Here is a 136781-nt window from a genome sequence, read left to right on the forward strand (position 1 = left end):
ATAACTAAATATACATTGAACACTTTTTTAAGGAAAATTACTAAATTTGTAACTATTTATCAAACTAAAGTAATTCTGTAAATATTCGTGGTAAATAGGTGATGTGTGACAGTTCATTTAATTGTAATTTTCATTACCCCATATTGGGTTAGTTTTTTTTTTTTTTTTTTTTTGATAAATAAATTAAATATATTTATTGTAATAATAATGAATTTCAGAATTATTTTAGAATAATATGTAATCTGAATAATATTACACCAACCTGTAGACCTCTGTCGCAGGAATAATTTCATATATTGTTCCACAAAATATATATATAGTCTTTAGTTTAAATATTACCATTAGAGTCTTAAAATTAAATATTTTTTTAATATAACTAAATAGTATATATATACATACACATACATACACGTGTGTTGAAAATATATTTATATTAAGCGGGCGGGATGAGGACATGGAACATAATCCCGTCCCCGACCCCATTTATCTTATGAAAAAAACAAAATTTTCTATTCCCTCCCCCATTCTCTGTCTAAGCAGGAAATCTCTTTCCCGTTCAAATAAAATAGATATCTCTACATTGGAAGACTAAAATTATATCTCGAAGTTTAATAATTTGACGTCCGAGTATCATTTTGCAAATAATTAATGAAAATGTTACTATTTAAGTTCAAATTCAGGCATTTTAATTAAATATGCACAAGCTATTACCTGGCATGTTACATTTATTGCATAACGATTTAATTTTGGCAACATGGGCCAACTCCGAACGAAAAATTATTGGTGAAGAAAATACTGTTTTGAAAATGGAGTTAAGAAGAATAGTAAATTTTGATACAGAAATTTTATCTTGCTTCATATTATGACAAACCCAACAATTTATTACAGCTTAATAATTTACCTTATAAGATTCAATAACCACGAAGATGTCGTTCAATGCTTCGTTGAAGTTACAGTCAGTGATTGTTGGATGATGTATTTATAAGTTACTATGAATGTGAAGCTATCACAAGTACAAACTTTGATATCATAATATCATAATCACAAGTACAAACTTTGATATCATAATATCATAATCACAAGTATTATCTCGTGACCTACACAATTTAAGAAATTCATCATATATACAATGTTATGTATGATGAAAGGACATTGACGTCAAAATTACGTAAAAGATGACATAGTACAAAGTAAACATGTGAGATCCTACTCGGTTGGAGAGGGAAACAAAACATTTTTTTATAAAGGAACCACTCCCAGGCAATTTTAAAAATTTCGAGGAAAAGACCGAAAGAAAAGCCCAAAAAAGTTAGCGGTAGGCTTGAACTGTTACAAATGGTAGCATAGCCAAACACTGGGCGATATGCTAGCAAAGCGGCTGAACCCCGAAGGAGGGTGGACGCGGTGTGCCAGAGAAAGCACCGGGCCCTAGGTAGATTGGGGGTCCCACATCTAGTAGAGAGGAGAATGAGTGATCCTAGGAGAGTGAAAAATGAGATCCCACATCGATGGGAGAGAAGAACGAAGTAAGAGTGAAAACCTCTCCCTGACGCGTTTTAAAAACTTTTGCAAAAACTTCTACTAGTAGAGTTTTATGAGTTCAACCCCATCATAGAGTGAAAATTTGAATTTTTGAATTTTTGACCTTGTAGTTGATGATAAATCAAGTCATATACATTACCAGATACAAGAGTAATCGAGTAAATGAGAGATGAACTTACACGTCATAAGGCTTGCAATTGAAAAGAGTCGGAGAACAAACATGTATGCAACCTCTTCTAGTGATTCCTCGAACCAAAACCCTTTAGCCTGCAAACCAAGCATGCCTGCAAAGACAATTAAAAGAGAAGCTACTTTGCCTATAAACTTATTTTAATGTTCCAACCAGGATGTTTAGTTTCTAAACAAACATTTTAAAGAGTTTGCAATGCATTATTAGTCTCCAAAACAATCTAGCAATCTATACAAAGCTATCTGGATCTATTAATAGAAAAAGAAGAAACACAGCAACAAGTCAGAAAAATAGCTCAATTTAGAAAAGAAAAGCCCCCTGAAAACAGGAAGAAGAAAATGTAGCAGCCCTGCCGTGTCCTTCCTGCTCCTGCTGACCCTAAATCTTGTACCTATCAAAATCAAGCGACGACGTTGAATAAGGGTTAGAAGCGGGAACGGATAACTTGGTTTTCTGGCCAATGAGGACGCTCTAACTAGTTTCCTGTTACATGCAACTTCTTCTTAAACATGGTCCTGCTCATGTATACTGGCAACTAAAACCCTGCAAAAAGATCGAAAGTTAATAAGTAAAACTCCTCAACATAGACATTTTGCATTCATTGGCAAGAGTCGTTCCATAGTCCAAATTCTATGTGCTCCTCAAGGTTAAAAAACTGGTCATAACTATTGAGATATTTATACTTATCAATGTTGATCGGAAAACGAAGACAGTCGATGCTCTAAGCCTTTCAAGTTTCTATGTATTTCTCTGCATCCACGTGTGCGTGTGCGTGTGCGCGTGCGCGTGATTCTTATGCGTGGTAAAACAAAACTGAAAAACTCACATTAAGCGAAGGTATGCTCAGCACCCAAATTAGTCTGAATTCTAGCATCTCCATCACCTTCTTTTGGATCCAACCCTGCTGAAGATTCTGCAGTTTCTAATATCTCTTCCCTCAGTTTTTCATGTTTGTTCTTCAAGTCTGAAGAATCCAGTGCAGCAGCAAGGCTCTGCTTTATTTGCTGCTCCAAAGCCAAAATTTTGTTTCTTGAGGTTGTATCTGGTGTCTTTCCAGCCTTGGCTACCTCAAGTTTCAGTAATTCAATCTTATCTTTTAGATCTGTTCTGCTTGCAACGCTTTCAATTCCCTGATTAATTTCCTCATTCAACTCTTTTATCTTTGGTTTGAACAGAGACAATGACGCCTGCCCGCTAAGGCCTTCTGCTTTTGACGTTAGTACCTCAACACCTAAACCCAAGGACTTGAGGGCATCCAACAATTCCCCTTGTATTTCCTTCTTTACTTCATCAATTTTCTTTTGCAGTTCGGGGTCCAAATTCATATATGTAGATGCCCCTGAATTTGCGATTTCGGCCCTCAGCGCTTCATATTTCTCCCGTACATCAGATCGACCCAGAACCTCTGCAAATTTTTTGTTGATTTCCTGCTTCAATGGGGTCTCCTCCTTAACATCCTTAACTGAGAGAGCCTTGGATTTAGATAAATTCTTTAGCATTTCGAGTTTATTCTTCAGATTCTCGTAGTTGGGAGCTTTAGACAACCCCCGGTTGAATTCATCGCTAAGCTTCTCGATTTTATCTTTCAATGCTGGTTGGATAAGTCGGTCCAGTGACTTTGCTTTTGAAAATTCTTCTCGCAGCGCAGCAAGCCTGTCCTTTAAGCCCATGGCCTTTACTGCCTCAGAAAATTCAAAATCAACTTCTTTGTTTAATTTTTCAATCATCTTATTCAGATCTAAATCTGAATTCCCAATGGAGGATTCCTTAGCTTTCACTGATTTTTGTATCACTTTTTTCACCTTAGTCTCCGGTTCCTGAACTGACTTCATTCTAATGGGTTTTTCCTTCTTTTTCATGTTAACTTTCCTTTTTCGCTCGATTGGAATGCCTTCTTGAAACCCTCCAATTTTACGAAATTTCAGCATTCGATGCTTCAATAGTTCTTCCGTGTCCATCTTCAAAAGCTCCTGAAAGACGTGCAGAAAATTCATTAATGTATACGCTACAATGAGAACGACCAGGTTTCATTATTTTAGAAAAAGTCAAGGACCTACATCCATGGTCTCATTTATTGCAATCTTTATTTGTTGCGAGGTCCAAGCAGGATCTGCATGCGCGCCACCCAAGGGTTCCTGTGAACAACAATGCTTAAAATTATTATAGGTACAAAATAATCTTAGGAAAGAAGAAGGGGAAAAGAAACAGACCATCTTCTATCAAAATAATAACATATGCAAAGAGAGCCTCAACCTGAGGCTAAAAGAAGTTACAGAGAAGCTTCAACTCAAAGTTAATACAATGCACGATGACAGTTGAAAATATTACGAGTTCAGGTGTATTTTTTTTTTTTTTTTTTTTTACGATAAGAAACGAGGAACATATGATCAAAACAATAAGATATAAGAGGAAAGCCTCAGTTCAAGTCAGTTTAGACCTGCAGTTACTACGGAAGGGGAAAGAAACTAAAAATACAAAATAATTAAACTAAGAAACGTTTGGATAGTAAACTAAGAAACGTTTGGATAGTATTAAATGTTTAAGCCTTAAGGTATATAGTTTGATATTATGGATATTGTTAAAGGAAAAACAGCGAATATTTTTTAATAACAAGCATATAGCATTCAACACATAAAAACAAGGATGTGCCCCTAGCATATATGTAACTACACTCATTTCTAAGCAGGCATAAACGGTGTCAGAACTGGAAAGAGGAACAGACAAGAAAGGAATTAAGAACTAAGAAAAGAACATGGAATATCAAGATATGTGAAGGACAGTGTCGTTACAGGGATAATGCCATCGGCAATTTGTAATTTGCACAACTCTGGTGCAGTAATTTTTAGCTTCTCTGCTGCCTGCAAATAACAAATATATCTCAACAAATATAGATAAACCTCTAAAAGAGGATACTAAGGGTTGAATGTATAAGAACCTGTGGAGAAGCTTTTGCACTTTTCCACAAGATTGCAGCACAGGCTTCAGGACTAACATATTTGAAAATTAAACGGGTTATTGGTAAATCAGCAGAATTTACAATGAAATAATAGTGAAGTTGTCTTAATTTACTAAAAGAGTAGGCATGAAATGCACCTGGCGACATAGAAAACTGCATTTTCGAGCATTAGCAACTTATTGGCACAACCGATTGCCAGGGCACCGCCAGAGCCTCCTTCTCCAATGACAATTGAAATGATTGGTACCTTGAGACCAAACATAGTCCTCAAATTGTGAGCAATAGCCTCACCCTGCAAATTTATGAAGCAAATCAGTTCTCCAGATAAAGGAAGAGCTCCATAAAAAAGAATATTTTGTTTTTCATACTTGGCCCAGTTCCTCAGATTTGAGATCCGCAAATGCACCTGGCGTATCAATGAAAGTAACAATTGGGAACCCGTGGTGATCTGCGTAGTACATCATGCGAAGTGCTTTCCGATAACTGTTAGGAAATAAGTAAAACTAGTCAGGATTAGATATCTAATATCCTAACTTCAAATTTTCCAACAAGCTCGGATTCAACAAGGAGTAATTCATATTCCTTTCTACTTCAAAACATGCATAATGTTAAATCTAATATAGAACATGTTTCTCCATTACTAAACATACCCGTGCGGAGTAGGCATTCCAAAGTTCCGCTGAATATTTTCTTTTGTGTTTCTACCCTTTTGGTGACCCATGAACATGTATCTTCTCCCATCAATGGTTCCTATGCCAGTAACAATGGCAGGATCGTTGTACCCTAACCGATCTCCATGAAGTTCAACAAACTGTAAACATGTAGAAAATATTTCTGGCATCAAAATTACCAAATCCACAATCCAAAATTTTCAATACCACTTTCACAGTAAAAAGACCACAAAACCTTTTCAGTGATATTGAACACGTGATCGAGGAAAGTTGGCCTGTTAGGATGTCGAGCTATATTAACACGTTGTATAGGAGTCAGATGAGTGTATAAATCCTTTAAAGCCTGAAACCAACAACGAGAAGCAGTCAAGCTCATTGAGGAAAATTTATGTGAAAAAGATCAAATTTCAACACTTCAAATTGGAATAAGAACTCCGTTAATAGTAATAACAAACCTGTTGATATTTATTTTCTAATGAAAGAATCTGATCACTGAAGTCTAGACCAGTTTCATGAGCCATTTTCCGCACCTACATCCAGAATGAAAAGACAATCATTGCCAAAGATAGTGAGAGATGCACAATCAGAAGATGCAACTAACACTCGTAAGGAGAGACTAACATCGATAATCTTCTTTTCAAGAACAAGAAGTGGTTTCTCAAAATCAAGAGTAACAGGCTTCTGCTTCTCTTTCAGAGGCTTGAAATGTGAGAGATGAGTAAGAACTCCACCCTTGACATTCTCATCCGCATCATCCGGCCATGGATACTCGTGCTTCTTCCCCTTCCTTAACTTTGCACTAACTGAAATGGCTTTCCTTCCTGGGTTTAATCGCGCTCTTCCCAGAGCCCTCAAAGGGATACCACTAACGCCATTACTCAAGCTTCGAAGAAGATCAGACGCCGAAGTACCAGATAATGCCGCTGAAAGAGTAGAAATAGACGCCATTCTCTTCTCCCAATCTCAATCTAACCACTTTTTCAGCTAAACCCACCAATGAGATCTCTAACAATCAAAACAACGCCTTTAAAATTATAAATCTGAAAACATAAACCAAAGGAATGCATAAAGATTTAGGAACAGTCCCCCTACTCCATGAAAACACGACAAAATGTGACAATTACTCAGAAAGCGAAAAAGAGAGAGAGAGAGAAAAAAAAAAAAAAAAGGAAATGCAAACGAAGCTAACAGTTCAAAAAACAGAATCTCATAAAAAAGCACCGATCAACTCAACATCAACCAACCAAATCCATCGATCATCTGAGATTTAGAAGAATTCAAATCCAATAACAAAAAAGAACACAACGATTCAACAAATCCCACTTCCAAACCAATGCCATTTCCCCATAAAAGCAGCACAATCCGTCAATTACAGACTTAAATTCATCAATGCATCAATCCAAATCAAGGCCTCACGAACAGAAAAACACAACTTCCATGGAATTACAGAAAAGAAACAAAAACATTCATAGCTCATTGTCTTAAAAATTACCCGAAATTGGCTGCAAAAGCCGTGAGATCCCCGGAGGAGAGGTGCCAAAAAGGATCTAAAACCTGAAGAAACGGGAAGATGGGTGCGTTAAAGCATTGAAGAGGAGCAATCTAGCATCGAAGAGATCGTCATAAACGAGGAGCTGTTTGTGTGTCCCTTAGAGAGAGAGAGGAGAGTAGCGATACTTCATAGGGGGTTTGATTCAAGGTTTTTATATATACCGATGAATTATCTAAAAAAAAATATTTTCAAATAATAAAGTTAAAATTGTATTATATATTTAAATTGTCTGAAAAGTTATAGATTAAAAAAAATATATTTTGTTTATTATAAATTTATTTTTCATATATTTACTAATTACTTTTAATAATATAAAATAAACGAGTAAATTATAAAAATGTATTAAAAGAAATGAGATCAATATATCATTTTTATACTCCTAAATACGATGGAAATAAAATTTATCTCAGGTTGGGGGCAAAATTGGAAATTATGAAAAAAGCTCGAGTTCGAACACGTTGACAAAAAACACGCTTGCCCTGCATGTGCGTTCAACACCAACATGTACTCGTTGATCATTGTGTAGAGATCTTGGTAGAGCAAAACCCGACAACCCCTCTCCTATGAATACTACAAATTTTAATTATATTAATTCAAATTAGGTTTACTAATCTTTACCAATTATAAACCTACCAATAGAATTCAATGTAGCTTATTTATTTAAAAAATATAGACATAAGTAATATGAACTCTTATTCTACGATTTTTTTTTTCATAACACTTTTTTTGAAGTATTTATACCGACACAAATTCTTTTAGCATGTTTTGTCTTCACTCACATGTTTGCGAGAAAAATTATCTAAAAATCGCAAAAGCTAAACATGTTTTAATTATGACATTTTTATAATTGAATTAATGAAAAAAAAAAATATATTTTGTTGGTACGATAGCAACTATGAGTATTTTTTAATCATCATATTTTAAGAGTATGATTATTTTTATTTAGATTTTTTTTTTTTTTTAATACTCTTTGGAATATTCAAACCATAGAAGATAGGTGGGGTTTAGGTGGTGAGTAGGTTATTGTGTATGCTATTTATTTTGATGGTTTCGAAAATGAATATTGCACCACAATTTTGAAAATGACACATTTTTTAAAATCTAATAATAACAATAATAGTTATAAGGTTATTATTTCGACTATTATTATTAGGGGGAACATTCAACCCGACAATCCAACAACTCGGACCAACCCAACCCGAACTAGAAGGGTTGGGTTGAGTTGGATTATCATTTCGGGTAGGGTTGGGTTCATTTTTCTGAACTCGAACTGAATCGGTTCGGTTTCGGGTTCATGGGCAAAACCTTTGGGTTGACCCGAGCAAAAAAAAAAAAAAAAAAAAAAAAAAAAAAAAAAAAAAAAAAAAAAATATATATATATATATATATATATATATATATATATATAATATATTAAGAATGTTTTTGTATTAATGAGTTTGCTAGAGTGGCACTGAGGCTAGCCTCAAGAAAACTCATGTTTGAGTTCGATGCCAGACAAATATATTATTATATATATATATATATATATAATATATTAAGAATGTTTTTGTATTAATGAGTTTGCTAGAGTGGCACTGAGGCTAGTTCAAGAAAACTCATGTTTGAGTTCGATGCCAGACAAATATATTACAACTTTTGCTCGTTTTTTTATTGAATTTTTTTTTCCCGAGGTTGGGTTCTGAAAAGTTTCGGGTTGGGTTGGGTAACAATCCAACCAACCCGATCCAACTTGGACATGGGGCTGGGTACTCTGTGGACAAGAAGCTTCTCCTTCCCATTCTCACCACCTATTTTATTTCTCATCCTTGCGAAATTCTCTCATTTATTTCTATAGGGATCGAGGTGTAAATACAGCTCGAAGAATTTGCAGGAATCGAGTTCCCTGCAGGTAATTTTTTATTTATTATTCTTTTAAAATATAATTATTTTAAAATTTTCATTTTTAATATAACATTTATTAATAAAAATTGTAAAAAATCTTAATAAATCAATATATTTCCTAATATAATTTTAAAAATTCAAGTTTGAATATTATAATATAATTTTAATTTAAATCTTAAAATTAGAATCGTAAGATTAACTATTTAATCTTTTTTAATATATACGTGTACATGGGGCGGGGATTTGGGTGTGTCAGTGGCACGGGTTCGAATCCGGTCATTCTATATTTTAGCTTCTTTTCATTTCGTGTGTCAGAGTGGTTATGAGGTGAATTATGCCGCTCACGACTTGTTTTGCACAAAAACCTATTATATATTAAAAATAAAATTATATTTTAGTTTTTTTCATTTAGTGAGCATGTCAGAATGTTACTGGTATGACTAGAAATTATGTGGGCGTTTCTCATGTAGGTTTGAATCATGCTACGATTTGTTTTGCACAAAAGTATATGCCGATTTGTTTTGCACAAAAATCTACATTTAAAGTTAAAATTATATTCTATTCATTCAGTGGGCGTTCTATTCATTTAGTGGGCGTACTAGAGTGATTATTTGGGCGCACTAGAGTCGTTATCGGGCAGGACTAGAAATCATTTGGGTTCAAGTTCGAATCTTGTTGCACTTCTCTATTCAGTGGGCATGCTAGAGTGATTATTTGGGCGCACTAGAGTCGTTATCGGACATGACTAGAAATCATTTAGGTTCAAGTTCGAATCTTGTTGCACTTCTCTATTCAGTGGGCGTGCTAGAGTGTATTTGGGCGCACTAGAGTCGTTATCGGGCATGACTAGAAATCATTTAGGTTCAAGTTCGAATCTTGTTGCACTTCTCTCTTCAGTGGGCGTGCTAGAGTGATTATTTGGGCGCACTAGAGTCGTTATCGGGCATGACTAGAAATCATTTGGATTCAAGTTCGAATCTTGTTGCACTTCTCTATTCAGTGGGCGTGATAGAGTGATTATTTGGGCGCACTAGAGTCGTTATCGGGCATGACTAGAAATCATTTGGGTTCAAGTTCGAATCTTGTTGCACTTCTCTTTTGCACAAAATTTACTTAATCTCGAATCCTACTGCTCATGATTCTTGCGTAGGTTTGAATCTTGTTGCTCTTGACTTGTATTTATTTTAGCTCCTTTTCATTTAGTGGGCGTGACAAATTCTTGTGCTCATGAATTGGACTTGTGTTTTTCATTCATAGGTGTGCTAGACTGGTTATCATGCATGCCTAAAAAGGTGTTTTTCATTGAGTGGGTGTGCTGGAGTGGTTATTAGGCATGACTAGAAATTATGTGGGCAAATTCGAATCCTGTCGTTTTTTTTATTTAGTGGGCGTGACGGAATGGGCATGACTAGAAATCTCAAATCCTACTACTTAGGACTTTGACATGTTCTGCTTTTCATTCAGTGGGCATGTCGGAGTGGTTATCGAACATGATTAGAAATCATGTGGGCTTTGCCCGTGCAGGTTTGAACCCTGTCGTGGCGTGGTGGAATGGTTATCAGGCATAACTAGAAATCTCGAATTCTACTGCTCACGACTTCGACTTGTTGTACTTGAGTGGTTATCGGGCATGACTAGAAATTATGTGGGCTTTGCCCGCACAGTTTAGAATCCTGCCACTCATGACTTATATTTTTTTTAGCTCCTTTTCATTTAGTGGGTGTGGCGGAATGGTTATCGGGCATAACTAGAAATCTCAAATTCTACTGCTCATGACTTCGACTTGTTGTGCTTTTCATTCAGTCGAAGTGCCGAAGTGGTTATCGGGCATGACATAATGTGGGCTTTGCCTGTGGAGGTACGAATCCTGTTGCTCACGAGTTATATTTTTTTTAGTTTCTTTTCATTTAGTGGGCATAATTAGAAAGTGACTAGAAATCTTGAATCCTACTGCTCAGGACTTCAACTTGTTATTTCTTTAATTAAGTGGGTGTGCCAGAGTGGTTATCAGGCATGATTGAAAATCATGTGGGCTCTACTTGTGGTGCAGGTTCAAATCTTGCCGCTCATGACTTGTGTTATTATTTATCTTCTTTTCATCATTTAGTGGGCATGGTTGCCTGACTAGAAAGCGCACACGACTAGAAATCTCGATTCATCATTTAGTGGGCATGGTTGCCTGACTAGAAAGCGCACACGACTAGAAATCTCGAATCCTACTTCTCAGAACTTCGACTTGTTGTACTTTTCAATCAGTGGGTGTGCCGGAGTGATTATCGAGCATGACTAGAAATCATGTGGGCTCTGCCCGCACAGGTTCGAATCCTGCTGCTCATGACTTGTATTTTTTTTATCTTCTTTTCATCATTTAGTGGGCATGGCTGAATGGTTGCATGACTAGAAAGCGCACATGACTAGCAATCTCGAATCCTAGTGCTCAGAACTTCGACTTGTTGTACTTTTCAATCAGTGGGTGTGCCGGAGGTTCGAATCCTGCCTCTCACGACTTGCATTTTTTTTATCTTCTTTTCATCATTTAGTGGGCATGGTTGAATGGTTGCCTGACTAGAAAGCTCACACGACTAGAAATCTCGAATCCTACTGCTCAAAACTTCGACTTGTTGTACTTTTCAATCAGTGGGCGTGCTGGAGTGATTATCAAGCATGACTAAAAATCATGTGGGCTCTGCCCGCGCAAGTTCGAATCTTGCTGCTCACGACTTGCATTTTTTTATCTTCTTTTCATCATTTAGTGGGCATGGCTGAATGGTTGCATGAATAGAAAGCGCTCAACTAGAAATCTCGAATCTTACTGCTCAGAACTTGGACTTGATGTATTATTCAATCAGTGGGTGTGCCGGAGTGGTTATTGGGCATGACTAGAAATCATGTGGGCTTTGTCGTGTAGGTTCAAATCTTGTTGCTCATGACTTTATTATTTTTATCTTCTTTTTTCATTTAGTGGGCATGACTAGAAATCATGTGTCGAATCCTGCTTACTACTTGGATTTTTTTATATTCTTTTTATCATTTAGTGGGCATGGCTGAATGGTTGCATGACTAAAAAGCTCTCAAGGCTAGAAATCTCGAATCTTGCTCACGACTTTGACTCTTTTGCCTACACAGGTTCGAATTCTGCCGCTCGCATGAATAGAAAGTGCACACGACTAGAAATCTCGAATCCTACTACTCAGAACTTCGACTTTGTACTTTTCAATCAGTGGGTGTGCTGGAGTTGTTATTGGGCATGACTAGAAATTATGTGGGCTTTGCCCGTGTAGGTTCGAATCCTGCTACTCACGACTAGCATTCTTTTATCTTCTTTTCATCATTTAGTGGGCATGGCTGAATGGTTGCATGAATAGAAAGCGCTCACGACTAGAAATCTTGAATCATAATGCTCACAACTTCGACTTGATGTATTATTCAATTAGTGGGCGTGCCATTCAATCAGCGGGCGTGCCGGAGTGGTTATCGAGCATGACTAGAAATCATGTGGGCTTTGCCGGGTAGGTTTAAATCTTGTCGCTCATGACTTGTATTATTTTTATCTTCTTTTTTCATTGAGTGGGCATGACTAGAAATGGTTATCGGGTATGACTAGAAATCATGTGGGCTTTGCCGGGTAGGTTTAAATCTTGTCGCTCATGACTTGTATTATTTTTATCTTCTTTTTCATTGAGTGGGCATGACTAGAAATGGTTATCGTGCATGGCTAGATATCTTGAATCCTACTGCTCATGACTTCGACTTACTATGTTTTTCAATTAGTGGGCGTGCCGGAGTGGTTATCGGGCATGACAAGAAATCATGTGAGCTCTGCCCGTGCAGGTTCGAATCCTACCGCACACGACTAGAAATCTCGAATCCTACTGCTCAGAACTTCGACTTGTTTATACTTTTCAATCAGTGGACGGTGCTGGAGTGGTTATCGGGCATGACTACAAATCATGTGGGCTCTGTGACACAATCGCACTTTCGAAGGCAGCGGACTTAGCGATTGTGCGGCACTCACTTTCCAACGACCCAACGATAGTGAGATAAGCCAATTTGTTCTTGCGTCGCCTACGGCCAAGCGACGTATGATCGAGCCTCTAGCCTCAGTTTTAAAAGAAGGTTTTAAGAAGGTTTTAGAAAACGAGGATACTGAGGCATTTCATGTATGACAGGACATGACAAAGGTTTGGCTTGTCATGGGCATGCGGCCATGGGCAACACGCCCTAGACGAGCATGACCGTGACATCCTCCCCCACCTAATTGGTTGACGTCACTATCAACCGACTACTTTCAAACCTTGCGATGTGGGTAGCGGCGGAGTTCAGATCTTCGGCGAGTTTCCAGCTGGTTTCCTCTGTAGGGAGATTCTTCCATTTTACAAGGAATTCACGAATCGTCCGTACAGGTCTTCCTATCTTCCTAACCCTGTAGGCTAGGATCTCCTCTACTTCTTTGGTTTCTCGTTGTTTCAGATTGATGCTCGGTCTCGTGATTGCATTTCGTTGGTCGTCGTCTGGGTCGGGGTAGTAGGGCTTCAAGTTGCTCACATGAATTACTGGGTGGATTTTCATCCATGCGGGTAGTGCGACTTGGTAGGAAGTAGCTTCGATCTTGTTAAGGACTTCAATCGGGCCTTCATATTTTCGAACTAGTCTCTGGTCCTTTCAGCTGCGAAATCTGATCTGTTCTGATTTCAGCTTGATGAGAACTTGATCTCCTGCTCGGAATTGAAGGGGACGACGCTTCTTGTCCCCCACTTTTTCATATGCTTGGAAGCCTTTTCTAAATATGCCCGGGCTATATCTGTTGTTGCTTCCATTCTTTTGTGAAGTTTTGAGCCTGAGGGTTTTTTCCTGCATAAGGATGATCGATAATATGGGGTAAGGCCGGTTGTCGTCCACTTACAATTTGAAGGGACTCTTTCCCGTAGACGAGCTTGTCTGACAATTGAAGCAAAATTGGGCGACATCTAATAGTTGTATCCAGTTCTTCTAGCGAGCGTCGACGAAGTGACGTAAGTATTATTCGAGCAAGCAATTGAACCGTTCTGTCTATCCATCGGTTTGAGGGTGATAACTCGAGGAGATGTTTAAGGTTGTTCCCAAGAAGGCGAATAACTCAGTCCAGAATGTCCCAATGAATCTTCCATCCCTATCGCTGATGATGCTCGACGGAATGCCCCATAACTTTACAATGTGTTTAAAAAATAGTTGGGCTGTGAGTTCTGCCGAGCATAATTTGGGAGTGAGGACGAACGTCGCAAATTTTGTGAATCGATCTACGATAACCAAGATGGCGCCATATTCCCTGACTTTTGGGAGGTGTGTTATGAAGTCCAGAGACACACTTTCCCAGGGTCTTGTTGGCATAGGCAGAGGTTCCAAGAGTCCTGAGACTTTGGCTTTCTCGACATTGTCCTGTTGATAGATGAGGCACGTCTTGGTGTATTGCATGATGTCGTCTCGCATGTTTGGCCAGAAGTACCCATTTTTTATTAGGGCGTATGTTCTTTGCCACCCAGGGTGGCCGGCCCATAGGGTATCATGACATTCTTAAATGAGTTTCTTCCTCAGTTCTCCCGCTCTTGGGACGTACAATCTGTTTCCTTTAGTCATCAGGAGGTCTCCCTCAACCCAAAACTGTCGTGTTTTCCCAGCTTTAGCTAGTTCGACGACGGCTTTGGCCGATGGGTCTTTATGCAGATGTTCTTTGATAATGTCGCGCATCGATCCATCGATCTTACTTGAGTGAATATGGGCTAGCATGCACAGGGCCACATGTTCGCCCTTCCGACTCAGTGCGTCGGCTGCTTGATTACTTTTCCCTGCTTTGTGTTCGAACTTGAAGTCGAATTCGGCCAACGCCTCCTGCCACCTGGCTTGTTTTGCCGTCAATTTCGGTTGATCGAAGAAGTGGCAAATGGCGCTATTATCAGTCTTCACCACGAACTGTGATTCCAAGAGATACTATCTCCAGACTCGTAGGCAATGGACAACAGCCAACATTTCCTTCTCGGGGACAGTGTATCTCCGTTAGGCATTGTTGAGCTTTCGACTTTCGTAAGCGATGGGGTGGCCTTCCTGAATAAGGACCCCACCTAGGGCAAAATCGGAAGCATCTGTTTCTATTTCAAATGGCTTTGTAACATCTACCAACCCGAGGATAGGACCCCTCGTCATGGTTGTTTTCAGATCCTTGAAGGTCATTTGACAATTATTTGACCACGTCCTAGGGTGGTCTTTCTTCAACAGCTCTGTCAATTGGGCGGCTCGTCGTGAAAACCCTTTGACGAACCGCCTATAGTAGTTGGCTAATCCTAAAAAGGACCGCACCTCGGAGACGGAAGTAGGAACCTTCCATTCCTGGATAGCTTTTATCTTATCGCTATCCATGCTGATTTGTCCACATTTGACGACATGTCCAAGGAAGTTGATGCATGTTTGTGCGAAGGCACATTTTTCTTTCTTGACATATAGTTGGTTCTGCCGCAACTTGTCAAACACCAGCTTCAAGTGCACTTTGTGTTCCTCCAGGATTTTGCTGTAGACAACTATGTCATCGAGGTATACTATAACGAACTGGTCCAAGTATTCGTAGAAAACTTGGTTCGTGATGTGCAGAAAGTAGCTGGGGCGTTTGTCAAGCCAAAGGGCATTACTAGGAATTCGAAGGCCCCACATCTTGTTACACACATCGTCTTGGGCTCGTCCCCTTCGGCAATACGTACTTGGTAATATCCTGATCGCAAGTCCAACTTCGTGAAGTATTTGGCCTCATGTAGCTGGTCGAACAAGTCGGATATTATCGGTAGTGGATATTTGTTGCCTACCGTCACCTTGTTTAAGGCTTTATAGTTTATGCACAGACGCAACGTCCCATCCTTCTTCTTCTGGAACAATACGGGGGCCTCGTAAGGTGCCTTTGCCGGGCGGATGAATCCCGCCGTCAACAACTCATCCAGTTGTTTCCTCAATTCGGCTAGCTCGGGCGGAGCCATCCGGTATGCGTTCTTTGCTGGCGGTTTAACCCCGGGGAGGAGTTCGATTTCGTGATCAATGCCTCGACGAGGTGGTAATGTTTGGGGTAAGCTCTCTGGCATTATGTCAGCATAACTGTTTAGTACCTCCTTGATTTCATTTGGGACAGTTTCTTCGGTGGTCGCTTCTTCGATCAGTGGTATGGCCATAAATGTAGGTTCCTCTCGTGCGAGTCCCCTTTTTAATTGTATGGCCGAGATCATTCGAATGTTACCTGGTTGCTTGATGTTTGCAGGTATAACTGTGGGGTTGCGGTCGGTGATCACCAAACATTTCGCTAGTGGCATTGGGATAACTTTGAGCTCCAGGAGGAACTCCATCCCAAGTACCACGTCGAAGTCGTCCATGCGAACCACGACAAGGTCTAGCTCCCTTGTCCAATCCCCTATTTTGAAGGGGACTCTTTTGGAAACTCCCACAATAGGCAAGACCTCAGAGTTGACAGCTTTCATTTTCCCCAAGTCCTTTCCTATGGTGAGTCCCAATCTTCGGGCTTCTTGATCGGCGATAAAGTTGTGGGTTGCTCCTGAATCTATCAGAGTGCTCTTGCTCGGTTGAGAATTTATTGCCGCGTCTACGAACATGAGTCCTTTTCTATTATCTCCTTCGGTTCGACCTTCTGTTGGAGGGCTGACAAGAATTTAAGCGCGCCCATTCGGGGATTGTCTTGATCTTCCTTCTTGTCTAACATAGACTCGACCCTTGCGTCATTGCTCTCTTGAATAGACACTTGGAGCGTAGTAAGAGAGACCCGATGAAGACAGTAGGATACTTTGTGGGGACCTTTACACAGCATGCATTGTAAAGGCGTCGTCGGGTGGTTGCTTTGATGGTAAGGTCCTCGAGATGTCCCCGCTTAATTGTTCTGAGGAGGTCTATCCGTCCATCCGCTTAGTTTGTCGTTACCTCCGTTCGGTCTGTTGGGGCTTCCATTTCGATGACCTGGTGGCTTGTATGTTTTGCCCAAGTGTTTGGGGCCGATGTAGTTCTTCTTTGGGATCCCGCTTCGTTCCCACAGTCTAGGAGTCTCTCGGCGTAGGCCATTGCGGCAGCGAGGGTTTGAACCTTGTTCTCATGTAGCTTTGTTTTGGCCCACGGCTGTAACCCATTTATAAAGAAGAACACCTTGTCCTTCTCTGCTGTGCCCCTGATATCTAGCATTAGGGTTGAGAACTGTCTGACATAGTCTCGTATGTTTCCAGTATGTTTCAGGGCTACTATTTTCTCCATTGCTATATGTCCTGCGTTTTCGGGGAGGAATTGTTCCCTCAACTTTTTCTTGAGGTCCTCCCATGAGTCGATGGTGCACAATCCATCCTCGATGTCTTGCACCTTCGTACGCCACCACAGTTTGGCGTCGTCTACGAGATACATCAAGGCTACAGTCACCTTCTTGTCGTCGGTACAAGCCGTTGTGGCTTTGAAGTACTGTTCGACATCAAAGATGAAGTTTTCCAACTCCTTGGCGTCCCGATTCCCTTTGAAGGCTCTAGGGTCTAGGAACCTCGTTTGTTGGATCCTGCATTAGTTTGCCCAGCTGTGACGTTCTCCACGGCTTTCATGGTCACTTCAATTCAAATGCTCATGGAGGCCATTCTTTCTTGGATGTCGTCGATTGTTGTTCTTAATTGATCACCTAATCCGTTGAACAAACTCATCATTGTATTTTGTAGGACGTCTAACTCTTCGCCACGTCCATCTTTGTGCGCGACAGAGATATCTAGACTACAAGACGGTTTTGGGCTGCTCGTAGGAGCAACTCTTTCTTCGAGCAAGGTCACTCGAAACATCAGTTCTGCGATTGGCAACCCATCCAGGCGGGTGGCCATTGCGTCGATTTCTACGACTTTCCCACTCAATTCGGTCACCCGTGCTTCCAGGAAGTGGAGGGTGTCAGGGACTTCTTTGAGGAACAGCATTTCCTCCTCTATTAGCGTAAGCCGGTCGACTTGTGCTTTGGGTGTCGACTTTGTCACCGTCATGATTTCGGTCTTTACGATGTTACGGAGCTAATAAAGCTCTGATACCACTTGACACAATCGCACTTTCGAAGGCAGCGGACTAGTGATTGTGCGGCACTCACTTTTCAACGACAAGTGAGCAGCCAATTTGTTCTTGCGTCGCCTACGACCAAGCGACGTATGATCGAGCCTCTAGCCTCGGTTTTAAAAGAAGGTTTTAGAAAACGAGGAGAGAGAGAGATTTAGAAAGAGAGGTTTTTGAAAGAGACGCTATATAAGCAAGCAAGAGAAAGATAACAACGACTTAGCATATATAACCTTGGGTAGGGAGAAGTTGACAACTAGTCATATCCCCCTATAGTTCATTCTGAGGCATTTCATGTCTGGCAGACCTAAACATGATATTTTTGAGGCGTCATACACCCTAGAACTATAAAAGGAAAAACACTAGAATGGAAAGACATGACAAGGGTTTGGCTTGTCATTTGGACTCTGCCTGTGCAAGTTCAAATCTTGCCGCTCAAGACATGGAATTTTTTATCATCTTTTCATCATTTAGTAGGCATGGATGAATGGTTGCATGACTAGAAAGCGCACACGACTAGAAATCTCGAATCCTACTACTCAGAACTTCGACTTGTTGTACTTTTCAATCAGTGGGCGTGTCGAAGTGGTTATCGGGCATGATTAGAAATCATGAGGGCTTTGCCCGCGCAGGTTCGAATCTTGTTGCTCACGACTTGGATTTTTTTCTTCTATATTCATCATTTAGTGGGCATGGATATTGCATGACTAGAAAGTGCCCACGACTAGAAATCTCAAATCCTACTGCTCAGAACTTCGACTTGTTGTATTTTTCAATTAGTGGGCGTGTCGGAGTGGTTATCGAGCATGACTAGAAATCATATGGGCTACGTTGTTGTATTTTTCAATTAGTGGGCGTGTCGTAGTGGTTATCAAGCATGATTAGAAATCATGTGGGCTCTACCCGCGTAGGTTTGAATCCTGCCGCTCACGAATAGGATGTTTTTATCTTCTTTTAATCATTTAGTGGGCATGGATGAATGGTTGCATGACTAGAAAGCGCCCACGACTAGAAATCTCGAATCCTACTACTCACAACTTCGGCTTGTTGTACTTTTCAATTAGTGGGCGTGTCGGAGTGGTTATTTGCTGCTCACGACATGAATTTTTTTTATCTTCTTTTCATCATTTAGTGGGCATGGATATTGCATGACTAGTAAGCGAACACGACTAGAAATCTCGAATCCTACTGCTTAGAACTTCGACTTGTAGTACTTTTCAATTAGTGGGTGTGCCGGAGTGGTTATTGGGCATGACTAAAAATCATGTGAGCTATGCCCACGCAGGTTCGAATCCTGCCTCTCATGACATGAATTTTTTTATCTTCTTTTCATCATTTAGTGGGCATGGATATTGCATGACTAGTAAGCGAACACGACTAGAAATCTCAAATCCTACTGCTCAGAACTTCGACTTGTTGTATTTTTCAATTAGTGGGCGTGTTGGAGTGGTTATCGAGCATGACTAGAAATCATATGGGCTACGTTGTTGTATTTTTCAATTAGTGGGCGTGTCGTAGTGGTTATCGAGCATGATTAGAAATCATGTGGGCTTTACACGCATAGGTTTGAATCCTGCCACTCACGACTAGGATATTTTTATCTTCTTTTCATCATTTAGTGGGCATGGATATTGCATGACTAGAAAGCGCATACGACTAGAAATCTCGAATCCTACTTCTTAGAACTTTGACTTGTTGTACTTTTCAATTAGTGGGCGTGTTGGAGTGGTTATTGGGCATGACTAGAAATCATGTGGGCTCTGCCCGTGCAGGTTCAAATCCTGTCGCTCACGACTTGGATATTGTTTATCTTATTTTCATCATTTAGTGGGCATGGATATTGCATGACTAGAAAGCGCACATGACTAGAAATCTCGAATCCTACTCCTTAGAACTTCGTCATATTGTATTTTCCGATTAGTTGGCGTGCAGGAGTGGTTATCGGGCATGACTAGAAATCTCGAATCCTACTCCTTAGAACTTCGTCATATTGTATTTTCTGATTAGTTGGCGTGCAGGAGTGGTTATCGGGCATGACTAGAAATCATGTGGGCTCTACACACGCAGGTTCGAATCCTGCTGCTCCCGACTTGGATATTTTTATCTTCTTTTCATCATTTAGTTGGCATGGATGAATAGTTGCATGACTAAAAACCGCACACGACTAGATATCTCGAATCATACTGCTCAGAACATCGAATTGTTGTACTTTTCCATTAGTGGGCGTGCCGGAGTGGTTATCGGGCATGGCTAGAAATCATGTGGGCTATGCCCGCGAAGGTTCGAATCCTGTTGCTCACGACATGAATTTTTTTATCTTCTTTTCTTCATTTAGTGGGCATGGATATTGCATGACTAAAAACCGCACACGACTAGATATCTCGAATCCTACTGCTCAGAACATCGAATTGTTGTACTTTTCAATCAGTGGGCGTGCCGGATTGGTTATCGGGCATGACTAGAAATTATGTGGGCTATGCCCGCACAGGTTTGAATCCTGCCTCTCACGACATGAATTTTTTTTTTTATCTTCTTTTCATCATTTAGTGGGCGTGCCGGAGTGGTTATCGGGCATGACTAGAAATCATGTGGGCTCTGTCCGCGCAGGTTTGAATCCTGTTGCTCACGACATGAATTTTTTTATCTTCTTTTCATCATTTAGTGGGCAGGATGAATGGACTAGAAATCTCGAATCCTACTGCTCAAAACTTCGACTTGTTGTACTTTTCAATCAGTGGGCGTGCCAGAGTGGTTATAGGGCATGACTAGAAATCATGTGGGCTATGCTCGTGTAGGTTTGAATCCTGCCACTCATGACATGAATTTTTTTATCTTCTTTTCATCATTTAGTGGGCATAGATATATTGCATGACTAGGAAGCGCACACGACTAGAAATCTCGAATCCTACTGCTCAGAACTTCGACTTGTTGTACTTTTCAATCAGTGGGCGTGCCGGAGTGGTTATCGGGCATGACTTGAAATCATGTGGGCTCTGCCCGCGCAGGTTCGAATCTTGCCGCTCACGACATGAATTTTTTTATCTTCTTTTCATCATTTAGTGGGCATGGATGAATGGTTGCATGACTAGAAAGCGCACACGACTAGAAATCTCGAATCCAACTGCACAGAACTTCGACTTGTTGTACTTTTCAATTAGTGGGCGTGCCGGAGTGGTTATCAGTCATGACTAGAAATCATGAGAGCTTCGCCTGCGCAGGTTCGAATCCTACCTCTCACGACATGATTTTTTTTTATCTTCTTTTCATCATTTAGTGGGCATGTTTATTGCATGACTAGAAAGCGCACACGACTAGAAATCTCGAATCCTACTACTAACAACTTCGACTTGTTGTACTTTTCAATTAGTGGGCGTGCCGGAGTGGTTATCAGGCATGACTAGAAATCATGTGGGCTCTGCACGTGCAGGTTCGAATCCTGTCGCTCCCTACTTGGATATTTTTATCTTCTTTTCATCATTTAGTGGGCATGGATATTGCATGACTAGAAAGCGCACACGACTAGAAATCTCGAATCCTACTACTAAGAACTTCGACTTGTTGTACTTTTCAATGAGTGGGTGTGCCGGAGTGGTTATCGGGCATGACTAGAAATTATGCGGGCTCTGCTCGCGCAGGTTCGAATCTTGTCGCTCACGACATGTATTCTTTTTATCTTCTTTTCATCATTTAGTGGGCTTGGATGAATGGTGAATGGTTGCATGACTAGAAAGCGCACACGACTAGAAATCTCGAATCCTACTTCTCAGAACTTTGACTTGTTGTACTTTTCAATCAGTGGGTGTGCCGGAGTGGTTATTGGGCATGACTAGAAATCATGTGGGCTCTGCTCGTCCAGGTTCGAATCCTACCGCTCACGACATGAATTTTTTTTTTCTTCTTTTCATCATTTAGTGGGCATGGAAATTGCGCACATGACTAGAAATGTCGAATCCTACTCCTGAAAACTTTGACTTGTTGTACTTTTCAATAGTGGGCGTGTCGGAGTGGTTATCGGGCATGACTAGAAATCATGTGGGCCCTGCCCGCGCAGGTTCGAATCTTGCCTTTCACGACATGAAATTTTTTATCTTCTTTTCATCATTTAGTGGGCATGGATGAATGGTTGCATGACTAGAAAGCGCACACGACTAGAAATCTCGAATCAAACTGCACAGAACTTCGACTTGTTGTACTTTTCAACTAGTAGGCGTGCCGGAGTGGTTATCGGGCACGACTAGAAATCATGTGAGCTATGCCCACGCAGGTTCGAATCTTGCCTCTCACGACATAAATTTTTTTATCTTCTTTTCATCATTTAGTGGGCATGGATGAATGAACCAGAAATCTCGAATCCTATTGCTCAGAACTTCGACTTGTACTTTTCAATCAGTGGGCTTGCCGGAGTGGTTATCGGGCATGACTAGAAATCATGTGGGCTATGCTCGTGTAGGTTTGAATCCTTCCACTCACGACATGAATTTTTTTTATCTTCTTTTCATCGTTTAATGGGCATGGATATATTGCATGACTAGGAAGCGCACACGACTAGAAATCTCGAATCCTACTGCTTAGAACTTCGACTTGTTGTACTTTTCAATCAGTGGGCGTGCCGGAGTTGGTTATTGGGCATGACTTGAAATCATGTGGGCTTTGCCCGCGCAGGTTCGAATCTTGCCGCTCACCACATGGATTTTTTTATCTTCTTTTCATCATTTAGTGGGCATGGATGAATGGTTGCATGACTAGAAAGCGCACACGACTAGAAATCTCGAATCCTACTTCTCGAAACTTTGACTTGTTGTACTTTTCAATCAGTGGGCGTGCCGGAGTTGTTATCGAACATGACTTGAAATCATGTGTGCTCTGCCCGCCCAGGTTCGAATCCTGCCGCTCACGACATGAATTTTTTTATCTTCTTTTCATCATTTAGTGGGCATGTTTATTGCATGACTAGAAAGCGCACACGACTAGAAATCTCGAATCCTACTACTAACAACTTCGACTTGTTGTACTTTTCAATTAGTGGGCGTGCCGGAGTGGTTATCAGGCATGACTAGAAATCATATGGGCTTTGCATGTGCAGGTTCGAATCCTGTCGCTCCCTACTTGGATATTTTTATCTTCTTTTGATCATTTAGTGGGCATGGATGAATGGTTGGATGATTAGAAAGCGCACACGACTAGAAATCTCGAATCCTACTACTAACAACTTCGACTTGTTGTACTTTTCAAAGAGTGGGCGTGCCGGAGTGGTTATCGGGCATGACTAGAAAGCATGTGGGCTCTGCCCGCGCAGGTTTGAATCCTGACGCTCATGACATTTATCTTCTTTTCATCATTTAGTGGGCATGGATGAATGGTTGCATGACTAGAAAGCGCACATGACTAGAAATCTCGAATCCTACTTTTCAAAACTTCGACTTGTTGTGCTTTTCAATCAGTGGGCGTGCCGGAGTGGTTATCGGGCATGACTTAAGATCATGTGGGCTCTGTTCGCCCAGGTTCGAATCCTGCTGCTCATGACATGAATTTTTTTATCTTCTTTTCATCATTTAGTGGGCATGGATGAATAGTTGCATGACTAGAAAGCGCACACGACTAGAAATCTCGAATCCTACTACTCAGAACTTCGACTTGTTGTACTTTTTAATCAGTGGGCGTGCCGGAGTGGTTATCGGGCATGACTAGAAATCATGTGGGCTATGCATGCCCGTGCAGGTTCTCGAATCCTACCACTCACGACATAATTTTTTTTAATCTTCTTGTCAACATTTAGTGGGCATGGATATATTGCATGACTAGGAAGCGCACACGACTAGAAATCTCGAATCCTACTGCTCAGAACTTCGACTTGTTGTACTTTTTAATGAGTGGGCGTGTCGGAGTGGTTATCGGAAATGATTAGAAATCATGTGGGCTCTGCTCGCGCAGGTTCGAATCCTACCGCTCACGACATGAATTTTTTTATCTTCTTTTCATCATCTAGTGGTCATGGATATATTGCATTACTAGAAAGCGCACACGACTAGAAATCTCGAATCCTACTGCTCAGAACTTCAACTTGTTGTACTTTTCAATCAGTTAGTGTGCCGGAGATGTTATCGGACATGACTAGAAATATGTGGGCACTGCCCGCGCAGGTTGGAATCCTAACGCTCACGATATGAATTTTTTTTATCTTCTTTTCATCATTTAGTGGTCATGGATATTGCATGACTAGAAAGCGCACACGACTAGAAATCTCGAATCCTACTCCTTAGAACTTTGACTTGTTGTACTTTTCAATAGTGGGCGTGCCGGAGTGGTTATCGTGCATGACTAGAAATCATGTGGGCTCTGCCCAGGTTCGAATCCTGCCGCTCAAGACATGAATTTTTTTTATCTTCTTTTAATCATTTAGTGGGCATGGATGAATGGTTGCATGACTAGAAAGTGCACACGACTATAAATCTCGAATCCAACTGCTCAGAACTTCGACTTGTTGTACTTTTCAATTAGTGGGCGTGCCGGAGTGGTTATCTGGCATGACTAGTAATAATGTCAGCTCTGCCTGCGCAGGTTTGAATCTTTTCTCTCACGACATGAATTTTTTTATCTTCTTTTCATCATTTAGTGGGCATGGATATATTGCATGACTAGAAAGCGCACACGACTAGAAATCTCGAATCCTATTGCTTAGAATTCGACTTGTTGTACTTTTCAATTAGTGGGCATATTGGAGTGGTTATTGGGCATGACTAGAAATCATGTGGTCTTTGCCCGCGTAGGTTCGAGAATCCTGCTGCTCACGACATTAATTTTTTCATCTTCTTTTCATCATTTAGTGGGCATGGATATTGTATGACTAGAAAGCGCACACGACTAGAAATCTCGAATCCTATTACTCAGAACTTCGACTTGTTGTACTTTTAAATCAGTGGGCGTGCCGGAGTGGTTATCGGGCATGGCTAGAAATAATGTGGGCTCTTCCCGCGCACGTTCGAATCCTGCCGCTCACGACATGAATTTTTTTATCTTCTTTTCATCATTTAGTGGTCATGGTTGAATGACTAGTAAGCGCACACGACTAGAAATCTCGAATTCTACTGCTCAGAACTTCGACTTGTTATACTTTTCAATCAGTGGGCGTGCCGGAGTGGTTATCGGGCATGACTTGAAATCATGTGGGCTCTGCCCGCGCAGGTTCGAATCCTGCCGCTTACGACATGAATTTTTTTATCTTCTTTTCATCATTTTGTGGGCATGGATATTGCATGACTAGAAAGCGCACACGACTAGAAATCTCGAATCCTACTACTAAGAAATTCGACTTGTTGTACTTTTTAATCAGTGGGCGTGCCGGAGTGGTTATCGGGCATGACAAGAAATCATGGGGGCTCCGCCCGCGCATGTTCGAATCCAGCCACTCACGACTTAGATTTTTTTATCTTCTTTTCATCATTGAGTGGGCATGGATGAATGGTTGCATGACTAGAAAGTGCACACGACTAGAAATCTCGAATCCTACTTCTCAGAACTTTGACTTGTTGTACTTTTCAATAGTGGGCGTGCCAGAGTGGTTATCTGGCATGATTAGAAATCATGTGGGCTCTGCCCGCGTAGGTTCGAATCTTGCCGCTCACGACATGAATTTTTTTATCTTCTTTTCATCATTTAGTGGGCATGGATGAATGGTTGCATGACTAGAAAGCGCACACGACTAGAAATCTCGAATCCAACTGCACAGAACTTCGACTTGTTTTACTTTTCAATTAGTGGACGTGCTGGAGTGGTTATCGGGCATGACTAGAAATAATGAGAGCTACGCTTGCATAGGTTCGAATCCTGCCTCTCACGACATGAATTTTTTTATCTTCTTTTCATCATTTAGTGGGCATGGATGAATGGTTGCATGACTAGAAAGCGCACACGAGAATCCTAATGCTCAGAACTTCGACTTGTTGTACTTTTCAATCAGTGGGCGTGCCAGAGTGGTTATCGGGCATGACTTGAAATCATGTGGGCTTTGCCCGCGCAGGTTCGAATCCTGCCGCTCATGACATGAATTTCTTTATCTTCTTTTCATCATTTTGTGGGCATGGATATTGCATGACTAGAAAGCGCACATGACTAGAAATCTCGAATCCTACTACTAAGAAATTCGACTTGTTGTACTTTTTAATCAGTGGGCGTGCCGGAGTGGTTATCGGGCATGACTAGAAATCATGTGGGCTCCGCCCGCGCATGTTCGAATCCTGCCACTCACGACTTAGATTTTTTTATTTTCTTTTCATCATTGAGTGGGCATGGATGAATGGTTGCATGACTAGAAAGCGCAAACGACTAGAAATTTCGAATCCTACTTCTCAGAACTTTGACTTGTTGTACTTTTCAATAGTGGGCGTGCCAGAGTGGTTATCTGGCATGAATAGAAATCATGTGGGCTCTGCCCGCGTAGGTTCGAATCTTGTCGCTCACGACATGAATTTTTTTATCTTCTTTTCATCATTTAGTGGGCATGGATGAATGGTTGCATGACTAGAAAGCGCACACGACTAGAAATCTCGAATCCAACTGCACAGAACTTCGACTTGTTTTACTTTTCAATTAGTGGACGTGCTGGAGTGGTTATCGGGCATGACTAGAAATCATGAGAGCTGCGCCCGCGCTGGTTCGAATCCTGTTTCTCACGACATGAATTTTTTTATCTTCTTTTCATCATTTAGTGGGCATGGATGAATGGTTGCATGACTAAAAAGCGCACACGAGAATCCTACTGCTTAGAACTTCGACTTGTTGTACTTTTCAATTAGTGGGCGTGCCGGAGTTGTTATCGGGCATGACTTGAAATCATGTGGGCTCTGCCCGCGCAAGTTCGAATCCTGCCGCTCAGGACATGAATTCTTTTATCTTCTTTTCATCATTTAGTGGGCATGGATGAATGGTTGCATGACTAGAAAGCACACACGACTAGAAATCTCGAATCCTACTGCTCAGAACTTCGACTTGTTGTACTTTTCAATCAGTGGGCGTGCCGGAGTGGTTATCGGGCATGACTAGAAATCATGTGGGCTCTGCACGTGCAGGTTCGAATCCTGCCGCTCCCTACTTGGATATTTTTATCTTCTTTTCATCATTTAGTTGGCATGGATGAATGGTTGCATGACTAAAAATCGCACACGACTAGATATCTCGAATCCTACTGCTCAGAACATCGAATTGTTGTACTTTTCAATCAGTGGGCGTGCCGGAGTGGTTATCGGGCATGACTAGAAATCATGTGGGTTATGCCCGCGGCTCCCTACTTGGATATTTTTATCTTCTTTTCATCATTTAGTTGGCATGGATGAATGGTTGCATGACTAAAAATCGCACACGACTAGATATCTCGAATCCTACTGCTCAGAACATCGAATTGTTGTACTTTTCAATCAGTGGGCGTGCCGGAGTGGTTATCGGGCATGACTAGAAATTATGTGGGTTATGCCCGCGCATGTTCGAATCCTGCCGCTCACGACCTGAATTTTTTTATCTTATTTTCTTCATTTAGTGGGCATGGATATTGCATGACTAGAAATCATGTGGGCTCTGCCCGCGAATCCTGCCGCTCACACGACTTGCATGACTAGAAATCATGTGGGCTCTGCCCGCGAATCCTGCCGCTCACACGACTAGAATTTTTTTTCTTCTTTTCATCATTTTAGTGGGAATGGATGAATGGTTGCATGACTAGAAAGCGCACAAGACTAGAAATCTCGAATCCTACTTCTCAGAATTTCGACTTGTTGTACTTTTCAATGAGTGGGCGTGCCGGAGTGGTTATCGGGCATGACTAGAAATCATGTGGGTTCTGCCCGCGCAGGTTCGAATCCTATCGCTCACGACATGAATTCTTTTATCTTCTTTTCATCATTTAGTGGGCATGGATGAATGGTTGCATGACTAGAAAGCACACACGACTAGAAATCTCGATTCCTACTGCTCAGAACTTCGACTTGTTGTACTTTTCAATCAGTGGGCGTGCCGGAGTGGTTATCGGGCATGACTAGAAATCATGTGGGCTCTGCACGTGCAGGTTCGAATCCTGCCGCTCCCTACTTGGATATTTTTATCTTCTTTTCATCATTTAGTTGGCATGGATGAATGGTTGCATGACTAAAAATCGCACACGACTAGATATCTCGAATCCTACTGCTCAGAACATCGAATTGTTGTACTTTTCAATCAGTGGGCGTGCCGGAGTGGTTATCGGGCATGACTAGAAATCATGTGGGTTATGCCCGCGCAGGTTCGAATCCTGCCGCTCACGACCTGAATTTTTTTATCTTATTTTCTTCATTTAGTGGGCATGGATATTGCATGACTAGAAATCATGTGGGCTCTGCCCGCGAATCCTGCCGCTCACACGACTTGCATGACTAGAAATCATGTGGGCTCTGCCCGCGAATCCTGCCGCTCACACGACTAGAATTTTTTTTCTTCTTTTCATCATTTTAGTGGGAATGGATGAATGGTTGCATGACTAGAAAGCGCACAAGACTAGAAATCTCGAATCCTACTTCTCAGAATTTCGACTTGTTGTACTTTTCAATGAGTGGGCGTGCCGGAGTGGTTATCGGGCATGACTAGAAATCATGTGGGTTCTGCCCGCGCAGGTTCGAATCCTATCGCTCACGACATGAATTCTTTTATCTTCTTTTCATCATTTAGTGGGCATGGATGAATGGTTGCATGACTAGAAAGCACACACGACTAGAAATCTCGATTCCTACTGCTCAGAACTTCGACTTGTTGTACTTTTCAATCAGTGGGCGTGCCGGAGTGGTTATCGGGCATGACTAGAAATCATGTGGGCTCTGCACGTGCAGGTTCGAATCCTGCCGCTCCCTACTTGGATATTTTTATCTTCTTTTCATCATTTAGTTGGCATGGATGAATGGTTGCATGACTAAAAATCGCACACGACTAGATATCTCGAATCCTACTGCTCAGAACATCGAATTGTTGTACTTTTCAATCAGTGGGCGTGCCGGAGTGGTTATCGGGCATGACTAGAAATCATGTGGGTTATGCCCGCGCAGGTTCGAATCCTGCCGCTCACGACCTGAATTTTTTTATCTTATTTTCTTCATTTAGTGGGCATGGATATTGCATGACTAGAAATCATGTGGGCTCTGCCCGCGAATCCTGCCGCTCACACGACTAGAATTTTTTTTCTTCTTTTCATCATTTTAGTGGGAATGGATGAATGGTTGCATGACTAGAAAGCGCACAAGACTAGAAATCTCGAATCCTACTTCTCAGAACTTCGACTTGTTGTACTTTTCAATGAGTGAGCGTGCCGGAGTGGTTATCGGGCATGACTAGAAATCATGTGGGTTCTGCCCGCGCAGGTTCGAATCCTATCGTTCACGACATGAATTCTTTTATCTTCTTTTCATCATTTAGTGGGCATGGATATTGCATGACTAGAATGCGTACACGACTACAAATCTCGAATAATACTGCTTAAAAATATGACTTGTTGTACTTTTGAATGAGTGGGTGTGCCGGAGTGGTTATCGGGCATGACTAGAAATCATGTGGGCTCTGCCCGCGCATGAGTGGGTGTGCCGGAGTGGTTATCGGTAGGTTCGAATTATGCCGCTCACAACATGAATTCTTTATCTTCTTTTCATCATTTAGTGGGCATGGATATTGCATGACTAGAAAGCGCACACGACTAGAAATCTCGAATCCTACTGCTCTGAACATCGAATTGTTGTACTTTTCAATCAGTGGGCGCGTCGGAGAGGTTATCGGGCATGACTAGAAATCATTTGGGCTCTGCCTGCGTAGGTTCGATTCTTGCCGCTCACGACATGAATTTTTTTTATCTTCTTTTCGTTATTTAGTTGGCATGGATATTGCAGGACTAGAAAGCGCACACGACTAGAAATCTCGAATAATATTGCTCAGAGCTTCGACTTGTACTTTTCAATGAGTGGTTATCGGGCATGACTAGAAATCATGTGGACTCTGCCTGCGCAGGTTCAAATCTTTTCGCTCAGCACACGACTAGAAATCTCGAATCCTACTGGGCAAAACATCGAATTGTTGTACTTCTCAATTAGTGGGCTTGCCGGAGTGGTTATTGGGTATGACTAGAAATCATGTGGGCTCTTCCCGCGCTGGTTCGAATCCTGCTGTTCACGACTAAGATATTTATATCTTCTTTTCATCATTTAGTGGGCTTGGATGAATGGTTGCATGACTAAAAAGCGCACACGACTAGAAATCTCGAATCCTAATGCTCAGAACATCGAATTGTTCTACTTTTCAATCAGTGCGCGTGCCGAAGTGGTTATCGGGCATGACTAGAAATCATGTGGGCTATGCCCGCGCAGGTTCGAATCCTGCCGCTCAACATGTTGTACTTTCCAATTAATGGGCGTGCAGGAGAGGTTATTGGGCATGAAATCATGTGGGCTATGCCCTCGCAGGTTTGAATCATGCCGCTCACGACTTGGATTTTTTTTTTTATCTTCTATTCATCATTTTATGGGCATGGATGAATGGTTCCATGACTAGAAAGCGCACACGACTAGAAATCTCGAATCATACTGCTCAGAACTTCGACTTGTTGTACTTTTTAATCAGTGGGCGTGCCGAAGTGGTTATCGGGCATGACTAAAATCATGTGGGCTCTGTTCGTGCAGGTTTGAATCCTGCCGCTCACGACATGAATTTTTTTATCTTTTTTTCATCATTTAGTGGGCATGGATGAATGGTTGCATGACTAAAAAGCGCACACGACTAGAAATCTCGAATCTTAGTGCTCAGAATTTTGACTTGTTGTACTTTATAATTAGTGGGCGTGCCGGAGTGGTTATTGGGCATGACTAGAAATCATGTGGGCTCCGCCCGCGCTGAATGTTTGCATGACTAAAAGGCGCACACGACTAGAAATCTCGAATCCTACTGCTCAGAACTTCGACTTGTTGTACTTTTGAATCAGTGGGCGCGCCAGAGAGGTTATCGGGCATGACTAGAAATTATGTGGGCTATGCCCGCGCAGTTTCGAATCCTGCCGCTTATGACATGAATTTTTTTATCTTCTTTTCATCATTTAGTGAGCATGGATATTGCATGACTAGAAAGCGCGCACGACTAGAAATCTCGAATCCTACTGCTCTGAACATCGAATTGTTGTACTTTTCAATCAGTGGGCGCGTCGGAGAGGTTATCGGGCATGACTAGAAATCATGTGGGCTATGCCCGTGCAGGTTCGAATCCTGCCGCTCACGACTTGAATTTTTTTATCCTCTTTTCATCATTTAGTGGGCATGGATGAATGGTTGCATGACTAGAAAGCACACACGACTAGAAATCCCGAATCCTACTCCTCTGCACTTCAACTTGTTGTACTTTTCAATCAGTGGGCGTGCCCGAGTAGTTATCGGGCATTACTAGAAATCATGTGGGCTCTGCCCGCACTGAATTGTTGCATGACTAAAAAGCGCACACGACTAGAAATCTCGAATCCTACTGCTCAGAACTTCAACTTGTTGTACTTTTTAATCAATGGACGTTTCAGAGTGGTTATCGAGCATGACTAGAAATCATGTGGGCTATGCCCGCGCAGTTTCGAATCCTGCCGCTTATGACATGAATTTTTTTATCTTCTTTTCATCATTTAGTGAGCATCGATATTGCATGACTAGAAAGCGCGCACGACTAGAAATCTCGAATCCTACTGCTCTGAACATCGAATTGTTGTACTTTTCAATCAGTGGGCGCGTCGGAGAGGTTATCGGGCATGACTAGAAATCATGTGGGCTATGCCTGTGCAGGTTCGAATCCTGCCGCTCACGACTTGAATTTTTTTATCCTCTTTTCATCATTTAGTGGGCATGGATGAATGGTTGCATGACTAGAAAGCACACACGACTAGAAATCCCGAATCCTACTCCTCTGCACTTCAACTTGTTGTACTTTTCAATCAGTGGGCGTGCCCGAGTAGTTATCGGGCATTACTAGAAATCATGTGGGCTCTGCCCGCGCTGAATGTTTGCATGACTAAAAGGCGCACACGACTAGAAATCTCGAATCCTACTGCTCAGAACTTCGACTTGTTGTACTTTTGAATCAGTGGGCGTGCCAGAGAGGTTATCGGGCATGACTAGAAATTATGTGGGCTATGCCCGCGCAGTTTCAAATCCTGCCGCTTATGACATGAATTTTTTTATCTTCTTTTCATCATTTAGTGAGCATGGATATTGCATGACTAGAAAGCGCGCACGACTAGAAATCTCGAATCCTACTGCTCTGAACATCGAATTGTTGTACTTTTCAATTAGTGGGCGCGTCGGAGAGGTTATCGGGCATGACTAGAAATCATGTGGGCTATGCCCGTGCAGGTTCGAATCCTGCCGCTCACGACTTGAATTTTTTTATCCTCTTTTCATCATTTAGTGGGCATGGATGAATGGTTGCATGACTAGAAAGCACACACGACTAGAAATCCCGAATCCTACTCCTCTGCACTTCAACTTGTTGTACTTTTCAATCAGTGGGCGTGCCCGAGTAGTTATCGGGCATTACTAGAAATCATGTGGGCTCTGCCCGCACTGAATTGTTGCATGACTAAAAAGCGCACACGACTAGAAATCTCGAATCCTACTTCTCAAAACATCAAATTTTTGTACTTTTCAATTAGTGGGCGCGCCCGAGAGGTTATCGGGCATGACTAGAAATTATGTGGGCTATGCCCGCGCAGTTTCGAATCCTGCCGCTTATGACATGAATTTTTTTATCTTCTTTTCATCATTTAGTGAGCATGGATATTGCATGACTAGAAAGCGCGCACGACTAGAAATCTCGAATCCTACTGCTCTGAACATCGAATTGTTGTACTTTTCAATCAGTGGGCGCGTCGGAGAGGTTATCGGGCATGACTAGAAATCATGTGGGCTATGCCCGTGCAGGTTCGAATCCTGCCGCTCATGACTTGAATTTTTTTATCCTCTTTTCATCATTTAGTGGGCATGGATGAATGGTTGCATGACTAGAAAGCACACACGACTAGAAATCCCGAATCCTACTCCTCTGCACTTCAACTTGTTGTACTTTTCAATCAGTGGGCGTGCCCGAGTAGTTATCGGGCATTACTAGAAATCATGTGGGCTCTGCCCGCACTGAATTGTTGCATGACTAAAAAGCGCACACGACTAGAAATCTCGAATCCTACTGCTCAGAACTTCAACTTGTTGTACTTTTTAATCAATGGACGTTTCGGAGTGGTTATTGAGCATGACTAGAAATCATGTGGGCTCTGCCCGCGCATGTTCGAATCCTGCCGCTCACGACTTGAATTTTTTTATCTTCTTTTCATCATTTAGTGGGCATGGATATTGCATGACTAGAAAGCGCACACGACTAGAAATCTCGAATCCTACTGCTCTGAACATCGAATTGTTGTACTTTTCAATCAGTGGGCGCGCAGGAGAGGTTATCGAGCATGACTAGAAATCATGTGGGCTATGCCCGTGTAGGTTCGAATCCTGCCGCTCACGACTTGGATTTTTTTTATCTTCTTTTCATCATTTAGTGGGCATGGATGAATGGTTGCATGACTAGAGAGTGCACACGACTAGAAATCCCGAATCCTACTCCTCAGAACTTCAATTTGTTGTACTTTTCAATCTGTGGGCGTGCCTGAGTAGTTATCGGCATGACTAAAAAGCGCACACGACTAGAAATCTCAAGTCCTACTACTCAGAACTTCGACTTGTTGCACTTTTTAATCATTGGGCGTGCCGGATTGGTTATCGGGCATGACTTGAAATCATGTGGGCTCTGCCCGCGCCGGTTCGAATCCTGCCGCTCACGACTTGGATATTTTTTATCTTCTTTTCATCATTTAGTGGGCATGGATATTGCATGACTAGAAAGCGCACACGACTAGAAATCTCGAATTCTACTGCTTAGAACATTGACATATTGAACTTTCCAATTAGTGGGCGTGTCGGAGTGGTTATCGGGCATGATTAGAAATTATGTGGGCTATGCCCGCGTAGGTTCGAATCCTGCTGCTCACGGCTTGGATATTGTTTATCTTATTTTCATCATTTAGTGGGCATGGATATTGCATGACTAGAAAGTGCACACGACTAGAAATCTCAAATCCTACTCCTTAAAACTTCGTCATATTGTACTTTCCAATTAGTGGGCGTGCTGGAGTGGTTATTGGGCATGACTAGAAATCATGTGGTCTTTGCCCGCGCAGGTTTGAATCCTGCAGCTCACGACTTGAATTTTTATCTTCTTTTCATCACTTAGTTGGCATGGATGAATGGTTGCATGACTAAAAACCGCACACGACTAGAAATCTCAAATCCTACTACTAAGAAATTCGACTTGTTGTACTTTTTAATCAGTGGGCGTGCCGGAGTGGTTATCAGGCATGACTAGAAATCATGTGGGCTCCGCCCGCGCATGTTCGAATCCTGCCACTCTCGACTTAGATTTTTTTAACTTCTTTTCATCATTTAGTGGGCATGGATGAATGGTTGCATGACTAGAAAGCGCACACGACTAGAAATCTCGAATTCTACTACTCAGAACATCGAATTGTTTCACTTTTCAATCAATGGGTGTGTCGGAGTGGTTATTGGGCATGACTAGAAATCATATGGGCTCTGCTTGCGCAGGTTCGAATCCTGCTGCTCACGATTAGGATATTTTTATCTTCTTTTCATCATTTAGTGGGCATGGATGAATGGTTGCATGACTAGAAAGCGCACACGACTAGAAATCTTGAATCCTACTGCTCAGAACATCGAATTGTTGTACTTTTCAATCAGTGGGCGTGTCGGAGTCGTTATCGGGCATGACTAGAAATCATGTCGGCTCTGCCTACGCAGGTTCGAATCTTGCCGCTCACGATTAGGATATTTTTATCTTCTTTTCATCATTTAGTGGGCATGGATGAATGGTTGCAGGACTAGAAAGCGCACACGACTAGAAATCTCGAATCCTACTGCTCAAAACGACTAAAAATCATGTGGGCTCTGCCCGCGCATGTTTGAATCGTGCCGCTCACGATGTGAATTTTTTTATCTTCTTTTCATCATTTAGTGGGCATGGATATTGCATGACTAGAAAGCGCACACGACTAGAAATCTCGAATCCTACTGCTCAGAACATCGAATTGTTGTACTTTTCGGAGTGGTTATCGGGCATGACTAAAAATCATGTGGGCTCTGCCCGCGCATGTTTGAATCGTGCCGCTCACGATGTGAATTTTTTTATCTTCTTTTCATCATTTAGTGGGCATGGATATTTTTGCATGACTAGAAAGCGCACACGACTAGAAATCTCGAATCCTACTACTCAGAACTTCGACTTGTTGCACTTTTCAATTAGTGGGTGTGCCGGAGTGGTTATCGAGCATGACTAGAAATCATGTGGGCTCTGCCCGCGCAGGTTCAAATTCTGCCGCTCACGACTTGGATTTTTTTATCTTCTTTTCATCATTTAGTGGGCATGGCTGAATGGTTGCATGAATAAAAAGCACGACTAGAAATCTTGAATCCTACTACTCACAACTTCGACTTGATGTATTATTCAATTAGTGGGCGTGGTGGAGTGATTATCGGGCATGACTATTAAATATATGGACTTTGCCCGCGTAGGTCCAAATCTTGTCGCGCATGACTAGAAATGGTTATCGGGCATGACTAGAAATCTTGTGGGCTCTGCCTGCGCAGGTTCGAATCCTGCCGCTCACGACTTGGATCTCACGGCTAGAAATCCTGAATCTTGCCCACGACTTTGACTCTTTTGCCCGCGCAGGTTCGAATCCTACTACTCAAAACTTCGACTTGTTGTACTTTTCAATCAGAGGGCGTGCCGGAGTGGTTATCGGGCATTTCTAGAAATCATGTGGACTCTGCCCCAGCAGTTTTGAATATGCCGCTCACGACTTTTTTTTGTTGTTTTTATCTTCTTTTCATCATTTAGTAGGCATGACTGAATGGTTGCATGACTGGAAAGCTCTCACCACTAGAACTATCGAATCCTGCTCACGACTTCGACTTGATGTATTGGAAATCTCAAATCCTACTGCTCACGACTTCGACTTATTGTGCTTTCAATCAGTGGGTTTGCCAGAGTGGTTATCGGGCATGATTAGAAATCATGTGGGGTCTGCCTGCGCAAGTTTGAATCCTGCCTCTCAGGACTTGTATTATTTTTTATCTTCTTTTCATTTAGTGGGCATGACTAGAAATGGTTTTCGAGCATGACTAGAAATCTTGAATCTTACTGCTCATGACTTCGACTTATTATGCTTTTCAATTAGTGGGCATGCCGGAGTGGTTATCAGGCATGACTTTAAATCATGTTGGCTTTGCCGGCGTAGGTTCAAATCATGTTGCTTAATACTTGTATTATTTTTATCTTCTTTTTTCATTTATTGGGGATGACTAGAAAGCTCTCACGACTAGAATTTTGAATCCTACTGCTAATGACTTCAACTTATTGTGCTTTAGAATAGTGGGCGTGCCGGAGTGGTTATTGGGCATGACTTGAAATGATGTGGGTTCTGTCCGCGTAGGTTCGAATCCTTCCGCTCATGACTTGTATTATTTTTTTATTTTCTTTTCATTAATGGGCATGACTAGAAATCTTGAATCCTAGCTCACGATTTCGAATTACTATACTTTTCAATTAGTGGGCTGCCGAAGTAGTTATCGGGCATGACTAGAAATCATGTGGGCTTTGCCCGCACAAGTTTGAACACCCTACCACTCACGACTTGTATTCTTTTTAGCTTCTTTTCATTTAGTGTGCGTGGCAGAATTGTTATCGGGCATTATTAGAAATCTCGAATCATGACTTCGACTTTTTGTGGTTTTCATTCAGTGGGCTGCCTCTCACGTCTTGTAATTTTTTTAACTTCTTTTCATTTAGTGGTCATGATAGAACGGTTATCGGAAATGACTAGAAATCTTCAATCCTACTACTCATGAGTTTGACTTGTTGTACTTTTCATTCGCTAAAGTTTTTATTGGGCATGACTAGAAATAGCTTTGTTCGGGCATGTTATTTTGACTAGTTGTACTTTTCATTTAGTGGGGGTGTTGGAGTGGCTTTCAGGCAGAACTAGAAATCATGTGGGCTCTACTTGTGCAAGTTTGAATCCTTCCACTCCCAACCGGTAGTTTTTTTAGTTTCTTTTCATTTAGTGGGCATGACTAGAAATCTCGAGTCCTACTACTCACGACTTCGACTTGTTGTACTTTTCATTCATTGGGCATGTTAGAGTTGTTATCGGGCATGACTAGAAATCATGTGGGCTTTGCCCGCGCATGTTCGAATCTTTGAATCGTGCCGCTCATGACTTATATATATTTTTAGCTTCTTTTAATGAGCGGATGTGACGGAATGGTTATCGCGCATGATTAGAAATCTCAAGTCCTACTGCTCATGACTTCGACTTGTGCTTTTCATTCAGTGGGCATGTTAGAGTGGTTATCGGGCATGACTAGAAATCATGTGGGCTCCCGTGCATGTTCGAATCCTGCCGCTCATAACTTGTATTCTTTAAAACTTTTTTTCATTTAGTGTGCTTGTTATCGGGCATGACTAGAACTCTCGAATTCTACTGCTCACGACTTCGACTTGTTGTGCTTTTCATTCAGTGAGCGTGCCAGAGTGGTTATTGGGTATGACTTGAAATCATGTGGGCTCTGCTCGTGCAGGTTTGAATTTTGTCGATCATGACTTGAATTTTTTTTAGCTTCTTTTCATTTTGTGGGCGTGACGGAATGATTATCAGACAAGACTAGAAATCACGTGTGCTATGTATGTGTAGTTTTGAATCTTGTCATTTGCGGGTTGTTTTGCACAAAAATCTATTTTACATTAAAAATAATTTAGTTTGTTTTCATTCTTAAAAGTGTTTCAAAGTATTATTTTTTAGCTTATTTTCATTCTTTGAGGGTGCCGAATAGGTTATAAGTAATCTATTTTACATTAAAAATAAAATTATTTTTTTAACTTTTTTCAATTAGTGAGCATTTCGAAATATTATTTTTTAGTTTATTTTAATTCATTGAGCGTGCCGAATTGGTTATCGGGCATGACTATAAGTTATCAAGCATGACTATAAAAATCACGTGGACTCTACCCGCACAGGTTTAAATCCTAGCTCATGACTTAAAATCATGTTGGCTCTGCTTGAGTGAGTTGTTTTGCACCCTCCACGTCTAAAGGGAACCCCATTCGAAGTGAGTCCCCGAAGAGCCCCAGCCTCATACGTAAAATAAAAATTTCTACAAAAATATTCCATACTATAATCGTCAATTATGTAATACAAAACCATTAACATGAACTAATCGAATATATATTTTTCTTTAGCCAAAACTCTATCCTTTTGTAATTTAAAATGCCAACAAATTGAAGCTTCATAGATCCAAGCCAACTAAAAGTTAAAATCATGGGTCAAGAATCTCTGAGAATTCTAATATTTTGTTTGAGGATGAAGAAAAAATGACATAAATTTAATAGAACAGAGAATGAATTGAGTTTGAGAAAGAATCTCAGTCTGAGGATTGCTTTCAACTTTTATTCTCCCATGGAAGATGCAAAAGCTTTGATCTCATCAATGGAGGAATCAGCAAATAAAGTAAACTCTTCATGTAAAGTGGCTTTTATTCTCAAAAGGAAAGAAGGCTGAAAAGGGGAGCAATCTGATTCCGCAACCCCACCAAATAGCTTAAGATGAAGATTCTAGTTTTTTCACAAACTTCTTGGCCTGAAATATAGCAAATGATTCATTTGATAAGATCTCAATGGATTTTCAATGTCTTTTCCTCATTTTTTGTTCTGTTCTTGAGTAGAACACGAACAAGAACAAAACAAGAACGAGAACGAAAATAAGAACAAGAGTTTGGTTATGTTTGAGGTTTCTGATTTTCAAAAACTGGGCTACTATTGAAAACTGAGAAATATGTTTATACTCTTAAGAAATTCTTAGAGACTAACAATCTAACATCTAGAGTGTCGAGCGGAAAGGAAGTACCTGTTCTAGAGTTAGGAACATGATAACGTTCCATGATCCTAGCCTTCCGAAATTCGGGATAAAGCCCTTGTAAAACGCCAGAGGTCCCTGCAAAATGTAATTCCCAGATGGTATTACGATATGCAAATCCCATGGTAAAAGACAGATATTGGGATGATAAGAAACTGTTAAAGAAACACTAGAAGAGTATGAAAACATACATCATTTCTTAAAGTCTTGATGAAACAATCAAGTGTGCTTTTGTAAGTTGGATCCCCCATCATTCTTGACTTCACCTGCCAAAAAAAGGTATATGACAACGTGCGAATGACTCCGATTCTCCAAAAGAAGGCCGTGCAATAAAAAATAATCAGTGTGCTTTGTTAGGAATCACGAATCTCCACAATGGTATGATATTGTCCACTTTGAGCATAAGCTCTCATGGCTTTACTTTTGGTTTCTCCAAAATGCCTCATACCAATGGAGATATATTCCTTACTTCTAAATCCATAATCTAAATCCAGATCAACCCCTTAATTTGTCAATGTGGGACTCCTCTCTCAACAATCCTCCTCTCGAACAAAGTACACCATAGAGCCTCTCTTGAGGCCTATGGAGCCCTCGAACAGCTTCCCCTTAATCGAGGCTTGACTTCTTCTCTAGAGCTCTCGAACAAAGTGCACCTTTTATTCGACACTTGAGTCACTTTTGACTACACCTTCGAAACACACTTCTTTGTTAGACATTTGAGGATTATATTGACATGACTAAGTTAATAGCATGGCTCTGATACAATATTAGAAATCACAAACCTCCACAATAGTATGGACATGCTCTCGTGACTTTGCTTTTGGTTTCACCAAAAAGCCTCATACCAATGTATTCCTTACTTATAAACCCATGATCAACCTCTTAATTAGCCGACGTGGGACTTCTCTCCCAACATGCTTTTCAGTTACCATGAACCAGCATTACTATATACATTCAAAAGAGTGTGACACCTAAAAGTTATAAAATGAAGACACCAAGAAAAAGGGGACATGGCATGGATATAGAGAGATTACCACATCGACCGGGGAGCCAATACAGACAGCGAAAAACCCTGCTCCAAGACCAGAAAGCAGATGAGTCAAAACATTATCTGTGAAACCTGGAATTTTCAAAATTGTCTGCAGAAAAACATAGAGTAAGATAAGAATCAGCAAAAAAAAGACCCCAAGATTAGTTCTACAAAGATAAATTTCCAACGATTTTACCTGTTTCACTTGATCGTAGCTGGCTAGTTCTGCGGCATTTATAATAGCATTTCTTGCAATATTCGGTCCAATGCCAGTCCATAGAGCTCCAACTCCTTCCTATATGTTATATACAAATCGTAAAATGGAAATGATAATACATTTTCCTTGATCCTGAGGTTAAATAGCTAACCTGTCTAACAATGGTAGAATAAGCATTCAATGCCCCAGAATAGCGCCTAGGCACGCCAGGAGGTAACTTTCCTTCTGCTTGAAGTCTAACTTTCACAAGATCAGTTGGATTTGCTACTGTGATCCCTATAGCACCTGTTAACTAAGGACGAAAGGAAAATGAGTTCATTTTATTTTAGCACACAAGCAGTAGAGGGGTTTGTCGGAAGAGGAATGCTATCGAGTACAAGCATATTGTGTTGTGAAAGAGTGCAGTGTGTGGCTCGATTAAGAATTTGCCAATCCTTTTCCTTCATACATGTTCTATTTGCCGATATTGTTATTATTTTCTACTTGGAGAAACTCCTGATCTTCAAAAATTCTCCACCATCCTCAACAAGAAATACATGCATTAACGCTACAAACAAATACATGAACTATTACATGTGCAATCATGGATTCGAGAACAAACACTACGTGCAGCACAAAGTCAAATCCATGCTCACCAGTTGTCAGTGCAGCAAGAATCTTCTTAGTCAAAGGAACATCACCAACAAAGTCACTGCCCACGTAAAAGTTCTTAACCTATGATGTAAAATCCATATACAAGTTTGTGTTAGATATGAGCTAAAAAGACAGAACAGTAGGCATAGAGCCTGGACTTCAAAAACTTACAGGCTCATACAACCCAATCCTTAAGCCTCCAAACACGCATTGACGATGCAATCCAGGAACAATTCCTTTCCACAGGGATGCCATACCTTCCTCTCTGGCTATGGTTCCAACCGTACCCAGCATACCCCTATATTTCGGTAAGACATCGCCGACAACCGCCTTCTTTTGTAGCTGAAGCCTAACCTTGGCAGTGTCTAGAGGAATAGTACATATCTGCATCAATATCAAAAGCAATCCAATTTTAGCCAAACAATCATCTCAGATCATTGAATATCTCAATAGTTTCTTGAGTGCATGACTTAAACAGAACAATCTGGTTTTCAATTTTAGTCATCTGTTCTCAATTATTAAGCTTATAATATCTACTTGTAGCATCTTACTTTTCAAAAACACTTTTGAAATTTTAGCTAAATAGTTAGAAAATCAAAACTTCAAGGCATCGTAAATAACGAAAAATCAGTTCTAAATTCTAATGATGACCGAGATCACTCAAACCAGAAGTCAAACTCCGACCGCATGTAAGATCAAACCCTGTTTAAAGCAAAATTGACCGATCAAGTATCGTTTGATCGAGCCAATCCCAATGCATGGTTAACCAGAGTTGAAAATAATCAAGAAGCAGATCAAATCAGCAAATTATCTCACAAATCCACACTCGAAATTTGAATTCGACAACTAAAAAAATCCACAAAACACTAAAACTTCTTCCCCAAATTCCAAACACGAACGGAAACTAAATTTCAAGAACGAACTGCTTAGAAACACGATTGTCAAAAGGGTTTAAGAAGATGCGATGCAGTGCAGTGTATTATGTATATATACAGTGAGAAATCAGGAGATTACCTCCGCGAAACAAGCAGCGAAAGCACTACTGGCAAACGTGCCGGCGAATGAGATATCAGATTTGCCCTTCGAATCGGCAACCATAGCTTAACCGGAGACTGAACCGGCGAGAAGGAGATGAAATGGGGAATTTGAAACAAACCTAGAAAGCGAAATGGAATAAGAAGAAGAATACTGAGCGTGATCGTTGAGGGATCTAGGGAAAAGCAAAACGAGAAAGAAATAGCGTGTTGGCGGCGTTTTCTCGGGGTTCGTTCTCCTGCGCCAGCCGCGCCACTCCGGCAATCACTGTATTTGTATTTGATAATAAAAGTTTCAAATTATTTAATTCCAATTTAATTTTGAAAAATATTTTAATAATTTTAATTACATGTATACTAATTTAATTTTGATTAAATTATAAATATTCATATTTATTATTTAATAAAAAAAATATTTATATTATTTTTTTATTTTAAAATTAACGTGACTATCACTCGAAACGACATAGAACAAGACGTTTTTCAATATTAAATTTAAAATAATATTTTGGATTTTGAAAGAATATGGTATTAAAACAAACCGTATGGTTTCAGGTTGATTTTTATAATAACCGTGTTTGAAATTTTAAATCTAGCATTAACATTTTTAGTTTTTATAAATAATAAAAAATTAATTTTTTTACCAAACATAATTTAGACATTTAAATCTCTTTTAAATGCAAGAAACTATTTGACACCTAATTGAAAGTTTAGACTTCATATAATAATAATTTGATTTTTTGTGTTTTATCTTTTTAACCTATAAATATTACTTTTACTTGTTTCATCCTAATTTCATCCTAAGTTATTTACATTTTGATCGTGCTTTAAAAAATAAAAAAATTAAAGTCAAATTTTAATATATTAATTAAATATGGTACAAAATATAGTGACAATGACGGAAGTATTCTTTAATATAAAGTTCAACAAACTATTAAAAAAAATTAAAGAAAAATGAAGAAAATGATTTTTTTTTTTTTTTTTTTAAGGAATTTTAGTAAAACTAGTTTTAATTTTTTTAAAAAAAAAATACTCAATCACAATCTAACATAGAATATCTCTAATTTTAGAAAAATGATAGAGATTTATTATTTATAAATTTTCATTGCTAAAATGACATTCAGTTTAAAATATTTTAAAATGAAATTAACTAATTCATAATTATAATTTATTGTTGGACCATATTCAAAATATGGTTGAATTGATAAAGTTTCATTAAAGGCGAGCCTTTTAGCCTCTCTATGAATTAACAGACCAACTAACAAATTAGAATATGCCACGTGGAGTCCATATATTGACCCTCCAAGCCCAGTTGAAGATGACGTGGTGTGGCGTGTTTGATTGGAAGAGACACGTCGAGTCAAAGTCCAACTTCCACGTCCTGTTGGTTTCGATTGGATTGACACGTCATCTTTTTTGCATTTTTTTATTTATAATATTAAAAACTTAAAATATTGGATGGAGCCGAGACTTATTATCTCTGTATTTAAAAAAAAATAGATATTTTAAAAATAAATATATTATGTATTTTTGTCGTGCACAAAATTTTGAGGCATCGAATGATCGAGAGTGACTCAAAGAACTATGCAATGCATGAAGAATAAAAGAATAGAAGACAGGAAAGCGATTATAAAATTTCACGCAAATTTATAACTTTACAAGCAATGTTAGAGTGCGATCAGAATGTGCATTTACATATGTCAAGTTCATGAAATGGGGAACGAGATCAAGATACATGACATGTATTAAATGTCAACTATATGTATTGTTGACATGTATGTAGTCTAGACAAATGTCTCGAGTTGACAATTTCTCTGTGTCTTCCGAACTTTACGGACCAGAAGAAGAAATGTAGAAAGAAATGAGTATAAATATACCTTGTAAGCAACCTACTTGTAAGCTTTTGTTGTATCCATGTCCTAAAAGGGAAGCACTAACTTACTCTAGGTTCTAGAATTTCAATACTCTTGGTACATAGACATGGCCAGAAGACTTAGCCTTTGCAACAGTATCCGACATCTAAGAATGAGATGCTACCCCATATATTTTTGTACCAGGTGTGGGACAACATGATAAGTGCTAACCTGCTCGTTGTCGTCCATGGTGGAGTTACCTGTAGAACTTGTCTCATATGTCATGAAGTTGCCCAAGGCTGTAGGGAACTACCCCCTAATACAAGCCAGCTCAACTGGTTACCCACATGATCAACGCCCTCCCATAGGATGGACCCTCTGTGTAGGATAATCACTGACTAACCGTGTGATCAACGTCCTACCATAGAACGGATCCACCATGTAGAGTAATCGAGCTACCAATGAGTAACACGAACCTAACGAACGTCACACCTAGCTCGATGGTATTGTACTTGGGTGGGAAGGGAAGTGGAAGCTCCTCGAACTCTATACCAACTACTGTCGACCTAGAAATCTTTTTTTTTCTTCGAGAGATACCGATATGGCCCAAGTCTCAAGTGTGGTTTGGCAATCTTAATAGGGACTCAAGACTCCCATTTCATAACTCCCGACTCCCCGAGTTTGTTGTGGTCAAGAGCTGTAGGGTCTCACTCTAATCGTTTCTCACCATTCCACCGAGCTCAGAAATTTGGAGACTCCCTTAGGGATGTCATCCTCTCTAATTCTCAAATCATGGTACTCCAACCTTAGGTCTATTTTGGAGAACACCGATGCACCTTGCAACTGATTGAACAAGTCATCTAACCTCGGAAGGAGAAACTTGTTTTTTATAGTGACCTTGTTCAGCTCTCGGTGGTTTATACAAACGCAAACTCTCATCCTTCTTTGTCACAAAAAGTACAAGGCTCCTTAGGAGCGAAATGCTAGGACAAATAAACCTTTTTCCAAGAGTTCTTGTATTTGTTCCTTCAATTCCTTGAGTTCAAAGGGTGTCATTCTATACGGTGCCTTGGAAATCGTCGTTGTTCTCGGCTCAAGGTCAATTCCAAAATAAAATACTTGTTAGGAGGCAACCTAGGTAAGTCTTTAGGGAAGACATCCTCGAGCTCTCTGACCACAGGGACTGAAGAGACTATCGGCTTGACTCCCCCATCAACGGTCACACTAGCTAGAAATGTCCACGCTTCATAATGGATCATCTTCTTAGCCTTCAACGTCAAGACCACTCTGGGGTTACCCTTATCGACGATCCCTTGTAGAATAGGCTCTCCCCTGTAGGAAGTCTGAAGGCTACCACCCTAGCCTCACAATCAATTAAAATTTTGATGCATCGAAAGATCGGGAGTGACTCAAAGAACTATGCAATGCATGGAGAATAAAATAACAGAGAATGGACAACTTCAGATCATGTGCGCCCATCACACGCTAGCAAAAGACCTGCAGACTAACCTCAGATCTTGGACAAAATTTTGAAGCAAAAGACCTGCATACCAACCTTATGGTCTTGCATGTATCTTGACAAAATTTCAAAGCAAAGACCCGCGGACCAACCTTATGGTCTTGCATGTATCTTGACAAAATTTCGAATCAAAGACCCGCGGACCAACCTTATGGTCTTGCATGTATCTTGACAAAATTTCGAATCAAAGACCCGCGGACCAACCTTATGGTCTTGCATGTATCTCGACAAAATTTCGAAGCAAAAGACGTGCATACTAACCTTATGGTCTTGCATGTATCTTGACGAAATCGGATGATCCAACAGCCTAAACCACTTACGCTCCCTTCCACTCTCTTCTTCCCTCTTTTCTCTTTTTCTTTTTTTGATTTTCTTTGTAGGTCAGATTAGACTTCTCGAAGTAGTATGTGGGTGCAAAATTACCCTTTTGCCCCCTGTTGACTTTGACCCAAAATTTCAAAGTTCTTCGAGGCCTCAAGCATTGTTGGGTTTGGGTGTTACAATTTTAGGAATTTTTTTTAATATCTTAGGAATATGGTCTCTACCATAAATATCTGTACACACTACTTAGTTTTTCATTCGGAAGAAATTCAAAACAATATTTTACAATGTGTCTTGTAATCTCTGCTCTATTAGTCTTAATAAAAGTGTGAGTGTTTCTCACAAAAAAGTTGTGTTCAACAATTTGGTATCTGAGCGAAGTTGGTATAGGTTATCTGATCTCTTCAAACTTATGCTTTATTGTTGTTGCCTGTTTGTCTGATTATCTATACCATAAATGATTTATTGAGATTATTTGCAAGCGAGTTTCTTTGTGTCGTGAGTAGTCCGTGACTTTGCAAATTTTATGTCAAAAAAAATTGTTTGGTATTACTCATGTATTGTCAACATGATGGGTGATCTCCGAGTCATTAGAGAAATCAAGAAACTCAACATTAACAACTACAACACGTGATCAATATGCGTCATCATATCCTATTTACTGTTGGCTTTTAGGATCTTTATTTCAAATTATTTAAATTGATTTTAAATTCACACTAAAGAGGGAAGAAGGAGCGTTCTACACAAGTAAAAGTGGGAGCAACAATAAGCCGTTTGGATATAAAAATACTGATAAAAGAAAAAAAAAATCACCAAGAAACTACACAACCTTATAGAGCTTAGTACAATGACAACAAGAGTCCTCAAGGGAAGATATTTGAAGACATTTGCTACAATTGCGAAAAGAATGACCACATGCCCAGGATATATCCAAGAAGAAGACGACCTAGTGCTCATGAAAATGATGGGAGAGCGTAACGATTATGAGAATAATTGGATCATTGATTCAGGGTGCTCAAATCACATGATCGACAATCAGAGTGGCGCAACAGAAGCATTGTGGTCTCGAAGAAAAAAATTCCTACCATACTTAAACAACATTGAAGAAACTTTACAATAAAAGACAAGGGAGCACACTGCATATTTTTGGTCTAGTATTGATGTGTCTGCCGATCCAAGTGACACTAATGTTGATGAACAAAAATTGACTCAATCAAACAAACTTGATGAAAAGAAAACAAAAAATCAACAACTTAGACGATCGGAAAGAATCCGAAAGTCAAATCTAAGTATGCCAACACGACTATTATAGAAGCACAGTAGAGAGCAACTCAAGAAACTACGTGCTTGAAAATGTCAATGGAGGATTTGTACTAGAAAGTTGACTATCCAGTACGTCATTGGGACAACCAATTTGTGGTTTATATAAAAGAAAATTCGATGTTTCATTCTAAAACAAAGCATGTGGAGGTGCATTACCATTCTATTTAGAGAAAAAGTTTTGAACGAAGAAAACAGATGACCAAGTGGTAGACTGGTTTACAAGAAAAAGGTTGAATATTGGCAAATATGAGGACTTTTCATTGTTAGCTCAACATGGTACGGCGAACAAAGACTAGTGTCGAGAGAGAGTCTTAAAATATCATCACTAGTCCAATAGAATCAAACCGAGTAATATTAAATTATGTTTAATATTATATTATGAAATATTACTTATATATTTTTATTACAAATTATATTGAAACCTTAAAAAGTAAACTTCCCTCACCCGGGCTCAACGGTCTCCTGTTGGAAGATGAAAGTCCCACATCGACTAATTTAGGAAATGATTATGGGTTTATAAACAAAGAACCCTGAAAGCAAAGTCATGAAAGCTTATACTTATAGTGGATAATATTATACTATTGTGGAGAGTCGTGTTCCTTTAACATCTTGAACTCTACTTTTAGGTACATAGTCAATTAACACAAAGAGAGAAAGCATGAAGAATGAGGCCTTTTCCAGTATTCCTCCCAAGGCTAAGCCTCACGTTTCTTGTTGGCTAACACCAACAAGAAAGGAATTCTTCTTGCCGGAGCAGCATCCAAAGTGTTCCTCCACCATTCTTTCTCAACAACTTCGCCTCCCTAAACCCTAAACCGATCGATCGCCGATGGCACACGCACGGTGGCTAACCATGGAAGGGGGGTGGTCCAGTTTCTACATTATTGTGGGGCTCAGCCAGGAAAGCTTACAGGAAGGATTACTACCCCTCATCAAGGTTCTCTGTTGGACTGGCCGAACCACATGGGGCTGCCAGCTCAAAGAATCTCATCGCCCACTTCACCCATGGCTTGTCTTTTTTTTTTTTATATGTCAAACAAGATATTCATTGCCTACGCAGATTTTTTTTTTAAAAAATAACATTTTAAAAGCAATTAATTTATTAAAATTAAATATTTGAATTAAATTAATATGCTTAAAAAATATTTGAATTAGTTTTATTATTATTTGAGTGCATTTTTTTTAATTTATTAAAAAAAAAAAAAAAAAAAAAAAAAAAAAAAAAAAAACTCATAATGAGAGGTACACATATATCCAACCATTAAATATATAATTCTGTTAAAAAAAACAAAAAGAAAAATAGGGAAAATCTATGTCTCCATCTCAACTTGGAAATATTCCCCAAATTTTAAAATAAAATAAAATAAAATAAATAAAAAAGATTCTAAACTCCCTATCTAGTTGGAGACAAGTTCACATGGACCCCTTTACCCTTGTAGAAAATGTTGACATATATCCAATTTTTTAATTATTTAATTGATATATTTTTTTTTAATTTAAATACTATTTTGGATATTTTGGATATAAAAAACGTTTTAATCTTCTTAGTTCCCATGAACTTGGAGTTTTTTTACTACAAAACAAATAAGTGAATTCGAATGGAAGTGTTTTAAATAAAAAAAATATTAAAATTTCGGAGTTGTTCCATGACTAGATTCTCTACTCTACTCGTCACTCCCACGCTATAAGGGTGAGCATTAAAAATAGTTAAATATGTAAATATTTATATGGTTATAGTAAACAAAATTGAGGGACTTTAAAGGTTAGCTAATGCGAACACACGTTACCTTTTCCACAAAATCATCTTTAAAGTGATCATTGGTGGGTAATTGCTCGAAACACATAATAATATTTACCAAAAAATCGTGAACAACCACTTTTTAAAGTGACTATTAATAGCCGAATATCTGAAACACACAACGTATGATCTTTGCCACAAACTCGTATGCAATTAAAGGCATAAAGCTAAGCTAATCATAAGTAAAATTGAAGTTAATAGTGATATTATGAGAGTTAGAGGCAAGCTCAAAGGATGGTAGAGACCCATGTCATAATCTTACCGTTGGAGTTTTTGGGTTGAGTTTTGACACGCATTCTAGGGTTAAGTCTGTCTTTATGAAAGATGAAAGATTGACGAACTTGTTAATAAGACACAAAACATATGCTTCATGAGACTATAAGATTCCTTGCCAAAATCACGTCTAATCCTCCAAGAATTCTAGGGTGTGCCAACATTGTGCCCTATTCCTTGTGTTGGAGGTTGGTATATAGTGGGGTCAGAAATGACTTAGACATAGACATAGGAAGGTTCATGCCTCGATAATACTTGGATGGATGGATGTCCAAGATGTCTCAATTATAGAGTCAACTCATGTGTAAGTTCTCGATAACCATGCTTAAACAGGCAATGAAGGTTGATGACATCTTCAGACTTAGATGACATCCTGAACTATGTGTGCCAATTTGTTGATAATCAAAATAACAAGACGAGACACAATGTTGCATCTGAAGGACCTTAACATGGTATAGAGGCAGTGTTACACCTTAGAACTTGACTTAGAGTAGAGGCAAGTTGGCTAAAGTCACATTTGAGTGAAAAGACATGCACATGTGACGTGTATAGCTGAACGAAGTTTAGTCTTTGAATGAGTTGTGTCCAATAGACAAATAAGAACTTCACCTAAAGTCTGATGAAGCCGCAAAATTGAAGACTAGTCATGATCGTGTCAAATCATGATGCTGCATGATTAAAAAAGTTTGACCGTGACATTAGACAATTGAGAATGGAAAGAAAGAAGAAAAGGACATGGACGGCTCGAGAGTTAGAAGGGAGCGCTGAACACCGAGAGTGACATGATAGGAGTGATGAGGGTAAGGTAGCAAGGGCTCGACTATTTATAGTCGAGTTTCTAAGGGAAAAGGAAAAGAAAAACAAAAATATTATTTAATTTAATTTATTTTTTTATTAATAATTGCATTTAGAAAAAAAAAAAAAAAAAAAGGCCGGATCTTGCCAGCTGTTACATGAAATTTGAATTTCAAAATTTGAAACCTTTCCAGTGCATTTCATTTGCCGTTACCATCCCACCAGGTAGCCCGTTGCCATTTTCACATGTCTTCTCTCTCCTCACACTAAAACCAAAAAAAGAAAAAAAAAAAAAAAAAAAAAAAAGAAAAAAGAAAAACCCTAATTGACAGTTCTCTCTCCCTTCTCCCTTTATAAACCAGTCCACTCTCTCTCTCTCTCTCTCCCTCTCTCCGTAAAAAGATAACCCTTCAATCTCTCTCTCCGTCCTTCATCCTCTCGCATTTCTTGTTTCTTCGATTTCTTCTGCAAAAATGAGAGAGATCCTTCACGTTCAGGGTGGACAATGTGGCAACCAGATCGGTGCCAAGTTTTGGGAGGTGGTTTGCGCCGAGCACGGCATCGACACCACTGGAAAGTACGGTGGTGATTCCGAACTTCAGCTCGAGAGGATTAATGTGTACTACAATGAAGCCAGTTGCGGTAGGTATGTGCCTCGTGCTGTTCTTATGGATCTCGAGCCCGGCACTATGGACAGTATCAGATCTGGACTTTATGGCCAGATCTTCAGGCCGGATAACTTTGTTTTTGGTCAATCTGGTGCTGGAAACAACTGGGCGAAAGGACATTACACCGAAGGCGCTGAGCTTATTGATTCCGTGCTCGATGTTGTCCGGAAGGAGGCGGAGAACTGTGATTGCTTGCAAGGTTTGCTCTCGATCTGCCTCTATTGTTGTTTTTTTTTTTAAATCTCCATGTCTCTTTGGGATTTTTACTGACACTCCTGTGGTTTTCGGTAATTCAGGGTTTCAGGTCTGCCATTCTCTAGGAGGAGGAACTGGATCTGGAATGGGAACACTTCTGATTTCGAAGATCAGAGAAGAATACCCCGACAGGATGATGCTTACTTTCTCTGTCTTTCCATCTCCCAAGGTCTCTGATACTGTCGTTGAGCCTTACAATGCAACTCTCTCAGTTCATCAACTGGTTGAGAATGCAGATGAGTGCATGGTTCTTGACAACGAAGCTCTTTACGATATCTGCTTCCGTACTCTCAAGCTCACCACTCCAAGCTGTAAGATCTATCTTCCTTTACACAGCTTTCTGTAAATTGTTCATAAGATCTAGTACCTGAATTATGTTAGTCTAGTGATTTTGACCTGGAGTTGAAGAAAGCATATCTTAAATCATAGGTGTTTTGCTTATTGTATTGTGTTTAAACTGAAGTTGGTTTAATTCATATTCATTCATTTGCACTAATCTGTATCTGTATGGTTGGAGCAGTTGGTGATTTGAATCATTTGATCTCTGCAACAATGTCCGGTGTGACTTGCTGTTTGAGATTCCCTGGACAACTCAACTCAGATCTCAGAAAGCTCGCTGTTAATCTCATTCCCTTCCCTCGTCTCCACTTTTTCATGGTGGGTTTTGCTCCTCTTACCTCTCGTGGTTCTCAGCAGTACAGAGCACTGACTGTGCCCGAGCTTACTCAACAAATGTGGGATGCCAAGAACATGATGTGTGCCGCCGACCCACGACACGGTCGCTACTTAACCGCCTCTGCTATGTTCAGAGGCAAGATGAGCACAAAGGAGGTCGATGAGCAAATGCTCAACGTACAGAACAAAAACTCCTCTTACTTCGTGGAGTGGATTCCAAACAATGTCAAATCCACTGTTTGTGATATCCCTCCCACCGGTTTGAAAATGGCTTCGACTTTCATCGGAAATTCCACATCGATTCAGGAAATGTTCCGACGTGTGAGCGAACAGTTCACTGCCATGTTTAGGAGGAAAGCTTTCTTGCATTGGTACACCGGTGAAGGTATGGACGAGATGGAGTTCACCGAGGCCGAAAGTAACATGAACGATCTGGTTTCGGAATACCAGCAGTACCAAGATGCCACAGCTGATGAGGAATATTACGAGGAAGAAGAAGAAGAGGAACCTGAAGATGTGTAAGATGAAGAAGATAGTATGGGGTTCCTTCCATGTTTGTTGTAGGGATGTAATATGTTGCAAGTTTTGCAACTTTCTGTTGCCAGTCATGAATGTTTTTTTTTTTCTTTTTTCTGTTGTCTTTTATTATGTGCTTGACTTCTGGAACTGATTGTGTCTTCACTCTGTTCAAATTTTAACCTACTACCTAATATGAATTTTTGTTCAAATCCCATGTGACATCTCAAGTGTATCCCTTTGACTTGTTAAGTAGCACAGCACATAAGGCTAGTGTGGAATTGTGCAGAAAGCTGTTCTTTGTTTTTGCTTCGGAAAGACCTCTATTATCAATTATTGATTAAGCAAGTCAAAATATACCATATATTGTGCTCACTTTTTAAGGTTTTAAGACGGTGTGTCTACTTATAAAGAATGTTTCGTTCTCTTCTTCAACTGAAGATTTTCACAATCCACTTTCTTTTGGGGTGTTTCGTTCTCTTCTTCAACTGAGCATTTTCACAATCCTCTTTCTTTTGGGGCCAGCGTCCTCGCTATTACTTGTTCCTTTCTCCAATTGGGATCCTTTCTCCAATTGGGACCCCTAATCCACCCATCTTCGAGGCTCAGCCTAGACTGACACATCACCTAGTTCCTTTTCTCCGGAGGCTCAGCCTAGGCTGGCACATGACCTGATTCTTCTCCACAACTAATGTGGGATCTCACAATTCACCCCCTTTTGGGGCTAGTATTCTCGTTGGCACTTGCTCACTTCTCCAATTGATGTAGGATCCCTAAATCCACCCCCTTTTGGAGCTCAGCCTCTTCACTAACACATTGCCCCATGTCTTACTTTAATTCCATTTCTAACCGTCCAAGACCACCACTAACAAATGTTGCCCTTTTTGGACTCTCCCTTTCGCCTTTCGAGTTTTCCCTCAAATTTTTTAAAACGCGTTTGCTAGGTAGAGGTTTCTACACGTTTATAAAGAATGTTTTGTTCACTTCTTCAACCGATGTGGAATCTCACAACCTATCTTTGTTAAACTAGAAGTAACAAGAAAAGGAACGTTTTGGCTTAGGATTCATAGGAGCATCATGTTCAATTTCGATCCACAAGTTCTAAGAGGCTATACAAGACATGAACAGACTTATAATCTTGACATTTTCGGATTAGCCTGTTAGCTCAGCAATCCCACATGTTAAAAGTGGCGGTTCCATTAAATTGGTAATCACAATACAAACAGCCAGATAGGGGAATGGCATGCCTTTTGCACATAATGTAACCTAAAAAACCTACATCTTTAGACAATTGATACCCAAATTACATGAACATAAACAAAACAAAACAAACATATTGAATTTTTACAACACAAATTTCTTCCTTTTCTTTACCCAAACTCAAACATCAACCTCCTTCTTACCATTATTATCTTCCATGGCTTTGTCCAACACCACAACTTTCTTGTACTTGACAACGTCCATCTGCTGCACCGCTAACTCCTCAGGCACCACTGGTCGCCTATTGCCGAAGATGGTCCATAAATACAACGCCACAAAGGCTGTTAATGCCCCACACCCAGTCCCAAAAATCATGGCTGCAACTACTCTCATAAAGCAATTATTACCCTCTTTAACAACATTTTGAGGTTCTGATTCCTTACTAATGGCGATAGACTTCGGATCCAGGGGCTCCGAATGCATCCAATTCGGAATGTTCTTGAGCTTGAAGCTCCATGAATACACCAAACATGGCTGCGATGAGTTCCTATTTGATGAACTCAAACCCACCAGCAGTTCCTCATCTTCACTCCAAATCTGAGAGATATCGATTGGGAATGAAAGCAATGCCACAGATGGCTTCTTGTTCGAGGTGTTTTCTGCTAATCTTACTTCTAATTGCCTAGAACCCGCCTCGTAATCTATCCAAGCGTGCAAATTCTGCCCTCTAATTAATGCCGATGAACTGTTTGAAAAAATGCCTGAATCAGCAAATGATGTATTTCTCTTGTGACCCACATCAATTCCTACCAAAATTCTAACCAGATCGCCATTCTTAGCATCAGAAGAAGTAGTAAATTTAACAACGATCATGTTTAACTTCTGTTTCTTCTCCGATTCGAAATTAAGCCCAAATGGTCCGTTATCAAAGGCACTGACATTAAAACTACTAGGAACAACAACAAAACCCAAACCATCCTCCCCTGAATTTGGCGACAAAGAAAACGAGAAATCAGTCGAGAAAGACATCAATCTCCTCGATTTACCTCGAACGAGTCTGATGGGTTTCTTGTACACGATTCGCCCAGCACTGGAAGTGACCGGAGTAGTGAGACGGAGAGCACTGCCGCCATCGACAACCGCCGCATCGCCATAGAGAGCAACATTGAGCTCAAACTGTGGATCTCCACGAAACCCAGAAAGGGAAAAGGAAGAAGATGAAAGAGAATGGATGGATTTGAAGAAAAGGAAGAAGAAAAGGAAGGAGGGGAGATGAAATGCCGCCATGGCTGAAGTGAAAAAAGCTTGAGGGGTATTGCAAGATGGAAGGAGGCTAGTGCGGTTGCTTTGGATTGTGGAGTAAAAACATGTTCTTCTTTACCTGGGAATGAAACTTTTTCTTTTTTTTCTGCAACTTTTTTTGTATATATATATATATATATATATATATATATATATATATATTTCCACTAGGGTTTGAAGATGGAAAGCTGAAGAAGAAAGTAAAGAATCGACATTAAAGGGTTGGGTGGGCTCGGAGGTTGAGGAAATTAATGGCATCTACTCTTAACTTCATTGTTTTTGCAATTATGCCCCTCCTTCTCTTTCACTTTTCAAATTCCCCCCTAACTAATTTCCAAATATTCACAACTCACACCCTATTATTATTATTATTAGCAACTTCCCTTTTATTTAAAAGTTCAAATTTCTAGTAACATTTTATTTCTTTGAAATATTAAAATATTAACCAAAACTAGTACCGGCCCAAATCATTAGAGATAGTAGCAACAAATACTCTTAATAAAACAGATTTAATTTTCGGCGTGTAAATTTGTACTTAAACTGTGTACAACAATGAGATTGAAAGATTAAGTTTAACAAACTGATGTTGAGTTTACAAATTCGAACCCAACTCGAACTATAAGGATTGGGTTGGATTAGAATTTCGGGTAGGGTTTAGTTCATTTTTCTGAACCTGAACGGAATCAGTTCAATTTCGGGTTTATGGGCAAAACCTTCGAATTGACCCGAGCAAAAAAAAAAAATTAAGAATTCTTTTGTATTAATGGGTTTGCTAGAGTGGTACTGAGTTTGGTTCAGGGACATTCACACTTGAGTTTGACTCCAGGCAAATACATGTTTCTTTTTATTATAGACAACCCAACCCGAACTTTTGGGTTGGGTCAAAAAAATCCTCCACTCGACCCAACCATCAGAAAAATCCTCCCACCTAATTTAACCCGAACCATGTACACTAGTATATATATATATATATATATATATATATATATATATATATATATATATATATATATATATATATATCGACATAAAACTGAAGTGTTTGGTTTTTTCCATGTAGCATAGTCTAAATCTAAAAGGTTTCGTACAAAAGATGGGTTAAAATTTGGAGTAAAATGCAAATAACACTCAGTTTTCCCAAATTTCTTTTTAGTAAAGTTTGAAAATTTTCCCCCAAATTATTTACCAAGATTGAAGTAACTTAGTACCAAAAATAAAAGTCAATGGAAAAAGGGGCAAAATATAATTTATGTTAAGAAAGTGTGGGGTAGTTTCGAATATAAGGAAAAATGATGGGTGAAATTGAAAATAGAGGGAAAAAGAAGTGGATTTTAGCAAATTATGGAAACATATTTAACCGTTATTTCAGAAAGAGAGAGAGTAGACGGGGGGGAAGTACACTGTCGTAAAGTCACGCGCTCCTTGTTGGCTTTTAAATAGCAGAGCATTAAAACGGGACACGTGTACAACCCAGTGAGCGAGTACGTTTTCTTCTTCAATGTTTCAAAAATAATTTAAATTTAGAAAAAAAAAAAGAAAAAAAAAAGTGGAGTGGTGGGAGGATTATTGGACGACGTGTCGGGTCGGGGGACCATTAAAATGAGGGAAGGGTTTTGGATTTGGAATTGCGTATAAAAATAGAGGGGGGGCATGTGTGGTCTTTTGACATAGAGATTTGAACGACTTGTCGTCTTGGCATTATCAAATTACCAAACAAAGCCTTTGTCCGACAATAACTCGTAGTGCTCTCTTCAAATTGCCTTTTTCCCTCTCTATTATTTCCTCATTATTACATTTTTCACTTTTTTTATTTTTTATTTTTTATTTTTATTTTTTGGTGTTACAAAAATATAGATATTCTTTTTGTGCTTTTATAGCGTAAAAATTTACATATATTATATTTTTAATAATTTAGCTTCGTAGAGGTCAAAGTTGGTCGAATTATATTTTACTTTTTGTCGATAAAATCATAGAGAAAAACTCGTCTTTTTATACTTTGACCAGTGAATGATCAATTTGTCGATGAAAAATCTACTTTGACCAACTTTGACTTTCATAAAGCTAAATTGTTACCATTTGGTAACTCTTCAAAATAAATAATAATAATAATAATAATAATAATAATAAACTCATACCGATAAATAACTGATATCAAATGATAAGAAATTAGTACAAGGAAGTAAGATTTAAATTATCTTGTTGATCGAATATCTCAATCTCAAGGTAAGAACGTATGTTTGGTATTTGAATCATTCCACAAGCAAGATCGACCGTGTCAAACTTGAATGGTTCTAAACATACAATCTAAACTACTTATCATTTTAAAGAAACTTAGTTATTGGCTAAATTGAAAGCACAAATGTTCATTTTACTAAATTTTTCAAGCCTCATTTTGTAAAGATGATACAGAGGACTTTATATAATCTCAAAATGAAACATTTGACCTTATTTGATGGCATTTTTAAAAAAAAAATCTTGAAATTTAAAATATATTAATGAAATATCATAAATCTAATTTTCAATTATCCATTATAAATTTGTAACCATCCGAGAAGAAATGAAGTCTCACCTCAAATATCTTCGAGCATTTGTTGTATAAATGAATAATCTGATGCTCACTTTAGAACACTTGAATATATATATATATATATATATATATATAATTTAAAAGTGGATTATTTGTTAACTTAGGGTATATTTCTTTCTACAATATCATTACAAATTGTATTTTAACACATTTATATTTTCCATTAAATTAAATCTCAACTAATTTACCACTAATATACAAAACACAATCATTTTATGCGAAAATAATCGTTTAAAACATTATCATGAAACAATTAGTGTTTACTAAAACGTCCCAAAAATTAAAATAACTATAAATAAAATAAAACAAATGTACCCTATATTAACATATATGAGAGCCTTGTTTTTACCTGGAAAATAAGAGTAACACATGACTTGATCTCACTATTGTGTTTAAATGCAAACACACACAATGATAAGTGAGACCTATCATATAAATTTGTATTTCCTTAGGCGTATCCTAAGCGAGTAATTGGATGTGTATTTACTGTTTTACACACATCCCACACGTGCGAGTATGGACCCACCCATCGGTTCGCACACTTCCTAGGCCCTTTCCTAATCGAGCTAGCATTCTTTGGTGCTACTGTAGGACACTCAGTAGGAATAGTGACCGTCGCAGCATTGTAATAAACATAATGGCCGATTTTCTGCCTATAGCATACACGTCTGTACTATCATAAAAGAAAAAATTCTTCGATGCATGTAACAAAAAATGATGTATGAGATCCTGAAGAGTTGAAACTAGAATGAAAGGGTCCGAGTGGCTTCTCTGACTAGCTTTGAACCGTAAGAAAGTATTTTCTCTGACTAGCTTTGAACCATTCAAGTGGGATGATAAAACAAAGTGAGAGACCTCTCTTTTATAGCGGAGTTCAACCCGCACTTCAAAGTTATAGGACAATTTTCCTTCCTTTTTTTTCTTCAATTTGTGGGTTATTAATGTATGTGTATGTGTATACTTTAGTTAATGTAGTGCATGGCTTGTTGAACCAATAATTGAATATGCCCACTCCATATGATCCATGACATTGATGGTAGTGGGTCCCAATAATTAACCTATTTATATTTATATAAAGGGAAAAATATTATTATAAATTTAAAAATTCCCAAGTAATGATAAAAGTACTTTGCCTAAAAAAGAAAAAAAAATGACAAAAATACTTTATAATATTGGTACATGAAATATCGAGACATTGATTATAACCTCCGACGTTAAGAACATACTACACATCAATTATTAATAAATTATGTCACTTTGATACTTTATTAATCAAGATCAATATGAGCTCGAGGTTTCAAAGACAACTTCTTTAACTTTTTCTCGTTTCACAAAAAAAACGTCAAAGTGATTCTATTGCATTATGTTTCATCCATATCACAACTAGAGCTATTTAATATTTTTGTGATAGCTACTAAGATCAAAGATAATAGTATCTTAAATTCAATTCGATGATGTAAATACCTTAAAAGATGTTACATCACGCATGTTTGCATGTTTATCTTTGAGTAGGTTTATTCTATTGAATTTAAAGCTCATTTTAATTCAAACATATAATTTAGACGGACGGACTAATTTAATAAATACATTAAACTTTGCATTTCATCTAAAATGAACTTTAAACTTTTTTTAATAATACCTTATACTTAAAAAAAAAAAAAAAAAAAACTTTAAAACTTTACATTTAACACGTTGAAGGGAGAACAAATAAAATAAAATATAGCAAGAGAACCATTTTCTCGGTCTAGTTGATACTAAATGTAGCGGTTTATAATAGTTAGATTAGTGTGAACGTTATGAGTTATCTTGTAATGAAATTGGTGGGTTGTCCTATAATAAAACCGAACTTGTTATTATTAGTACTTTCATCCGTTCCTTCACTTCCTTCCTTCATAGCTCGGGATTCGACGTACGCATGTAAAGGGAGAGGAAAAAAAGTTATAAAATTGTTGTATAAAAATGTTGGATGGAAGGGTGAAGGTGGGGAGTGGGGCAAAGAAGAGGTAGTGACTTAACAAACAACACTCACATGTAGCATTAAATTAAGGGTTTGAAGCCATAAGGGACAGCAGCCCCATGTGGGCTCTTTTCCATCCCCACACACTCTTTTTCATCAATTTTCTTATATGTTCTTACCTTTTTTTTCTAAAAAATTTGATTCTCAAAGTAACTAAGGATATAATATTCCCTATTTAGGTCTCAAAAGTCGAACAAATGTCCATTTGGGCCTCCTTTTATTGATTTCCATTAAGAATGTGAGATCCCCGTCGGTTGGAAAAAGAGGGAATGAAACATTCTTTATAAAGGTGTGAAAAAGTCTCTCTAGCAGACGTGTTTTAAAAACTTTGAGGAGAATCTCGAAAGATAAAGTCCAAAGAAAACAATATTTGTTATCAGTGGACAGAGTTCATCTCTAGACGTCTCTAGACGTGTTTCATCAAAGTAAGAGATGTTTGGCAATTCAAGCAACATAGCTATTCTATCTATTAGTTATGGATGTGCCTGCGAGCTATGAGCTATGAAGTGGAGCTGCTTACTTATCCTCCGCCTTCATGAACTTCTTCCTCTATATTTAACCACTCATAGGCAAGAATGAAGAGTGAACGAGTAATTAATTAGTGAGTGTCTTGAGCAAAAACTTGTAGAAGAAGAATATTCCGTGAGTGTCTTGAGCTAGTTTGTGCATATTCAGACTACTATTCTCACGGGACAATCATTTGATCTTACTACATCTTATTGTCAAGAGGTCGTAGGATATTAATCCATGTTATGAACCCATTCTCTCTAAGCCTTGTACTATTTACTTGACTCGACCAGTAGACCAACTAGACCAACCCATGGTGGTTTACTCTGTTGCAATAAAGGCCATAATTCAAGAGACAAAATCAAGGTTGTTCACAGTGAGTTGAATAATTTGAAGAACCAAAGAAGATCCTTGCAAGTTCTTAGGAAAATTATGAATTGATTAAGGCTAATGGTTAGATAGCTTCTCTGTTTACCACTTGGTACTTCATGGAACAGGAAACGGGTGTGGTTTTTTGACTGATTATACCAAGGGGCACTGAACTTTCCATCAAAGTTGAAGAAAAAAACCTATGATACAGCTCGAGTTGATAAGATAAATGGTGCCTTGTGATTTCGAAAACTTACCATCGACGAGAAAGTACATTCACTCATTTCGGCTCGACTTTAATATCACCAATGTCAAGCTCTACAAGGGTTTCCTTCCCAAATAGTGTGAATCCCACAGTTACCTGCATCAAGGAAATCAATTATGGTTACATAAAAACAATTTCTTCTATCTCTTTGTAGCAAACTCTTCATCTAGAAGAAAACAGCACACCTTTCCACTCTTACGGTTCACTTTCTTAAGAGAGCCTTCGAATTCTGCAAAAGTCCCGGATGCGACCCGAACGGTTGATCCCGGAGATAAAGTATTAACAGCTTTTTTAGGTCTTCCTTTGTGCTTTGTGGCAGTAGTACCGTTAGTATCTAAGTCAGTCTCGAGCACGCTGGGGTTCGGAGCTTGCTCTTTCTCTTTCTCTAGAAAAGCCTGGTCATGTCTTTCTTGCTGTTCCTTTGCCTCTTTAAAAATTGCTTCCATGTCGTCTTGAGATACTGGCTTTGGTTTGTTTATCTGTCGTTTCCTGTGTAATGCTCAAACTATCAGAACAACAGAGTGATCACTGTGGACAATACAGTACAGAAGTAGGGAAAATACAGAGTTTTCTACATTTGAACTTGTTGGATGAAAGCTACTGTCCATAGTCTTGAAATTTCAAATTTAAAGACAAAAGTCTTCACAAAAATTTTTAGATTCAGTTCAATGCCACAGCCTAATAGATTCCAAAATCCTTCAGTCTCTAGTCTCTAGATTACAAGACAAACAAATCTCATAATCCCAAATGGCCACTAGTGTTCCTGTGAGATCTCATATTGGTAGGGGAGGAGGACGAAACATTCTTTATAAGAGGGTAGAAACCTCTCTCTAGCAGACGCATTTTAAAAACCTTGAGGGAAAGCCCAAAGAGGACAATACTTGCTAGTGGTGGGCTTGGGCCGTTACAAATGGTATCAGAGCCAGACATCGGGCGACGTGCCAGCGAGAAGGCTGAGCCTTGAAGGAGGGTGGACACGAGGCGGTGAGTTAGCAAGGACGCTGGGGGGGGGTCCTACATCGATTGGAGAGAGGAACGAGTGCCAGCAAGGACGCTGGGCCCCAAAAGTGGGCGGATTGTGAGATCTCACATCGGTTGGGGAGGAAAACGAAACATTCTTTATAAGGGTGTGAAAATCTCTCCCTGGCACACACGTTTTAAAAACCTTAAAGGGAAGCTCGAACGGGAAAGCCCAAAAAGAATAATATCTGTTAGCGGTGGGCTTGGGATGTTACCTAGTTCCTCATTTCCTCTTAGAAGTTTCTTTACAATTTCTGAGTAGAGTTATCCCCTAAAGAACAAATATTTGCATAACTATTTTCGCAACGAAAAACAGAATAACAACTCACGTGTTTCCGACCTTCGCACCAACAAAGCCTCCAACTCCATCACACTCTCTAATGAAGTCATGCATCTCCTTGTTCATGATACACCTTATAAATACAGATCCAGGAAAAACAGCTTTCGGTTTAACCGTGTAAGAACCATTCTTTAATTTCCTCTTCTCATGGACAGACGGGTAATATATCTGCAAGAAATTGAGTGTTGATACACATAATCGTCTCTAACAATTTGTGCTAACTGAGAGGTAAAAAAAAAAAAAAAAAAAACCAAAAAAAACTCCCCATATTACCTTCTTCTAAAACAAACTCTGCACACGATGGTTCCTCTTGTTTCCTTGTTGAGGGCTCGGATTGTGAATCTGATGTTAGTGTAGTTAGTGTGGATCTTGATTTCCAGTCATCCATCAAGTCAGATTCCCCCATTTTTTAAGTTTCAATGAAAATCAACCATCAAAAAGTGATACTCTAATACAGGATAAATTCTCCTCACTAATGAAGGCATGGCTACTCAATGAGTTAGTTTGTGGAGGTCATTTACCTTGTTGGTGCTTTTGTTTGGAATGGTTAAGTAAATTTGATTGGGGAGTTTCAGTTGCTTCTAGCTCGGATCATTCTGTCTATTCAGCTATGCACTCGATTAAAGTCATCTTTATTAGGAACCACGAACCCTATGATATTGTCTACTTTGAGCATAAGCTCTCATGGCTCTACTTTTGATTTTCCAAAAGGTCTCATACCAATGGAGATGTATTCCTTACTTATAAACTCATGATCAATCCCTTAATTAGCCGACGTGAGACTCCTTGAAGATCCTCAACAATCTTTTTGGATTATAGCAGAAATTTGAAGTTCTTTGGAGTTTTCGTTTTGGCTTGAATCTTTTATAAGAAGTTGAAGATTATGAACGTTTCTAACTCAACTTCGATAGTTTTTTGGTTTGTTTCCACCAAACAACGGAGCTCAGAAGATTTTCATATTTTGAGTTATGCTAATGAATTTAGAAAACAACACAACAGAATCCATTCAATTATCCAAATCAACACAATACATAAAATCCAATTGAGCGACGAACACAGAAATCAAAGAGTCGAGTGCAGAAATTTCACCTTGAAATCGAGGTCAGGATAGTTCCTAGCAAGAGAACGAGCGAGGCGTTCAACAATTTCTTGGCCTCTAACACGAGAGACCCGCATAACCCACCATTGAGGACCTAATTTAGCGAGGTAATCGAGATTGAGCTTCTCAGTCCAATTGGCAAATTCCTTCTTCGGCTTCTTGCAGAGCCTCTCTTCCACCTCTTCCCTCCAATTAGTGGTTTTCGTCTCTCTCCTTTCGTTCCTCAGCCTCCTCCTCTCCCGCGCCGACAGCTGCAGGACATCATCAGCGGCAGTTTCGAGGGCGGCAGAGATTGATAATTGCGTGCGCAGGGAAGAAGAGAGAGAGAAGGAAAGGGAAGGGAAAGAGGGAGAGCGAAGAGGAAGTGTAGTCCAAGTCAGAAGCCCGCAGGCCATCGTCTTCACAGGAACCAGTTTTCGATTACTGGTTCGGGTGTGGAGTCACCAGTGATGATAACGCCGATAGGTGGTGTTATTGCGACTCCCATTTGTCGTTGCTGGATGAAGGAGATAATTTTCGTTGCGAGCCGACTTGTCGCCCTTGAGAATCGGGTTACATTATTCTGGGCCGGGTTTTACAGTCCGAGCCCATAGCCCATATAAACTGAAACGAGTTAATCGAGATGTTCATCACAATAATTACACAAATATTTTTTACATTTAGATTTTTTTTTGGTTGCCAATGGAACTAATTTATTTATGTATTTGGGTTGTTTTGGTGGAATGATTTTATCAATAAATAATAATTTACAATAAGATAGTAAATCAACACCAATTAATATTTTATATTATAAAATAAAATGTATATATTAAAATAATTAAATGACTATTATTTTAAAAAAGAATAATAAACAAAAAAAAAAAAATAAATAAAATTAAAATTTATGGTAAACGTACCTGTGGAGAATCTTCCTCTTATGAAGAAGCCTTGATATGGAATCGGAAAAGTATGCAATGGATTACTTTAGTTATAAAGATCAAGAGTAAAGAAAACTCGTTTGTAAACTCGTGATTCGAATCAGTTCATAAGAAGTTTGATCAATACCACTTAAATGACTATGACTCTAACATGCTAGTTTTAAACACCAAAAATTGCCATGAAAAACTTAGCTCTCGTCAAAGCTAAAAAAAATATAAATTCTATTCTTTTTAATTTCAAAATAGTCTCTAATCAAAGAAAAATAGGCTTTATATAGACTTTACAATTTAACCCATGTCACACATAACTCCTCCTATATTAAATTGGCTAGTAAATGAGAAATATCATAATCTCCTGTTGTCCTAAATTAAATTGGCCAGTAAATGAGAAATATCATAATCTCCCTGTTGTCCTAAATTAAATTGGCTAGTAAATGAAAAATACGTATAACTTTCATCATCTTCCTGTTGTCCTAAATTAAATTGGTCAGTAAATAAAAAATACCCATAACCTCCATAATCTCCGTAACCTACGTGGGTTACAATATAACATTTTAACTCTTATATTAAAAACTAACTTAAATATGACAAACAAATATTTAAATTATAATTAAATATTGCAATGAATAAAATGTACTCATTAGTCCTGCCCCAATATAACCTTCTAACTCTTATATTAAAAACTAACTTAAATATGAGAAACAAATATTTAAATTATAATTAAATATTGCAACGAAATGTACTTATTAGTTATACTTGAAACTTAGATTGCATTTAATGCATCTCTTCATTGCTCAATTTTGCACAACATATAAGGGTCTTCAACGTCTTTTTAAAATTTTCTTTGATGAGCTCTGTACAAAGTTTGTTGTAGGGAGGTCTCCAACGTCTTTTAAAATTTCCTTTGATGAGCTCACCATAACTTAAATATAATTTCTTGGCTCTCATCTTTGTAATGGACCTTGAGGTATGAAATTTTTTTTGGTGGTAGTTCATGTCAAACCTTCTCCGTCTCCACCCCATAAACATCTCCGGATCTCAGTCGCTTTTAGATGTGGTTCTTTTTTTTTTCTTCTTCCTCTTTCCTTTCTCCATTTTTTTTCACCAAAAAATCATATTTAATTTATAAACACTAATTTTTTTAATTAGTTCCGAAGTAATATTTTTGTTTTAAATTTTTTTCTAAGATCTTAAATGTTTAAAATTAGAAAAACCAACCATATTTCAAAAAATAAAAAAATCAAATATTATCATCTCTCTCCCTTTCATTTGCAAATTAATTTTTTTAAAAAAATTATATTAAATCTCTAACATAAATAACAGAGCATATACAACAATTTCTATTAATGAATCGAAGTCCAAAAATATCGGAATTTATGTTGGAGGAATTAAAGGAGAATTTTTTACCGAAGAAATAAAGACAACAAAAGAATCAAGCCAAGAACTTCTGCAATTTCTCCACCTCCTCTGAGCTTCCAATAAATATTGGTGAGCGTTGGTGAATCTGCCCAATAACACAACATCATCAAAATTTACATTAACATCTCATACTATATGTATCCACAACCTTAACCTATAATCGCATTAACATCACTCATATAATCACATTACCTCCATCGGTATGATGTCGAGTATTCTCCCCTGACCGTCGATCGCCTTCCCTCCCGCTTGTTCGATCAGGTAGCTCATCGGCGCGCACTCGTACAACAATCTAAGGTTCCCATTTTTATTGTGCACGTTTGCAGGGTTTCCGTAGATGCCTCCAACAAGCAGCATTCTATGGATTTCGCCCACCAGACAGCCGATGTAACGGCCCGAGTAGGACTTGCCTGAGGACGTCGGTTGTCGGAGATGATCGATGTATTTCTTCAACTTGTCGTCCCATAGATCGTAGTTTCCTTCATTGAAAGAATAGATCTTTCCCAAGCTTGGTATCTTGATGTTGGGATGAGTTAACACAAATTCTCCATAGGTTGGGTCCAAAGTGAAGGCAAAAACTCCTTTTCCTATGGAGATTGTGAACACAACTGAACTTGAATAGAGGCAGTAACCAGCTGCCAATAGGTTGCTTCCTGGTTGGCATACATTCATGATGCATTTTTGTTCTTCTTGATCAAGCTATAAGAAAATGAGTATGATCCAGATTCATCCGAATTTCAATATTGGACTTAACGGTATGTAGACTCACATGATCTTATAAACCAATGTTAATCACAATTCAAGCACAAATGACACGAGTTCCTACAACCTGTTGAGGATTGTTGGGAGAGATGTTCCACATCGGCTAATTAAAGGGTTGATCATAGGTTTATAGGTAAGGAATACATCTCCCATTGGCATGCAATTTTTTTGGGAAATCAAAAGCAAAACCATGAGAGCTTATGTTCAAAGCAGACAATATCATACAATTATGGAAGTCCGTGATTCCTAACATAGTATCAGAGTCATGCCTTAACTTAGTCATGTCAATAGAATCCTCAAATATCGAACAAAAAAATTGTGAGCCTCGAAGATATAGTCAAAAGTGACTGATGTGTCGAACAAAAAGTGTAATTTCTTTGATGGCTCTAGAGAAAAAGGAGTCTAACCTCGATTAAGGGAAGGCTGCTCGAGAAAAAGGAGTCTAGCCTCGATTAAGGGGAGGCTGCTCGAGGGCTCCATAAGCCTCAGGAGAGGCTCTATGATGTACTTTATGGGGACGCTGCTCGAGGGCTCCATAAGCCTCAGGAGAGGCTCTATGATGTACTTTGTTCGAGAGAGGTGTCTCACCTTGGCTAATTATGGGGTTGATGATGGATTTATAAGTAATAAATACATGAAAGTGGATAATATCATACCATTATGCTACACCCATCTAAATATACCTCTAAATGCACGCTACATCTTTCCCATACCAAACATTTTAAACTCAGAGCATTGAGTAAAAGTTTCAGACAATCATTTGAAGAAGTGTTGCAGAGAGCCATAAGAAATGGCAGATGGCTTTGAGAAACATTCATATATGTAAGGGGAAGAAGATGAATTACCGTAGAGTCATCGTCAATGTCGAAGAGGCATTGCTTATCAGGCGCATAAATGCCAAAGATGGAACCAGTGGTCAAGGCAGTGTCAATGTTGGCCGAGCCATCAATGGGATCAAACACAACGACGTAGTTTCCAGAGTAAGTTTCCTCCACCGCAACTGGTACGTCTTCTTCCTCGGAAGCTATGATCCCTGTGCGCCCAGTCGATCTAAGGCAGCTGCAGAACAACTGCAAAATTTCTCCATGTAAACATTAATGGATTTCATTAACAGACAATTGATGTTCAATTAACAAAAGTTTTAGGTAATTCATTACGCCGTTCTATACTTATCCAAAAATCTAGACACCGACGGAACCAGAAGAAGCACAAATTTACTCATAAAACAAACCCTAATAAATCACCTCGTTGGAAATGACGTCTAGTTTCTTCTGGTCTTCACCTTGGACATTAATAGTACCATGGGCGCCGGTGAGGTTGATAATGCTGGATCTCTGCAGCAGCGAAGCGATCTGTTTGCAAGCGAGAGAGATGCTGGAGAGGACGATGGTGAGTTCGGCATCGATTTGCCCCGATTGTTCCTGCTTCAGCAACCATGTGGTAAGGTTTTCTACGTCGAATCCAGCTCGTCTCGGGTTCTTCGGTCGGATCTCCGGGTCAGTCGTTCCCAAGCTCACCGCTCTAATCGGAAACTTGACTGCCGGAGCGACGGAGAAGGTGTAAGAGCGGTGGGTGTGGAAATTGGGAGACGGGAAACGGGCGGAGCTGGAGAAAAAATTGGTGGAGAGGAGAGATTGTTGAGGAGAGGATGAAATGGTACGAATCATCTTCTCTCTCTTCACTCTGTGTTGTGTGTTGAAGTTGTTATTGGTGGCTTATCGCCTTCTTGAAACCATTGTGTGATTCTAAGAGTTCTTGCAAGTAATCCATCAATTACGTACTTTTATCATATGTTTCAATATTTATTTTTATTTTCCTCATTTCAGGACTTCAGCTAGAATCGTATGGTTTGAGATAGTTGAAGAGTTCTGCCAAGACGATCGTTATAGTCTACTTTACGTCTTGTATAGAACGAATAATTGTCTTCATAATAATACTTACAATTTATTGACTTTATCTCAAGATCTTTCGGATTTGTTCTTTGTGGTTATTGTTATAGTTAAACTAAGCATGTGATAGATAATACAGACATACTAAGCATGTGATATTAGTCTACTATGATTTGCCAATCACCTTATATTTAGGCAGGAGAAGCAAAGGGAATATTCTTCTTTAAACTATTATTCTTTAGTTTTTGAATTAGTGGTCAGCCGATAACGACGACATTTGAAGAAGCGATTTTCTATGGTGTGAGATGTTTACTTATTGATGAATCATATCACTGGAAGAAAGTAATTTTGCCGTTATTTATTAGGCAAAGAAAGATCATTTGATTTAAAATGAAGGGGATGATTTAGTTCGATTAACAATTGAGCCAACTCACCCTTTCTAGTAGGATTGGTGGGATGTCGTAGCTTCAGGTAGACAAGAAATATGAATTATCAACTCGTTACTTTTGCTTTGTTGTATTATCCGCTACTTCACTCAAATCCCTAAAAGTTATGTAGAGAGATGGAAGGGAGAGGAAAGAAACTAAAAGAGACCAATAAAGAGAAGAAATAGGCAATCTTTTAAAAAAATTGATCACAAAATTAATAGGTAGTCAAATAACATGAATAAGAATGCTCAAAATGTTGGATAAAAATAAAATATTGATAATAAAAATTTTCATTCCATTAAATTTACTTAAAATGTTTGCATTAATCGAATTAAGTTACAAGTCCAACTCAAATCTATGTTCAAAAACCTGATCACATATTTTTAGATGGAAAGAAAAGTATTGTAGTTAATGATGAGAACTAGATTTAATACTTTTGGGAGAAATAATGGTGTTGTTTTGAAGGTGTTGGGTCCTCAATCTCATTTTCTAGACCATTTTCTATTCCCACAGCACAAACAGATGAAGTAATGCTGTTGTTTGGATATGGATTAGGCTTTTCATGTGGAAGCAAATTTAAGTGCACAAGCCAGAAGTATTTATTCAGTATTGAAATCAACTTTACAAGAACAGAATAAAACTAATATACCTTCTTTCTTCATCTCCAATCAACCAAAACCCTCATTCAAGCTAAATATTTCTCCACCTTCTCCACTTCGTCCACGCTCCCAATATACAGAGGCACACGTTGATGAATCTATTACAAGACACAAAATCAAAACAAAATCAAAACCTTCACACTCAAATTTAGCGAGGATTGTGGAGAGAAGAGTCCTCCATCGGCTAATTAAGGAGTTGATCATGGAATTATAGATAAGGAATACATCTTCATTGGTATGAGGCCTTTTTGAGAGCTTACGTTCGAAGTGGACAATATCATACCATTGTGGAGAGTTGTAGTTTCTAATATGGTATTAGAGTCATGCCCTTAACTTAGTCATGTCAATAGAATCCTCAAATGTCGAACAAAAAAATTGTGAGTTTTGAAGGTATAGTCAAAAGTGACTCAAGTGTCGAACAAAGGGTGTACTTTGTTTGAAGGCTCCAAAGAAGGAGTCGAGCCTCGATTAAGAGGAGGTTGTTTGAGGGCTCCTTAGGCCTCATGGAAGGCTCTATGGTATACTTTGTTCGAGGGAAAAATTGTTGAGAATTGTTGGGAGAAGAGTGAATACATGATTATTGGTACGAGGCCTTTTCCGTAAACAAAAAACATTGTTATATGGTTATCAAACTAATTTGAGTATTGTGTATAAAATTCTATCCATCTATTCATGTTGGTAGGTTGACACATTTTTAAGGCTCCAGAGTGAAATTATATGGATTAGAGAAACTAACCTCTGTTGGTTGTATGTCGAGAATTCTCTGATGGCCATCAGAGCCTTTGCCCCCAGCTTGTTCCACTATGAAGCTCATTGGTGCACACTCATACAAGAGCCTCAGCTTCCCATTCTTGCTCTTCTTGTCTCTAGGATACCCATAAATGCCACCATAAAGCAGGGTTCTATGGAAATCACCGACCAAACTACCAATATATCTAGCAGAATATGGCTTCCCACTGGGGCCTGGATCTTTCAAATCATCGATGTACTTCTTCAACTTGTCATCCCACAACTGATAATTCCCTTCATTAAAGGCATAAATCTTCCCCGCCTTGGGAATTTTGATGTCCTCCTGTGTTAGCACAAATTCTCCATACATGGGGTCTAAGGTAAAGGCAAAAACGCCTTGTCCAATGGTGAGCACGAAGATTACGGAGCTTGAGTACATGCAATAGCCAGCGGCGAGCAGGTTGCTTCCTGGCTGACACACATTCACAACGCACCTCTGTTCTGTTGTGCCGAGCTGCTCGTTGACATTTCATCAATCACTTAGAGGGCATGATATGGGTTGGCCCATTTTTGGGAGAAGTTAAGGAAATGCTGTGGAAATAAGGGAATAGGGGTATTGACTTACAGTGGACTCGTCGCCGATGTCAGCGAAGCACTCGTCGTTGGGGCTGTAGATGCCGAAAATGGAACCGGTGGAGACGGCGGCATCGATGTTGGAGGAGCCGTCGAGTGGATCAAATACGACGATATAGTTGCCGGAGTAGCTCTCTTCTACGGCCACTGGCACATCTTCTTCCTCTGATGCTATAATCCCTGTTCGCCCGCTTGATCTCAAGCAATTGGAGAACACCTATGGAAATGTATTTGCTTGCTAAATTAGAACTTAAAAACACAGAAAAACACATTTTCTTTTTATTTTTCAAAATTCTATTTATTTTCTCATCATTCTCTACCATAATTTTCATCTAAACAATAGATTTCTCATTCTTAACAGAAAAAGAAACTAAGGTTTTCAGTTTCAGATAACAAAACTAAGAAAATATTTAGAGTCCTAACAATTTCTTTTCTGGTGATTGTTCTAGAGCAGAGTACGAACTCACGCACCTCATTAGAGACAACGTCGAGCTTTTTCTGGTCCTCTCCCTGAACATTGACGGCTCCCTGAACTCCAGTCAAGTTCGAAATACTCGCTCTCTGCACCAGCGAAGCTATTTGCTTACACGCCATAGAAATGCTCGAAAGCACAATCGTCAGTTCCGCGTCGATCACTCCCGCTTGCTCCTGCTTCAGCAACCAATTCGTCAACGTCTCAATCTGAAACGTGCTTTTCCTTTTCGTTTCCGCCTCTTTCTCTGCTCCGACCGCCGCGCACCGGACTGCAGTAGCACCGCCGTACCTTCTCTTTCCACGGCATGGCGGATGAACGGAGGATGAGACGGAGAGGTGAAATGGAGAGAGACGAGATAGAGAGCGAGAGACTACTGGCGATGATAGATGGCAAGGCGACGCCGTTGCTGTGGCGGAAGCCATTGATGATGACGATGAAGATTCCTCTTCCTCTTCCTCTTCTTCTTCTTCTTCTTCGTTCCCTTCTCTGGCGCTGGTTGGGTTCTGAATTTGATTGAATTTGATTCATAGTTTCAGCGAAGGATTGTGAGGCTCGCAACGGTTGATGCGATTTTGGGTCCCACTTTATCTCGCTCTTTTCTGTGATTATGCTTCGTCGAGAGTCCATTGGGAGATGGATCCGTTGAGTTGGATTAGGCTTTTTATCTGGGCTTTTTAATTGGGCCCAATTAAAGCCCAATAATTTCCAAATTTAATAAATCAAAATCAAGATGGGCTTATATTATCGTGAACCTTTTTTCTTTTTTTTTTGGATAAAAAATTATATTATATTTTATTTATTATTTTCATTATTACAAAAATATAAATTAATTTTGTATTTTATCTAGAAAAATATCCCATAACTTAAATTTTTTTAATAATGCCATAAAATATTCTTATTTTTATTAAACTTTTTGAAAAGGGTTTAAAAAGTAAACAAATATTAAATTTATAGAAACAATTTTTAATTCATACAGAGTTCGTATTTGATGAATGATATTCTCATAATTTTGAATTTTGTTTAAAAATAATATCTTAAAGATTATTTACGAGGTGTCTAGTAATATTTTTTTAACTTTTTATTTTTCTAAAAGTAAAGAATGTAAATACTAGTTAAATACTAAAAATATTTTTTTGAATTAAAAAAAAAATTGAAGTATTTTTTAAATAGAGTACTAATTATTTAGATCTAAAAATAAGGACGAGAGTATTTTAGAAATATATTAATAAAAAAATAATTTTAATTTTTTTTTTTAATGTTTGAAAATATTTTTAAGAGTATAGTTTAATTAATTTAGCTTTTAATAAGTATCCCGAATGAAGGGTAAAAAGGGATCAAAATTCCGATGTGGGTTAGGCGAGAGAGGAGAGGAGGGTAAAAAGGTAGTTTCGTAATGGACGGTTTGGTAATTGGGAAAGAAAGAGATTCCGAAACATTTGCCCTATAAATTCACTCGGTCGTCTTTATTTCGTATTGAAATTTGGAAGGAGAGCGGTTAAGTCAATAAGGTGACTGAGTTCCGTGGACGGTTGCTGGCGACAGTCCGGTGATGGAGGCCGCTTCTGCCGCCGCCGCCGCCGACGAGGTCGATGCTACTGTCGCCGAAGGAGGAGGAGTAGATGCATGCGATGCCGTTGTTTCCGTTGCAGACTGCGCCAGCGGGGACGACGCTGTGCCGATGGTTGGGGAGGGTGAATCAACTGGTGGCCGAGGCGGCAAAGATAGAGTAAAAGGACCTTGGTCTCCTGAAGAGGATGCGATACTCAGCCGCCTCGTGGGCAAGTTCGGTGCGCGGAATTGGAGTTTGATTGCTCGGGGAATTGCTGGGCGATCCGGGAAGTCTTGCCGCCTTAGGTGGTGTAACCAACTCGACCCTTCCGTGAAGCGCAAGCCATTTACTGGTATTAGACTCTATCCGTAATCACTCATTGGCTCATCTGATTCTTATATTTCATTTGTCGGTCCGATTTTGGATGGTTTTTAGTGTTGAGCGTCTGGAGAAGAGAATTGAGTTATATGCTTCTTGATTTAGAATTCAGATATTTTATCCCTGTCAATTCTACTTATATATATTTTTCTCGTCGAAGCCTTAATTGTTTTGTTGGACATTGTTCTATTCCACAATTTCTTTTTCGTCTAGTAGGGACTATAATGTGATGCCATCATAAATATCAATGAAAATGACATTTTTTCTTTTGGCCTAGTTCAATACTGGGTAAACTACTGAAGACCGACACGAACAAGTATGACGTGGATTTCATTTTTGTTCATTTGCTTTTTATTCTTGGTAATGTCTTTATGAGCTAAATTTAGAGATCAATAGTTAATTGTTATGAGATTCAAAATTCTCTGCGTGAAGGCAGAGGTTTTCTAAAATCATTCTCAAACATTTAAGACTTCAGCATGAGATTTATCTGATATATGTTGGTAGCAAATATTTTAACGCTAAGTTAAAGGTATGTGATAGATAAACTACATAGTCAGATAAACAAATTAAAACAATGGAGCATATAGCATATAGGACATACATTTTCTCTTATATTGTTTTTATGTGGTGCACTTTTCCTGTTATTTATGTGTGTTGCATATCAATGCTTCCATAGATGGGTAAAGATATGCATTGTGATAATTCATCCTGGTTGTATCCTGCTTTAATGGTTGTCATTTGTTGATATAGTTGTGCAAAATTATTCCTGAAAGTGGTTTAAAAGATATAAGTGTCTTCAGATGAGGAGGACAGGATCATTGTTGCAGCTCATGCAGTACATGGAAACAAATGGGCAGCAATTGCTCGACTCTTGCCTGGGAGAACGGATAATGCTATAAAGAATCATTGGAATTCCACTTTACGGCGTCGATGTACAGAGCTTGAAAGAATCAAGTTAGAATCTGGGAACACTGTGGATGATGCTAGTTTAGAAAAAACCAAGGGATCATCGGAAGAAACCCTTTCATGTGGAGATGTAAATTCCTTTAAATCCTTGGAAGGAAAAGACACCTGCTCACGGGAGCATATTGATGATCAATTTGAAGACAAGGTCCCTATGGCTATTGAGGGTCAATTTAGTCATGAAGTAAAAGAACAAGAACAGCCTACTCTTTTCAGGCCAGTGGCTCGAGTAAGTGCTTTTAGTGTATATAATCCTTCGGATGGCCAAGAGTCATTGAGGGCATTTTTACGACCTGTTCCCATGCAAGGCCCATTGATTCAAGCATCAACACCAGACGTGGAAGCTAGCAAATTGCTTGAAGGTGTTTATTGTGATCGATCAGTGCCTCATCAATGTGGTCATGGTTGTTGCGAGAGTTATAACCAGGGATCTACAATGGACTCCTTATTAGGGCCAGAATTTGTGGACTTCTCAGAGCCGCCACCATCCTTTACCAGCTTTGAACTAGCTGCAATTGCAACTGACATAAGTAACCTTGCTTGGCTTAAAAGTGGATTGGAGAATGGCAGTGTCAGAGCAATGGGAGATTCGGCTGGAAGATTAAATGGTTCTCAGATGCAAGTGGGGCGTTTATAAGAGACTTTGGCAGTAGCAGATATGATTTATTTTAACAACGATTGTTTATGCGATCCCTTCAGACTACAAGAATTGACCTAATTTATATATTTATGGCACTGGTAGGAGGTGTTTCCTCAAGCACACTGGAGAAATTTTTGGAGTTTATTGGATATGTATTTTGTTTTGTGATTAGTTTGTTTTACCCTTTACCATCTGTACAGCTTGTCTCTGCTGCTAGGAATCATGGATAAGGGGCAAGTCAAGTGACCCTCATGTCTAAGTTTCCAGAGTCCTGTTTTTTTGTTTCTGACCACAAACTCTTTGAGTTGGAAATTTTATGAACATGAACGGAACTGTGTGAGTTGAGAGGGGCAAAACTTTGTCAATTACATATAGTCCCTGAAATTTCGTGCATCCTTGTTCCAGCTGATGAACATTTCTGGAATCTGTTCCTGATGACTGTACTATGGAAAGGTATGGTTCTTCTACCTCAGTGCATGTACTTGTTCTTATTAAGGTATGGTTAGTGGATGTTCCTTATGTTCATTACCGATAACCGAAACCTTCAGATCTTGTGCCACAATGCCTTCTCAGCACACTAAAGTTTGTATACACATGGATTCATTATATATTTATATGGCATTTTAGAATACTACACTTGCCATCTCCGTGTTTTCCACCTTTTTTTGTGCGGATGGACCTGTGCATCTACCGTGCACCCCATTCCCTCAAAAAAGAAGTAAAAGGAAAAATATAGTTATAAAACTTAGAACGAAGTATAATGTGAAGCACAGCTAATTGAGATGACCAATTGCATTCTGCATTTCTACTCTCATAACAGGAGTGTAGGCACTTGACGTGAATGTCTATGTGATTGACTTGAACATGTTCTTGAAATTAGCTTCTGTGATGAGAAAAGCTTACACTTGTATAAAGTCTGAATGTGAGTGTCTTATCCGGTGCTCCATTGGCTATGCCTTGACACGAGCAACTCTATAGGTTTCTCTTAGAAATCTCGTTATGACATGTCTTCCTTTTTCTTCGTAAATTTTAGAGATGCAGTATCGATACTCTTGGTTGTTATAGCTCATTTATTGGATATTTCCTTTCCCTCTTCCGTTCTTTTTCTGTCTCTCTTTTTCCCCCTTTAATTTCCAGCTCTTTGTTTCAGGGCAAACGGAAGCTATGGCCTTCATCGTGGTAGAGATCGGAGATAATTCTAACTGCTCGTTGGTTTTAATTTAGTAGAACTATGAATTTTTTTTCTATGTGATGGCTGATGATTGTCATTGGTATACAGATCGCTATACCTCTTGAAGAATTCTAATGTTCTATTTTGGGATATAACATGATGGGTTATTTTATATTTAATAGAGGCTGTTTTTCATATGCATTCACATATTCAAGCGCATGTTAATGAACAGAGTTTTATTCCCATGTCCTTGGGGAGCCCCTATTTGTTTGATTTATTCCAGAAAAAAAGCGGTAGCCTTATGTGGAAATGGTGGGTTACTGCTCTTTGTTGATATTATATAATCTCTTTTATCATTGTCCAATCTGTTCCCCTTCTGATTCATTTGACGTTATACTATTTTATTCATTTGGCTGCCTACTGAAGTGAGCCATAGCTGAATCAGTAAACGGTTATGGAAAGAATGCATGTTTCTGATGTCTTGTTGAACTTACTCATGAAAGTCAGTTCCCATTTCAATGCTTGTGGAGTCTGGATTGAGCAACAAAGTAAGCTGCTGACCTTTATAATATACCATTTGTTTGGTTTTCTTAGTTCAAATTCTCATTTGACGTTCATATTTGTATTTTCTGTACTGATTTCTGGATTGAGAGTTTTGTTTGATCATAGGAATAAAACGTCTGTCTGGAAATATACGAGGATTAGACGTTTGAAGGTAATGATTTGTTATACAGGGATCGAACATCTAGGTATGAATTGACGAATTTTTATAAATTTTCGTCGAATTAGAGCCACGAATTTTGATTGAGACCTGGATATTTAGTTGCAAAAGTTAAGAATTATTGAATGTTTGTGGTATTTTAGTCGATCTATTAAGCATGGGAATAATGAGTTACTAATTATTGGAAGGTACTATAGCAATTGACTTGGCTTCCAACTGCTCCATAATTTGTTTGAACTTTACTCCTTCAAAATAGGTATTGAAATACAGTCCCCACATTTTGCATTTGCATTTCCTACAATTATTTTAGGATGATAGTAAATCCCACATGACTCTCTGTATAGTACCTACGCAATTGAATTCATATATTAATGTTTTCCTTTTGATTCCCTTAATAATTTAATACTCTTTTAGCATCCTCAAAATGAATTTTGAGGGGAATTTTTTTTTAATAATGGAAAGTTGTTGAGGGAAATGTCAAAAGTGCCCCTGGTTTACATTGATGGGATATTTTCCCTTGGGAGAGAAACAGTCTTTTTGCACAGTAAAAAGTCATTCTTTCTATTCTCATAACATCCGCAGAACAAGGAGAGCAGCCCAGCAAAGCGACAACTCCCAACTCCAAATTCATTTTTATTATTAAACTCTTTTTTTTTTTTTTTTTCCCCTCAGCCAAACACGGTTCATCTCCGACATATATTTGTCCAAATCCAAAACATTGCATTCTAGGATTACGAACCAGCCCTCTTCTCAATCTGATGAATCCAATTCGGAACTCTTTAGTTTCCACTGAACCCATCTTCCTTTATTCTCTTCTGTGGCTAATTTTCATGGCTTTTTGAGTTTCTGATTCAGGGGTTTCTTAAAAATGGCGGCTTTGGAGACAGCCGGAGTTGATTTGGAGGAAGGAGGTCGTGGTGGTCACGGCGGACGGCGGGCGGAGGCGGGTGAAGTGAAGGTGCATTCAGAGAGGGATTGTAGGATTTGCCATTTGGGGTTGGAGAGCAACAGTAGTGAGTGTGGAACTGCAATTGAATTGGGCTGTTCTTGTAAGAATGATTTGGCTGCTGCCCACAAGCATTGTGCTGAAGCTTGGTTCAAAATCAGAGGAAACAAGTGAGTTTTAATTTCAAATCCCTTTTCGGTTTCACGATTCTTAAACTGATCTGCTGAGAATTTGAATATATCTAGAATTGTTCTTAGTTGGGATCTTTTTTTAGTGTTTTTGGGAAGCTTGAGAAGGCTATAGAAAGGAAAAAATTAAAACAAAAACAATGCAATCTTAGTCAAAAGGAACGGAGTGGAATAGAATATGGAATTGAGAAACGAAGCATTATAAAAAAATTATTCAATTTGTCTTCACTTCATTAACTCTCTACCTTATAATATTATTCTCTTACCTTTCATACACATTAGAATCTCTCATTGATTTATTTTTAAAGTGTATGTCTTTAATAAAGAGGAGATTAGATGTCTTGACGGTACATTATTTGTATCGTTCTTAATATATGTATCTTCTTAAGTGGTCCTTTTCTTTCTTTGGTTAGGACGTGTGAGATATGTCATTCTATTGTACAAAATGTAGGAGGAGTACATGAACTCGAACAAATGGAGCAACTCCACGAGTTAAACAATGGGACGCTATCGACAACCACGGTTGCAGCATCGGTGGCTGCTCCCGATGGTGGTCGGAGGTTTTGGCAGGTTCATCGAGTACTGAATTTTCTTCTTGCTTGTATTGTATTTGCTTTTGTCATATCTTGGTTGTTCCATTTCAATATGCAGTCATAAAACGGTTGTGTACAGAGAACGGAGGTGAAGTATGTAAAAAAAAGAAAAACGTGACCAAGTAAAGGTGAAAGTACGTAGAGCAACTCGACCTAAATAACGGTTTCTTTAATCAAGTTTACTTAAAGTATCATAAGAAATGGTAAACAATTGGTGACAAGATACCACAGTAATGGATTAACAAGGCCACAACAACCTTTTCCAGTATTCTTGTATGTAACAACAAAATGGTCGAAGTTTGCAGAGCAAAACTCCAAAAAAAAAATAATAATAATAATGAGAAAAAAGGAAGATAGATACAAGAAAAAGAAGCTACAATAGATAAAAGAAGGGCATAAAAACAATGAAGAACAACAACCCCTGCAATTCTTTTGCTCAGTTTTTGTTCTTTTTGGCTTCAAATTTAGTGCCCTCTTTTAGAGCTTCTTGTGCTTCATTCTCCATCCCAAGGCTGAACAGGCATGTTGCTTGAAGATACAGAGCAGTCGCCCATTCTGGAGATATTGCCTGAGCCTGCATTGCATCTCCTAGAGCTTCTTGCCCCATCTCGCTCATCAGGTACGATAAACAGCGCCGTGCGTACACCGTCGGCGATACCATCGTCCCGCCATCAATGAACTACAGAGGTTGATTATGTTATGACTTGGGAGGAGTTCAAAAGACAGTTCAAAATGAGTAAGGACCACTCACTTGTGTATAGCAATCAATGGCAGTAGCGAAGTCTCTAGCTCGGAAAGCTGTGTCTCCATGTTTCTTGGAATTCAGAGTCTCCTGCATTTGACTGGTCCACATCTGAAAGGAAAGCTGAAAGGCCAATGAAATGAAACAAGTTAGAAACGTTTTCGACGAGAGAGTGTGACAGTGTAAACGACATCGTGTGTCGGGTTAGTGATATCATTGTGTAACGGCCCAGACCCACCGCTAACTCCTCTTTGAGCTTTCACTTTCAGGCTTCCCCTCGAGGCTTTAAAACTCGTTTGTTAGGAAAAGGTTTTCACACCCTTATAAATGGTGTTTCATTCTTCTCCCCAACCAATATGGGATATCACAACCCACCCCCGTTCACGGTCCAGCATCCTCGCTGGCACTCGTAAATTTCTCCAATTGATGTGGGATCTCCGCCAAATCCACCCCCTTTGGAGCCCAGCGTCCTTATTGGCACACCGCCTCGTGTCTACCCCCCTTCGGGGAACAGCCTCCTCACAGGAACATTGCCTGGTGTTTGGCTCTGATACCATTTGTAACAGCCTAGACCCACCGCTAGCAGAAATTTTCTTTTTTGGACTTTCTATTTCGGGCTTCCACTCAAGGCTTTAAAACGCGTCTGCTAGAGAAAGGTTTCCACACCCTTATAAAGGGTGTTTCGTTCTCCTCCCCAACCAACGTGGGATATCACACGTTGTGTCCCGGATAGCATTTCGCAAGGAAAACTCGAATATAAACTAGTAGAGGCCAACCTCATTGGCAATGCCCTCATCATCCTTGTATCCATTCTTGTCCAGCATTTCATGTATGGCAGTAAGATCCTTTCTCAAGCACGCTTCGCCAAATGGTGTTAACGATAATGGTTCGGTTGGGGATGCATTCTCATGTTCGATACCCATCAAAACATAAGACGGAACCTGCTCGAAAACAATTTGATCAGTGATCCGAGCGTTTTAGGAGACGACTCCAACAAACAATACATCGTGACAAATCACAACGCAAACCTCTGAATCTTTCTGAAGTGGCAAGAGAGCAGTCACGAGAGACTTCGCGTTCGGCCTCTCCCGAGCTTCATACTGTAAACAACGGGAAGCTAACCTCACTAACTCAGTTCCATCGTCATTTGAGAAATGGCCTTCCAATGCAGAATCCATTAGCATCAAGAAGTTCTTCCCACGAATAAGATCAAGTGCCTGAACTCATACAAGCACAAGCATTCATGGATACTTTGCTGCTTCAGTGGAAACTATGCTAAAAATCAAACAGGATCAGAAAAGAACTTACATGGCTAGGGGGAATATGTTTGCCACTAAGAAGATCAAGCAGCAGGGTACCATAGCTATAAACCACACTTTCCGGTGTCACTCGACCTGCCAAAAAAACACGTTTAACCATTCTAATAAGAACCCATCGAACAAATGCGTTCTTTAGACTAAAGAAGAACATAAAAATAGTTTTTTTCAATGCAACACGTGATATGACAATGAACAGAGCTTGTAACAGCCCAAATCGTTAGCAGATATTGTCCTTTTTGGGATTTCTCTTTCGGGCTTCCCCTTAAAGTTTTTAAAACACGTCTATTAGGGAGAGGTTTCCACACCCTTATAAGGAATGTTTCGTTCTCCTCTCCAACCAATGTGGGATCTCACAATCCACCCTCCTGGGGTCCAGCGTCATCATTCACACACCAGCCAGTGTCTGGCTCTAATACCATTTGTAACAGCCCAAGTCCACCGTTAGCAGATACAGTCCTCTTTGAGTTTTCCCTCTCGAGCTTCTCCTCAAGGTTTTTAAAACACATCTGCTAGTAAGAAGTTTTTACACCCTTATAAAGGGTGTTTCGTTCTCCTCCCCACCGATCTGGGATCTAACAGAACCTTCGATTCATCATCTTGTGGCGTTTTTCACTCAAGTTTTATGCATCAGTATAAGAACATACCTGTTCTCAAGTACTCGGGCGGGGTAAACGCCAGATTCGTACTATAACTCTTTCCATCCCTACTGTTCTTCATAAGCCCAAAGCACGATAGCTTCGGATTACCATCCTAAACAAAACACTCCAAAATCACAACACTAAAACATAAAAACCTCATCAGACAAGACAAGGAAGAAAACACTAACTTGATCGAACAAAACTCGATAAGCGTTTAGATCGTGGTACAACGCTCGTCCCTTGGCACTGCAATACTCCAAAGCTTGAGCTAAATACAATGCCACCCTTAATCTCATTGCCCATTTCATTGGATTTGTCTCCCCTAACATTCATATCATCACAAATGAAGAACAGCTATGAACACACTCAAATCTCTTCCACTTTCCAACATTCCATTCACAAAGTTCCTAATAATTCACAAACAATCACAAGATTTGGGTAATGAAATCCTTGGAAGAACTTACAGTGAAAGAGATGCTTAGCAAGAGTTTCATTAGCCATGAACTCTGCCACAAGCAGCCTCTCCTCGCCTTCACAGCAACATCCAATTAAGTTCGCCAAGCGCTCACTCCTCAAATTCCCCACCGATCTTGCTTCTTCCTGAATTACATCAAAAACCCATCAATTTCAGAGACAAATTAAGCAAAACAAAACACATTTGAGAATCAAAGCAAGTTAACGAACAAGGAATTGGCGAGAATCGGGCCATGCGAGCTTGTTGAACCGCTTAACGGCGATCCATCGCCCATTATCAAGCTTCCCTTTGTAAACGACATTAGGGGCTTTTTCTCCATGCTCCGACACGATATTCTCCGACGAAAACCCGCCGGTGGCCGCCTTCAGCCGCTCGAAGCTGAACTGGGTGAAACTCGGCCATAAGTTCCGGTCGTTTTTGTTAGCATTTTCTGCAATCAATGGCGAAAGAAACTCAAAGAAAATGCAAAAAGAAGTAATGGGTTTTACAGAGATTAAGCAGAGGAGATTAAAAACAGAAGATACCCAAATCAGAGGACTCCAAAACAGAGGGTTTGAGGTGGGAGTGGAACCAGCAGAAGGAGAATTTGGAGCAGCGAGCCCCCATTAATGGCGGAATATGAACAAACTGTGAAGAACAGAGAAGAAATGAAGAAATTGGGGGCGGAGAAAATTATCAAATAGCATTCATTTTCAGAAAAAAAATCTCTCTGTTTTCCAAGATTTTTCTGCTAATACGAACTTTTCACTTTAATTTCTTTTATATTGTTTGAATCCATTTCTCTCTCTTGAATTTCATGTCGGTTTGTTTATGCAAAAGAGAGTTGGCTTTGTGGATTCAGCTTTTGTTTTCTTTTCTCTAATCTCATCATTCCACTCTTTCTCTGTTTTCTTTAATTCTTTACCATTTTTTTAAGTTTCTCTTTGGTGCAATAAAAAACATGGACTCAAACTTGAATCAAACGGTCGGATTTGTTTAATCGCTTGAAAAAGTCAAAGAAATCAATGACGTAAAGCCCTCTGTTTTTTTTTTTTTGGTAAAAAAAAAAAAAAAAACAGCACTTGGAATTAGAACTTTTGTCTAAATTCTAACTGCTTTTATTTTTATTTTTATTTATATTTATTTTTATTTTTATTTTTATTTTTATTGGTGTTGGATAATGAAAGTATGGGTTTATAATCCAGGAATACTGTCTAATGAGGCCTCTGGAGAAGCCCAAAGCAAAGTCACGAGAGTTTATGTGGACAATATAATACTATTGTGGAGAGTCGTGTTCATCTAACTTGGTATCAGAGTCATGCCCTAACAAAAGAAAAAAGGGTCGAACCTCAATTAAGGGGAGGTGTTGGATGATGAAAGTCGCACATCGGCTAATTTACAAAATGATCATGGGTTTATAATCAAATAATACTATCTCTTGAAGAAGTCCAAAGCAAAGTCGAGAGCTGACCCTATCAAATTGTCTTTAGTTAAAATTACCTCTTTTTGACTTTTTTGGGTCAACTTAATATTAATTACTAATATTAATTACAATTAAATAAATGGCTAAATATTAATATTTATTTTTAAATCATTTGTATATTTTCCTTCACCTATTTTTGACTTGTTGGGTACCTTAAATTCCTTCATCTCTTTTTAAACATTTAAATTAAAATTTTATTTCCTATTTTATTTTATTTTATTTCCAGTAAGTTCATGCCGTTGGTAAATATTTAATGAATGGGAAAAATATTCCAAAATTAAGGAATTACAGAAAAGTAAGTATTTTATTTTAATTTATTTAAATGTAAATACACCAAATTACAGCAATTTAATTTATAAAGAGAAGTAAAAATAGTTTATTTATTTAGGGAAAAAAAATAAAAAATAAAAAGTGATAAAAACATTCTGCCTTATAAATAGAGTGGAAATAAGGACAAGTTCTCATACTTAGTCATGAAGTGCATGTGAAAGGCTGTCTTCAATAGCAGCATAGCATGTGCCTCTTTAACTCAATTATATATATATATATATATATATTATTCATGAAAACAAAGTGTATCAAACTATGTATTAAAATAAACTATAGAGTAAAATATTAAATATTCATTCATAAAGTTTTCTAGGTAGTTAATCAAGAATAGAATACTTTTATTTTGATGGTCAAAGTTGATTGGGCTGGTTATTCCACTAACAAACGGTATGACCCTAACATTCTCTTGTGACATGGTCACATTACTTGTTTCTCGCTTCGAGTGAAGACTATCCCCACACACCAATACGAGTCATTCCAGCATGCTTTATGCTCATTCACATGCATGCCAGTAACATTTTTAGGAGGTCACCCAGTATACAATTCTTTCAAATATATTCTAAAATTCAACAAATTTTAAGGTGCATTTCGTTAGTATAGGTAGTGACTTTCAATTCTTTCAAGTCTTTCTTAGTACTCAGGATTACTCTCATTCAGATGTTGTACCAGTTCATTTATGTACTCCTTATTGACTCGGGTGCCACATATTAAAATTAGTCAAATAAATTAAACAAGTTAAGTATTTACTATAAATATTTTAGCAAAGAATTAACCATAAAATAATAATAAAAATAAAAACTCACAGCTCTTAACAAATAAGCATAAAGGGAACCCTAAAAATAGGAATAATTGTTACAAAGATTTGTGCACACACCATGGTAGTTGTTGATCATGCAGCATGAGGCTGGCACCAGCCTGAACGCAACTGTACGCAATTCAAAAACACTGCATGCCCACAACCTGTTTGTCAAAATGCCCCAACGAACTTCCACACCCAAGAATCCTCATCTCTTCCACCTAATCCACTCTCCTTCAAATCCCAAACAGCAAATCAACAACGGGTTTTCAAATCCTCCGCCCCCATCACAATGATTAGCCCAAAAATGATTAGCTTTGAAGCAAGCAAAGAGGAGGAGGACAATGGAGGTCGAGAGGCAAGTTTTTGGTCTGACAGCCGGTGGCGTTATGATTAGCACTGCCACTACCACTCCTCATTACAGTGAAAAGGAAGCTCATTTTCATATTCAAAGTGGTCAAGACATGCCTCAATCATATCATAACAAACATCATTAGAGTACTCAAAGTTATGGTTAATTTCAGCATTTGGAATTGACCCATTAAATATATTATTAGCAGTTTCTGTTTAAAGAGGAATTCATCATTGGTTTTCTTCCATCACTGAGAGGGTCGAGAGGCTTAAATTGCGGCAAGCACTGCTTTTCTTTTCGTTTTTGGGGCCACTTAGCAGTGCCTTTTGGCCTTCCAACCCAACAACCTCTTACACCATCATCATAATTCTTTGTTATATTGTAATGGGTCTCCTTTTGATTTCATGTCAAGTGTGTGTCAGCCATACCATAACGCCATAAACACAATCCCAAGCTTTGCTGTAAATCATAGAGTCTGTCTTGGATTGCATCCATGAAAGCTTTCCCAAATGCTTAATTCTTCTCGTACCCTTTTCTCTTTGCTATTTATCCATGTTTTCCACCCGAGTACGTGCGTCATTGAGCTATACTAAAATTGACTCATCATCGTTGAATTATGATTCTTGAAATCCCTTTGTAGAATAAATAACTTATAAAGTATTCTTCCCTTCTAAATGCTTCTACTCCTTAAAACATGATAGAACAACGGTATCCAACAAACCATACCAAAAAAAGGGCATTAATTACATCATGTCTGGGACAATTGAACCAATTTAAAAAGAGGGTATTGATTGAACACAATGGATTTAGTCCAAAATGCATAAATATCGCATGGAGCATGGAGATGAGACCCAACCAATGTGACAAAAAAGGCATGTGATTGGAGGCCGCAGTTTGCTTTTAAAATGAAGACAGACAGATAGATAGATCACCTGTGTGAGTGTGATGTTTGATACTGTTGGGATCAAAATTAAAAAAATAAAAAGGACACACAAAGAACTTCCCTACAGAGAAAGATTTGGTTTGAGGGTGGGGATGAGCAGGAAAAGCATTAATTTAGCTGGGACAGCACATGCAAGATCCTCATCATAAAAGGCAACATCATTATCATGTGGCTGCTTTCCCGCATGTTATTTCATCAAACTTTTTCATTCCAAACGTTGCTGCTCTCTAATGTGGGCTCTCTCTTCCACCCTGTTTAATGCTTTCTAGTGTGTGTTATTTTCTAAATGCTTTGTCCATGCTTTCTAGTGTGTGTTATTTTCTAAATGCTTTGTCCATGCTTTCTAGTGTGTGTTATTTTCTAAATGCTTTGTCCATTTTCCATCAATTCCTCCACACTTATGATCCATTTAATGCGCTATTTAAGGCAGAGAAGTAGAGAAAAGATGCTGCAAATTTTTCAAAGAAGCACAACTCAATTACTCCTTTTTTCTTTCTTTCTTTTTTTTTTTTTTCTTTTTTGTGGGGGTCAAATGTGAGTTAAAACTACTAACTCAAATCAACAATCCCAGATACAGATTCCAAACCAGATTCATCCAACCCTCCTAAATCTATGATTGAGCAGTTTCATATAAATCTCTTTTCCAGGCCCATTTGAAAAACTTACTGTTGCTCTATGCACCACCATTCATAGAGGCGTTGATTTGAACCGCATTTCCCTCTTCAAGAATCTTGCCATTTACTTGAGTTCTCGACCTCTGGAGTGGAACCATGTAATTGTCAGGAAAAAGATGCAATTCTCATATGTAGAATAGAACATATATGCTTGATACGTACCCTATCTGCAGAGTCCCCGGTGTTCCCGTTGATGAGCTTATGGTTCTCGTCTTTTGTCTTGGTATCTTTCGTGCTCAATGGTAACAATGTAGATACACCGACATTGGTTCGATCCGGCAGTTCTGGAATAAGAAACTTGTGTATTTCAGTAACAATATTCAATAACGGTCTATGGAATTAAATGAAGGGGGTGATAAGAAAGTAGAATTAACCTGGCAATTTCTTATCGACAAAGAATACAACTAGGTTCACCGTATACCTGCAGAAAGCTAAACGGTTTAGGAAGTGAAAAATTAAAAAGCATAACTACATTATCAACATACGAGTCAGCAAGAGGAAAGGCCATCTTTTATACCATGCTACTACAACATCAACAGTGTAATGTTTCCGTGAGGCTACAATTAAGAAGCTCTGAACTATAGCCAGCAACCAGGCCAACTGCTTTATGAACCTAAAATGTCGCAAAAACAAACCATCAGCTAGACTTCAAAATTTTAATGCATCCACAGCTGAATATGCTAGAAAATTGACCACTTCTTTGTTTGTATTGCAGTAATTTTTTAAGAACATACCTCTGAGTACCATATATCTGATACGAGCGCACAAAAACAAGAGTAAAGATCATGTGTGATGAGAAAATTAAGTCTCCACAACCATACAATACACCCCTCGGAACTGCAAATGCAACAACCATATGAGGAACAATGTCAACTATATAATATCTCTAATGACTTTGGACATTCGTGGTGATTCCTTACATATCAAGAAAACTTCAAGGATACTTTTGGGGGGAGGTAACGTGGCAAGTTTTGAACCCTGTAAAAACATGGTGCAAAAGTCACTTACGTTTTCCTTTTATAGTAGCCATATTGAAATTATTACAAAATAGAAACCTTATATTGATCAACCAAGTTCATGAACAAATCCATATTCAGATATCAGTAGAAATTGTACCTCACGGCAATGGTAGTTTGGACCTGGAAGTTGGGTCGAGTAGAATGTAAGAATTCGGAGAATTTGAGAAGCCTGCAAAAACAAGTAAAAGGGGCATATAATATCAATGTGAAGGAAGTTGGATGTAACATAAAATATCTAGTTCTTAAAATATTTTCTTTCAAGAAGCCGATCATGAAACCAGGTTTTGAGTGGGGTGAGGGGGTAGGGGAGACGATTGTGGCAACGTTAAAATGAAAATCATTCCACTAGAGTATTAACCAAGTAATAGAAGTTGTACTTACAACTAAAAATGCTAGAACCCTACACCATAACAGAACTGTGTAGATCTTTTTAGTTTTGAGAATGAAAGGATGGAAAGTCCACTGCAACAGAAAGTTCCACCATTAGAAACACTCAAGAAAATCGATGTATGTCAATGAAGAGATAATAGATATCAGAAAACAAAATTTGCATCTAAATGAAAGAAAGTAAAACAAAATCACTATCAAGTTTTTTTCTTAATGAGAAACTATGTCATGGACATTAGACTATAAAGGCATCTTATTTATATTCCACCGAAATTTCTATTAAAATTTCAGTAATCAACCAAGAAAGACCCCCTTTGTTCATACTTCATACGACAATTGCATCGCCCCCTTAGAAACAATAATGTCAAAAATTCAAGCCTTAGAAAGAAGCCCTCAGTTCAGAACGCTCAAACTCAAGAACTCGAACAAAATGTTTAAGACAATAGTTCATTACCATAGTAACAATGTTGAATGTAAAAAGGGGAGCAAATAGAGGATGAAATCAGAGCCTCATTAAGACAATTTTGATGCAAAAGGTGTATATTAACATGCCAGCAGGAATTCATGCTTTTTGTGACTGATAATAAAACAAGCAAGACAGAAAGATGAAAGAAAACTAATAGCAAAAGCAAAGGGTGGAACCTCACCAAGAAAAAGGATAAAAAGACGAAAGAAAACAAAGTTTCACTGAGATAAGCTTTGTCGGGTCCGAGCTCCTACATCGAAACACAAACAAAATAAACATAAAAATCGAAGATAATGTAATTATAAATCAAAGGATGCAATATTTTGATACTAACCGGAAGAAGATAGAAGCCAACATCCTGAAGTACAGGTCCAGGCCTATGTATATAATGAACTCCTCTAGCAGCTAGACCGTGTATGTACTGTCCAAAAGAAGTATTTCGCATGTCAGACATGGAGGACGATGAGAAAATTACAGACTAAAGAAACAAACAACAAAAGCTCCAATATACTCAACTCTTTGACATAAACATCTAAAGAACAATTACTATCCTCTCAAATTTATAAGCATATCTGATTGTTATTGTAACTTTCTAAGAATTTAAACACCTTTCCTAATCCAGATTCCAAGAACTATTCTATTGTTAACATAAACACCATTACACAGAAAATTGGATACCAACAATTGAATTTGCAGACAAATTCCCATTAAAATTCTCACAATTAAAGGATACCTGACAAACGAGTCCCCCGAGAAGATATTTCCAATTCTCTCCGAGGAGGATGATCTCCGTGGTGGTTTCTGCGGAGACTCTCTTCAAAAGCTTTCCGCCACAACAACAAAAAAAACAATAAACACATCAAACAAAAGCAACATCAAAGAAGAAACTAAACAGCGTTATAAGAAATCGTAATATAGCAAATTAAGATAACCAACCTTCGAAGTTTCCCGACGAATGTAAAGATTCATTTTCAATCCGTGCAACAGCCAATTCCATATTACTCAAGAATCAACCTCGAAAACTCAACATCGCTCATGGCGAACATAAACAGAATTACAAGAAAATAAACCTCTGGATGGAAGAATCGCGTCTGTAATCTCAACAACGAGGGATAAATTTGAATTCCCTCCAAAAAGAAGGAAGAATCAGAGGGTGAAGGAAATCGGATAGAGAATCAAAGGATTAGAAAACTTGAGATGGAATAAAAAGTGAAAATCAAAATTGGTGAAGGGAGAAATGAGATCTATTGGAGCAAGAGATGAACGAAAATCAGAGATTGCGTTGAAGAAGAGAAGCCAGCGAAGACGGAGTATTTGAATAAGAAAGGCGACAACGCGTTACTTGAAAAAATAAAATAAATAAATAAAAATTAAAAAAATTTAAAATAAGAGTAAAAATTAAAAAAAAAAAAAAAAAAAGAAAGAAAAAAGAAAAAGAAAAAGAAAAAGAAAAAGTCTCTAGCTCCTTCGCTAACAAGGGGTGGCTGACGGCAACGCGAATTCAACGCGGGATTCGGAGACTCCGATAAGAATTTTCTTCCTTTTTTTTTTTTTTTTTTATTATTTTTAATTTTTTTTTTAAAAAAAATGGATTAAAATTAGTTTAATTAAATTCCATTATATTCTTAATTAAAAAAAAAAAAAAAAAAAAAAAAAAAAGTCAAAAAGGCTTCATAGTCTCCCAATTTTGGATAACCAATCAATTTGTTTTTTAAATTTCATATTTGGAAATGTTTTTATAAGGAGTGATTTTGAATGATATTATTGGTTTTTAAGCTAAAAATTTATAATAACGAGAGAAAATTTAGATCGATCGAGCAAATATTGAGAGATAGATAGAAATATGCATGAACGTTTTGGGGAGAAAAAAAATTAGGACAAAAAAATTACAAAAGTGTAAAAAGAAAGAGCGAAAAAAATGTACTAAGATGTTAATTACCTATTATATTCACGTTATGTGTATATGTTATATTTAATTAAAAAGGTTTGTTTAAGTGCAAATTTGGAAAAATAGTCCTAAAAGGGTATTTTTGGAAAATAACTTTAATAGGGTAATTTTGTGGATTTAACCCACGTGAACTCCAAGTTTTGTGAAGTGGGTTTTACTTAAAGTTGTGAATTTGAAAAATTAACCCAAAAAAGTATTTTTGGAAAAATAGTGGAAAAGGGTATTTTAGAAATTAACCTTAAAAATGGGTAAATATGGAAATTTAACCCACATGAACTCCATATTTGCAAAATCAGCTCTCAAGTTGTAAATTTGCAAAATTAATCCTAACTTTGTCAATTTGGAAAACTAAGCCACCAACAGTCAACAAACTTCTTTGGACATTTTAGCCGACTTGGCTACTTGCATAATTAAGTAATTAAAGAAAAAATTAAAATAATTACCTAAAATACTCATCAATAAAAATCTGGCCAAATGTAAAGAGTTTTAGAGGTGGAAATTATAATTATTATTTCAAGTTTCATTTTTTAAATATGTATATATAATTCCTATTTTGTATTGAACCGCTAGAAGATACCTTCGTTGTGATCACAGTGGCCGCTACAAAACTGTCATTCTTTGTCCCACCAACCAGATAAATCAGACCCTCTGACATTTTCACACGTTCGCCTCTGGCCGCCGTCGATGGTCAAACCTCGAGTGCTTCTATTTCCTTTCCTGAGGCTGGCCACATGAACCCCTTATTATCTCTGGCATACTTTCCGACATCGGCCTATAAATCGTTTTTCTCAGCACCGAGTATAACTCTGTTCCTTGAGTCCTAACCAATCGAAGTCTTTACTGAGTGGCTGACCCTCTCATCCCATAATATCTCACGTACTAGCCACATCAAAGCCTTTATCGTCTCAACACACTCGGCTGATCACTCGAAGCTAATCTATACCTATCTAGTGTCTTAGGGTAAATTGGTTAGTCATGCTAATTTGTTATTTCTTATGTCACATACGTACTTGTCATGAATTAGTGATGGGCGACCTCTCATTGTTTCCAACTACTGATCTGTTAGGATATTTTGTATTTTGTCTAAAAAAATATCTTAAAACCTTTAAAAATACACATTATTATTAATATTTTATTTCCGTACATTTAAACTTTAAAAAGTTTTTTAATACCTTTTAGAAATTTTAAAAGTTGGTGGGTATTTTTAAAATTTAAAATTTAACGGTCAATGAATTAGTCCATATTTGAGAATAAAATTGAATACAAGTTTAATGTTTAATAAGGAAATATTAAATTTATTATTCCGTTATTTGATTTGATAAAAAAAATATTTGCTTAAATTATTAGCATACTTGAAATATCAATCAAGCTCATGTCATATTTTAAATGAAGATTAATTAATGCTAAATATAATATTGGTATAATAAAGTATATTAATAAAATAATACATCCATATTTTTCATGAAATCTGTTGATGATCAAGTAAAATTTAAAAATAGTTTAAATTATAAATAAAATAATAGAATAATTGAGATTTAAACAAAATAATAAAATGAACAGGAAGGAAACAAAATAATAGAATACTCGAGAAGAAGAAACAAACAAAATAATAGAATAATCTCAAAGAAAACAAAAGAAAAGCGTGAGCGGCAGGATTCGAACCTGCGCGGGCAGAGCCCACATGATTTCTAGTCATGCCCGATAACCACTCCGGCACGCCCACGGATGTGTTCAATTCGTTGATTTTATCTTAAATATAGACATATAAAATAAGAAAATAGAAAATGGAGATGCGGGGTATCGATCCCCGTACCTCTCGCATGCTAAGCGAGCGCTCTACCATCTGAGCTACATCCCCTTGTGACAGAAAACATAAGTTCCAAATTATTTAATCTATATCAAAATAAGAAATTATGTAATAGTAATTTAGGATAAATTTAAAATATTACGAAACTATGAGTATTATAATAATAACAAATTTTTTTTTTATCATGAATAAAAAAAAATTTCAAGATAAAGATGTCTACATTTTATTAACCGAATGAATTGAGGTTCAAATCTCTATTCCTCGCCCTACACCGTAAATAAATGTAGAATTAATAAATTTAAAGATATCTTGTCCAACTGAGTCATTTTTTAATGGAGATCCAAGACATCAATCTCTATATCTTTTACCAAGGGAGTGCTCTACATCTAAGCTACATCCCCTTTAATAAAAAGAAGCTATAAAAGAATATAATAGCAAAGAATAAATTTTAAATTTATACAAAGAACATGCGCGAGCAAAGTCCATATGATTTCTAGTCATGCCTGAACACCCACACATGAATTTATATAAAAATCACAATTGCGTTGGTGTAACGACCCACTTTTCGAGGGACTCAAGCCACAGACCGTTATTCACTAACGTGGAAATAAGTAAAAATGTGTAAAATTTAAAACTTTTAAACATGCATGCACATAAAAAAAATTTAGTTTTAGTACGACATTGTTTAAAATGCATCACGAACTAAAGATCCACACAATGCACACACAAAAGAATATGACACAGATAGTTTGTAAGGTCCAAAAGTACAAAAAAAAAAAAAAAAAAAACACGAGTTCATAAAGAAAACATATCAATGGAGTATGTGACACCGATCTAGCCCAAAACTCCATAGCCCCTAGCTCGTGTGCGCCTCTGCCACTTCCGCTCATCCATGCCTCATCTGAAAGAAAGTCGAAGTAGTAGGAATGAGTATATAAAATATATTGAGTAAGCAGCTTGCTGATAGTTCATAGTTCTTTATCAAATTTTATTTATAAGTCCCCACAAATTACTATCGGCAAAAAATTAGGCCAATTTATAGTTATTCGAACCCCTGAAAATTAAGCTAGGTTTACGATAAGGGGTTTGGGCAAACCCCTAATCGCCCCCATATAACCACTAACTCATGCATGATCAATAAATCAAGAGTTACAAGATCGACCAACTTTAATGTACCACTGTGGACCCTGTCACTCGTGACAGGTTCACTAATAGGAAATTAAGTGACAAACTTTCTAGGAGTCCTCACTCAGTAATGGTAAAATGATCAGTTCTATAGCTATTCGGACCCCTGACAATCGAGTCAGGTTTATGGTTAGAGGTTAGTTGGCGAACCCTAACCGTTTGCAACATATGTAACAGAGACATATCATAATAATCCAAACATGGAAACCTTGTCATAAATTTCAATCCATAGAATAGTGTATACGTGTTTCAGTAAACATACATAATCACATTCTACCTATGTCATCTCAACTCATTCTATGCTCAAACATATGTAATCAAATTCCCATAACATGCTTTATATCATACTAAAGGCATGGTCTCAATTTCAGTCATATCATAACTCAATAATTTATTCCTCGAAAACTGTATATTATAACGTTTAACGTACATACATTAAATCAACTCATTTCATGCTCAAATTTCTATGACATACTTCTCATATCATGCTTTCATGCATATTACAAGTATAACTAATTCTAAGGTTCTTAGGTGCTACTTACGTGTGACACTTTTTGTTTGAGTTTGCTCCAAAATCGACCCAGTTGGACCACCACTTAGGTTGGTTGTCCGTGGGTCACACACGCCTGGGTTGCGCCGCGCAGGCCGCGTGCGCACGGGTCGAGCTACATGGTTTCCCTCCTCTCCCAATTTTTCTCTCTTTCTCTTATCTCTGTGGTCGCCGAACTTCTTTCCCCTTCCGTTTTCTCTCTCGATTTTGTTTCCGACGCCCATTAAATCTCATCAAATCTCATAAGATCTGCTCAAGATGAAGTCATAGATGGTTATCTTCTACATATTCGATAGTTCTTGAAAAGAAAAGCTTACGAAACCCTTACCCAAGGTGATGCAACGATTCTCCACCTCCCTCCGTCCCTTTTGACCTTCATCTCCACTAACCTCAAGCTTCAAGCCTCAACAATAATAATCCTTAAACTTTTCTCCTAATCGACCAGTGGACGTTTGTGGGTCTTAATCGCGAAGTCTCTGATCGATGTGGGTTTGCAACGAATTCTTCTAGCGGGTAGGTCTATGAGAGTTCGTGTGTTTCTCCTCCATCTCCACTAAAAGTGGGTTATCCCACTGCACCTTCACCAGACCGATTTCTCTATTCTACAGAGTTTTCACACATCTCGCTAGGATCCTCTGGGGTATTCCTCGTAACTCAAATCTTCCCGCGGAGGTAGTGGTTCAAAGTCAATCACGTGTGAGGGATCGGCGGTGTACTTTATGAGCATGGATATGTGGAACACTTTATGACAGCGGCGAGAGCTGGTGGCAAAACTAATGTTTATGCCACTAGTCCTATACATTGAGAATTATTGGGAGTGAGTCTCACATTAATTAACTTAGTGTAAGATCATGAGTTTATAAGTAAGGAATAAATCTCTATTGGTATGAGGACTTTTGGGAAGCCAAAGCAAAGACACAAGAGCTTACACTCAAAGTGAAGAATATCATACTACTGTGGAGAGTTGTGATTTCTAACATGGTATCAGAGCCATGCCTTAAACTAATGTGTCCAACAAATGATGTAGTTTGTTCGAGGGCTCCAGAGAAAGGAGTGGAGTCTCGATTATTGTAGCTCTTATGTCTGTTCTGTGCGGTCTGAATTCTTACTCCAATCTTATGTACCCATGAATACATCAAAAGGTCACACAAGCACACAACTAGAACAACCTTCAAAATTCCAAGTATTTTTAACATTTTTAAAAGAAGTCGGTTAAAATAGATAATGAGGAAGACCTGGACCTCGTAGATAGACATTTGATATATTTTTTAAAATATGAATTGATTTTTAATTATACAACAATAAAAAATAATAGAATAATCAGGAAGGAAACAATATAATAGAATGAAAACTGAAGAAGAAGAAACAAACAAAATAATAGAATAATCTAAAACAAAACAAAATAAATGAAAAAAGCGTGAGCGGCAGGATTCGAACCTGCGCGGGCAGAGCCCACATGATTTCTAGTCATGCCCGATAACCACTCCGGCACGCCCACGGATGTGTGTTCATTTGGTTACATTATTTTTATATTTTATATATAGTATATAAAGTGAGAAAAGAAATGGAGATGCGGGGTATCGATCCCCGTACCTCTCGCATGCTAAGCGAGCGCTCTACCATCTGAGCTACATCCCCTTATGTCCAAGGACGTAAGTTTAGTATATGTAATCTATATTAAAATACTTTTGAGTATTTTAAATTTATCCATATGGAGATCTCAATTTAATAATAATAATAAAGTTTATAATGTTCATTTTCCATCAACTGAACCTAAAAATAAATACAACGTAATTTCTAAATCTTATGAAGCTATAGAAATAATAATAACAACAAAGTTTATCATAGCAAATAATAAAATTTTAAATTTACACACAAAATTGGAAATAAAGATATCCACTTAATCTAGTAAATTCGGTACCTTCATCGCTTTGAAAACCTTGATACGAGTAGAATATTGATTTTTCACAAAATTTTGAAATTGAAGAAAAATATCAAAGAAATCATATTTAAATTTTAAAGGGTAAAGCAAGTTAACCGAGAATAATCATCAAGAAAAATAACATAGTAAAGAAAATTCGAATTGGATTTGACGGGGAAAGGACTCCAAAGATCACAATAAATAAATTCTAGTGTAATGCTAGTTCTAGTACTTGTGTTATTGCCACGGCTAGTAAGCCCAATGCTAGTCGAAATACATGTTGCTACCACATAAAATGTGTTAAACCTAGGAGCATAGCGTTTCAATGCCCTTAGGCATCAAGACTCAAATTGTAGCCTTTCAAGCCACAATCTAAGTAACAAGCGTCTCGAAGGTATGGACTTTATGTCTTAGTCTCTTTGTCAAAACGTGTACATGTCTATTTGTGATACTACAATTTTTTTTTATAAAGAGTTGGAAATGTCTATTTGTGCGTAATCCTTGCTAATGATAACGATGGTACATTTGACATTCTTTTATGGGAAGGAACAAAATGATCATCAATTTCAGATTCTTACTTATATACACAGAAATATTTTGACAATATCAGTATTTACTATAACACTTGAGTCAACTTTCATTATGAAAAGATGTGTAGTTTATTCATCTTCTTGTATATAGCTCCAATAACGATGGAGACTTTTATATCCACTCAAAACTAGCTAAATTCTGATATAAGATATTCTAATGATAAGCCGGTACTCTACCATTGAACTACTTTTCAAAAAGAAAAATATAAGTGGTAAATAAATTATCAAGATTAAGATCAAACCATATATGATTATCGTGTAAAATATTAATCTTCTCGATTTACAAATTTATTAAGAAATTAAATATTATGTGGCTCAGTCTTATGCAAATTTATTGTATATGATGTATATACTCACATTTTTTCACATGATTAAATCGACATGATTAAATCATGTAGAGCAATTACAAAATGTGTTATATACTATAGACTCTTATGTTATTTTTTCAATATAATTTTCTCGTATCTCAACTACATAATAACCTTACAATTAAAATTTTCTTATAATTGATAATTTAAATTGCCTGTAAAAAAAACTTAACTTTTTTAATAATTAATGATGAGACTTTAAAATATAAATCTCAATAATCTCTCACTCCCATGAGACGTGCTCAAATGCTTCAATTTCACCTTAAAATCGATTGTCACCTACGCATCTCTTCGTTGATTGACTTCAATTTCAAACTTTTTATAGTGATTCTGATAAGCGCCAACAATGCTGGAATTTGCAAAGCTAGAGGTTCTTCTAGAATCCTTGCAAAACGCTCACAGAGAAAGCTAACTTAACGGATTGATTCCAACCAAGAGCTGGTTAGAAGATGAATGACTCTTAGATCGAACTTGGAATCTATGATGGTCACTCTTAGATACCAAGACAATTCACTCCAGAATTAGCTTGATCAAAACTAATTCAATGAACCGGTTTAAACATCAAACCTAAAGCAAGGTTTGAAAAAGAATAACACCAAGACCAAGAGGGTATTAAGAAAACACAAAGGTTTTTTCTCTATTCAACCAAAATCTCCCATACATGAATATTACATGCCTTTAAATATGCCCAGAAGATAACCCTAACAAAATAAGGTTCAGCCACCAACCACTAATAAATGCTATTAAATACAAACTAAGAATATAAGGCAATTCATACAAACGATTAATAAATGTTATTAAATATAAAATTAAGCAAATAAGGCATTAATAATTTCATTAATTGGTAATTCAACTGCCAAAGGCAAGATTTCTAATTACTTTACAATATCAGCCACTCCATTATGTTCTTGATTTGATATGGTAATGCTATAAAGATTTTTGGGCTCAAAAGTCTTTGTTTCAACCGATACACTAGCTAGCTTTTGAAGATGCAATGTATAGGCCTCTTGAATCTTCTTAACCTTGCTTCTTGTAATCGGTCCTTCGGGTACATGCACGTGATCAGTTGTTGGATTCATATCAGATTCACCATCAGTAACAAGCCTAAAATTTCTTCCATGTATTAAAATCGATGTTTTTTCTTACTTGTGAAACCACACACACATTTATATTCATATATATATATATATATGTGGATGCGTCATGTATGTAACGGCCCAAATCCACCGGCTAGCAGATATTGTTTTTGGGTTTTGCCATTTGGGCTTCCCCTCAAGACTTTAAAACGCGTCTGTTAGGAGAAGGTTTCCACACACTTATAAATGGTAAATGGTGGTATGTTTTTCTCTCGAACCAACGTGAGATATCATAAGGTATATAAAAAGGAGGCCGAACAAGTTGGGGGTAAAATGGGAATAAGGAATCTGAATAATGAAAATAAAAAAGTTGTGGTACAGGTGTGGAAAGATGAGCACAATAATTGATGAAGGGGAGACAAGCAGATCCACCAGTTACGTAATGGCTTACGAAACCAATATCTTGGACCCCAAGATGCTGACATGGCGAGTCTTGAACAGTCAAGGCTCGCCATTCCTCTCTACTTAAACCCATTTAGTTTTGCATAGAGAGGCATGGCGGAAGAAGTACAGGTTTTTGGTTTCCGGTCAGGCTCCTATAGCCGGAGAATCGAGTTGGCTCTCAAACTCAAAGGCGTGGATTATGAACACATTGAAGAAGATTTGTTGAACAACAACAAGAGCGATTTGCTTCTTAAATACAACCCAATCTACAAGAGGGTGCCTGTTCTTGTCCACAATGGCAACCCCATTTCAGAGTCCGTGGTCATCCTTCAATACATCGAAGATACCTGGAAACACAATCCCATCTTCCCCGAACATCCCTATGATCGAGCTCAAGCCCGGTTTTGGGCCAAGTACATCGATGACATGGTACGTTTTATTTTTATTTTTTTGGTTTTTGCCTTAGTTTTATTGAGGATTGTTAGGAGGGAGTCCCACGTTCGATTATGGATTTATTAGTAAAGAATATGTCTCTATTGGTACGAGACGTTTTGTAGAAACTAAAAGTAAATTAGAGAGTTTATGCTCAAAGTGGACAATATCATGCCATTGGAGAGGTTCTGTAGTTACTAATATGGTATTAGAGTCATGCCCTTATTAGTCATGTCAATAAAATCCTCAAATGTCATACCACTCCATTGATATGATGCCTTTTGGAGAAACTAAAAGTAAATCACGAGAGTTTATGTTCAAAGTTGACGATAACAGACCATTGTAGAGGTTCTGTGGTTCGTAACATAGTATCAGAGTCATGCCCTTAACTTAGTCATGTCAATAAAATCCTCAAATGTCGAATAAAGAAGTTGTGAGTCTCGAAAGTATAGTCAAGGGTATACTTTGTTTGAGGACTCCAAAGAAAGAAGTCGAACCTCGATTAAGGGGAGGCTGTTCAAGGGCTATATAGACCTCACGAGAGGCTCTATGGTATACTTTGAGTCCCACATTAGCTAATCAAGTGGATGATCATGAGTTTATAAATAAGAAATACGTCTCTGTTAGTATGAGAGTTTATACTCAAAGTGACAATATTATACTATTGTATAAGTTCGTGGAAAAGTAAGGTTTTTGTTTTTTAGGTGGTGCCCGCGATGCAGAAAGCTTCTCTAAGCAAAGAAGACGAGAGAGAGACGGCTATAGAAGAATTGCATAAGAAGTTTGAACCACTTGAGAATGAGCTTAAAAACAAGAAGTTCTTCGGAGGAGACGAAATGGGGGTTGTGGACATTGTAGGGTTCGTGTTCGCTGGTTGGATTCCTGCCATTGAAGAAGCGGTAGGATTTAAGCTATTGAACCACAAGTTTCCAAACCTAAGAAAATGGATTGAAGAGTACGCGAACCACACTGTGGCTAAGGAGGTTCTGCCCGAAAAGGATGCGCTTGTTGTCTTTATAAAAAATGTTTCGCTTAAGCGAAAATATTAAAATCAAATGCCATAAATTCAAACGTAAGGTTTGGATTTACCAATGGCTCAATGTAACTTTGTCGAGTGTGTGTTTTTTTTAATAAAGTATTTTATTATATTTAAATAAAAAAATAAAAGTTCTTATGAATATATTTTAGAATAAATTATGGGCTTGGGGGCATTACAGGTATTTTGAAAATATTTTTGTTTTGAATTTTCGAATAAACTATTATTCAAACTTGGAAAGCTGAAAGCGGTCCACCTAAGAAGTCTCCGCCGCCTTCACAATGACTGATACTCAGAGATATTCCCACCTCTTTCTTTTTAAATGTTTGATTAAACCACTGGACACATCTAATAGTGTGAAAGTTATCTTATTTATAATCAAATAAATTATAAGGATATAGAAAAAGTAATAAATGGAAATAACAATAAATGGAAAGATACCTATGGTAAGATATTTGCCTTATAATAAAATATCAAATATGGTATATATGGTAAACAATAATTTATTACTGAATATCCTTAACACCCCACTACAAGCTGAACGTCAGATTTGAACGAATGAAGCTTGAATCTGAAAAATTCAAAGAGAGGTTGAGAAACACTTTTCGTGAAGATGTCAACAACCTGGTTCAGAGGAGGCGTAGAGAAACACTTTTTTGGCTATCGAAAATTGAAGAGGAATCGTCGCTTACAGACGATGTTGTGAGAATGTTTGCTTAATCCACCGCATCGAATGTGATGGATAACATGTCTTGGATTAGCTAGGAACAGAGTTTCTCAGTTAAATCTTTTTTTAATTCTTTTTGTTATAATATTTAAAAATTATTTGTAAAATCATATACTACCATCCAATATTACTAAAATTTGATTTGAAATTAAATTAGATATATTTTAAACTTATGATTTTCTTTGATAGGGGATGTAGCTCAAATAGTAGAGCGCTCGCTTAGCATGCGAGAGGTACGAGAGAATCGGAGATTGATGCTCCGTATCTCCATTCAAAAAATGAATATAAGATATGGAAGATATCTCATAGTTTTTTAATCCCACGTTTAAGTTCGAGGTAGGGTGATGAATGGAGATTTAAACTCCATTTAATTAATGAAAAAATGGACATTTATGTGGAATTCTTTTTATTATGTGTTAATTTAAAATTTTATTCTCTGCTAATTAGATAAATTTTGTTGTTATTAATTATTACGATAGTCTCGTAACATTTTCAGATTATCGCTCTAAAGTAAAGTACTAAATACTTAAATTTTCATTATAATATATTAATATTTATTTAGACAAGAAGGGGATGTAGCTCAGATGGTAGAGCGCTCGCTTAGCATGCGAGATGTATGGGGATCCATGATACCCTGCATCTCCATTTCTTGCCTGATTAGTCTTTCCATCAATGATGTGGTACTAGAAATCATGTGGGCCTTGCCCGCACAGGTTTGAATCTTGCTGCTCACGATCAATGCTTGAAGTGCTTACTAATAATCATGTGGGCTTTGCCCGCACAGGTTTGAATCTTGCCGCTCACAATCAATGTTGCTCTTTCCAACTTCTATAATGTGGGGCATGCTCGAGTGTGATTATTCTTTCCATTATTTTGGTGAGACAAATGCAATTTTGATTTTTGTAAAATCATATAAATTTATATGCGTGGGCGTGCTGGAGTAGTTATCGGGCATGAATAGAAATCATGTGGTCTTTGCCCGCGTAGGTTCGAATCCTGTCGCTCACGATCCCAGTATTGAAGTGCTTAACGAGGATCACAATATACAAATCGCAATTTTGATTTTCTAAAAATCATATAAATGAAATGGGTGGGCTGTGCTAGAGTGGTTATAGGGCATAATGAGGACCACTATATTAAAAACCTATGTATGCCTTGCAAATACTACTCTTTCTAACTTCTATAATGTGCATAGGCGTGGGCGTGCCGGAGTGGTTATCGGGCATGACTAGCAATTATTTTGCCGTGACAAATGTAATTTTGATTTTCGTAAAATTATATAAATGCATAGATGTGGGCGTGCCGGAGTGGTTATCAAGCATGATTAGAAATCATGTGGGTTTTGCTCGCGCAGGTTCAACCATTCCCGATGAAAAGTAGTTGCGGAAAGAACAGCTTTGAAAGACTAGTAGCTGAGTTAAGGTTCGAATCCTGTCACTCACGATCTCAATGCTAAAGTTCTTATCCGAGGATCACTATATAGAAACCTATATTTGCTTTGCAAATACTACTCTTTTTATAATGTGGGGCATGCTCGAGTATGATTATTCATATGCATGGTCGTGCCGGAGTGGTTATGTAAAATCATATGATTAGAAATCATGTGGGGATCAACACATGCCGGAGCGGAGTGGTTATCGGGCATGACTAAAAATCATGTGGGGATCAACACGTACCGGAGTGGTTATCGAGCATGACTAGAAATATGTAGGGATCACTATATAAAAACCTATGTTTTCTTTCTAGGGCATGCCCGCGGAGGTTTCGCGAGACACGTGCTGTAGTGGTTATCGGGCATGACTAGAAATCATGTGGTCTTTACCCATGAAGGTTTGAATCTTGCGCTCGCTATCAATCCTTATAAAAAAATTGTAACGGTGTTATACCATAGTCATCGACATCCATTGTTTCATCGTTAGTAGTAATAGAATCTTCAACAATTGATTACATTAAATAAATTCATATGGTACTAACCTTTCATTTTAAATTAGATTGTATTTATGAATAGTTTTTTGGACTTCGTCGAGAGGGATGTAGCTTAGTTGATACATTGTTCACTTAGAGTGTCAGAGGTACGGAGATTGATACCGTATATCTCTAATTAAGGGATCACTATGTGATGGGAAACATGTTTTGGACTAGTTAAGGAATATAATCTTATTCTCTCTCCAATTACCCGCTCTATTTGAGACGGGTTAAATGGACATCTTTCTCTCTAATTATTTTTTTAATTTTTTTTCTATTAATTTAAGATTTTATTATATCTATTACGTTATTGTATACTAAAAGTATCAATTCAATATTACTAAAATTTGATTTTATTGATAGGGGATGTAGCTCAGATAGTAGAGCGCTTGTTTAGTATGTGAGAGGTATAGGGATCAATAGCTTGCATTTCTATATATTTTCTATTTTAATCCACATTTATTTTCGAAAGAAATTTAAACCTCATTTGTGAATGAAAAATGGATATCTTTATCTTAAATGTTTTTTTATTCATTGTGTAATTTAAAATTTTATTCTTTGCTATATTAAAGTATAACACTCAAAGTATCAATTCACTGTTTCTTAAACTTTTTTTTTTTTTAACTAAACTAGGTTTGCAATTACTCGAAAGGGGATGTAGCTCAGATGGTAGAATGCTCGCTTAGCATGCGAGAGGTATGGGGATTGATACCCCGCATCTCCATTTCTTTTCTTAATTTTTATGTATTATATATCAAAACTAAAATTAACGATACGAACACATCCGTGGGCGTGTGGGCATGCCGGAGTGGTTATCGGGCATGACTAGAAATCATGTGGGCTTTGCCCGCGCAGGTTCGGATCCAACCTGACCTCATATAATGAAATTCCAACCATTATAATATTCACTTACAAGGTTCTTGTTCACTTACTTGGGTTCACGAGTTGAATTACTATGTCTGTCTTGCCATAAGACAAAATTCGCATACAAAAAAAAACAACATACATGAAAAGCACAAATGCTTCTTTCTATGTGCATTAAATGCGGCCGTAACCGAAATTAAATAAAAAAGTCTTAAAATACAATTACTCTAAATTGTAACCCACCCATCAAACTTCATCCTTCTTCCCAAAATTTACAACAATCAAACTTCATCCTTCTTCAATGTAGCATGAATTGAAACCTACCTTTTCTTCACATCTTCATTGAAGTATATTAAAATTTACAACAATCAAACTTCATCCTTCTTCAATGTAGCATGAATTGAAACCTACCTTTTCTTCACATCTTCATTGAAGTATATTAACCTTTTCTTCACATCTTCATTGAAGTATATTGTATGATTGATGTCTTTTGGTTCATATCAACATGAGTGTAGTAGCTTGGCACGATCTGACCTATTATAGAGTCACCGGCTAATCCCTTCTAGTTGACTAGTATCACGTGATATTTTTCATAATGTCCTAACAGTGATAGGTCATGCCTCACTAATTCATGACAAATAAGTATGTGACACAAGAATAACAAATCAACATGACTAACCAATTTACCCTAAGATCCTAGATAGGTATAGACCTAGCTTCGAGAGAGAGTGTGAGGCATCTCGAGACAATAAAGGCCTTGACATAGGGTCAGTATATCATTTTTTTTAAATGAAATGAAAAGCATAGTTGTTCAAATTATTCTCCAAATTGAACACTATTCTAAAAATTTAGAGATTATTATTCAAATTATTCTCCAAATTGAACAGTATCATACTATTGTAGAAATTTAGAGATTATTATTCAAATTAAACAACACCATAACACTGTAGATATTTGGAGATTCATTATCGCTAACACCTTCTAAGTTAGCTTTGATCTTAGTTTCAAATTTTCAAAATGTCGTACCATTTTAAGGATAGATTATATGAAATGAGGTGTTTTAATTATGCCACAAAAACTTCACGGTAAATGACAAGATTGCCATAATTTACTCTATGTTTTTTTTAAGGCTATAAACAATTACTCAGGTTGTTGTTTATAATAATTTTGGATGTTAAAATGAAAGTTACATATTATGCGTTTAGATTTACAAAATAGAGTCATTTAAGTGGTCTTGATCAAGCTATTTAGTAGAATGATTCGAATCACGAGTTTAAAATCGAGTCTTATTTACTTTTGATCTTAATTACCAAGATAATCGGTTCTAAAACTTTTTATTGGATTGCTTCTTAATTTTTTTGGGTTCTTGTATAATTTAGATGTCTTATTTTCAACAGCGTTGTTAGATCAAATCCTAAAAAGTTCGTAATAATAATAGGTCAAGAAATTGTTGAAAAGCAAAAATTATTAGACACAGCTTGGAGTTTGTTGAAAACGGGAGAGAGATGGGTCACAAATTTTTAAACACCTTTCATACTTCACCCCAAAGGTTTCCTTCACACACTAAAGAATGTTTAACTGCTAGACTTTTTCTTTGTGGAAAAGGGGATGTAGCTCAGATGGTAGAGCGCTCGCTTAGCATGCGAGAGGTACGGGGATCGATACCCCGCATCTCCATTTCTTTTCTTAATTGATAAATTATATATCAAATATAAAATTAATGTAACCAAACGAATACACATCCGTGGGCGTGCCGGAGTGGTTATCGGGCATGACTAGAAATCATGTGGGCTCTGCCCGCGCAGGTTCGAATCCTGCCGCTCACGCTTTTTGGTTTCCTTTTTCCTTTTTCCTTTTCTCTTTTCTTTATTCCTTTTTAATGCATTGTTTTCTTTTTCTTCTTTTTTTTCTTTTTTTTTTCCTTTTTTTTCTTTTTTTTTCCTTTTTTTTCTTTTTATTATTCTTAAAAAAAAAATAGATATATCAAATCAAGTGTGAATGAAATGATAATATAATATAATAAATATTGTGTTAGATCAAGTTGCTCAAATAAAGTAATTTTTTAATTGTTTTAGTCAATTAATTAGTATAAATTAGTGCCTATCAACCTCATATTTTTTAAATATTGGAGTAGAAAAATACGAGCCCCTCTTTCTATATTATTAAAACCACGACATCAATCATGTGCAATACTCTTATTAAATTACGGAGACATTTAGTTATTAAATTTACATTCATAAAATATTATAATTACCCATACTCAAATTAAAGATAAACATCCATATCTCGAAATAAATTTCATAACTTTAGAACTAATTGTTTTAATAATGACATAAATTTTCTCATCCTAAAAATGTTATATAATATATTTACAAATTGATTTCGAGTATAAAAAATAAAACATATATGAAAAAGTTTAAAGGAATAAGAAAATATATATTATCAAATTCTAGAAATTCTAGCTACCCTATCTTATAAAAAAGACTATTTATTAATATCAATTTCAAATATTAAAGGTTAACTAAAAATAAAATTTAAATTTCGAATACTCAATATGTCATTTTCGGAGTATTAAAAGGACCAAATAAACTTAATCAAATTCGAGATATAATATCACGGAATAAGCTAATTGATAGCTTGAAGTCCACAACAAGAGATAGTCCACAACAAGAGATCCAATCGAGGAAAAACACGAAAAAGAAGAGAATAATTAGTGTGAAAATAGTAAGAAAAGTACAAAAGAAAGACACCCATGAACAAAAAAAAGTCCCCAAAGTCGTCGAGAAACAAAACATTCCCAATTCCACACCAAAAGACATCAGTTTCTCCCCAATCTAAAAGAAAAAACAAAAAAAAGATGCAAAAAGACAGAGAAGGAAATTTCGTAAAGATTTCGAGAAAACCCCACCCATATGACGTTTGAACATATTAAAGAAGGAAACGTGTTGTATATTCCTACCTTCATTAATTAATATTATTTTTAAAACCCACAAACAACTTCTTCATTCTTTGTTGTGGGAGATGGATTTGAGGGATTGGAAATGGGCGTTGGTTGGGTTGGTTCTGGTGGGCGCTTGCTTTACCAATGGAGTGGTGGTGGAAGGCAGTAGTAGGCGGTCTTGGATGTTGCCAGTGAAGCTTCACAAAGGGGGTTTTGAGGCATATGATTCAAACATGATTGCCACCTTGGGTATTGAATGCAAGTGTTGTGATGATGAGATTGGAGGTAAATTCAGTACTCACTTCGCCGCTGCTTCTTGCTCTCATCTCCGTTGTTCTCCTTGGAAACACTATTATTAGTTCCAATTCTTCTTATAATCTATCCAACGTTTTTGTGAACTTAGTAGCAACCTCAACCATTATATGTATATATATATATAGAGTTTCCTTTAATGAGAACTTACCATAAATCTTTTGATTCTCAACCAACAAAGTTGTGGATATTATTAATGAATTCATAATGTTTATTAGTATCACATAAACAGATTTATGTGTGCTGCCTTTACCTTAAAAATGATGTAACACGCGGCCTGAGTATTAAAAAAAATACTCAGTAAGTGACTATACAGGGTCATACAAATGCAAATTCATGCAATCATACTATTGGGACTTATCTCTATCTCATCTACGGATGGCCTCCAGTCTCGGACAACTGTGAATGTGTAGTACTTCTTTACACACAATCCACACGTGCGAGTGTGAATCTCCAAGTGGGCTCGCACATCCCCTGAATCACAGATTAATATGTAGCGATGTCTGGAGGTCAGTGGAACCCTGGTGTCATGCTTCCCATGAACACCCTCATCATCATCTTTGGGGAAATATTCCAATGCTTATTATGAACATACAACATGCATAATGACCCTCTAAATCTCATTTTATCATCTCTTCTGATACAAGTCTCTAATCTCATCTCTTTGTTACATTAAGTAACACATGCTCGTGAATATTTATATTAATATCATTTTCGTGCTCTTAGGGTTGTATTCTATGTCGATCTATCGACATGATGCAATATGATACTCATCATCATAAAACATGCTTAATATGGAAAACATCAACATATCAAGATAAACATCATGCAATCATCATACTCATCATATCGCCATAAAGTGCATCAAGCATATCAAGTACGTCATACATCGAAATATATATATTACGCACATCATCATGCATCATAACTCATACATCATCATATACTCATGCATCATCATCTACTAGTATACGACATCATACGATACAACTCATACATCGTCATAACTCATACATCATAAATTCCAACTCGTACAATTTCAAGTCTATCGTATAGTAAGACCACTTACTTGGTTGGCCTTACCCGAAGTACTCCCTAATTTAATTAACGTAAGCTCCCATTCCTCGAGAGCTGCTACAAAGGTTGTCGGGGTTCTCTTCCTATCGCACCGTTCGTCACTTTTAGTTATTATTTCACATTTTAATTAATAATCCAACTAAAAATGTGAAATACAGCTCTAAAATGACCTCAATTATTTTAACCGGGGCCTAAAATAGGTCCAAAAGGGTCGAAATGGTGGAAACCGGGCTAAAAATGGCGAGCTGAGCCGAAAACAGCCGAGGGGCTACTGGAAAAGCCGTCGTGTCGCCCAAGCTGCTCAAGCCGAACGGCTGCTTGCGCCGCGACTTGACACATGGCGGCACCTGAGCGAACCATGTCGTGCAATTGGCGTTGGGTTGAGGTTTGGTCTGGGTCGCGGTTCGGGTCAGCTCACGGGTCGTACTTACGACTAGGCTCTTGCATGTTGGGCTATCGGGCTGGACTTGGATTTTGGGCCGAACTAGAATTGGGCCTCGTATTCTTAGATTGGGCTGCAACTGCGTTTGGTTGCAGGCCGGGTTGGCAGTTCAAGTTACAGGCGGGTCGCGGGTCAAGTACGGCTCGCGGGTTGCGGCTGGACTGGGTCGCTACGGTTCTGAACTAGGCTGATGATTTTGGGCCACGGGTATCCAACGGATCTCTTCTTCCTTACTCGACTCAGCGTGATTCTCCGATGCCATTTTCTCTCTCCTTTGCGCAATGGTTTTGGACATTGTTTCTCTTCCTTTTTCTCTCTCTATCTTTCTGTTGACTTTTCCTACACTTTCCACGAAGTTTCATGGTTGTTGGACGTCCATGGAGGGAGATTGAGAATTCTTCCAAAAATCCAATTTTTGATTTTCCTCTCTCCAACAGCACGACAACGACGACACTGCGTGCAATGTGTTGATCGCTTGTGGATGTATATAATAAATGATGTAAAATTCACCATGCAAGTATACACTATCCCAAGTAGCAAGTAATAAGTAAATTATCGATTCCACACAGAACTATCTTTTTGGTTAATTTTATAGTTGGAAATTAAGTGAGTTTTTGGATAACATGACGTTAATTGAGAGTGCCAAAACAGAAAATGATAGAAAATCAACAATAATGAAGAATGTTCACTAAAAGAGATTAAAGGGATAAGTGGTTGAGTTTTTGTGCCAGATTTTAGTTCCTTGAAATAGATTCACAGGCTCATTTGAGAGAGTTATGCATATGGATTACTTCGAGAAGAATTATTTCTAACTTTTGTATTACCTTAACGTGTTCCTAACTTTTGTATTACCTTAACGTGTTCTTGTAATGGAACTGGAGTAGAGGATTTCATTTCTCCCTCCTTTCTTACAAACAAGAGAACAACTATGTATATAGCTAATTAAACACACATAAATAATTAACAACTCCTTAATAAACTAAAATTATATTTTCAAGTACTTAAACTATATAAAACTCTCTTGTCTGCCCTATAAAGTTTAGCTCTCCATACAAATTGAATTAAACGGAGGAACTCATATCTCAATCATATAAAATGGATAGAATAAGATAAGAGAGTAAGGAAACAGAGAGTTATCGAGCTTTGTTGTTGTTCTTCAATGAAAGTTCCCTTCCTTTGAGCTCTTACGTCCATCTCTTTGCCCTAATCAATCTTTCTTGATCTTCTTTTCCTTTGGCTGTCTAATCCAAAAATTCTCCTTCCAAAAAATGCGGCTCTCCTCTTTTTAGGTATTCTTCCTTTTATATTTGGTATTGCTTCCCACCCATTTGGGACTGAAACAAAATAAATTATCGGTAGGATGTTCCTAATTGGGTAGTCAAACGACTGCTCATGTGGATCAAAATTTCCATGTCATCCCCGAAAATTTACTTTTCGAATCGCTTTAGCATCCGAGTCAACAATTTGTTCCAAATTTGTCAACAATGTTGCTCCTAGATTTGCTACAGCATCATGGTTCACCATAAATGTTGTGAAATTTTGCCAAATAACTCAATTAAATGTATAGTTAGGCTCGATTCATACAAATTGATATTCTTTTCATGTTGAACCACATGAACTATTTAGTGCTTACTAATTAGAACAAAAATAATGAGAAAATGGTTTGTATGGATGCATAATTAACTACAAAAATGATTGATATCACGTGTCCTAAAGGTCTAAAGTCCCTTTCACAAGCATTGCAAGCGTTTTGATGTCAGATCTAGTGGTTTAAATTCGTGAGTTTTGTTTTCGGACCTCATCGGCGTTCTCGTTAACTCTCTCTCTCTCTCTCACTCAGTTTTTCTTTGTTTTCTCTTTGTTTTTCTCTTTGTTGAAGGTACTATGGGCGTTGGCTGAAGGCTTACAAAAGGATGGGCATTTGGAAAGGGTCGTGGAGCGTATTTTTGTGACCCTCGCGTTATTTTCGGGGGTTGCAAAAAAACTCGTGAGTATTCTAGCCACTGGGTAAATTTTATTTTTCATTTTTGAGATTCGTTACACATGGTCTCGAGTTGCGATATCGTCGTCAGCCGTGGGATGTCTTGCCTTTACCTAAGAAAATAAGAATAGAGCATGACTTGAATACCCCTATTAGGGTTAAACGCAAACATATACAATTTCACGAGTGAGACCTATCATAACAATCTATTTCCTATGGTGGCTATCCTAACGGGCAACTTGGATGTGTACTTAATTTTGCTACACACAGTCCATACGTGCGAGTATGAACCTACCAATTGGTCCACACATCTCCTAGGCCCATTTCTAGTCGGCCGAGCATTCTCTGGTAGTTGTTGATGTCGGACACCCATTATGAATAGCAACTGTCATGACAACATTATGATAAACATAACGATTGTTTTCCTGCCTCGTAGCGTACACGTCTGTACTATCGCGAAGGATAAGAGATATCTCCAAATATATGAACACATGATAATGGAGGTCCCAACATTTTTCCAATTTCATTATTAGCTAATACAACTTCGCTAGCGTCTTATTCATATCATATCATTTTTCACATAGTTTCTCATATATCTTTCATGTTTTATTTATTATACTAACAAAATTATAAGTGTAGATATAATTAAATTAGTTTCTATACACAATCAAATGTTGGAATTCAATGGACATGACATGGCTAAATTATTAATTATGAAAAATCATTTATACTTTTAAAAAATTGCTAGTAGCAAATGTGTTGTTTTTGGAATCGTTGGCCGAAATGGGATTCTCATACTCCAATACTATATCAGATTACGAAAGGAACCGAAACAAGAATACGACAAATGACAACTATGCATTTTTGGTGAATTGGTTGGAGAGGTTTCCAGAGTATAAAGATCGAGATTTCTATATCTCTGGTGAGAGTTATGCTGGTCACTACATTCCTCAGCTCCCTCATGTTGTTCTCTCACACAATAAAAAGGTTGGAAAGACGATAGTCAATCTCAAGGGTATTATTGTAAGTATACATTTTTCTCTCTCCAAACTTCTTAGGGAGTAATTAAATTAAAAATGGAAAGATACAACCTACTTCATTGAATTTATTTTCTTATTTGTTGATTTCAGATTGGGAATGCAGCGCTCAAAGATAAGACAGATCAAATTGGAATGTACGATTTCTTTGCATCCCATGCACTAATTGCCGACAAAACCACAAACGATATAAAGAAGTATTGTGACTTCTCGTCAAACGTGACGGTACAGAGTTCGCTATGCTTAGCAACGTCGAAAATAGCGGACTCTACCATGCAAGTGATCGACATTTACAACATCTACTATCCACTATGTTTGAATAATAGCTTAACACATCGGCCAAGGAAAGTGTCAATGATGAACTACGATCCTTGTAGTGATTACTACACATATGCGTACTTAAACCATACAGAGGTTCAAAGGGCGATGCATGCCAACGTGAGAAAGCTTGCGAACGATTGGGACCCTTGTAGTGATGTCATCAAGGATTGGTCCGATACTGCTTCCACTTTTATTCCTCTATTGCGGGAATTCGTGGACAATGGATTACGGGTCTGAGTTTGTAGGTAATTTAATAATTACTATTAGTTATTGAGAAAATGGTAATAATTATGAGTATTATTATAATTAACTACAATATTGGCTTTAGTGGTGACACTGATGAAAGAGTACCCATTACTTCCACCAAAAACTCTATTGCTACTATGAAGCTTTTGGTGAAGAAATCTTGGTACCCTTGGTTCGTTCATCATGAGGTACATTCTTGTAACTCTATTTCTTTATTAAAATAAACGAGTATTTAATTTAACCTCACTTGGATCGTCTTAATTAATCCCAATTTAATTTTGACGTTAAATTTATAGGTCGGAGCGTATGCTTTTGTATATGAAGGGGTGTTGACATTGGCGACCGTGAGAGGGACAGGTCATGAAGTGCCAAGCTTCCAACCAAGAAGAGTCCTTGCACTTATTCTTATATACCTCTAATGCCAATATGTAATACTAATACCTATGATAGAATGAATAATAAAGAGTTAACGATCTTGATCTCGAATGATTATGTCTGTTCCTAATGTCTGTTCCTAATTGTTATTATTCAGATCAATTCACTCATAGCTCAATGTTAAGTTTAGTAGTTCGATTTTCCATCTTGCAATTGTGAAACTAAAACAATTTTTTTTTTTAATTATAAGCTATGGTTTGAAATGTTCATTTAAACCACGAGGTTGGTGCTCCGAGGAGACCATCCTATGTGGAGCAATCCTCGTTTCAAATGAGAATGAGAGAGGGAGTAAAGAGATTTTTCCCCTTAGATAAACGTGGCGGGGACAGAGACTATGTCCCCCTCCGTGCTTTTTTTACCTAAATTTCTCAACCACAATGCTTGGCATGACGCTGTAGTTGTTGCCATGAACTACAGTTCGCTGCTTCTGAGATTGTCAAGAGATCAAATTTTCATTGAGATAAAATGTCATTCTTGCGGTGCTTTTTCTATCGTCAATATCTCTAGCTAAATCACTATCGATAAAACCGACTAGTTCTTCAAGAATTCACCCTCTTTGATACTTCAGCCTGTAGCTTGTGGATGTCTTCACATAGCGGAGAATTTGCTTAACCGCTTGATTGTGCATCATAGTGGGTTTTTCCATGTACCTACTCATTATTCCAGCAACATATGAAAGGTCCGGACGAGTATGAGTCAAGTACCTTAGACTTCCGATGACACGACTATACTTAGTGGAATTCACCAAGTTTCCTTCCGCATCTTTCCCGAGTTGTAACTTTGCTTCTATGGAATACTTGATCAGGTTGCACTCTGCTATCTTAAATTGCTGCAACAACTTCTTAGAATAGGCCGATTGCTTTCGCGTGATGCAATCTTTTCTTTGGTTCACTTCAATGCCGAGGTAGTACTTTGAGTAACTGGAGATCAGTCATTTCGAATTCTTTCATCATTTGCTGCTTGAACTCTTTGATGTCTTCTACACTTGTACTAGTGACGATCAGGTCATCAATGTACACGCCAACTATGAGTGTTTCAGTCTCATTGTTTCTTGTATACACTGCTTGTTCTTACGAGCACTTCATGAAGTTTAGACTCTTTAAGTTCTTGTCCAGACGTATGTTCCACGCCCTTGGTGCTTGCCGTAAACTGTAGAGGGTCTTTGACAACTTGTACACTATGTGTTCTTCGGCTTTGATGAAGAACCCTTGAAATTGGGCAACATACACTTCTTCTTGGAGGTCACCATTTAGAAATGCTGATTTGACATCTAAGTGATGGACCTCCCACCCATGTTGAGTTGCAAGGACAAGAATCAACCTTACAATGTCTAGTCTAGCTACAGGCGCGAAAACCTCCTCAAAATCAACTCCTTGTCGTTGCACATATCCCTTCGCCACAAGTCTTGCTTTATGCTTGATGACATTTCCTTCAACTTTCCTTCACTACTCGTATTAACTAGTTAAGTTACTAACGTAACTTATTTATGGTACCTTACCCTCTTACTATTTGATATGAAATCATGTAACCCAACCAAAACGATATGAATCAATGTTTTTTTTTTTTTTTTTTTTTAAGACTCAAAGAAGAAGGAAAAAGATCCTTATAAACTTATAACTATATTAAATAAACTCTTAATTTTTTTCATAAATAAATCTAAGTTTCAAATACATAATTGTCCCTATATAATGGGCTTATCTAGGAGGTTGCTAATATCGAAATTTGATAGAGTTTTGGGTACATTTCTTGAGTGAGAGAGGCTCGAACTCTCAGCCTCATGATACCTCAAAGCTATGAGACCTACATGCTAGCCAACTGCGTCACCACCCCTGGATCTCTAATAGCATAGTGTTATGTTTTTGGAAGAAATGAGAAATAATAGAAGAAGTGACAAAAGACTTTCCGTGGGCCTTATTCCTCAGAAAAGCACATTAAAGGCTTAAAAGGAGATCTCACAATTTAAATTTAATGAAAAAAACATTGAAAAAGAAAAATCGGGGTAAGAGAGGCTCAAACTCTCAACCTCAGGATAACACGAAGCTATGAGACCTACGCGCTAGCCAACTGCGCCACCACCCCTGGATGTTTAACGACATAGTGTTATGTTTTTGGAAGAAATGAGAAATAATAGAAAAAGTGACAAAAGGCTTTCGGTGGGCCTTATTCCTCATATCGAGAAAAGCCCATTAAAGGCCCAAAAGGAGACCTCACAATTCAAATTTAGTGAAAAAAAGAAAAAGGAAAATTGGGGTGAGAGAGGTTCAAACTCTCGACCTTAGGATAACTTGAAGCTATGAGACCTACGCACTAGCCAAAAAATTGCAGTGAGAGAGGCTCAAACTGTCGACCTCAAGATAACTCGAAGTTTTGAAACTTACGCACAACCAACTATGCCACCACCCCTAGATGTCCAACAACATAGTGTTATATTTTTAGAAGAAATGAGAAATAATAGAAAAAGTGACAAAAGGCTTTCGGTGGGCCTTATTCCTCGTATCGAGAAATGCCCATTAAATGCCCAAAAGGAGACCTTACAATTTAAATTTAATGAAAAAACAGCTAAAAAGAAAAAATTGGGGTGAGAGAGGCTCAAACTCTTGACCTCAGGATAACTCGAAGCTATGAGACCTACGCTTGAACTCTCGATCTTAGTTAATGCCCATGTTTTTTTCTTCTCAATGGCTTCAAGCTCTTTTTGGCCTCCTACCACATCGTCTTAGTTGCTACCTCATGGTAGGTTTTCAGCTCCTCGACCACGAGCAATGTTGGAATTATATCTTTGACCGCGTCCTTGATTGCGTCCTCTTCCACGCCAATTTGCTTGGCTCAAGTGTCTCTTCTCCTTGTAATGTTCTTTATAACTGCTACCTTGACCACCTGTGTAATAGCTAAAATAATAATAATAATAATAATAATAATAATAATAATAATAATAATAAATAAACAAATAAAAACAATTATAAAAAAATATATAGGTCAAAATAATAAAAATAATAATAATTCATAATTAAATAACTAAAAATGATTACTCACTCTCCACTAACCTCTCGTCCCAACCCTATCCTCTTTCCTCAACCCCACCATATCACAATTCATCCAAAAAATAAACAGAAAAAAATGTCAAGATTTGGGAAAAGAAAAATGGTGTTTCAACAAGGATATGATGTAGATAGGAGAGATTTTGGTCTGTTATTACGTAAAATCTTATCTCAGATTTCCTTCTTCGTTAGTAGTTATGGTTATAAGAAAATTTAGGATCAAGTCTTCTTTCCTATTTTACTGGATCATGTAATAATAGAATGTCAGATTTGGGAAAAGAAAAATGGTGTTTCAACAAGGATATGATGTAGATAGGAGAGATTTTGGTCTGTTATTACCGTAAAATCCTATCTCAAATTTCCTGTTTGGTTCGTAGTTATGGTTATAAGAAATCAATTTAGGATCAAATCTTCTTTCATATTTTACTGGATCATGTAATAATAGAATGTCAGATTTGGGAAAAGAAAAATGGTGTTTCAACAAGGATATGATGTAGATAGGAGAGATTTTGGTCTGTTATTACGTAAAATCCTATCTCAGATTTCCTTTTTCTTTAGTAGTTATGGTTATAAGAAAATTTAGAATCAAGTCTTCTTTCATATTTTACTGGATCATGTAATAATAGAATGTCAGATTTGGGAAAAGAAAAATGATGTTTCAACAAGGATATGATGTAGATAGGAGAGATTTTGGTCTGTTATTATGTAAAATCCTATCTCATATTTTCTTTTTGGTTCGTAGTTATGGTTATAAGAAATCAAAATCTTCTTTCATATTTTACTGGATCATGTCATAATAGATCCCATATTCAATTAATTAGATTTTTTTGTTAGCATTGGAAGTTATAGGAAATAAGGTTAGAATCCATAAAATTGTAGTGGGCAGGTCCATAAATGGGTAAGATAGTAGCCAAACAATGATTAAAATTGGCCAACAATGTCTGTTTACAAAATCAAAATAAATATAGAATTAGAGGAATATCTTATTTACCGAATTGAAAATGTTTACAAAACTGAAAATTTATTTACAGAAGGAAAATAATTACACAGAGGTAGGAGGGAAGATTTGTTGAACATAGTTTAAAAATAAAACAATAAATATCAAGGGCATGAAACTCCATTAAATTTTGTCTGAAATATCATAATTTTAACCATGTAAATTAGAGAAATAATTTTATAGAGTTCAAACTTGAAACTGATGTCATGGGCTCACATAGGTTGACTTGGATTTCAAAGGACGGAATCGAACTTTCATTAAGGATATATACGTGACAACGACTTAAGCTAACCAGGTAAGTGGCTCACCCATTGTAGGTTACGCGTTAATTGCTATTTGTTGGCACGTGCCCGTGGATTCGCACGTGTCATAAATTGTATGCTAGTTGGTTGTGCTTAAGTACGTAATCATGTGAACGTGAATGTATGCTGCTTAGTTTGGTGCGATATGTTATGCATGTGACGATATGTTATTCTTGAATGATTATGGCATGATTGTATGGAATATTTGAATTTAAATAGCATGAATTGTATGACATGAAATACGGTAAACTGCATAGAAACATAACCCCGTTAGAAATATGTATGATATGTAAAGAAATGAAAATGAGAATGACATGTAAGCATGAAACGTGACAGGGGGTTATGTTCATTAATGATAAATGTAGGACTAGTGGGGACCTCATGCATATTGTGTGTTCATGTATCTAGGGGGATACCCCTATCCCATCATGAGGGTACGGGACATCCAATGGCAGGGCAACGATCGTTATGCTTTGCATAGCGCTGCCGTGAAGGTTACTAGTTTTTAACGGGTCCCGGCATAAGGGGCTCCTAGAGTATGCCCACCGGATAAGAAAAGTGGTCAAGCAGTGTGCGAACTAGCTGGTAAGTCCATACTCGCACGTATGGGCTGTGTGTAGAGTATATGGTACACATCCACGATTACCCGTTAGGACAACATCGTAGGAAAAACGAAATGAAACGAAACGATAGGTCCCATCATTTCATTGCGTATGATTGTTGCATAACCCCGATAGGGGGTCACTTACTGAGTATTCTAGAAATACTCAAGCCTCGTGCTACTTTACTTTTTCAGATAAGGGCAAGGCACCCATGTGACATCGACGGCGGCATCGTACACCCCGGGACCGTGGCACATGCATGGGGTAGTTATTTTTTTTTTTTCATTTCATAGTCTAGGTTGAGTTCGGTTTGCAACATTAGTATAGGTTAGTATAGGTTGAATTGTATTTGCATAATAAATCATAGGATAGTATAAGACATTCATTTCGGTTTTGTTCATTTTCCTTTATTTCAATAATGTTCTTTTCCTTTCTTTCCCTTTTAATCATTTTCTCTTTCACAAGGTAATAAAAGGCAAGTGCAAGTCGCATTTATGAACCGTGCCCATTTAACGTATATTCCGCATTTCAAGTTATAGTAATGACCTTAGATTAAATAGGTAAAATTTAGGGTCGTTACAACCTCGACCATTCCCGCGACTTCCACGGCCTCTACCTTGAATATTTTGAGAGTAGAGTACTTTTTCATCTTTTATTGATGCCTTAGTGTGAAGCGCTTGATCGAGTGTCTTCTCCTTCTTTTTCTTACGTTGCTGATGTGCCTCAAGAGAACCGGCGAGCTCATCGACCGTGAACTTCACTAGGTCCTTTGACTCTTCTATCGCACATACAACATTCTTGAAATTGTCTGTTAACGACTTCAAGATCTTCTCCAGAACCCGCGTCTCGAGTAACATTTCTCCGTTTCGATTTAGTTGATTTGCCATGGTCTGTACGCGTGTAATGTTGTCAGATACATTTTCTTACTCCTTCATCTTCATGCTCTCCAACTCACCACGAAGAGTTTGGAGACGCACTTGCTTGACTCAGTCGATTCTTTTGAACACTCTTTCTAAAGTGTCTCACGCTTCTTTTGAAGTAGTTTCCCTAGCAAACTTCTCAAAGCCCAACTCGTTAGCAGCCCGGAACAACATGTATAATGCTGCCTTATCCTTTGATCGCAATTCTTTTAACGCCTTGTTCTGTGTTGCCGTATAACCCGTGGTATCCTTTGTTCTTCAAAACCTTCTTCGACCACCTCCCATGCGTCTTGAGAACCGAGAAGAGCTTTCATTTGGATGCTCCAATTCTCATAGTTCATCGTTGTTAATCGTGGTAGCGGCATTTATCCCATCATATTCGCCATTGGCTCTGATACCAATTTGTTGAAATAAAAGCTCGCTCAGATGCCAATTATTCTTTTCTTGCTCTACTTTCTCTCCTCGCTCTGCTTTTTACAATGAAAAACAAGTTAATTTAATGGTTTTCTAAAGGCTAGATATGACCATGTGAATGCCATCATTTTCTAACCCAACCTTTCATTTTTTATTTTGGCCTTTTTTACAACTCAATTTAAAAAAACCACTCAACTTAACAAAATTAAATTAAGTTTATTCCAACAAAACTCCCCCATAAACTTCTTATATTTGTCATGCCACTCATCTGTCATCTGTCATGCCACTCATCTTCTTATATTTGTTGAAAAGTACTTTTAGTAGTGGCTTTGTAAAGATCTCCGTAACTTGATCCTGACTTGTCACATGCAGCAATTCCACGTTTCCTTCCTTCACATGATCTCGGATAAAATGAAATCGAACGTCAATGTGTTTGCTTCTTTCATGGTTCACTGGGTCCTTGGCCAACTCAATTGCTGATTTGTTGTCAACTTGTATTACAGTTGCACCTCGTTGCTTTAGCTTCATCTTACTCAACAAATTTCTAAGCTATATCGCATGACACACACACCAAGATGCTGCTACATACTCAGCTTCACACGTCAAGAGTGTCACGATCGGTTGTTTATTTGAAAGCCAAGTAAATGATGTGTTGCCCATGAAGAATACATAACCCGATGTACTTTTCGGATCGTCTATGTCTCCGCACTAATCACTGTCAGAGTAACCAACTAATTTGTAATCTTCTATTTTCGAGTAGAATAACCCAAGTGACACCGTTCCTTGGATGTACCGTAAGACTCGCTTCAACGCCTTCCAATGTGAATAAATCGGCTCCTCCATGAATTGGCTTATAATGCCGATACTTAATGAAAGATTTGGTCTTGTGCATGTAAGATAGCGAAGGCTTCCTACCAGGCTTCGGTACCTATTTGCATCTACTCGTTCCCCCTCATCGAACTTTGACAGTTTTGCACCTGGTTACATTGGTGTTGATACCGGGTTGTAATTTTCCATCTTGTACTTCTTCAAATTCTCCTTGACATATTTCTCCTATGATATAAAAATACCCGTCTCTCCTTGCTTAACCTCCAAGCCAAAGAAAAACTTCAACAAGGCCAAGTCTGTCATCTCAAATTCTTGTGTCATTGTGCTTTAAACTCTTCTATCATTTCATCATTGTTGCCTGAAAAGATGAGGTCATCGACATAAAGAGCGACAAGTATCACATTACCTCCACTCTTCTTTGTGTAAAGTGCATGCTCGTGGGGATATTGCTTTTACCTGTTCTCCTTGAAGTATGTATCGATACGAGTATTCCATGCTCGTGGTGCTTGCTTCAACTCATAAAGTGCCTTCTTCAATTTTAGTACATTCTTCTCTTCTCCAATTTTCATGTACCTGGGTGGTTGTTCGAGATAGACTTCTTCTTCAAGCACACCATTCAAGACTGCCGACTTGACATCCATTTGAAAAATCGGCCATTTGAATTGAGCTGCTTGGGAAATGAGTAATCGGATTGTCTCCATTCTAGCGACGGGAGCAAACACTTCATCATAGTCGATTCCCGCCTTTTGCTTGTATCCCTTCGCAACAAGTTGCGCTTTGTACCGCTCTGTCTTGCCTTGAGCATTCATCTTTTTCTTGAATACCCACTTCACACCTATGGGCTGACTTTCTTCCGGTAATTCTATCACCTCCCATGTATTGTTGCGATGAATCGCTTTAATCTCCTCATCCATGGCAGTTTGCCACTTCTTGTCTCGCACCTCCTCTTCAAAGCTGATATTTTCAGCATCTTCCAGAAGACATATAAGGTGTACCTCATTTGTTGAATCATACAAGTCTCGCAAACTTCGCATTTTGGGTTGTCGTGGTTCATCTTGATCATCGAAAATTTCTGAGTCTGTTGGTGCACTTGTTGGTGCAACAACGGATGATTCTCTGTTGACTTCTGGCAATTGGGAAGAAAATGTCGACAAAAAAAACCGGCCGGAGGAAAATTTCTTCAAGAAAAATAACTGAAAGTGAAAGGAGAGAGAGATTTGCTGAAGACTGGATGATCAATTTCCCATTCAGTTGAATACTTTAAATAACCACTTTAAATATATTTAAAACCCACCAACAAAACCCTCATCTTTCATTCAATTTCTTCCTTGTTTGTTATGGGAGATGGATTTGCCTTCGATGATCAATTTCCCATTCAGTTGAATACTTTAAATAACCACTTTAAATATATTTAAAACCCACGAACAAAATCCTCATCTTTCATTCAACTTCTTCATTTTTTGTTGTGGGAGATGGATTTGAGGGATTGGAAGTGGGCGTTGGTTGGGTTGGTTCTGGTGGGCGCTTGTTTTAGCAATGGAGTGGTGGTGGAAGGCAGTAGTAGGCGGTTCTGGATGTTGCCAATGAAGCCTTAGAAAGGGGGTTTTGAGGCATATGATTCAAACATGCTTCCCACCTTGGGTATTGAATGCAAGTGTTGTGATGATGAGATTGGAGGTAAATGCAGTACTCACTTCACCGCTGCTTCTTGCTCTCATCTACGTTGAATGCAAGTGTTGTGATGATGATGAGATTGGAGGTAAAGGCATATGATTCAAACATGCTTCCCACCATAGGTTCCGCTAGTGGTGAGAATACTACATCCTTTTTACAATAGTCTATACTAGCGCGGTTTTCAACTAGCCAATCCATGCCTAGTATTACGTCGAAATCGGTCATGTTTACTACTATCAGGTCTACACTTAGAGTTTGGTTCGCTACGATTACTTGACCATTCTTTATTCTATCCCTACCTACAAGGTCTACCCTCGCAGGGGTGCTTGTCAACACTACATGCAACAAGGGTTCTAATTCGAACCCTGTCTGTGATCCTTCTTGAGGTGAGCTTTCTTCAGCCTCACCTCGTCCTCTACCTCTAATAGGAGGTCATCCCCTTCCTCGTCTTTCTCTTCCGCGTGGTCTGGGCGGCATGGTTTTAGAAACTAAGATAACATCTCTTAAGTCTAAGACTCATTACTTATGAACCTATACTATATATTACATATACTAAATTCACATCATGGTGTCAAAACTAAGTCACTCAACATACTACAAACAACACCGTACTCTTAATAAATACATGAAATATCATAACAATTTCAGTAATATCAACAATAAAATGCATGCAAGTTCGAAAACGTTTTTTCTTTCTTATCTTGTGCAAGGCGTACCTAATGGTGACGAGGCATCAACGTTGGGACCATGGAACGTGCCAAGTGTACATCGTAAGCTAGTTACTCAGAGTTCTGATATCAACTGTAACGACCCTAAATTTCTACTTACTCAGGGTCGCTACTAATATCTCATGCTCAGCTAATATGTGGAATATAACTCTTAAGGAAATATCATTTATACCATAAATTTCGAAAACATTTAAAACACCTTCATCTCTGGAAAACATCGCCATAGTCTTACGTGTTTAATATGAAATACTGAAAATTAAAGAAAAATAAAAACAAATACAAAGTAATTTAAATCAATGAAATGAAAAACAACCTATTCTAACCTAACTAGGAATTTAAATATGCATCTACCCTATGCGTGTGTCACAGTCTCTGCTCGCGATGCCGCCATCATCCGTACATGGGTGCATTGCCTTTACTTGAAAAATGATGTGGCACACGGCCTAAATATTTCAAAGAATACTCAGTACGTGACCTCACTATAGGGGTCATGCTAAATGCAATCACATACAAATATGATCTAGGGACCTATCTTTATCTCATCACATACTAAGGGTGGCCTCTAGTCCGGACTACTATGGATGTGTAGTAATTCCCTACACACGACAAACATGTGCGAGGTGAATCTCCAGGCGGTTCACACACCCCCTGGACCCTCTCTTGTCAAGCTAGCTGTCTCTAGCGACGTCCGGAGGTCAGCGGAACCCCTGGTATCATTTTCACCATCAACATCATATTGTGTGCATCCGCGCTCATCATCTCAAGGGGAAGTATCCCTATGCTTATGTACACACAACATGCATGAGGTTCCTCTAGTTCTCATCTTAACATCTCTTCTGACACAACTCTAGTCTCATCTCTCTGTTACGTTTAGTAACACATGCTCGTTAGATATTTATATTAATATCATTTTTGTATTCATAGGGTTGTATCCTAGGTTGATCTAACGACATGATACAATATGACATTCATCATCGTACAACATGCTTAATAAGGAAACATCAACATATTAAGATAAACGTCATGCAAACACATCATACTCATCATAACGCTATTAAGTGCATCAACCATGTCAAGTACGTCATACATCGTAATATAACTCACGTACATCATCATACATCATAACTCATATATCATCATAGCTCATACATCATCATATAACTAGCGTACGACATCATACGACACAGCTCATACTTCGTAAAATATAAATATTGCATGCATCATCGTACGTCATCTCAAACAATCAGAAATTGTAACTCATAGAATTTCTAATCTATCTTATAGTAAGGTCACTTACTTGGTTGGTCTTAGCCAGAGTTCTCCTTAATTAATCAACGTAAGCTTTCGTTCCTCGAGAGCTGCTCCAAGGTTGCTAGGGTTCGTTTCCTATCACACCATTCGTCATCTTTCGTTAGTATTTCACAATTTAAATAAAATCCAACTAATAATATGAAATACCGTTCTAAAACGGCCTCAATTATCTTAATAAGAACCGAAAACAAGTATTATACGATCCTATGACATACAACAAGGTCATGCCTATGCTGGTCATTCACTACCAAGGTAAAGCGAGCTGTTTGCACCCCAGAACAAAAAAGAAAAAATAAAATGAATTGATATTTATCTAATTAAAAAAAAAAATATCATAAGAAATCTTTAATTAAATTCAGATTTAAGTTAAAAGAAAAAAATGTGAGAATAATTATTGAAAGGAAACCCGATCTTCCCAAAATTGGGCCTTTTAGCCCAACTAACACCACATTTGGGCCTAATAGTGGAATATGGGCCTTAGTGACTCACATAAATATTCTAAGTTTTTTTTTTTTTCTTTCAATTTTCTATGAAAAAATTTAAAACATCTCGAGCTTGTTTAAACATTTTTCACGTAAATTAATCATTATATATCGATGATATACCATTTCTATTGACTTACCATTTTATATCTACTTTATCTCCGAAAGTATGAAATAAATAAATCTAAATATTAATATACACCTTTTTAAAAAAAAAAAATCTATTATGTATATTATCCGTAATGAATCATTGAATAAGATACCGATCAATTAGCAGAAGGTTTGATCCTCACTCTCTCGATATGGTAAATCGTTCACAACACACTGTTGAAAAGTATATAAACGCTCTTCTTCTATTTGAAGGAAGCTCTTTCTAATTTTTAAAAAGTCTAGTCTATGTGTCAAACATCCCACGAGCACATAATCTAACAAATCAGTGCATACCTTGTTCAAATTTTGGCAACAACGTTCGAATCGAGATAAAAAATGAGAGAAGAAAAAGTAGAAGAACGTATCGTTTAAAATAAAATTTACGTTATATTCGTATATAAATTGAAGATAAGATGATTGATGTTGTTCCTTATCTCGAGATAGGGCATTTTATTGATAGATAGGGCATCCCATCTTTTCAAGGCCAAAATAAGAAATGGGACCCTTATTGCTTTTGATTTATGGAAGACATTTTTATAGAAAGGAAAGAACTTGAAGTTACCTCCCAAGCCATTCAAATGCATTAATATAGCTTTCTCCACAAATCTTATCCCAATTTTCTAAAATTTTTGGAAATATCATCAACTTGTAAATTTGATCGACATGGATTCGATAATAATGAAATCTACTCGAATCCATCTTTATCTTAAAGAATATTATGTCAAAAATAATTTTTTTTTTTTTTTTTTTTTTGTGTATCGGCAAGAAATTTTGTATATTTAAGAAACCTAGAAAAGATACTATACGGAATAAATTAATTAATATCCATATAATAATAATAATACGAGCTACGTTTTATATTTAAAATTGTCATGGACTTAAATAATCATAAACTTGAAATTATAGAGAAATCACTGTCAAAATAATGTTTAACAATCTCGAAGAAGAATCCAAAACTAAAAGCATTATTATATCATCCAAACAAAGGAAACATATTTATATATGGTTTTCATCCATATATGGCTTCTTTGTCTTTACCTAGATACTCAGTAAGTGATTCTACGGTTGGAGTCGATGCAATTGTAGTTTCGTGTTTTATGGGATCTAAAATAATGTCTAGAGCTTTATATTTACATTTCATTCATGGGTCGGTTTGAATGTATAGTACTACTATACATACAGCTCACCCACCTATGTACATGGACCCATTAAGCGAATACTCGTAAACATTAGGGTTTCATAAAGGCTTACTCTCTTTGGTGCTGACAAATCACACCAAAAAAAAATCTAAAATCATTTTTATAGGTATGCACCCGTACAAACAAATGAGGAGAAGTAATCCATGCTCAATGTACATACAATATGAATAAAGTGTCACGTGAAAATCGTAATTCCTTGGGATGATGCATACAATACTTTCATGTTATCATGATATACCTTCTTTACCGGACTAATGTATGCGGGCATTAGAATTAGCACATTTATATATATATATATATATAAACCTTGAATCCCACCTTTGCAAGTTACCTTGATAATTTGGATAAGCATAGAAAGCAACAAAAAGAAAGAGAATCTTTACCACTTTTTTTCTTTTGGATTGCGTTACCTAAACTTCTCTCATTTTGTAATTGCAAATAAACCATGCAACTACGATAATGTTCATAATTTATATTTGTTTTACTTCACATATTATTTAAAAAATAACTATATTGTAGACCGATTGTCTGCTCTTTATTTAAATATTGTAGACAGATTCCCTCCAAGTTTTTAAAATGGTTTAATAGGGAGAGTTTTTCACACCTTAAAACAAATGTTTCGTTCCCTTCTTCAACTCATGTGACACATTGTCTAGTCTGATGCCATTTATAACAGCTCAAATCCACTGCTAGCAAATATTGCTTGCTTTGACCCGTTACGTATCACCGTCGGCTTCACAATTTTAAAACACGTATATTAGAGAGAAATTTTTGTTACATCAATAAAATTACAGCGTAAAGGAGACAATATGGGTAGAAACGTGATTGAATTGAGGTCTATATAGGAAAGTATAGAAAGTAAATTGATAGAGAAAGAGTGTAGTGTAGCCGCAATTTTAGGAGTGAAAAAGTAGAAGAATGTGGAGCAATTGAAGTTTGAAGTCGGTTGATATATGATATGAAGTTATGTGGGAAGGCGGCAAAGGATGTGGCTCAACATCAGTCACATACCAACCCATGCGGCGACCCTCAGTGGCGCTAAACCAACGCCCACGCGGGCCCTCTCTTCGCTTTACACCCACACCACCTGTCGGCTACCCTAACTAAACTCATTTCAATTACCCTTTAATCCCTCTTTTTAATCTCCACTTTTAATCTCCTTCACAAACTCCCCCACTTAATTATCTTCTCATTTTTCATTATCCCATCCTATCCACTTCGGATCCACAAAAATCCATATCTCATCTAACTCGTTTAATTTATTGGGAAGAATCCAATTTCGAGATAAGAGTTCGTTTTTGATCCGAATACCTTATATTAGAAACGGAGGATATTGTGAATCCAAAAAGAAAGTAAAGGTTTTTGGAATTTAGATGCATTGGAAATGGTCAAAAAAAACAAAAGAAATTTTGGGAGAAAATGAAATGTGGCGTTTTGTATTAGAACTCTTCAATGCTTTTTTAACTTGTAGTCTCTGCAACGCAACCTTCAACTTTACTCTACTGCTTCTCACATGCCACAGACAAACAAATGTTTCATTGATTTGGGTGTTGGATTAGATGGTTAGGATATACGCTAATTCCGTACCTTTTTTTCAATTTCTCGTGGGGTTCAGATTTTGTTCGATACGAGTCAATGTAATTATATTATGTTAAAATCAAATTAAATTTAAAAAAAAAAATTCCAAAATGCTTCCCATTTAAAATTTTGATAAAAACATGTGCAAAAGTTTGTGATGAAGTCAAGGATGTGTTTCTTATGTGAAATTTAATAGGGATAAAATAAGCATTAAATGATAGAGAAATAAAGGGAAAAAAACAATAATATAATAATAATAAATATATATTAAAAACATAGAAGAAATGGTTAAAATTTGTCATTAATTGCGGGGGGAAAATAAAATAGGAAGTTTATAAGTAATATAATAAGTGGTCGTAAATGATTGATGATTATAGTTATATGATTAACTAACCATGAAACTAACTTTGACTTTTAAGAGTGATTAAGAACAATATTAATGAATTATTAATTTTACTAATTAATGTTGGTAGAATTTATAATCACCAACAACACCACTAATACCACAACTCAAATTTTAGACCAAAAGGACAAATGGAAAAATAAAAACCGACTCGAACCTCAAAGCAAAAAAAAAAAAAAAAAAAAAAAAAAAAAAAGATCGGGATTGGGCCAAAGACCAATCCACCTCCTTCGCCTTGAAAAAGGGCCAACACTAAGGCTAGGTGATATGAAATAAGGTGTCTTGATCATGTCACGAATGATTTACATTTATGAAAGTTTTATTGTATTTTTACGGAGAGAATTGTATTTAAATTATAAGTTATTATAAAGTTTATTTTCAAGACTATAAATAGTCATTCATGATATTGTTGTAATTGAAAAGAATTAGAATTTCTATTTTAGCTTAGTTGATAGTTAAATTTTTACATTACTTGCATGTTAGAGTTATTCAAGTGATATTAATCAAATCTCTTGTAGAGTGATTCGAATTACGAGTTTTCTTTACTTTTGATCTTGATCATCAAGGTAAACCGTTCTAAAACTTTCCCTTAGGTTGATTCCATACCACAAGAGTTGGCCTCGGCAATAGATCTATCTCATCAATTAGGTGAGTCAATTTCCATAATAAAATTCTAAATTATAATTGTGGAACTTCTTAGGTGGAATTAGGGATTACAGTGATTTCAGTTTAGGCCAACCAAGTAAATTGTTATATTGTTGGACGCCCACGAGCTTGGTTAGATGACTTGTATGGTGCATGAATGACAGATACCTTATGACCCTTGTACATGTCATATTTGTGATGCTATGATGTATAATGTGTGATATGCTATGTGATGATTTATGCTATGATACGAACCATGATATGATATAAATATTATATGATGCATGAACCTCCATAATCATGCAACGTATATTATGTTGCATGTTCACCCTATACCTATGAGACATTGATATATCATGTATGTTAATCATGAAAGATATATCTAATATATGTATGCCTCATAGGAACGCTATATCATGAAAATAAATGGAGGCATGACTTGCATCATAAGTCTGTACAATGATCTGAAACTATGGGATCTCGTGCATTTTGTATATCACGTGTCGAGATTCTCCCCTGTTATGATTGGTACGGACGTGTATACCATGACATTATACACACTCTTTTCCCTCAATGGCTTCCGACAACATGAGCATGCACTAGCCCATAGTCAGGCCAAGAGGTACGTATATAAGCTCTCCTAGTGAGTCCATGTGCCTGTGCATGAGTCGTGTGTAGAGAAGCACTGCACATCCAACCTATCCAGATAGGAAACTAGAGACCAAGACCGAGTTATCTTACAAAAAAAATAGGTCTTACATGGTTTTTCATGTGATTGCATTTTCTGATGGCTCCAGACCGGCATTTTTGCTGATTCTACTTGGGTCTGATACACTTGAACCCTTTCCTACTAATTTCAACTATTCGTAAGTATTTAAGGTTAGAATGACTATTTTTTAGTTAGTATAAATTATTTGAAGTAAGTTTAAATTATTGTATGTAAAATTAGGTGAGTCAATTTCCATAGTATAATTCTAATTTATGATGGTAGTAGTCCTTAGGTAGAATTAAAGTTCAAAGAGCAACGTTAAGTCAGCATCATCAAGGGGTCGTAGTAGCTTTGGCTTAAGTCAACCAAGTAAGTGACTACTACCCGTTTATTAAGTTAGGGTGACTGCTGGTTATTTATAGCTTAGTCACATGTACTAAAGTTATATAGGGTAAATGACATATAAGTAAATTGTTATAAATAGTAAATAGATATGTATAGTAAAAAGCTATATCCAGTTACATAGGGAAGATAGTTATATATGGTAGATGGTTATATTAAAGCTATATATAGTAAGCTGAACCATATATATATATATATATATCTTTTTGAAAATGTAGTATTTTTTGTATTCTCTCACACGGTACATAACTTGTAGTCATCAATACAAATCCTTTAATCAATATTGTCCTTTCATTTTCTCTCTCCTGTTCTTTGTGTTCATCTAAATCGAGTGTGTGCGTTGTTGTGCGATCCTAACACGGTTTGGTTGAGAGAATTACTTTATGTATGTGACACGTGTCCAGTGGCCCTACACGTGTCATATGTGTGATATGCTTTGATATGTGATATTATGTTACATGTCGCTATATGATATGCCAAATAATATTATGGTATAAATGAAATGTCATGATGTACTATGATATGTTATGTTAGGTCATGACATGCTATGATATGTTTTGAAATAAGGAAATCTATGATGCACAACCCTTATGCCATGATTTGAAAGTTGAGTGATGAATAAAATGATTTTATAAGAGTTTATATATGCATATTACCGAGTGTAATATGTGATGAAACAATGAGGGATGTCTTGCATGATTTATTACGCCACAGTAGAAAATATGAAGACCTCACGCATAATTGTATGTTCACGTGCATCGAGATACTTCCCCTTTATGATGAGTACGGACGTGGACACTATGAGACTGAATGATCATCATGTTTAACATGATGCTACGATGGTTGTTATTCCCCCCAAGTGTTCGACAACAGCCTAGAGAGTGCTAGCTAGACTAGCAGGCCATCGGGGTGTGCGAACTTATCTAGTGGGCCCACACTCACACACGTGAGTTGTGTGTATATAAGTACTACATATCCAATTTGCCTGGACTGGAAAATTGCCTAAGAGAAGACGATTTTAAATGATAGGTTTCATCATTGTGTATGTGTTTGCATTCTCTCACTTCCAACTCGACATGAGGTTTAGACTGAGACTAGATTTTCACCTCGAGAGGTATGCATCTTGCATGCCCCCAATTCAGGTTCTCCTCTACTTTGTCGTTTTTCTTCTTCTCCCTCCAATTTGTAATACAATCATATAATTTAAACGCTACATGACTATAACTTATCTCGAAGAAAATGATATTCATCTTTCTAGAAGAGATTCTTAAAGCACTAAAGCTTAAAAAAAAGCCAATAACTTTGCCCAAATGTGAGGCATGATCGAGTCATTTTAAGGATAACCTAGAAATATTACTTGAGAAATCACAAACCACCATAAGAGAGAATGATGAATCATTTTAAACAATAACCATTAGAGCTTTTTCGCCTACGAAACCTAGTCACTCTTACAATGTTTGACAAACGATACGAAGGATGATTCAAGGGCTATCTTCGAGCACTTAGCCTTCAAACAACTCACAACTCTGTACGAATATGAGGTACGTTGAGCATTTCTAAAGCATTTGAAATTTTCCTAGGCATTTGAGAGCCTAAAAGAAAATGGTCCTAATAAGGTTAAATAGACGTAAAATTAAAAGGTTATACACTCAAATTAGGCTGGATATGTTTGATCTATAATCATAAGTTGCGAGATCCCAAATCCGTTTGAGAAGAAACAAAACATATCTTATAAAAGTGTGGAAACCTCTCTGTAGTAGACACGTTTTAAAACCATGTCAAAGCGAACAATATCTATTAGCGGATAACTTGAGCTGTTACAAATGGTATTAGAGCTAGACACCAGGCAGTGTGCCAACGAGGATGTTGGGCCTCCAAAGAAGTGGATTGAGAGATCTCACATTTATTGAAGAAGGGAACAAAGTACCTCTCCCTAATAGATGTATTTAAAAATTAGACCATACATACTAACAAGTGAACTTGAGAAGGAGAGGGAATTGAGTCGAATTCAATGTATCTTTAAGTTAGGCTAGGGTCAACCTGGATAAGAGGTGGTGGCTAGGCTCTACATTCTAAAGAGGTCATGTGTCATGCATTCTTCGAACTCGTGGATATTTGTTTCAATCGTGTTGGTTTAGAAAACATAAAACTCCTAAAACGTTGTCATAAAAATACCCATCTTCGATCTAAAGAAGGTAAGTTTTAGTTCCTACTCTAAATTCTTCTCATTTACGACCAACATTGGACAAAATGCCTACAAACATTTATCATTTCAAAATTCTAACTACTATTATTAAAACAAAGGGCGGAAAAAAATGGGTTTTAAGAAAATAATAATAATAATAATAATAATAATAATAATAATAATTGTCGTTATCCATCTCGGATAAAGCGTGGCAGTAAATGATTGGTAGTCAGCGAGTGTCCCACAAAGAGGACTTTCGAGTCCACGTGTCATTCATCCAATCAATTCATTTGACAGGTTGAAAAGAAGAAGAAGAAGAAGAAGAAATAGAATTTGAAAGAGGTTTTTTCTTTTTTTTTTTTTTTTTTTTTTTTTTTTTTTTTTTTTTGTGTATTATTATTATTATTATTATTTTATTGATTTATGGGTTATAAATTGGTGGGTAAGCGGCAGTTTCTTCATCATTTCAACTCTGCATCATCATCATCATCATCATCATCATCATCCAGCATTCACGTGTTCTTCCCTTCCCCCCTTTCTCTTTCTCTCTCTCTTTCTCTGCTCCCTCTGTTCTTCCGCCATTAAAGCCCCTTCATCCACTACCACCTGACGCCCTACTCTGTTTCTCACTGTGTTGGATCAAAATGGACGGAAACAACCATGTGCGTTCCTCTTCTTCTCTCACCACTGACCTCTTTGGCTCTAAACACACTTCCTCTTCTTCTACCTCTGGGATTTTTGGCTCTATTTTCTCCCCTTCTTCCAAGGTTTGTTTGATCCTTCTATTCTTTCTCTATCCGATTTCACTTTCATAATTGATTTTCAGGTTTTTTTTTCTTTCTTTCCTTCTTTTTCTCTCACTGATCTCCATGGATTCTCACTCTTCTTGTTCTTGTTTCTTCTAATCTTTCTCTTTTCATATGGCTTTCGATTTTTGTAATTTTTATCTCTAATCTGTGTTAATTATTCAGGTGTTAGGGGGAGACTCACTGCTCTCTCGAACCAAAGAGATTGAAAGGGCTTCTGTAAATCAGCCTTGGATCCCCAACGCTGATGATCAAGGTTTGTATATACATATAATTTTATTATCTTTCCAAGAAGAAGATTGAGCATTGGTGTTCTTGTTTTATCCTCACTTTGAGCGTCTCACCTGAAAATTGGTTATTCTAGCTCTCTTGATTTTGTATGGTGCTGAAACTGATTTGTTGAACTTCAGCTGCTTAAAGAAAGAAAAACAAAACAGCTGAAAATATTAGTGGATTATCATTTTGAAGTTTCTCTATTGTATAAAAATGTTTCCTATGCCATGTTCAAGAACATACTGACAGGTTTCATAATCCTTTCAACTGTTTTTTTCTTTTGTGTTCTTTTTTTGAATTGTAGCCAAACAGGTTGAGAATTCAGGAAAGTGTTTTTAGTTAGCCATATTGCTTTAAGATATTGAAAAAGAAAACATTCTTGATCATGTGTTGAAGAAAATATGTTAAAATAGGATGCTAGAGAAATGTTTCCAATATCCAGTGACTCTAAGCCAGTTTTGGATTGCTTACGCACCAACTTTGTTTCGAAAATTGCTTGATATTATTCTCTTCATTCTTCCTTATTGATAACTTTTATCTCTGCAGATGATACTGCTAATCAAAGACAAAAGGAGAGTCGGGAGACGAAGAATAAAGATTCGAGTTCCATCTATCAGGATCAAAGAGCCCAACCATGTCAGTTTACCTCATCAATCTACTATGGTGGCCAAGATGTTTATGCTCATCCTCAGAATTCCCACAATTCTGGGGTGAACTCGACGGTGAGTTCAACAAATTGATATTCATCACTTCATTTTCTTTGATAAGTTAATAATCTTAAAGCACTAAACATGGTACTACTCTTATCCTTGAACTGCTTGCTCCTGTTCAAACAATGGTAACATGTAGCTGACTGAACAGAAATTGAAATTGAGTATTGTTTTGCCCCCCAGTGATCTGCCTTGACTTGTTCTGGTGATATGTTTTCAGTTCAAGAAGGACTGGGGAGAAGACGATTCTGGAAGTGCTTCAAGAGGAAATTGGTGGCAAGGTATGAAATAATAGAGGTGCTGCTTATGAGAAAAAAAAAAAAAAAATTGAAAATTATCTTTGTTTCTAATACTCATACTTTCTTTTGCAAATCATTGTCATTTGCAGGGTCTCTCTATTATTAATTCTAGATCACTTGCCAAGGTTTTATACTTATTAAGGTACTTTTAGTTCTAAGATGATTTTTTTTAGCTTTTGGTTGTTCTTTAATTGATCGTTTGTCTCCCTGACTTGTATCTTTCTTTAGAGTTTAAAATTGTAGATTCTGATCATCACCCAACTCCACAAGCTTGCCTTATAATTCCAGAGTTTCGTGGTTTTTCGTGATGTTTAGTTTGGAGTAGACTTATATCGGTTTCCAATCGAACCTTCATTCGAATTTGATTTGATTAATATCTTTATTATCGACTTCTATAAGATGCGAGATTGAGTTGTGCATTTACTTTTGATTGTTGAACTTGCAGGTACATAGGATCATAGATCGACCTCTTATTTTATGAAGCTAGACGATAGCGAGATCGTTGTGAACAACAAAGCTGGTTGATCCATTTTCCAGCCGAACACAACAGAATCTCTTTTAGTTAATGGAATAGTTATAAGCATCTTTCTAAATTTTACTGTAAAGAATGCTCTGTTGCTGCTACTGCTGTTGTTTGCTGTTTTGTTTCAACCTTGGTGTTTTTAAGCATAAATGAAACCTGCTGCGCTGTTTGCTAATCAGTTACGTATATCTCAGAATGATTAAGATACTCTTGTTTTCTTGTTAATTTGATCATAACTCAACTTGCGTTGGGAGCTTAGCTCCCAACGCTGAAAATGACACAGTGTCATTTTCGGATCCTTACCTGAAGTTAAGGATATGTCGACAGAGTTGCATGCCAAAACCAGTCATTTTCTGCTTTTCCATGGTCGTTATGTTTGGCCGTTGGGAAAAGAAATAATTGAAAAGATTGATGGGATAGGGACAGAGATTCTGCAGCCACAATTCTTGGCAATGTTTGATCTTCATTTGTTTTTCTTTTTTGATGTTACTTTCGGTTCTATTCAATCCTGTTCTTGTTCTGGTCCACACCATTCATAATTTTGAAAGTAGAATAAATACCGTGCCAACCCAACCAAACCGAACCAACAACGTCATTGTTACGTCAAAATCTGAATCAAAAGAATCAATCAGAACAAATGAAGGATTGCCAAAAGACTTTTAATGGTGCAGTGATTAATAAGCACGTATGTATTACTTTGAAGGCGGAGCATTTGATTCCTCATCAACACAAATACAACCAAATTGAAGACCAAATATACATTCTATACATACAAAAAGAAATCCACAAAACTGACAAATTCAACTGGAAAACATACAGCCATGAAAACCAAGCTTGGATTTTACTCTCATGCAAACGATCCTTGTTCGGGTGAAGGGAAGCTCGTTACTCCTGCCCTGAGCTGAGCGGTTTGCTTGTCGAGTTCTGCGTAGGCAACTGGTTCAGGTTTCTCTATATCATTGCTGGCTTCTTTTCCTCCTCTTGCTTCGATACCAAGGTAGTCGATTAAAACCTTTCTGATACCGAATCCGCGTTGGGTAGTTTTGGCAGGACTCGCTGCTTGAGCAGGTGAAAAGCTTGGAGTGGCAAATGGTGTTTTATATGGAGTGCCAGAGATGGGCACTGAGAAAGGCAATGGGCTGTTCTTGTGAGACATCACACCAAGTTTCGATATGGACGAGAGCTGCTCATCGGAATGCTTTGTGAGATCGTCCACATAAAGCAAATCATCGATTCGTGCAACGACGTTGAATGCTAGGCTCTCCAAAACTCGAGAGTAGCTCTCTAGGATGGATTTTCCGACATCCTAAACGATCAAAACAGACATTACCTACTCAAGTTACTATGTGTTAAGCTCAGTGGAAATGTTAAAAGGTTCCAGTAGGGACAAACCTTATTGAAATGGATCTTGTTCATATCTAAGGTTGTCTGTGGAAGACCAGGAAACCGTTGCTTCAGGCAAAGCAATAGAGTTTCTGCTCTCTCTGCTAGCAGCTCCATTTTCTCCGAGTCGACCATCAGCTCCTTCACCATTTCCCATGACGATTTTGAACTGTGTTTGATGGAGTTCATAGCAGGTTTTGAGCTCGTTCTTTTTCGCCATACGTAGATAGAAGCCTCGACCCGGTTAGCGATCTCGGTAGCTTGATGTTCAGATGACATTTCAAGGCAGTCAAGTAAACATTGAGGAGAGAATTGATCTGATGAAATATATCGATATATGAGATCTCCCAAACAGGCTCTTCCATTCTGAGAAACCAAATGGAATAAAAGATTTAGAAAATCACACACTGCTTTAGATATCAGAATTGTAACAATTCAAGCATCTCGTACCTTCGGTAAGGCTTCGAGATACGGTTCGGGAATTTCGAGATCAGCCAAAGTAGCACTGTTAATTGCAATTGCAGCTTTTAATATCTGGTTTGTGCTGTCGCGCTTTTGTTGCAGTTGCTTTCTTGAGTCTTCCTGGAGACCACCCGGAGGAACTCGAGGCACGGGAAGCCACCATTTATCTTCTTGACGCTGTAGCACTCTATGGAAAGAGGAAGACCCATCAGTCTCAGGGCCGTGTATCCCTTGATCAACATACCAGAACTCACAAACTTCAAAACTATCTAATATTTCCTGCACAAAGTTTATTTTACCAAATTTAGAACAAATCTCAAACGTTTGTAACACAGAGACGAGTAGACATTGGTGAATCATACAAGAAGCATGTTGTCCAGTTTCCGAAGAGCAGGAAGATTCACATAAAGATCCGAGCGTTGTTTGCATGTCATAACCTGAAGGATCATAAAAAATAAAAATAAAAAAACCCCATCAAAAAATTGATGCTTTACAAATACATAAACATATAAACTCTCCCGTTTTCACGTTCTCGATGCAGGCCTGTTCTTACCACAAAATCAGAAATCTTATGATTGTATTGAACAAAAAAATCCAACTCGAACAGGCAATTGGTTGTGTTTGTACAAATTTACTTAGCGTTTATATATGAACAAACAATATGGAAGGCAACAGGCAATTCGAACAGGCACAAACTTCGTACTTAGAAAACAAAACCCATACAGCCATAACAAGCCTGTTTGAAGTTATTCAGTACCTCATGCTTGCTTCCATCAAGAAACGTCTGCCAAGTAGGCGTGAACTCGACAATATGATCACTAACACAAAGAAGCCAATCCATCTCCCTTCGCCACCGCACTTTCTTCTCTTCTGAAATAGGTTCTAATCGCCACAGTTGCCCAAAGAGAGTAGCTATAACAAAACAATGGCAAAGAGAATCAGTGTCTACCAATGTCAATCTTAGATAGAATATCAATGAGTCAAAGCATACCACAAAGATTTGTAATGGCATTCGATATAGCCAACGCCGTACAAACCCCATTTCCGCAGCCTGACATATCTTCTCCGAGCAGCAGTTTAGAAAATCTTTCCTTCAACATCTCAACCTCTGTAATCCCCACACAGCATTAAAAGATCAATACAGTTTATACAGAGAAACCCCACAAAGAAAAGAGGGCCAAAATTACCTGACGAAGAAGATACGTTCTTCTCCACCTTCCTATTATCAACAAAGTTTTTTTCTTCTTTATCAGCAACATTAGGTCTAATACAATCCGGTCTGTAAGCTTTTCGAGTGGACCAACTCAATAAATAAGGGGGCGATGAGTCCTCCGAGCCACTGTGACTGTGCTCCTCAAGCCCCCCTGTGGTCTCCGATGTAAGAAAATCAGAGCTTGAGCTACTCTCACGTCCATGTTCTTCAATCAAATGGCTAAACATCTCATTTTCAGGCACAATGTGGCCAATCCCTTGGCTCTTTTCAACCACACTCTCATCCATTACAATTTCCGTTCTTCAATCACAACCATAGCACAAAATCAAAGCAACCCACTTCGAATCCACCCACTAGAAGCCTTATTAATCCAAACCCTTCTGCAAATTAAGCTCAAAACACAAATTCCGATGGAGATTCCAACACCCAGAAAGCCAAATCAAAGAAAATGGGGTTCGTAATGATTTAGGGCCACTCTTAGAATTGAAGGGTCGATTTAAAGCTCTATCCAAAAGGTTTCGTCACAAATCAACCATGCCCAATAATGAAAAGGGTATGTACAAACGGTTAAAACAAACAACAAATAAAGAAAGAAAGAGGGCGGTGAATTTAAATCATGATTACTTTGTGGATAAACACATGAAGTAGGAGACAGGGAAAGCCTCCGTCCGCCATTGACATTGATTAGAGCTCAACAAAGCATCCATGGTCCCGAGGATTGAAGCTTTGCGTTCCTCAAACGAGGGTTCTTGAATGGCAGATGCAATGCAGCGATTAAATTAACTTTTGGCGTTTCAAAATGATAATGAACTACGTGCCAAGGGAATCGTGAAAGAGGGAGTACCATTTTATATATGGAAAGAAAAAAACATGACAAATTTTTTTTTTTTTTTTTTTAAGTTAATAAAAAAAATAACATAATTTCTTTTTTTAGTTAAAAAAAAAAAAAAAAAAAAACATAACATAACATAACCCTTATATCCTTTAATATTTAAAAAAAAATAATTAATTTGAAAAAACAAGAAAAAATATTAGTAATGGATTGTAGTTTATGAATAAGAATTTATAATAATTTATAGTAAAAATTGTCGAAAAGAAAAATAAGTAAATAAGTAAAATATATTTTAAATTTCTTAAATAATAAGCAACCAAATAAAAAGAAATGTTTCCTTAATAAAAATTTAAATAAATTAGTTTCCCCAACGGCTATGAGTTTAAGAGGGAAACAGAATTTGAAGGGCGTAAGAGGGAAACAAACTCTTCATCTTCTTCCCCAAGCTTCTTCCTTTCTTCTCTTTTGCTTTTCATTTATTCATTCTTCTCATTCTTCCACCACCAATTTTTTAATTAACTATTCCAATTTCGAATATTACTTCGTAATCTTATCGGATTCTAAAAATTTGAACAATCTTACCTAACTTATATCGTTTGGTGGGTTATAAACTAGGTTAGGTTTAGGGTTCAAATAAGTGAAGACTTTTGTAGATTTGATTTGATTCGTGTATTTCTCAAAAATTAAATTGTATGGAACTTAAGTAACTGTTAATTTTAAAATATTAGTTTTTGTTTACGATACACTATTCATTTATTTCTTATTTTTACGAAATTTTATAGTTATTTTTTATTATTT

The 136781-nt window shown here is 37.7% G+C and overlaps 14 protein-coding genes, 27 non-coding genes and 1 pseudogene across 45 annotated transcripts; 29 read left to right on the forward strand and 13 right to left on the reverse strand.

Moving 5' to 3' along the window:
• Positions 1–1838: 1838 nt before the first annotated feature.
• LOC111781450 (acetyl-coenzyme A carboxylase carboxyl transferase subunit alpha, chloroplastic) lies at positions 1839–7024 on the reverse strand. 2 transcript variants are annotated; one of them, XM_023662035.2, is made up of 12 exons: positions 6852–7024; positions 5981–6362; positions 5815–5889; positions 5595–5702; positions 5339–5499; positions 5057–5171; positions 4826–4980; positions 4668–4719; positions 4522–4590; positions 3790–3867; positions 2559–3702; positions 1839–2275 (listed from the first exon to the last, which is right to left on the reverse strand). In XM_023662035.2, exons 2-11 carry the CDS (start codon positions 6305–6307, stop codon positions 2560–2562), a joined length of 2283 nt encoding a protein of 760 aa, XP_023517803.2. In that variant the 5' UTR covers positions 6308–6362; positions 6852–7024; the 3' UTR covers positions 1839–2275; position 2559. The 2 variants fall into 2 exon arrangements, with proteins under 2 accessions (XP_023517803.2, XP_023517802.2); XM_023662034.2 differs by having other exon boundaries at positions 5981–6399.
• Positions 7025–11432: 4408 nt separating this feature from the next.
• On the forward strand, positions 11433–11514 carry TRNAF-AAA (transfer RNA phenylalanine (anticodon AAA)). Its single transcript has one exon. It is a non-coding gene; the product is annotated as a tRNA-Phe (tRNA).
• A 7212-nt stretch (positions 11515–18726) lies between these two features.
• Positions 18727–18808, forward strand: TRNAS-AGA (transfer RNA serine (anticodon AGA)). The gene has a single exon. It is a non-coding gene; the product is annotated as a tRNA-Ser (tRNA).
• Positions 18809–20095: 1287 nt separating this feature from the next.
• On the forward strand, positions 20096–20177 carry TRNAS-AGA (transfer RNA serine (anticodon AGA)). The gene has a single exon. It is a non-coding gene; the product is annotated as a tRNA-Ser (tRNA).
• A 245-nt stretch (positions 20178–20422) lies between these two features.
• On the forward strand, positions 20423–20504 carry TRNAL-AAG (transfer RNA leucine (anticodon AAG)). Its single transcript has one exon. It is a non-coding gene; the product is annotated as a tRNA-Ser (tRNA).
• A 316-nt stretch (positions 20505–20820) lies between these two features.
• Positions 20821–20902, forward strand: TRNAS-AGA (transfer RNA serine (anticodon AGA)). Its single transcript has one exon. It is a non-coding gene; the product is annotated as a tRNA-Ser (tRNA).
• Positions 20903–22476: 1574 nt separating this feature from the next.
• TRNAS-UGA (transfer RNA serine (anticodon UGA)) lies at positions 22477–22559 on the forward strand. Its single transcript has one exon. It is a non-coding gene; the product is annotated as a tRNA-Ser (tRNA).
• Positions 22560–24997: 2438 nt separating this feature from the next.
• TRNAS-UGA (transfer RNA serine (anticodon UGA)) lies at positions 24998–25079 on the forward strand. Its single transcript has one exon. It is a non-coding gene; the product is annotated as a tRNA-Ser (tRNA).
• A 753-nt stretch (positions 25080–25832) lies between these two features.
• On the forward strand, positions 25833–25914 carry TRNAS-AGA (transfer RNA serine (anticodon AGA)). The gene has a single exon. It is a non-coding gene; the product is annotated as a tRNA-Ser (tRNA).
• A 126-nt stretch (positions 25915–26040) lies between these two features.
• TRNAS-AGA (transfer RNA serine (anticodon AGA)) lies at positions 26041–26122 on the forward strand. Its single transcript has one exon. It is a non-coding gene; the product is annotated as a tRNA-Ser (tRNA).
• Positions 26123–26880: 758 nt separating this feature from the next.
• On the forward strand, positions 26881–26962 carry TRNAS-AGA (transfer RNA serine (anticodon AGA)). The gene has a single exon. It is a non-coding gene; the product is annotated as a tRNA-Ser (tRNA).
• Positions 26963–27289: 327 nt separating this feature from the next.
• On the forward strand, positions 27290–27371 carry TRNAS-AGA (transfer RNA serine (anticodon AGA)). The gene has a single exon. It is a non-coding gene; the product is annotated as a tRNA-Ser (tRNA).
• A 285-nt stretch (positions 27372–27656) lies between these two features.
• Positions 27657–27738, forward strand: TRNAS-AGA (transfer RNA serine (anticodon AGA)). The gene has a single exon. It is a non-coding gene; the product is annotated as a tRNA-Ser (tRNA).
• Positions 27739–27869: 131 nt separating this feature from the next.
• TRNAS-AGA (transfer RNA serine (anticodon AGA)) lies at positions 27870–27951 on the forward strand. The gene has a single exon. It is a non-coding gene; the product is annotated as a tRNA-Ser (tRNA).
• Positions 27952–28082: 131 nt separating this feature from the next.
• TRNAS-AGA (transfer RNA serine (anticodon AGA)) lies at positions 28083–28164 on the forward strand. The gene has a single exon. It is a non-coding gene; the product is annotated as a tRNA-Ser (tRNA).
• Positions 28165–28449: 285 nt separating this feature from the next.
• On the forward strand, positions 28450–28531 carry TRNAS-AGA (transfer RNA serine (anticodon AGA)). Its single transcript has one exon. It is a non-coding gene; the product is annotated as a tRNA-Ser (tRNA).
• A 131-nt stretch (positions 28532–28662) lies between these two features.
• Positions 28663–28744, forward strand: TRNAS-AGA (transfer RNA serine (anticodon AGA)). The gene has a single exon. It is a non-coding gene; the product is annotated as a tRNA-Ser (tRNA).
• A 131-nt stretch (positions 28745–28875) lies between these two features.
• On the forward strand, positions 28876–28957 carry TRNAS-AGA (transfer RNA serine (anticodon AGA)). The gene has a single exon. It is a non-coding gene; the product is annotated as a tRNA-Ser (tRNA).
• A 230-nt stretch (positions 28958–29187) lies between these two features.
• Positions 29188–29269, forward strand: TRNAS-AGA (transfer RNA serine (anticodon AGA)). The gene has a single exon. It is a non-coding gene; the product is annotated as a tRNA-Ser (tRNA).
• Positions 29270–30180: 911 nt separating this feature from the next.
• On the forward strand, positions 30181–30263 carry TRNAS-AGA (transfer RNA serine (anticodon AGA)). Its single transcript has one exon. It is a non-coding gene; the product is annotated as a tRNA-Ser (tRNA).
• A 3589-nt stretch (positions 30264–33852) lies between these two features.
• TRNAS-AGA (transfer RNA serine (anticodon AGA)) lies at positions 33853–33934 on the forward strand. The gene has a single exon. It is a non-coding gene; the product is annotated as a tRNA-Ser (tRNA).
• A 1326-nt stretch (positions 33935–35260) lies between these two features.
• On the forward strand, positions 35261–35342 carry TRNAS-AGA (transfer RNA serine (anticodon AGA)). Its single transcript has one exon. It is a non-coding gene; the product is annotated as a tRNA-Ser (tRNA).
• Positions 35343–38222: 2880 nt separating this feature from the next.
• On the reverse strand, positions 38223–42118 carry LOC111780987 (mitochondrial uncoupling protein 1). Its single transcript, XM_023661372.2, has 9 exons — positions 41826–42118; positions 40983–41195; positions 40814–40892; positions 40330–40463; positions 40158–40256; positions 39966–40070; positions 39123–39197; positions 38923–39009; positions 38223–38655 (listed from the first exon to the last, which is right to left on the reverse strand). The coding sequence occupies exons 1-9, from the start codon at positions 41907–41909 to the stop codon at positions 38617–38619; spliced, it is 915 nt and encodes a 304-aa protein (XP_023517140.1). The 5' UTR covers positions 41910–42118; the 3' UTR covers positions 38223–38616.
• Positions 42119–50104: 7986 nt separating this feature from the next.
• On the forward strand, positions 50105–52056 carry LOC111781834 (tubulin beta-1 chain). Its single transcript, XM_023662545.2, has 3 exons — positions 50105–50594; positions 50692–50961; positions 51171–52056. The coding sequence occupies exons 1-3, from the start codon at positions 50201–50203 to the stop codon at positions 51845–51847; spliced, it is 1341 nt and encodes a 446-aa protein (XP_023518313.1). The 5' UTR covers positions 50105–50200; the 3' UTR covers positions 51848–52056.
• Positions 52057–53021: 965 nt separating this feature from the next.
• LOC111782205 (bark lectin) lies at positions 53022–54477 on the reverse strand. The gene has a single exon (XM_023663028.2). It carries the CDS (start codon positions 54326–54328, stop codon positions 53222–53224), a length of 1107 nt encoding a protein of 368 aa, XP_023518796.2. The 5' UTR covers positions 54329–54477; the 3' UTR covers positions 53022–53221.
• Positions 54478–59879: 5402 nt separating this feature from the next.
• PTAC13 (plastid transcriptionally active 13) lies at positions 59880–63053 on the reverse strand. Its single transcript, XM_023663088.2, has 4 exons — positions 62538–63053; positions 61438–61616; positions 60274–60577; positions 59880–60184 (listed from the first exon to the last, which is right to left on the reverse strand). Exons 1-4 carry the CDS (start codon positions 62940–62942, stop codon positions 60104–60106), a joined length of 969 nt encoding a protein of 322 aa, XP_023518856.2. The 5' UTR covers positions 62943–63053; the 3' UTR covers positions 59880–60103.
• Positions 63054–64777: 1724 nt separating this feature from the next.
• Positions 64778–67401, reverse strand: LOC111782221 (fructose-1,6-bisphosphatase, chloroplastic). The gene is made up of 4 exons (XM_023663048.2): positions 66890–67401; positions 66491–66715; positions 65076–65582; positions 64778–64968 (listed from the first exon to the last, which is right to left on the reverse strand). The coding sequence occupies exons 1-4, from the start codon at positions 67310–67312 to the stop codon at positions 64897–64899; spliced, it is 1227 nt and encodes a 408-aa protein (XP_023518816.1). The 5' UTR covers positions 67313–67401; the 3' UTR covers positions 64778–64896.
• A 1097-nt stretch (positions 67402–68498) lies between these two features.
• LOC111781510 (fructose-1,6-bisphosphatase, chloroplastic) lies at positions 68499–70984 on the reverse strand. The gene is made up of 4 exons (XM_023662150.2): positions 70455–70984; positions 69976–70200; positions 69358–69864; positions 68499–68719 (listed from the first exon to the last, which is right to left on the reverse strand). The coding sequence occupies exons 1-4, from the start codon at positions 70878–70880 to the stop codon at positions 68648–68650; spliced, it is 1230 nt and encodes a 409-aa protein (XP_023517918.2). The 5' UTR covers positions 70881–70984; the 3' UTR covers positions 68499–68647.
• Positions 70985–71923: 939 nt separating this feature from the next.
• MYB1 (myb domain protein 1) lies at positions 71924–75366 on the forward strand. Its single transcript, XM_023662151.2, has 3 exons — positions 71924–72359; positions 73186–74441; positions 75139–75366. The coding sequence occupies exons 1-2, from the start codon at positions 72008–72010 to the stop codon at positions 73983–73985; spliced, it is 1152 nt and encodes a 383-aa protein (XP_023517919.2). The 5' UTR covers positions 71924–72007; the 3' UTR covers positions 73986–74441; positions 75139–75366.
• Positions 75367–76748: 1382 nt separating this feature from the next.
• LOC111781512 (uncharacterized) lies at positions 76749–77671 on the forward strand. Its single transcript, XM_087120215.1, has 3 exons — positions 76749–76996; positions 77428–77584; positions 77666–77671. The coding sequence occupies exons 1-3, from the start codon at positions 76749–76751 to the stop codon at positions 77669–77671; spliced, it is 411 nt and encodes a 136-aa protein (XP_086976341.1).
• Positions 77672–77822: 151 nt separating this feature from the next.
• On the reverse strand, positions 77823–81634 carry BSK6 (kinase with tetratricopeptide repeat domain-containing protein). 2 transcript variants are annotated; one of them, XM_023661613.2, is made up of 10 exons: positions 81306–81628; positions 80991–81211; positions 80771–80906; positions 80495–80628; positions 80313–80418; positions 79658–79743; positions 79378–79566; positions 79126–79290; positions 78359–78472; positions 77823–78286 (listed from the first exon to the last, which is right to left on the reverse strand). In XM_023661613.2, the coding sequence occupies exons 1-10, from the start codon at positions 81385–81387 to the stop codon at positions 78044–78046; spliced, it is 1476 nt and encodes a 491-aa protein (XP_023517381.2). In that variant the 5' UTR covers positions 81388–81628; the 3' UTR covers positions 77823–78043. The 2 variants fall into 2 exon arrangements, with proteins under 2 accessions (XP_023517381.2, XP_086976089.1); XM_087119963.1 differs by lacking the exons at positions 80313–80418; positions 80495–80628 and having other exon boundaries at positions 81306–81634.
• Positions 81635–84484: 2850 nt separating this feature from the next.
• Positions 84485–88512, reverse strand: LOC111781018 (phosphatidylinositol:ceramide inositolphosphotransferase 2). The gene is made up of 12 exons (XM_023661415.2): positions 88147–88512; positions 87944–88033; positions 87545–87631; positions 87392–87460; positions 86739–86819; positions 86455–86526; positions 86259–86316; positions 86073–86175; positions 85856–85951; positions 85713–85759; positions 85501–85622; positions 84485–85421 (listed from the first exon to the last, which is right to left on the reverse strand). Exons 1-12 carry the CDS (start codon positions 88177–88179, stop codon positions 85338–85340), a joined length of 942 nt encoding a protein of 313 aa, XP_023517183.1. The 5' UTR covers positions 88180–88512; the 3' UTR covers positions 84485–85337.
• Positions 88513–90799: 2287 nt separating this feature from the next.
• Positions 90800–90881, reverse strand: TRNAS-AGA (transfer RNA serine (anticodon AGA)). Its single transcript has one exon. It is a non-coding gene; the product is annotated as a tRNA-Ser (tRNA).
• Positions 90882–90943: 62 nt separating this feature from the next.
• TRNAA-AGC (transfer RNA alanine (anticodon AGC)) lies at positions 90944–91016 on the reverse strand. Its single transcript has one exon. It is a non-coding gene; the product is annotated as a tRNA-Ala (tRNA).
• Positions 91017–94116: 3100 nt separating this feature from the next.
• Positions 94117–94198, reverse strand: TRNAS-AGA (transfer RNA serine (anticodon AGA)). Its single transcript has one exon. It is a non-coding gene; the product is annotated as a tRNA-Ser (tRNA).
• Positions 94199–94265: 67 nt separating this feature from the next.
• On the reverse strand, positions 94266–94338 carry TRNAA-AGC (transfer RNA alanine (anticodon AGC)). Its single transcript has one exon. It is a non-coding gene; the product is annotated as a tRNA-Ala (tRNA).
• A 2850-nt stretch (positions 94339–97188) lies between these two features.
• On the forward strand, positions 97189–98704 carry LOC111781158 (putative glutathione S-transferase). Its single transcript, XM_023661609.2, has 2 exons — positions 97189–97528; positions 98236–98704. The coding sequence occupies exons 1-2, from the start codon at positions 97211–97213 to the stop codon at positions 98578–98580; spliced, it is 663 nt and encodes a 220-aa protein (XP_023517377.2). The 5' UTR covers positions 97189–97210; the 3' UTR covers positions 98581–98704.
• A 5023-nt stretch (positions 98705–103727) lies between these two features.
• TRNAA-AGC (transfer RNA alanine (anticodon AGC)) lies at positions 103728–103800 on the forward strand. The gene has a single exon. It is a non-coding gene; the product is annotated as a tRNA-Ala (tRNA).
• Positions 103801–103867: 67 nt separating this feature from the next.
• On the forward strand, positions 103868–103949 carry TRNAS-AGA (transfer RNA serine (anticodon AGA)). Its single transcript has one exon. It is a non-coding gene; the product is annotated as a tRNA-Ser (tRNA).
• A 5710-nt stretch (positions 103950–109659) lies between these two features.
• LOC111781632 (serine carboxypeptidase-like 40 pseudogene) lies at positions 109660–110471 on the forward strand (annotated as a pseudogene).
• Positions 110472–129947: 19476 nt separating this feature from the next.
• LOC111780922 (uncharacterized) lies at positions 129948–132269 on the forward strand. 3 transcript variants are annotated; one of them, XM_087120148.1, is made up of 6 exons: positions 129948–130249; positions 130454–130544; positions 131108–131283; positions 131492–131552; positions 131660–131712; positions 131799–132269. In XM_087120148.1, exons 1-5 carry the CDS (start codon positions 130127–130129, stop codon positions 131674–131676), a joined length of 468 nt encoding a protein of 155 aa, XP_086976274.1. In that variant the 5' UTR covers positions 129948–130126; the 3' UTR covers positions 131677–131712; positions 131799–132269. The 3 variants fall into 3 exon arrangements, with proteins under 3 accessions (XP_086976274.1, XP_023517047.2, XP_086976275.1); XM_023661279.2 differs by having other exon boundaries at positions 132016–132269; XM_087120149.1 differs by lacking the exon at positions 131660–131712 and having other exon boundaries at positions 132016–132269.
• Positions 132270–132764: 495 nt separating this feature from the next.
• Positions 132765–135973, reverse strand: LOC111780919 (rop guanine nucleotide exchange factor 7). Its single transcript, XM_023661276.2, has 7 exons — positions 135126–135973; positions 134930–135046; positions 134696–134850; positions 134301–134375; positions 133927–134217; positions 133486–133842; positions 132765–133399 (listed from the first exon to the last, which is right to left on the reverse strand). The coding sequence occupies exons 1-7, from the start codon at positions 135436–135438 to the stop codon at positions 132941–132943; spliced, it is 1767 nt and encodes a 588-aa protein (XP_023517044.2). The 5' UTR covers positions 135439–135973; the 3' UTR covers positions 132765–132940.
• Between the last annotated feature and the right edge of the window lie 808 nt (positions 135974–136781).

Source organism: Cucurbita pepo, chromosome 19 (assembly GCF_057944985.1).
Source record: "Cucurbita pepo subsp. pepo isolate OVF chromosome 19, ASM5794498v1, whole genome shotgun sequence".
Lineage (NCBI taxonomy): Eukaryota > Viridiplantae > Streptophyta > Magnoliopsida > Cucurbitales > Cucurbitaceae > Cucurbita > Cucurbita pepo.

What these genes read in the sequence shown, in the direction of transcription:
- LOC111781450 (XM_023662035.2), bottom strand. Translation starts at nt 6,307, where the DNA reads ATGGCGTCTATTTCTACTCTTTCAGCGGCATTATCTGGTACTTCGGCG. An exon ending in TTGAAAAGAAGATTATCGAT is followed by an intron (nt 5,890 to 5,980) that starts GTTAGTCTCTCC and finishes TTCTGGATGTAG; the next exon opens with GTGCGGAAAATGGCTCATGA. An exon ending in CAATAAATGAGACCATGGAT is followed by an intron (nt 3,703 to 3,789) that starts GTAGGTCCTTGA and finishes CACGTCTTTCAG; the next exon opens with GAGCTTTTGAAGATGGACAC.
- LOC111780987 (XM_023661372.2), bottom strand. Translation starts at nt 41,909, where the DNA reads ATGGTTGCCGATTCGAAGGGCAAATCTGATATCTCATTCGCCGGCACG. An exon ending in TCGCTGCTTGTTTCGCGGAG is followed by an intron (nt 41,196 to 41,825) that starts GTAATCTCCTGA and finishes ATATTGATGCAG; the next exon opens with ATATGTACTATTCCTCTAGA. An exon ending in TTGGCTCCCCGGTCGATGTG is followed by an intron (nt 39,198 to 39,965) that starts GTAATCTCTCTA and finishes TTTTTTTGGCAG; the next exon opens with GTGAAGTCAAGAATGATGGG.
- LOC111781834 (XM_023662545.2), top strand. Translation starts at nt 50,201, where the DNA reads ATGAGAGAGATCCTTCACGTTCAGGGTGGACAATGTGGCAACCAGATC. An exon ending in GAACTGTGATTGCTTGCAAG is followed by an intron (nt 50,595 to 50,691) that starts GTTTGCTCTCGA and finishes TCGGTAATTCAG; the next exon opens with GGTTTCAGGTCTGCCATTCT. An exon ending in CAAGCTCACCACTCCAAGCT is followed by an intron (nt 50,962 to 51,170) that starts GTAAGATCTATC and finishes TGGTTGGAGCAG; the next exon opens with TTGGTGATTTGAATCATTTG.
- LOC111782205 (XM_023663028.2), bottom strand. Translation starts at nt 54,328, where the DNA reads ATGGCGGCATTTCATCTCCCCTCCTTCCTTTTCTTCTTCCTTTTCTTC.
- PTAC13 (XM_023663088.2), bottom strand. Translation starts at nt 62,942, where the DNA reads ATGGCCTGCGGGCTTCTGACTTGGACTACACTTCCTCTTCGCTCTCCC. An exon ending in ATCCTGACCTCGATTTCAAG is followed by an intron (nt 61,617 to 62,537) that starts GTGAAATTTCTG and finishes AATTTCTTGCAG; the next exon opens with ATATATTACCCGTCTGTCCA. An exon ending in GGTGCGAAGGTCGGAAACAC is followed by an intron (nt 60,578 to 61,437) that starts GTGAGTTGTTAT and finishes AGCATTACACAG; the next exon opens with GAAACGACAGATAAACAAAC.
- LOC111782221 (XM_023663048.2), bottom strand. Translation starts at nt 67,312, where the DNA reads ATGATTCGTACCATTTCATCCTCTCCTCAACAATCTCTCCTCTCCACC. An exon ending in ACATTGACGATGACTCTACG is followed by an intron (nt 65,583 to 66,490) that starts GTAATTCATCTT and finishes ATTTTCTTATAG; the next exon opens with CTTGATCAAGAAGAACAAAA. An exon ending in TCGACATCATACCGATGGAG is followed by an intron (nt 64,969 to 65,075) that starts GTAATGTGATTA and finishes GTTATTGGGCAG; the next exon opens with ATTCACCAACGCTCACCAAT.
- LOC111781510 (XM_023662150.2), bottom strand. Translation starts at nt 70,880, where the DNA reads ATGGCTTCCGCCACAGCAACGGCGTCGCCTTGCCATCTATCATCGCCA. An exon ending in TCGACGTTGTCTCTAATGAG is followed by an intron (nt 70,201 to 70,454) that starts GTGCGTGAGTTC and finishes ACATTTCCATAG; the next exon opens with GTGTTCTCCAATTGCTTGAG. An exon ending in TCGACATACAACCAACAGAG is followed by an intron (nt 68,720 to 69,357) that starts GTTAGTTTCTCT and finishes GTCTTGTAATAG; the next exon opens with ATTCATCAACGTGTGCCTCT.
- MYB1 (XM_023662151.2), top strand. Translation starts at nt 72,008, where the DNA reads ATGGAGGCCGCTTCTGCCGCCGCCGCCGCCGACGAGGTCGATGCTACT. An exon ending in GAAGCGCAAGCCATTTACTG is followed by an intron (nt 72,360 to 73,185) that starts GTATTAGACTCT and finishes AAGTGTCTTCAG; the next exon opens with ATGAGGAGGACAGGATCATT.
- LOC111781512 (XM_087120215.1), top strand. Translation starts at nt 76,749, where the DNA reads ATGGCGGCTTTGGAGACAGCCGGAGTTGATTTGGAGGAAGGAGGTCGT. An exon ending in TTCAAAATCAGAGGAAACAA is followed by an intron (nt 76,997 to 77,427) that starts GTGAGTTTTAAT and finishes TTCTTTGGTTAG; the next exon opens with GACGTGTGAGATATGTCATT.
- BSK6 (XM_023661613.2), bottom strand. Translation starts at nt 81,387, where the DNA reads ATGGGGGCTCGCTGCTCCAAATTCTCCTTCTGCTGGTTCCACTCCCAC. An exon ending in ATGAGGGCATTGCCAATGAG is followed by an intron (nt 78,473 to 79,125) that starts GTTGGCCTCTAC and finishes TTGGCCTTTCAG; the next exon opens with CTTTCCTTTCAGATGTGGAC. An exon ending in CCATTGATTGCTATACACAA is followed by an intron (nt 78,287 to 78,358) that starts GTGAGTGGTCCT and finishes CAACCTCTGTAG; the next exon opens with TTCATTGATGGCGGGACGAT.
- LOC111781018 (XM_023661415.2), bottom strand. Translation starts at nt 88,179, where the DNA reads ATGAATCTTTACATTCGTCGGGAAACTTCGAAG. An exon ending in TTGGCTTCTATCTTCTTCCG is followed by an intron (nt 87,461 to 87,544) that starts GTTAGTATCAAA and finishes GTTTCGATGTAG; the next exon opens with GAGCTCGGACCCGACAAAGC. An exon ending in CCGGGGACTCTGCAGATAGG is followed by an intron (nt 85,422 to 85,500) that starts GTACGTATCAAG and finishes GTTCCACTCCAG; the next exon opens with AGGTCGAGAACTCAAGTAAA.
- LOC111781158 (XM_023661609.2), top strand. Translation starts at nt 97,211, where the DNA reads ATGGCGGAAGAAGTACAGGTTTTTGGTTTCCGGTCAGGCTCCTATAGC. An exon ending in CCAAGTACATCGATGACATG is followed by an intron (nt 97,529 to 98,235) that starts GTACGTTTTATT and finishes TTTGTTTTTTAG; the next exon opens with GTGGTGCCCGCGATGCAGAA.
- LOC111780922 (XM_087120148.1), top strand. Translation starts at nt 130,127, where the DNA reads ATGGACGGAAACAACCATGTGCGTTCCTCTTCTTCTCTCACCACTGAC. An exon ending in TTTTCTCCCCTTCTTCCAAG is followed by an intron (nt 130,250 to 130,453) that starts GTTTGTTTGATC and finishes TTAATTATTCAG; the next exon opens with GTGTTAGGGGGAGACTCACT. An exon ending in CCCCAACGCTGATGATCAAG is followed by an intron (nt 130,545 to 131,107) that starts GTTTGTATATAC and finishes TTATCTCTGCAG; the next exon opens with ATGATACTGCTAATCAAAGA.
- LOC111780919 (XM_023661276.2), bottom strand. Translation starts at nt 135,438, where the DNA reads ATGGATGAGAGTGTGGTTGAAAAGAGCCAAGGGATTGGCCACATTGTG. An exon ending in GAACGTATCTTCTTCGTCAG is followed by an intron (nt 135,047 to 135,125) that starts GTAATTTTGGCC and finishes TGGGGATTACAG; the next exon opens with AGGTTGAGATGTTGAAGGAA. An exon ending in AACTGGACAACATGCTTCTT is followed by an intron (nt 134,218 to 134,300) that starts GTATGATTCACC and finishes AACTTTGTGCAG; the next exon opens with GAAATATTAGATAGTTTTGA.